Source organism: Salvelinus namaycush, chromosome 30, assembly GCF_016432855.1.
Source record: "Salvelinus namaycush isolate Seneca chromosome 30, SaNama_1.0, whole genome shotgun sequence".
Classification (NCBI taxonomy): Eukaryota; Metazoa; Chordata; class Actinopteri; order Salmoniformes; family Salmonidae; genus Salvelinus; species Salvelinus namaycush.
This window is the reverse complement of record NC_052336.1, coordinates 13079558-13223736: the sequence shown is the minus strand read 5'-3', so window position 1 is coordinate 13223736 and position 144179 is coordinate 13079558. Positions and strand designations below refer to the sequence as shown.

At 44.4% G+C, this 144179-nt stretch overlaps 4 protein-coding genes and 3 non-coding genes across 10 annotated transcripts in view; 1 reads left to right on the top strand and 6 right to left on the bottom strand.

Moving 5' to 3' along the window:
* LOC120024807 (pleckstrin homology domain-containing family A member 7-like) overlaps nucleotides 1-11625 on the bottom strand; it is a 125747-nt gene extending 114122 nt beyond the window's left edge. Inside the window, exon 1 of the mRNA XM_038969135.1 lies at nucleotides 11394-11625. The gene's annotated coding sequence lies outside the window, so the exon portion shown is untranslated. The remainder of the gene's footprint in view (nucleotides 1-11393) is intronic.
* An 82374-nt stretch (nucleotides 11626-93999) lies between these two features.
* On the bottom strand, nucleotides 94000-97416 carry LOC120025136 (40S ribosomal protein S13-like). The gene is made up of 6 exons (XM_038969579.1): nucleotides 97332-97416; nucleotides 96179-96227; nucleotides 95821-95899; nucleotides 95220-95389; nucleotides 94659-94759; nucleotides 94000-94216 (listed from the first exon to the last, which is right to left on the bottom strand). Exons 1-6 carry the CDS (start codon nucleotides 97352-97354, stop codon nucleotides 94183-94185), a joined length of 456 nt encoding a protein of 151 aa, XP_038825507.1. The 5' UTR covers nucleotides 97355-97416; the 3' UTR covers nucleotides 94000-94182.
* On the bottom strand, nucleotides 94427-94554 carry LOC120025409. The gene has a single exon (XR_005473011.1). It is a non-coding gene; the product is annotated as a small nucleolar RNA SNORA19 (small nucleolar RNA).
* LOC120025393 lies at nucleotides 94861-95083 on the bottom strand. Its single transcript, XR_005472997.1, has one exon. It is a non-coding gene; the product is annotated as a small nucleolar RNA SNORA73 family (small nucleolar RNA).
* Nucleotides 95611-95742, bottom strand: LOC120025400. Its single transcript, XR_005473003.1, has one exon. It is a non-coding gene; the product is annotated as a small nucleolar RNA SNORA68 (small nucleolar RNA).
* An 8162-nt stretch (nucleotides 97417-105578) lies between the features above and the next one.
* LOC120025194 (nucleobindin-2-like) lies at nucleotides 105579-115768 on the top strand. 3 transcript variants are annotated; one of them, XM_038969656.1, is made up of 13 exons: nucleotides 105579-105899; nucleotides 109913-110053; nucleotides 110313-110420; nucleotides 110536-110668; nucleotides 111065-111168; nucleotides 111279-111464; nucleotides 112438-112528; nucleotides 112615-112673; nucleotides 112787-112879; nucleotides 113014-113103; nucleotides 113313-113483; nucleotides 113638-113698; nucleotides 113893-115768. In XM_038969656.1, the coding sequence occupies exons 2-13, from the start codon at nucleotides 109913-109915 to the stop codon at nucleotides 114081-114083; spliced, it is 1428 nt and encodes a 475-aa protein (XP_038825584.1). In that variant the 5' UTR covers nucleotides 105579-105899; the 3' UTR covers nucleotides 114084-115768. The 3 variants fall into 3 exon arrangements, with proteins under 3 accessions (XP_038825584.1, XP_038825583.1, XP_038825582.1); XM_038969655.1 differs by lacking the exon at nucleotides 105579-105899 and adding an exon at nucleotides 105935-105958 and having other exon boundaries at nucleotides 113896-115768; XM_038969654.1 differs by lacking the exon at nucleotides 105579-105899 and adding an exon at nucleotides 105935-105958.
* Nucleotides 115438-143672, bottom strand: LOC120025192 (caprin-1-like). Of its 2 annotated transcripts, XM_038969652.1 has the most exons (19): nucleotides 143505-143672; nucleotides 142316-142450; nucleotides 141913-141975; nucleotides 141605-141691; nucleotides 141249-141487; nucleotides 141075-141157; nucleotides 126687-126860; nucleotides 123188-123240; nucleotides 122999-123082; nucleotides 122712-122864; nucleotides 122522-122618; nucleotides 120395-120447; nucleotides 120160-120270; nucleotides 119822-119950; nucleotides 119179-119329; nucleotides 118854-119042; nucleotides 118647-118759; nucleotides 118422-118482; nucleotides 115438-116042 (listed from the first exon to the last, which is right to left on the bottom strand). In XM_038969652.1, the coding sequence occupies exons 2-19, from the start codon at nucleotides 142448-142450 to the stop codon at nucleotides 115975-115977; spliced, it is 2043 nt and encodes a 680-aa protein (XP_038825580.1). In that variant the 5' UTR covers nucleotides 143505-143672; the 3' UTR covers nucleotides 115438-115974. The 2 variants fall into 2 exon arrangements, with proteins under 2 accessions (XP_038825580.1, XP_038825581.1); XM_038969653.1 differs by lacking the exon at nucleotides 115438-116042 and having other exon boundaries at nucleotides 117894-118482; nucleotides 143505-143671.
* Nucleotides 143673-144179: the final 507 nt, after the last annotated feature.

The window sequence follows — 144179 nt, the reverse complement described above, 5'->3', positions numbered from 1 at the left end:
GCAGGAGCAGCAGCCAACCCTCTCCCATCGATGGAGGAACGGGTTCTCCACCACACCACCGTCCTCCATCGGATCGGATCAGCCATGGACCAAATGATGGAGAGAATGGAGCAATGGGAGAGGAGTGGGCTCCTCTCTCCACCTTCGGCCCCCCCCCCCCAGGACTCTCCATCCCCCGGCTCCAGCGCGCTCCGTCTTACGCTCCCGAGGGATTATGATGGAGCGGCGGCAGGTTGTCAGGGGTTCTTACTCCAACTGGAGCTATACCTGGCCACTGTTCGCCCCACTCCCTCGGGAGCGGAGAGGGTGAGTGTCCTCGTCTCCTGCCTAACGGGTCGTGCTCTGGAGTGGGCCAACGCAGTCTGGAATGGCCCGGACTCCGTGAAGGAGCACTACCCGGAGTTTACCCGTCGTTTTCGTGCCGTGTTTGACCACCCCCCAGACGGCCGAGCGGCGGGTGAGAGACTATTTCATCTCAGGCAGGAGAGGAGGAGCGCACAGGATTTCGCGCTGGAGTTCCGGACCTTGGCCGCGGGATCAGGGTGGAACGACAGGGCCCTCATTGACCACTACCGGTGTAGTCTCCGGGAGGACGTCCGCAGGGAGCGTGTCGGGACATCGCACTTTCTCTGGATGAGCTTATTGACATGTCCATCCGACTGGATAATCTGCTGGCTGCCCGCGGGCGTTCGGAGAGGGTCCTGTGCGTTCCACCACCCAGCGCCCCGGCTCCTATCCCGATGGAGTTGGGAGGGGCCGCGCCTAGGGGTACCGGAGGAGGAGGCCCCCCCTGCACCAGCTGTGGTCGGAGAGGACACACGGCCGATCGGTGCTGGGGGGGTCTGTCTGGGAGTTGAGATGTCAGGCGGAACGCTTCTCGATCACCCCAGGTGAGTCAGCACCAAACTCACTCAGAACCCCCTGTTGGTCACATGTTTGTCTCAATTTTTTTCCTTTATTTTTTCCCCTCTTCCCAGCATAGGGCACTAGTTGATTCAGGTGCAGCTGGGAACTTTATGGATCGCGGACTCGCCCGTAAGTTGGGCGTTCCGCTTGTGCCGATAGATTCTCCCTTTCCCGTGCACTCCCTAGATAGCCGGCCATTAGGGTCAGGGGTGGTCAGGGAGGCCACAGTTCCCCTGGACATGGTGACGCAGGGGAATCATAGGGAACGTATCAGTCTCTATATTATTGATTCGCCTGCGTTTCCAGTGGTGCTGGGTATTCCCTGGTTGGCCCGGCACAATCCCAATATTTCGTGGAGACAGGGGGTTCTCCAGGGGTGGTCAGAGGAGTGTTCTGGAAGGTGTCTGGGAGTTTCCCTTGGTGCCACGTCGGTGGAGAGTCCAGACCAGGGTTCCACGGTGCACATTCCCCCCGAGTATGCCGATTTGGCAATCGCTTTCTGTAAAAGGAAAGCGACGAAATTACCAGCACATCGACCGGGTAGGGATTGTGCGATAGATCTCCAGGTTAACGCTGCGCTTCCCAAGAGTCACGTGTACCCTTTGTCCCAAGAGGAGACGTTGGCTATGGAGACATATGGAGTTTCTTTTTTGTGAAGAAAAAGGAGGGAGGTTTGCGTCCGTGTATTGATTATAGAGGTCTAAATGCCATCACAGTGGGGTTTAGTTACCCACTACCTCTCATCGCTTCGGCGGTGGAATCATTTCACGGAGCGCAGTTCTTTACAAAACTGGACCTCAGGAGCGCGTACAGTCTGGTGCGTATTCGGAAAGGAGACGAGTGGAAAACCGCATTTAGTACCACATCGGGCCACTATGAGTACTGCGTCATGCCGTATGGGTTAAAGAATGCTCCAGCCGTTTTCCAATCCTTTGTAGACGACATTCTCAGGGACCTGCACGTGCAGGGGGTAGTTGTGTATATCGATGACATTCTGATCTACTCAACTACTCACGCCGCGCATGTATCTCTGGTACGCAAAGTGCTTGGCAGACTGCTGGAGCATGACTTATACGTCAAGGCTGAGAAGTGTGTGTTCTCCAAACAAGCCGTCTCCTTCCTGGGTTATCGCATTTCCACCTCGGGGGTGGTGGTGGAGAGTGACCGCATAAAGGCCGTGCGTAATTGGCCGACTCCGACCACGGTAAAAGAGGTGCAGCGGTTTTTGGGTTTTGCCAACTACTACCGGAGATTTATCCGGGGTTTTGGCCAGGTAGCGGCTCCCATTACCTCACTGCTAAAGGGGGGCCCGGTGCGGTTGCGGTGGTCAGCGGCGGCGGACGGAGCTTTCAACAGGTTGAAGGCTCTGTTCACGGATGCTCCCGTGTTGGCGCATCCGGATCCCTCTTTAGCATTCATAGTGGAGATGGACGCGTCCGAGGCTGGGGTGGGTGCCGTGCTATCACAGCGCTCGGGTACGCCACCAAAACTCCGCCCCTGCGCTTTCTTCTCTAGTAAGCTCAGTGCAGCGGAGCGTAACTATGATGTGGGGGATCGGGAGTTGTTAGCGGTGGTCAGGGCTCTGAAGGTGTGGAGACACTGGCTTGAGGGGGCTAAGCACCCCTTTCTCATCTGGACCGACCACCAGAATCTGGAGTATATTCGGGCAGCTCGGAGACTGAACCCACGTCAGGCAAGGTGGGCCATGTTTTTCACCCAGTTTCGGTTCACGTTGTCCTATAGACCCGGCTCCCAAAACGTAAAGGCAGACGCACTGTCCCGCCTTTACGACACGGAGGATAGGACCACCGAACCCACTCCCATCATCCCCGCCTCGAGGCTGATAGCGCCAGTGGTATGGGAGGTGGACTCGGACATCGAGCGGGCGCTACGGGCGGAACCCGCGCCTCCTCAGTGTCCGGCGGGCCGTAAGTACGTACCGCTTGGTGTTCGGGACCGACTGATTCGGTGGGCTCATGTCCTACCCTCCTCGGGTCACCCTGGGGTGACGAGGACAGTGGGGAGCCTTCGGGGGAGGTATTGGTGGCCTACCTTAGCTCGAGACGTTAGGGTTTATGTCTCCTCCTGTTCGGTATGCGCTCAGAGTAAGGCTCCTAGGCACCTTCCTAGAGGGAAGTTGCAACCCCTCCCCGTTCCACAACGGCCATGGTCTCATCTGTCCGTAGACTTCCTGACCGATCTTCCCCCCTCTCAGGGAAACACTACGGTTCTGGTAATTGTGGATCGGTTTTCTAAGTCCTGCCGTCTCCTCCCGTTGCCCGGTATCCCTACTGCCCTACAGACTGCGGAGGCCTTATTCACCCACGTCTTCCGGCACTACGGGGTGCCGGAGGACATCGTTTCTGATCGGGGCCCCCAGTTCACATCCCGAGTATGGAGGGCGTTCATGGAGTGTCTGGGGGTCACGGTCAGCCTGACTTCCGGTTATCACCCCGAGAGTAATGGGCAGGTGGAGAGAGTGAACCAGGAGGTGGGTAGGTTTCTGCGGTCGTATTGCCAGGACCGGCCAGGGGAGTGGGCGAGATACATTCCCTGGGCCGAGATGGCCCAGAACTCACTACGCCACTCCTCTACTAATGTGTCCCCCTTTCAGTGTGTGTTGGGGTACCAGCCGGTCCTGGCACCATGGCATCCGAGCCAGACCGAGGCTCCTGCGGTGGAGGAGTGGGTACAGCGCTCCAAGGAGACCTGGAGGGCCGTCCAGGAGTCCCTCCAACAAGCTACGAGAAGGCAGAAGAGGAGCGCTGACCGCCACCGCAGTGAGGCCCCCGTGTTTGTACCGGGGGAAAGGGTCTGGCTCTCGACCCGAAACCTACCCCTCCGCTTGCCCTGCCGGAAGCTGGGGCCGCAGTGTGTAGGGCCCTTCAAAGTCCTGAGGAGAATAAACGAGGTGTGTTATCGATTAAAACTCCCTTCCTATTATCGTATTAACCCCTCGTTTCATGTGTCTCTCCTCAGGCCGGTGGTAGCTGGTCCCCTGCAGGACGGTGAGGTGCCGGAGGTCCCTCCTCCCCCTCTGGACATCGAGGGGTCCCCGGCGTACATTATACGGGCCATTCTGGACTCGAGACGCCGGGTGAGGGGCCTGCAGTACCTCGTGGACTGGGAGGGGTACGGTCCGGAGGAGAGGTGCTGGGTACCGGTGGAGGACATTTTGGATCCATCTATGTTAAGGGATTTCCATCGCCTCCATCCGGATCGCCCTGCGCCTCGTCCTCCGGGTCGACCTCGAGGCCGGTGTCGGCGCGCTGCGGGAGCCGCGCGTCAGAGGGGGGTACTGTCACGACTTCAACCGAGGCAGGCTCTCCTTCCCGTTCGGGTGGTGCTAAAAAGAAAGCACCGTATTGAAGCTCTGTTGTTCCTGCGTCTGACTTCACACCCCCCGACACCCAGAGCGTTACAGGATAACACGAAAAATTGGGGAGAAAAGGGGGTAAAAAATATATTTTTAAAGAAAAACAAATGACAACACAACCAGGGCAATGATGTGGGCCAATTTATTGGTGCACTGACTGTCCAATCAGTCTAGCAGAAATAAGTAAAAGTCACATATGTCATTCAATCCAGATGACTGCTGCGGTCCTAACTGAATTATGAGATGAATCACCCTTTACCTCTAATGAAATATTTCATGCTTCCTTACACCTGAATTCCGTGTAAAATCAGAGCATGTTGGAGTTGAATAGGCTGTTTACATGAGGACATTTTTGCTTTGAGACTGTTTCAATCTCTCTCGCAAAGTTACGTTTTGTGATGTTTTTGGGGGAGGGGAAATATCAAAGTACTGTGAACAATTGTTCAAAAGATTTGAGGTAATAGACAACAGCTCTCTGCTCTCTTCCAACCCATTCTCAATAACAACATTGTGAACACAACATCCTCATACAATCTATAATCACATTATAATATGCATTCCATAAATGTAGCTCTATATATACACACACAACTGTAGTGATTCATTGTGTATCTATGGAAAAACATCTGTTAACCTCGACTCAATAGAGCAGAAATATCAGCGAGCGGCCTGTCAGAGATGAATGTCCTGTGTTGAGTGTTCCTCTATCTCATCATGGTGTCCAGCACCACAGCCCTCTCTGGGCTCTTTACTCAAGCGTGGCCACTAAGAAGACAGGCCCATTTGTCTGAGGGGCCACTGGACAGATATGAAGTGCTAAGGTCCTCCCAGAGCAGAGCGGAGCCATCCCTCTCCGGCTGCCGTAGACTGGACTGTACCAGCCTGAGAGGCAGCCTGCTCTGGACTGTAATGGACTGTACCAGCCTGAGAGGCAGTCAGCAGCGGCAGCATCACACTTGCTCAATAGGCATCCTAATGTTTACAGTGTGCATGGTAATACCGTGAGTAAACAGACTGGTGTCAGCAGCATATGGCAAACGCCTCCTTAAGGACAACTACAGCCTTTACCAGCTGGCGCATAGTGTTATACCAACCCTGTTAGTATTACTGCGTGTCATGCAGCAAAGTAAAGGAAATAAATCTGGTTGTTTAGAGAGATTTATGGGTTGACATTTTTCAAAAGTTCGCAGGAAGCTGTGGTTGAGCAGAGACATTTCTGCATACAAACAAACAAACACAAAAACGCACTCAAAGCAACACGCACGAAAACACATTACAACCCACACAAACACAGAACAACACACACACAAACACAACAACACAGCTGTCTACTCTGTTTGGTCCTGGCCTGGGCTATGTTCCAGTAACAGCATGTCGTGTGTTGAACTACACCAGGCCCATGCAGTAGTACCCTACCCTCCCCTGTTAATTAGGAACCTGCATTCTTTGGACCGTTTGTTTCAGCCACATTACTTCTGAACTACTTGTCATGGAATTCACTGCATTCCTACTTAGTGAACAAACAGTTCAGGCAGCACAGTGGCCCTGTTTGTTTTGCCATGCCACATAGTGTAGTACTCAGGGAACTGGTTGCAGACCCACTTCAGTAAAACACATGAGCTGACGCACACCCCAAAATGTTTTGTAGACGTGCTTACTAATGAAGAGTAAACTGTTTTATTACATTATATACATATAAAGTGGGTGAAACAGTATGTAAACATTATTCATGTGACCAGTGTTATGTCTCTATGTATACTGAACAAAAATATAAACGCAACAATTTTAAAGATTTTGCTGAGTTACAGTTCATATAAGGAAATTAAATACATTTAAATAAATAAATTAAGCCCTAATCTATGGATTTCAAATGACTGGGCATGTGCACAGCCATGGGTGGGCATGGGAGGGCATAGGCCCACCCACTTGGGAGCCAGGCCGACCCACTGGGGAGCCAGGCCCAGCCAATCAGAATATTTTTTTCCCCACAAAAGGGCTTTATTACAGACATAAATACTCCTTCTCTGTCCTCAGTCTCTCGGTCCCAGCTTTGATGCACCTGTACTATTTCCCCATTCTAGATGGTAGCGGGGTGAACAGGCCGTGGCTCGGGTGGCTGAGGTCCTTGATGATCTTCTTGGCCTTCCTGTGACACCGGGTCCTGTAGATGTCCTGGAGGGCAGGCAGTGTGCCACCAGTGATGCGTTGGGCTGAGCGCACCACCCTCTGGAGAGCCCTGGGGTTGCGGACGGTGCAATTACCATACCAGGAGGTGATTCCGATGCAACAGGATGCTTGCAATGGTGCATCTGTAGAAGTTTGTGAGGGTCTTAGGAGCCAAGTTTAATTTCTTCAGCCTCCAGAGGCGCTATAGCGCCGTCTTCACCACACTGTCTGTGTGAAGGGACCATTTCAGGTTGTCAGTGATGTGCAAGCCTAGGAACCTGAAGCTTTTGACCCTCTCCACTGCGGCCCTGTCGATGTAGATGGGGGTGTGCTCTCTCTGCTCTCTCCTGTAGTCCACAATAAGCTCCTTCGTTTTGTTTACATTGAGGGAGAGATTATTTTCCTGGCACCACTCTGCTAGGGCTCTAAACTCCTTCCTGTTGGCTGTCTCATCATCGTTGGTATTCAGGCCTACCACTGTTGTGTTGTCAGCAAACTTGATGATTGAGTACTGGAGGGGGCTGAGCACGCACCCCAGTGGGGACCCCGTGTTGAGGATCAGCGTGGCAGAGTTATTGTTGCCTACCTTCACAACTTGGGGTCAGCCCGTCAGGAAGTCCAGGACCCAGTTGCACAGGGAGGGGTTCAGACCCTGGGCCCTGAGCTTAGAGTGCACTGTGGTGTTGAAGGCTGAGCTGTAGTTGATGAACAGCATTCTTACATAGGTATTTCTCTTGTCCAGGTGGGATAGGGCAATGTGCAGTGCAATTGCGATTGCGTCGTCCGTTTATCTGTTGGGACGATTTGCGAATTGTAGTGGTCTAGGGTGTCGGGTAAGGTGGAGGTGATATGTTCCTTAACTAGCCTCTCAAAGCTCTTCATGATGAGTGAGTGCTACGGGGCGATAGTAATTGAGTTTAGTTACCTTCATTTTCTTGGGTACAGGAACAATGGTGGACATTTTGAAGCAAGTGGGGACAACACGCTTAAATGACTTGCTCACGTCGGCCATGAAGAACAAGAGCACACAGTCCTCATGAGTGTCGGGGGCCCGCTTTGGCGGCTCTATGTTTGGCTCCTCAAAGTGAGCGAAGGAAGTGTTTAGCTCGTCCGGGAGCGAGGCACCGTGTCCACATTGTGGCTGGCTTTCCCTTTATAATCCGTGCCTGTCTTGAGTCCCTGCTATATGCATCTTGTGTCTGAGTTGTTAAATTGTGACTCCAATTTGTCCCTGTACTGTCGTTTTGCCTCTGATTGCCTTTATGGAGGTCATGCATGGCAGGACAGGAAAATGGTCCAATTCACACACTTTTATCAAGAGAACATCCCTGGTCATCCCTACTGCCTCTGATCTGGCGGACTCACTAAACACAAATGCTTCATTTGTAAATTATGTCTGAGTGTTGGAGTGTGCCCTTGACTATCCGTAAATTAAAGAAAACAAGAAAATTGTGCCGTTTGGAGGCCTAATAGAGGTCATTTGAAATGATTTATACTTTTACTATATTATTGCAATTACATTTACTTTTGATATATTTAAAACCAAATACTTTTAGACTTTTACTCAAGTAGTATTTTACTGGGTGACTTTCACTTTTACTTGAGTCATTTTCTATTAAGGTATCTAAACTTTTACTCAAGTATTACAATTGGGTACTTTTTACACCACTGCCAGTCACCTTGCAATGGTTAAATGCAGTGGTTTGCACTTTCAGTTTTGCGTGAATTCTGCCATCTATCCACAGTTTCTGGTTTGGATAAGTTGTAATCGTCACATTGGGAACAACATCCCCTATGCGCTTCCTGATGAGCCCAGTCACTGAGTCAGTGTACACATCAATACTATTTTCAGAGGCGACCCGGGAACATTTCCCAGTCCGCGTGATCAAAACATTCTTGAAGCATAGATTTCAATTGGTCAGAACAACATTGAACAGGGCCTGAACGTTAGCGAGTAATATACTAGGAAGCGGTGGATGGTATGCATGCCACCTGAGTCTGACTAGGGCCCCACTCCATCTACCTCTTATCTGGCATCGGCGTTTTGGTGCAGCACCCGGGATGAATAGAGCTGCATGAAACGGCCAGTGCTACTCTGCAAATAGGCTAACCACTTCATACACAAAGCTTTTATAACAAGGTTTATCACAAGGGAGGAAATGGAGCTGAAATGGTCATCCCAATGCCCTTCCAAATCATGCATCATTTTCAAAGACAGTACAGCTAAACTCCATTGAGATCAAAACTAAACCCTTGCACAGAATTCCATTGACATCTAGGATTGACAGGAAAAGGTCAGGGGTTATAAAAACACGATATCTTCCATTATCAGGGTCACACAGACACCCCCCCACCCCCACACAGACATACACACACTCCACACAATGACCTTCTACACACTGACAGACCCCACCCGCTGCGAGGAGCAGGCTAGGTCACGTGCTCATTAGCCAGTCGTAATCATGGCTGTGATGTGATTACATGTCTCCCTGTGCTTCCTCCTCCATAACTCTTTCTCTCCATGCAGCACTCTCATGGCTCAGGCCTTATCAGCCTGGGTACCACTCAGAGTTAAGACCCTTCCTAACATCCTCACTGTAACCTGTGGTTAAATCACAGGTTAGATGTTAACAACATTATTGTGCATTTTTACATTGGATTTATAATTACACCATGTCTTTATGAAGATGATTATACTGTTAATATCATAGTATAATAATATCACACTGTTGAAATGTCCAGAGGTATAAACCAGGGATATTTAAGAAATAGGCTAAAGGTCATGTTGACAATGTGGAACTTTACTTAAAAACATTGAAAATGTCTAGGTGTCTCAGCTGGCTTTACAAGACTGATGTTGCAATATTATAGGAAATGCATGCCTTGAATTGCTAAACATTCAGCACACAGGAAATATTTATATTCAACAGCATGTCAGTCGCATGTCAGTTGGAACCAAAACACTTAAGTGTAGTTTATGTTTCCATGTGGTCCTGATAGGGAGCAGCTAGCGTGACTGACAGGTCTAATAGCAGGTCTACCAGAGCTATGATTGCACTAAGGTCTAACTTCCATGTAAAACTTTTCAGGCGCAGCTACAGTCTGTTTACACACTGCTTAAAAGGATGGGAGTATTTTCCACAGAGCAGATTAAATAAAAAATTTGATTTTCTCGGAAAAGCGTTTGAAATGTTCTATTTCATGTTGAACAAGAAAGGTGAAATATATGGCAAAGAAGTTCAGTTGATTGGACATATTCTGCAACACACAAACACTGTTTGAGCTACAGTAAAACACACTATACAGAGCCTCTTCCCCCTCACACCTCTTCCCCCTCCGGAGGCTGAAAAGATTTGGCATGGGCCCTCAGATCCTCAAAAAGTTCTGCAGCTGCACCATTGAGAGCATCTTGACTGGCTGCATCACCACTTGGCATGGCAACTGCTTGCGGTCGGATGCGTTACAGAGGGTAGTGCGTATGGCCCAGTACATCACTGGGGTCAATCTCCCTGCCATCCAGGACCTCTATACGAGGCGGTGTCAGAGGAAGACCTAACAATTGTCAAAGACTCCAGCCACCCACTGTTCTCTCTGCTACCGCACGGCAAACGGTACCGGAGCGCTAAGTCTGGGACCTGAACAGCTTCTACCCCAAGCCACAAGACTGCTAAATAGTTCACCAAATAGCTACCCAGACTATGTGCATTGACCCTTGTTGCACTAACTCTGGCTCTATGCACACACACTGGACTCTACCCACAAACTCACACACTCACACATAACACAGGCACACATTCGCCACACACACTTCCACACTCATCACATACAGTACGCTGCTGCTACTGTCTATCTATCCTGTTGCCTAGTCACTTTACCCCTACCTATATGTACCTATCTACCTCACTTACCTCGTACCCCTGTACGTGGACTCAGTACTGGCACCCCATCTATATAGCCACGCTATCATTGCTCATTGTGTCTTTATTCCTCATGTTACACATTTGTATTTCTATTATTATTATTTTAGATGTTGTATTGTATTCTGCATTGTTGGGAGGGGCCTGTAAGTAAGCATTTCACTGTTAGTCTAAATCTGTTGTTTATGAAGGATGTGACAATAAAACAATTTGATTTGAACCCCAAGCCATAAGACTGATGAATAGTTAACGAAAAAGCTGCATTTACCCTTTTTTTTTTTACTCATCACATACGCTGCTGCTACAGCTTTTTATCTATCCTGTTACCTAGTGACTTTACCCCTACCTATATGTACATATCTTTGATTTGAGAGCGAGCTGAATAGAGTACAATCCCAGGCTTTAATTTCAGTCCAGAGCTTTTTCTCTCAACACATTTTACTTCAGAGTATTTTGTCAGCAGAGGAATTCATTCCTCACAAAGCCCAGACTGAGACACAGTTACACTCAGGGTTGACATAGCTCCAATCTCCCTTGCCCCCACTCCCCCTCTCCTGCTGCGCTGAACAAACGTACAACTTTGGAGTCCAAGGTTCAGCCCGACATGGCACGCCATACCAAATTTCACAGCAAAACAACAGGCTCAGGGTAATCCCTTCTCCAATAGAGGGGCTAAACCCAGGCTGGCAGCAGCGTGGCACAGAGGGGCATGGCCCAGGGGGCTTTTCACCTCACCCTCACACACCAGCTAGCACCATGCTGCACACACACCAGATCCTACGTCAAATACCAGGAACACACTATTCTCTTACAACTCCACAGTCCACTCTCTCTTGCTCACCTCCCACTACTTTGCTTGCCACACATTCTCTCTCTCCTCCTTAACCAAAAGTGAAATGTTATGAAACACATTTCCTTGTGTAACCTCCGATCAGATGTCTGTTCTTTTATCTTCTACTGGATCTGTCCTATTATTCTCTCTCTCTTTTGTTCTCTCTGCACAAAGTGAAGGAGCAGAGCAGTCTCACCTGGCGTGTCCCAGTGGATGATCTAATTCCTCCTAGTTAGACTGGCTGGTGGTGGTGATCCTCATGGTGGTGGCAAGGGGGGAAAAGCTCTCTCTCTCTCTCTCTGCTCAGGAGGAACACCTCAGAACGTTTATCACATCCTCCTTCTTCCTCTCTCCTAACAGCTCTCTGTCCCTCTCCCGCCACTCTCTCTCTCTTGCTCTTTCACTCCCCCTCCCTCAATCTCTCCCTTCTCTCTCTTCCGCTCGCTCTCTCTCGCTCTCTCTCTCAGAGCGGTCTAATGAACTCCAGCCCTGTGTTGGAGAGAGAGGAGATGTCCAGCTGCCAGAGAGATCAGAAGAGGAAGTACCTCTGTCCCACCTCTCTACGGACCAACATAAACACTGGGTTTATACCTGCCCTGCTTTTCTGTCCTGGCAAGTCCTCAGTATTCACACCTTCTAACATGTAAACAACCTCAGTTTCTCACAGTCCGGTCAGATTCACACTTTTGTTACTATTAATCACTTCATCCTGACACACATATTTGGCACTTTTATTGTCATCAGAGTACCTTGTCTTTCCTCTGAGTGGCAGCCTTGGAGCTAGGGGTAGGGGAAGGTGGGAAGGGACATTGACATGGAGTTCTCCCAACATTGAAACCTCATCTTCCTCAGTGGTTGATTTTCCCAAATTTGGGCATGCAATAGTCAATCATTTGCTCCACACTCCGTATCACACATTGTGACAGGAGGCAGAGGGATCTATCTTCTCCTTGTTAACAGAAACCACTGTCTGAGGTAAGACACTTTAATACGTTTGTCTGCTTCTCACACATACTTTTGTAAGGTATAGTACCTATTTTATAACCCCTGCTGTGGGCCAGCAGATTGGCTGAAGACAATAGTGTGCTGTGACCTCATGGGGATGGTGAAGGAAGTGAAACTGATCCAGAGGTATGCAGGCCAGGCCTGGAGAGCAGGTGCTATTGACACTGCCCCATGGTCAATATTGTGAATGATAAACAACCATGGTTCATGTGCCAAAAGGAAAAGCTTAAGAACTAGAAATAAACTGCTAGCAGCTAGCCCTTTCTTTATTCAAATAGTTGATCTTCTTGAAAGGAAAGTTTGCTAGTAAACGATGCAATTGATTTTATAACACATTTATTGCAGAACTTAGACAGTATTCCTTAGCTAATTCAAAAGAGACAAACATTGGGTTGATCATTAAGCTGAGGTGTAGACTGAGCCATCTCAGATAGGCCTCGTCAGTGAGAGATTCAGCAGAGGAATGTTGAATCTGAATCTATTGTGATGTAACTAATGTGGTACGACTTTCAGAGCTATGCAGGTCAGGACACCAAGTACCACTGACTGACTGATTTCTCATCAGTGTCTGCGTTTCTACTAATCACCAATGAGCACCATGGCATGTAGCATTCATTTGACGCAGGGGGTTAATGACTTCTATTGGAAATCTAATCCAGTTATCTGCAACAAACACCAGATTCATATTGGCAGCTGTGCGGCACAATAAATTAGGCTTGTTTTTCCAACGACATAAAAACGAGTGGATCTAATACAAGGCTAAATAATGAGACAGAGTTAGCATGGAGAGTCATAGAGCCCTTTCACCACAATCATTTCCAGTGATGTAAAAGGCCATTACCAATGTGAAAGGGAAGGTACAGAGTAAGTCAACAGAGTCAGGGACATCCAGAATCTAATAAGTCCGGTCAGGCCTAGCAGAGTGAATTATTTTAACGGTGGTTATTATCCCAGCAAAATGAGTTAAGTCCATTAAGAAGATAATCATTCTGCATGAGGATTTACACATGTCCATTTGCCTTTATCAGTTCCCTCAACTAAGCACTACAGCCATGCCAGCTTCAATTCAAACCATTTTGTGGGAAATTATCCATGCAGACCTACAAAAAGCATTTGGTGCATTGAAAAGCTTCTAGTCATTCAATGAGAAAATGTGAAAACCTGCAGGGTACCGCCTGGCTACCCAGCCCTGAGCCCTCCCATCTCATCTCATCACTGACTGGCAAGCCTTGCTTCAGTGAAGAAGACACTCCTCTTCTCTGTACTTTACACATTCTCTCCAATCTCCTTTAGCAGAGTAACTGTCTGTCTGACAGGCTGAGGTTACCTCATTAGGCTGTAATTATGGCCGGACTAAAACATCTCAACCACCCAGCCAGGGACTTTTTTTACAGGTGGATCAACTCTGCCAAGCTTGCCTCTGTGGGACCAATCGGACCCTCTCCTCTCCTCACCCAGGCCCACACCACAGATGGCCAGCTCTAAAGCCCTGAGACACTGCTGGGCACTGGGCACAGAGTGGCCCTGGCAGGTCCCAACACGCTCCATGGGAAGTAAACACAAGGCCTGAACCGTGGCACTGAGTCACGCCAACATACTGACTCAACTCCAGCCACTTTAATAATGGGAATTGATGGAAATTATGTAAAAATGTATCACTAGCCACTTTAAACAATGCCACTTAATATAATGTTTACATACCCTACATTACTAATCTCATATGTATATGTATATACTGTACTCTATATTATCTACTGCATCTTGCCATCTTTATGTAATACATGTATCACTAGCCACTTTAAACTATGCCACTTTATGTTTACATACCCTACATTACTCATCTCATATGTATATACTGTACTCTATACCATCTACTGCATCTTGCCTATGCAATTCTGTACCATCACTCATTCATATATCTTTATGTACATATTCTTTATCCCTTTACACTTGTGTGTATAAGGTAGTAGTTGTGGAATTGTTAGGTTAGATTACTCGTTGGTTATTACTGCATTGTCGGAACTAGAAGCACAAGCATTTCGCTACACTCGCATTAACATCTGCTAACCATGTGTATGTGACAAATAAAATTTGATTTGATTTGACCCTGGCAGGGGGGGATACGCTTGAGGACACAGAGACTGAGCAGCATACAACAGCCAGGCACGATGCCACGATCGTCAAAGGGACTGAGAGAGGACCAAGGCGCAGCGCGTGGAAAGTACATCTTCTTTTTATTTAAAGAAGGAAAAAACAAAACAAACCAACAAAACAGACGACCGTGAAGCTATACAAACATAAGTGCTGACACAAAACACTTCGACATAGACAATTCCCCACAAACAACTAAAGCCTATGGTTGCCTTAAATATGGCTCCCAATCAGAGACAACAATAACCAGCTGTCTCTAATTGAGACCCAATTCAGGCAACCATAGACTTTCCTAGATACCTACACTCAACCATAGACACAGCTAGACTTCTATACTAAACATAAACCCAACTACTCTAATAACCCCCTAAACCTTACAACCACCCTAGAAACTACAAAAAACACATACATTCCCCATGTCACACCCTGACCTAACTAAAATAATTAAGAAAACAAAGAATACTAAGGCCAGGGCGTGACACACGATGCTTCTTCTGACACGGCACATTAAAATGCAGTGTTGTACCACACACCTCCAGCCACAAGGTCGCGCTGCTCCAAAGCAGAGGCTAGCCAACAGCTAATTAGAGAGGCCTGAAAGGAGAGGGGCCCTGGGACTATAATGAGGGGTTTAGCTGGACAAGAGGGCCACTCTCTCACACGCTTTGTTCTCCAGGCTTAGAAGACATTCTGAAAAGTAATCACTCCTCTGATAGAGAATGTTGATGCTGTTCCTAAGATGAGACTGTAGCGTCAGCCCACTGGGCACACACACCGGTTGAATCAACGTTGTAACCACGTCATTCCAATGAAAGATCTGTGCCAGTGGGAGGGGAGACATGCAGTGCCAGTGGGAGGAGAGACATGCAATGCCAGACACAGACCAAAAACTGGGCCAAATTGCATATAAACAAAATGAGATGCTTGGTGTTCAGCCATCTAATCCAACTAAAGTTTCCTGGTGTCCATGTAGGCCCTTTACAGAATGGCCATCTCAGCAGCTCTCCTCTCATAACTCCCCTCTGTTGCTCCTTTTTATGACCAGGCGTTAATAGCTTGTATAGTAGAAACGTTGCTCTTGGTTACGATGCGATAAACACTCATCAACTCTCACTCCTGTTTGTCATTTTTCCAGGCAGTGCCAACAGCAGTCTAAACATTAAGAGGCCTGGGGGAGAGGAGGAAGAGGAGGAAGAGGAGGGAGCCATTCAAGTGTCCACATCAGCACTTCCATTACTCCAATGGCACAAAATTAGCCGACTGATAAATATTTAAAGGATTATTTGATGTAATTCAAAGAAATTGCTGTTTTATGCCCCCCCCCCCCCCCCCCCAACCATCACAATGAAATGACTTTCAAAGGCACTTATCTTGGGATCAATAGAGACAGAGATTTGCTGTGGCAAAATAAAAAGTTGGGAGTTCTCTGGAATAAGGGGGATGAGGATCGGAGGGAAAATCAATGAGGAGTCCTGCAGCTTCAGGGGAATATTTAATGCCCATAGATCCAGCCTCTGCATGCCGTATCCCAATCACTCACTACCTGACTGCCATCCAAAGCAATCAGGGGTCACCTCCCTGTGAACTGCATACGCAAACAGTGTGCTGCTAGGAAAGGAGAGGGGACACTAACTATCCTCCCCTCCTGTTTTTCTCTTTATCTCCATCAATAGACTACAACACACTTGATGTTCAACACTGTCACCTCCTTGTTCAGATGAATCACTTGCTACTTCAACCACAACTTCTTCCAATGACCGTATGTACAGCAAATGATCTTGTCAACGACTTGTTAGTCACTGACTAACAACGATAGTCTACAGCGCCTGCTGAAAGGAATGACTAGACAATGTAAATGTAGGACCAGGCCCAGTGACAAGCAGTCCCCTCCGTCACTTAACGCAGGATCAGAGGAGTTGAGTCTGCTGGAGTGCCATGACCCTTGCACTAGCTTGGCACAAGTACCCTTCAGCTGCCTGGAAAACAAAACTTGACACTTCCAGCACAACACACAATGTTCTGTCCTGTTGTCCATTTCCCCCTTTGTCCACCTGAACTCACTCACTTTTATCCACCATCCATTTCAACTGGGTGCATTTAGTAAAGCAGTCACGCTCAAGGACAACATCAGCAAAAGTATAATGCACCTCTGAATACGTCAGATCCAACACATGGTTTGTTAATATCCTCTAATGAGCGTTGCCTCGATATTTATTGGAAAAGTGTATTTGGAACCCTGGGACAGAAGCACACACCTCATCTGGAGGAAATGACTAGATGACAAGCCTGACAGTGCTGTGTTCTCCTTGCACGTGGAATACTATGACACACAAAAACACTTCTCTTTTACCACAGAGAGATAGAGAGAGAGAGTGAAAAAACCTCATGAATGTTAAAGATAAACATCTAGAGTCAGAAACTGATTGAAAATGTTTGAAATTAATAGGTTATCATGTTTCTTACACAGATAACAAATCTTTGAATAAGAGCCACACTTGATTTGAAATGTTGGCTTTCAGTATTCTGAGCATATCGCTCTGCTCCATCAGTAACACAGGAGTTCAGCTAACTAATTCTATGAAGGCAAATCTAAATCAAAACAGCCCCCCTCTCTTATCTGGCTGACCCCATACCCAAAGATCGATACCGCTGCTCAGTACAGGGCCAGGGGTTCAGAGATGTCCTGCCTCCCCCCGCATCCCCCTAGGCTCAGCAGCTCTGATGAGCCAGATAATTCAATTCAAGGGGCTTTATTGGCATGGGAAACATATGTTAACATTGCCAAAGCAAGTGAAGAAGATAATAAACAAAAGTGAAATAAACAATAAAAATGAACAGTAAACATTACACTCACAGAAGTCCCAAAGGAATAAAGACATTTCAAATGTCATACTATGTATATATACAGTGATGTAACGATGTGCAAATGGTTAAATAAATAAACAAAAATATGGGTTGTATTTACAATGGTGTTTGTTCTTAACTGGCTGCCCTTTACTTGTGGTAACAGGTCACAAATCTTTCTACTATGATGGCACACTGTGGTATTTGTCACACCCTGGCCTTAGTTATCTTTGTTTTCATTATTATTTTAGTTAGGTCAGGGTGTGACATGGTGAAGTATGTGTTTTGGTTTGTCTAGGGGTTTGTAGGTTTAATGGGGTAATGTCTTGTCTAGGTGTTTGTATGTCGATGGCTGCCTAGATTGGTTCTCAATTAGAGACAGCTGTGGTTTATTGTCTCTAATTGGGAGCCATATTTAAGGCAGCCATGGGCATCATGTGTTTGTGGGTAATTGTCTATGTTGAACGTTTGTTGCTTGTCTGTGCACTTACGTTATTTAGCTTCACGGTCGTTTGTTGTTTTGTTAGTTTGTGTATAGTGTTCGTTTTCGTGTTTTTTCTCTCTTCAACAATAAAGAGATGTATTTTCCACACGCTGCGCCTTGGTCTACTGACTATCAAGAAGACGATCGTGACAGAATTACCCACCAATCTAGGACCAAGCAGCGTGTCAAGCGGCAACAGGACCCACCTACACAGGATTCATGGACATGGGAGGAGATATTGGATGGAAAGGGACCTTGGGCACAACCGGGAGAATATCGCCTCCCTCGTGAAGAGCTGGAGGCAGCTAAAGCCAGAGGAGGCGATATGAGGAGGCAGCACGGAAGCAAGGCTGGAAGCCCGTGAGTACAACCCAAAAATTTATTGGGGGGGGGCCTTAAAGGGAGTGTGGCGAAGTCAGGTAGGAGACCTGCGCCTACTCCCTGTACTTACCGTGGAGAGCGAGAGTACGGGCAGACACCGTGTTACGCAGTAGAGCGCATGGTGTCTCCTGTACGCGTGCATAGCCCGGTTCGGTACATTCCAGCTCCACGTATCGGCCGGGCTAGATTGAGCGTTGAGCCGGAGGTCATGAAGCCGGCCCAACGCATCTGGTCACCAGTGCGTCTCCTCGGGCCGGCTTACATGGCACCAGCCTTACGCATGGTGTCCCCGGTTCGCCTACATAGCCCGGTGCGGGTTATTCCACCTCCCCGCACTGGTCGGGCGACGGGGAGCATACAACCAGGTAAGGTTGGGCAGGCTCAGTGCTCAAGGGAGCCAGTACGCCTGCACGGTCCGGTATTTCCGGCGCCACCTCCCCGCCCCAACCCAGTACCACCAGTGCCTCCTCCACGCACTAGCCCTATGGTGCGTGTCTCCAGCCCTTTACCACCAGTGCCTACACCACGCACCAAGCCTCCTGTGTGTCCCCAGAGTCCTGTGCGTCCTGTTGCTGCTCCCCGCACTAGCCCTGAGATGCGTGTCCCCAGTCCGGTACCACCAGTTCCGGCACCACGCACTAGGCCTAATGTGCGCTCCCAGGGTCCAGCATGCCCTGTTCCTTCTCCCCGCACTAGCCTGAAGGTGCGTGTCTTTAGCCCGGTACCTCCAGTTCCGGCACCACGCACCAGGCCTACAGTGCGTCTCAGCCGGCCAGAGTCTGCCGTCTGCCCAACGGCGCCTGAACTGCCCGTCTGCCCAACGGCGCCTGAACTGCCCGTCTGCCCAACGGCGCCTGAACTGCCCGTCTGCCCAACGGCGCCTGAACTGCCCGTCTGCCCAACGCTGTCTGAACTGTCCGTCTGCCAAGCGCCGTATGAACTGCCCGTCTGTACTGAGTCTTCAAAGCCGCCCGTCTGTACTGAGCCTGCAAAGCCGCCCGTCTGCCATGAGCCTTCAGAGCCGTCCGCCAGACAGGAGCCGCCAGAGCCTTCCGCCAGACAGGAGCCGCCAGAGCCTTCCGCCAGACAGGAGCCGCTAGAGCCTTCCGCCAGACAGGAGCCGCTAGAGCCTTCCGCCAGACAGGATCAGCCAGAGCCTTCCGCCAGACAGGATCAGCCAGAGCCTTCCGCCAGACAGGATCAGCCAGAGCCTTCCGCCAGACAGGATCAGCCAGAGCCTTCCGCCAGACAGGATCAGCCAGAGCCTTCCGCCAGACAGGATCAGCCAGAGCCTTCCGCCAGACAGGATCAGCCAGAGCCGTCCGCCAGCCAGGAGCAGCCAGAGCCGTCCGCCAGCCATGAGCAGCCAGATCCGTCCGCCAGCCATGAGCAGCCAGATCCGTCAGCCAGCCATGAGCAGCCAGATCCGTCAGCCAGCCATGAGCAGCCAGATCCGTCAGCCAGCCATGAGCAGCCAGATCCGTCAGCCAGCCATGAGCAGCCAGATCCGTCAGCCAGCCATGAGCAGCCAGATCCGTCAGCCAGCCATGAGCAGCCAGATCCGTCAGTCAGCCATGAGCCGTCCAGCCAGGATCCGCCAGAGCCGTCCAGCCAGGATCCGCCAGAGCCGTCCAGCCAGGATCCGCCAGAGCCAGCCAGCCAGGATCCGCCAGAGCCAGCCAGCCAGGATCCGCCAGAGCCAGCCAGCCAGGATCCGCCATCTAGTCCGGTGCTGCCCCTTAGTCCGGTGCTGCCCCTTAGCCTGGTGCTGCCCCTTAGCCTGGTGCTGCCCCTTAGCCTGGTGCTGCCCCTTAGCCTGGTGCTGCCCCTTAGCCTGGTGCTGCCCCTTAGTCCGGTGCTGCCCCTTAGTCCGGTGCTGCCCTTTAGTCCGGTGCTGCCCCTTAGTCCGGTGCTGCCCCTTAGTCCGGTGCTGCCCCTTAGTCCGGTGCTGCCCCTTAATCCAGTGGGGTTGAGTTGGAGGGTGGTCATTTGGAGGAGGCTACGAAAGCGGGTAGTGACTATGGTGGGGTGGGGACCACGACCAGTGCCAGAGCCGCCACCGTGGACAAACGCCCACCCAGACCCTCCCCTAGACTTTATGCTGGTGCGCCCGGAGTTCGCACCTTAAGGGGGGGGTTATCCCCACACCCTGGCCTTAGTTATCTTTGTTTTCATTATTATTTTAGTTAGGTCAGGGTGTGACATGGTGAAGTATGTGTTTTGGTTTGTCTAGGGGTTTGTAGGTTTAATGGGGTAATGTCTTGTCTAGGTGTTTGTATGTCGATGGCTGCCTAGATTGGTTCTCAATTAGAGACAGCTGTGGTTTATTGTCTCTAATTGGGAGCCATATTTAAGGCAGCCATGGGCATCATGTGTTTGTGGGTAATTGTCTATGTTGAACGTTTGTTGCTTGTCTGTGCACTTACGTTATTTAGCTTCACGGTCGTTTGTTGTTTTGTTAGTTTGTGTATAGTGTTCGTTTTCGTGTTTTTTCTCTCTTCAACAATAAAGAGATGTATTTTCCACACGCTGCGCCTTGGTCTACTGACTATCAAGAAGACGATCGTGACAGTATTTCACCCAGTAAATATGGGAGTTGATCAAAATCGGGTTTGTTTTCGAAATCTTTGTGGATCTGTGTAATCTGAGGGAAATATGTCTCTCTAATATGGTCATACATTAGGCAGGAGGTTAGGAAGTGCAGCTCAGTTTCCACCTCATTTTGTGGGCAGTGTGCACATACAGTTGAAGTCAGAAGTTTACATTAAATTCATAAAATCTATTTTTTCAACCACTCCACAAATTTCTTGTTAACAAACTATAGCTTTGGCAAGTCGGTTAGGACATCTACTTTACGCAAGACACAAGTCATTTTTCCAACAATTGTTTACAGACAGATTATTTCACTTATAATTCACTGTATCACAATTCCAGTGGGTCAGAAGTTTACATACAGTAAGTTGACTGTGCCTTTAAACAGCTTGGAAAATTCCAGAAAATTCTGTCATGGCTTTAGAAGCTTCTGATAAGCAAATTGACATAATTTGAGTCAATGCGAAAAGTGCAAATCAATCCCAGAACAACAGCAAAGTACCTTGTGAAGATGCTGGAGAAAACAGGTACAAAAGTATCTATATCCACAGTAAAACGAGTCCTATATCGACATAACCTGAATGGTCGCTCAACAAGGAAGCCACTGCTCCAAAACCGCCATAAAAAAACCCAGACCACGATTTGCAACTGGACATGGGGACAAAGATCGTACCTAATGGAGAAATGTCCTCTGGTCTGATAAAACACAAATAGAACTGTTTGGCCATAATGACCATCGTTATGTTTGGAGGAAAAAGGGGGATGCTTGCAAGCCGAAGAACACCATCCCAACCGTGAAGCACGGGGGTGGCAGCATCATGTTGTGGGGGTGTTTTGCTGCAGGAAGGACTGGTGCACTTCACAAAATAGATGGCATCATGAGGGAGGAAAATTATGTGGATATATTGAAGCAACATCTCAAGACATCTGTCAGGAAGTTAAAGCTTGGTCTTCCAAATGGGCAATGACCCCAAGCATACTTCCAAAGGACAACTGAAACTGAACTGAAAAGGCGTGTGTGAGCAAGGAGGCCTACAAACCTGACGCAGTTACACCAGCTCTGTCAGGAGGAATGGGACAAAATTCACCCAACTTATTGTGGGAAGCTTGTGGAAGGCTACCCGAAACGTTTGACCCAAGTTAAACAATTTAAAGGCAATGTTACCATATACTAATTGAGTGTATGTAAATGTCTGACCCACTGGGAATGTGATGAAAGAAATAAAAGCTGAAATAAATCACTCTCCTATTATTCTGACATTTCACATTCTTAAAATAAAGTGGTGATCCTAACTGACCTAAGACAGGGAATTTTTACTAGGATTAAATGTCAGGAATTGTGAAAAACTGAGTTTAAATGTATTTGGCTAAAATGTATGTAAACTTCCGACTTCAACTGTATATATTGTTTTCTATACTACTCTACAGTATCTCATTCACTTAATGTTTACATATCTTGCATTACTCATCTCATATGTATATACTGTATTCTATACTATTCTACTGTATCTTAATCCGTTCCACTCTGACACTACTCGTCCATATGTATATAGTCTTAATTCATTCCTACTTAGATTTGTGTGTATTGAGTGTTTGTTGTGTAGTTTGTTAGATTTTACTTGTTAAATATTACTGCACTGTCGGAGCTAAACACCTCCCTCTGCAGGGGCCCCTCAGGGGTGCGTGCTCAGTCCCCTCCTATACTCCCTGTTCACTCATGACTGCACGGCCAGGCACGACTCCAACACCATCATTAAGTTTGCCGATGACACAACAGTGGTAGGCCTGATTACCGAGAATGACGAGACAGCCTATAGGGAGGAGGTCAGAGACCTGGCCATGTGATGCCAGGACAACAACCTCTCCCTCAATGTGATCAAGACAAAAGAGGTGACTGTGGACTACAGGAAAAAGAGGACCAAGCACACCCCCATCCTCATCGACGGGCTGCAGTAGAGCAGGTTGAGAGCTTCAAGTTCTTTGGTGTCCACATCACCAACAAACTAACATGGTCCAGGCACACCAAGACAGTCGTGAAGAGGGCACGACAAAACCTATGCCCCCTCAGGAGACTATAAAGATTTGGTAGGGGTCCTCAGATCCTCAAAAGGTTCTACAGCTGCACCATCGAGAGCATCCTTACTGGTTGCATCACTGCCTGGTATGGCAACTGCTTGGCCTCCGACCGCAAGGCACTACAGAGGGTAGTGTGAACAGCCCAGTACATCACTGGGGCCAAGCTTCCTGCCATCCAGGACCTCTATACCAGGCGGTGTCAGAGGAAAGCCCTAAAAATTGTCAAAGACTCCACCCTCTGCTACCGCACGGCAAATGGTACCGGAGCGCCAAGACTAGGTCCAAGAGGCATCTAAACAGCTTCCACCCCCAAGCCATAAGACGCCTGAACCCTTAATCAAATGGCTAGTCAGACTATTTGCATTGCCACCCCCCTCCCCCTCTTTTACACCACTGCTACTCTCAGTTGTTATCACCTATGCATAGTCACTTTAATAACTCTACCTTCATGTAGTACCGGTACCCCCCTGTATATAGTCTCGCTATTGTTATTTTACTGCTGCTCTTTACTTACTTGTTACTTATATTTCTTATTCTTATCTGTATTTTTTTTAACTGCATTGTTGGTTAGGGGCTCGTAAATAAGCATTTCACTGTAAGGTCTACACCTGTTGTATTCGGCGCATGTGACTAATAACATTTGATTTGATCTGATTAGAAGCACAAGCATTTCACTACACCCGCAATAACATCTGCTAATCATGTGTATGTGACCAATATAATTTGATTTGATAGCCTATAGGCCAATGCAGCAGTAGGCCTATACCGCAACTTCAATCGTCAACTAATTAAAATACACAGGCCTAAAGCTGACAGATAAAAACAGTAGAAAATATCCTTATGAAAGTTCAGGTTATTTCAATCGCATTCACATACTCCACCTGTCTGCCTCCCTATCTATCTGTCTTGACTTGAGCTATCACTAGTGAAGTGCAACATTGTAGCAAATCAATTAACTGGATCCGGCACTAGCGAACTTGCAAAATTGTATCAACTAGCCTTTTCCGGACTCTGAGTTTCCAGACAGCTGACGTTTACACTGGATATATGGGATCATCAGATCATGATATTTTAAAACTGGATATATGGGATCATCAGATCATGATATTTTTAAACTGGATATATGGGATCATTAGATCATATTTTTACACTGGATAATCGGATCATCAGATCCTGATATTTTGCTTTCACACTGAGGCTTGGTGATTATCGAGACCGGGAGTGTTGGAATTTAGTTTCTAATATCGTGAGGAACTAACATGATTTGCAATGGATGTTAAAAAAGCAGACTTCATTGACTTACTGCGCGAGGTGAAGAAAAATGTACTGTGAAGCTCAGCTTATTAGTGATGGACGTGGTGAGTTAAGACAATTAGAAATCAGACATTCTCAAATGGGCACTTTCCTATATTTGCGAGCAGCAGGTCCCTCAACGTTATCAGGACAGAGAAACCAGACATACTCTCATTGCTCACATGGAGCACTCCAAACAAAAAACAATGAAAAAAAATTGACAAAACTTGGAAATGATGGTTATGAAATAAATCTAAACTTGCTTCTCACTAGAGTAGCAGGTTGTGAACTCTGCAAAAAACGTTTCCACTCAGAGAATGAGAATGATAAATTACTGTAATTAATACATTAACAGAAATTAATTCAACCAAATGACGGGGATTAATGGTACATTTACTAGGGCTACTGGTGACGTAATGGGGAATTGATCAAAATAAACAATTAAAGGGAAAACAATTCACACAATGAAACAATGAATGCAGAAGAATACGCGGGAAGACAGCTGAGAGCATTCTGGAGAACCAGGGCCAGCCCTCCCATTAGGCAAGATTAGGCAGCCGCCTATGGCGGCACTTGAATTTGGGGCGGCATTTTGACAATTGGCTGCAGCCCTCCGGTGCCCCTGATCGGCTACTACACCACCGGTGGCACCCCAGCCACCAGCTCATAGCGTTGCTGCAGTTCCCGTCCCCACCCCATTCCCGCTTCTCCAGAAGTTCACTCCCACTATCCTTGGTAGCTATGGTGGTGTGTGTGTGTTTAAAATGGGATTATCCCATTGTGAAACATTAATAAAAATGAATCTGCCAATTAAATGATTGTATTGTTTTTTATGTTTGTGTGTGACGAAGACGATTAGTGATTTAGGCAGTAGCGTAACCTAGCCTGTTAACGTTAGCTAGCTACTACTAGTGGATATACATTTCGCTAAAAGTAAGCTATAGAGATTTGAAACAATTTGCTAACATGTCTAAAAGACAAAAACTGGAAGCGAATATTATCATCAGGAAGCGAATATTTTTAAAAAATGAATGAGAAAAGAGGAAAAATCTCCAAACCAAAGAAATTCGCTGCTGAAATGTATCAGCGTACAGCAATGTCCATCAACCAGTGCGGAGAATGACAAGCCTCCAAGGACAGGCCATTTACTCGCCGAGAACAACGAACCCCCGTTCGCGGATTCTAAACTCAGCAAAAAAAGAAACGTCCCTTTTTCAGGACCCTGTCTTTCAAAGATAATTTGTAAAAATCCAAATAACTTCACAGATCGTCATTGTAAAGGGCTTAAACACTGTTTCCCATGCTTGTTCAACGATCCATAAACAATTAATGAAAATGCACCTGTGGAACGGTTGTTAGGACACTAACAGCTTATAGACGGGTAGGCAATGAAGGTCACAGTTATGAAAACTTAGGACACTAAAGAGGCCTTTCTACTGACTATGAAAAACACCAAAAGAAAGATGCACAGGGTCCCTGCTCATCTGCGTGAATGTGCCTTAGGCATGCTGCAAGAAGGCATGAGGACTGCAGATGTGACCAGGGCACTAAATTGCAATGTCCGTACTGTGAGAAGCCTAAGACAGCGCTACAGGGAGATAGGACGAACAGCTGATCGTCCTCGCAGTGGCAGACCACATATAACAACACCTGCACAAGATCGGTACATCTGAACATTACACATGCAGGACAGGTACAGGATGGCAACAACAACTGCCCGAGTTACACCAGGAACGCACAATCCCTCCATCAGTGGTCAGAATGGCCGCAATAGGCTGAGAGAGGCTGGACTGAGGGCTTGTAGGACTGTTGTAAGGCAGGTCCTCACCAGACATCACTAACAACAATGTCGCCTATGGGCACAAACCCACCGTCGCTGGACCAGACAGGACTGGCAAAAAGTGCTCTTCACTGACGAGTCGCAATTTTGTCTCACCAGGGGTGATGGTCGGATTCGCGTTTTTCATAGAAGGAATGAGCATTACACTGAGACCTGTACTCTGAAGCGGGATCGATTTGGAGGTGGATGGTCCGTCAGGGTCTGGGGCGGTGTGTCACAGCATCATCGGACTGAGCTTGTTGTCATTGCAGGCAATCTCAACGCTGTGCGTTACAGGGAAGACATCCTCCTCCCTCGTGTGGTACCCCTCCTGCAGGCTCATCCGAACATGACCCTCCAGCATGACAATGCCACCAGCCATACTGCTCGTTCTGTGCGTGATTTTCTGTAAGACAGGAATGTCAGTGTTCTGCCATGGCCAGTGAAGAGCCCGGATCTCAATCCCATTGAGCACGTCTGGGACCTGTTGGATCGGAGGGTGAGGGCTAGGGCCATTCCCCCCAGAAATGTCTGGGACCTTGCAGGTGCCTTGGTGGAAGAGTGGGGTAACATCTCACATCGCAAGAACTGGCAAATCTGGTGCAGTCCATGAGGAGGAGATCCACTGCAGTACTTAACGCAGCTGGTGGCCACACCAGATACTGACTGTTACTTTTGATTTTGACCCCCCCTTTGTTCAGGGACACATTATTCCATTTCAGTTAGTCACATGTATGTGGAACTTGTTTAGTTTATGTCTCAGTTGTTGAATCTTGTTATGTTCATACAAATATTTACACATGTTAAGTTTGCTGTAAATAAACGCAGTTGACAGTGAGAGGACGTTTCTTTTTTTGCTGAGTTTAGCAGCGAAGAGGGCAAACCGGAGGAGTCCGAGCAATGCACTTACACCGATGATGACAGCTCTTGGACCCGGACTCAGATTCGTTGCTCCCCGTCCCCGATGACAGTGGTGCTGCTGCTAAATCCGACTCACAGACAAAAACATAAAATATCCCGGTGAGTGGCCAAAATATATGAATGGATCTTTACAGGATATGTTCGTGCAGGCTGGGCCACATCAGGATAAGGAGGGGAATTTCCCAAAAGATGAGCGGCAACAAAGGTTTTCGGTGGCCCACTACAATAGGAGGATGGCGAACAAAGAGAGAGTGGAGAGACCATTGCTTGTCTATTCCTATAAAAAAGATGCAGCCTACTGTTTTTGCTGCAAACCTTTTTCACAGGAGTGCAAATCAGGGATTGAACCAGGGACTGGAACAATCTCTGCCACTTCCTCACCACGCACGAGAAGTCGCATGACCACCTAGATAGTTTCCAGAGGTGGAAGGAGCTGGAGATCAGGATGGTCTCCAAGCAAACTATCGATGCACAAGCCAAACGGGCTATTGACGGAGAGACTCTCCACTGGCAGCAGGTGCTGCAGAGGCTCATTGCTCTGATATGCGTAATGGCCACCCAGAACATTGCGTTACGTGAGACCACCGACAGGCTGAACGAGACAAATAATAGGAACTTTCTGAAGTTTGTGGAAATGCTGGGTATCTTTGATGGAATCATGAAGGAGTATTCAATTATGAGAGATTATTTAATTATCTATCACTTGTTAACTTTGTATTTTTAGATTTAAAGTGAAATTACGATGTAGTCTCTCCCTCAGATGATTGGATTTTAGGACCTTTAGCTACCGAGAGAAAACATTGCTGACTGCAATGCAGCACCACAGTAGAAGGCGGAGACTAAATAAATACATTCTGAAACTGATGTTGGACAATCAAATTCCATATGTAAATAAACCAAATTTGTTAAGGCTGGGTGATTGACATAAAGCTTATTTTACACTGCTCTAGTGAAACGAGGCCCGCCATGCATTTATGAAAGCACTTCTTTCAGAAGTTCAAATGATCTTACTCTTTTTTACAGTTCTACGGGAATATTACAATATGTTAAATATGTTATTTAAAAGTGTTGTTTTTACTGTAACAATTAATGGATCGTGCCATGTGTGATAACAGGTGGTATATTATTAATAATTAACTCTGTTTCCTACTATAGGCAGTTGGCTCCATTGTGACAGCAACACTAACTCTCCAATGCAGGGGTTGAAGTAAAATTACAACATTTTATATGAGCACAATCATAGAATTACATACAGTTGAAGACGGAAGTTTACGTACACCTTAGCCAAATACATTTAAACTCAGTTTTTCACAATTCCTGACATTTAATCCCAGTAAAAATTCCCTGTCTTAGGTCAGTTAGGATCACCACTTTATTTTAAGAATGTGAAATGTCAGAATAATAGTAGAGAGAATGATTTATTTCAGCTTTTATATCTTTCATCACATTCCCAGTGGGTCAGAAGTTTATATACACTCAATTAGTATTTGGTAGCATTGCCTTTAAATTGTTTAACTGGGGTCAAACGTTTTGGGTAGCCTTCCACAAGCTTCCCACAATAAGTTGGGTGAATTTTGGCCCATTCCTCCTGAGAGAGCTGGTGTAACTGAGTCAGGTTTATAGGCCTCCTTGGTTGCACATGCTTTTTCAGTTCTGCCCACAAATGTTCTATAGGATTGAGGTCAGGGCTTTGTGATGGCCACTCCAATACCTTGACTTTGTTGTCCTTAAGCCATTTTGCCACAACTTTGGAAGTATGCTTGGGGTCATTGTCCATTTGGAAGACCCATTTACGACCAACATTTAACTTCCTGACTGATATCTTGAAATGTTACTTCAATATATCCACATAATTTTCCTCCCTCATGATGCCATCTATTTTAAGAAAAGCACCCCTACAACATGATGCTGCCACCCCCGTGCTTCACGGTTTGGATGGTGTTCTTCAGCTTGCAAGCCTCCCCCTTTTTCCTCCAAACATAACGATGGTCCTTTTAGCCAAACAGTTCTATTTTTGTTTCATCAGACCAGAGGACATTTCTCCAAGAAGTACGATCTTTGTCCCCATGTGCCGTTGCAAACCGTAGTATGGCTTTTTTATGGTGGTTTTTGAGCAGTGGCTTCTTCCTTGCCGAGCGGCCTTTCAGGTTATGTCGATATAGGTCTCATTTTACTGTAGATATAGATACTTTTGTACCCGTTTCCTCCAGCATCTTCACAAGGTCCTTTGCGGTTGTTCTGGGATTGATTTGCACTTTTCACACCACAGTACGTTCATCTCTAGGAGACAGAATGCGTCTCCTTCCTGAGCGGTATGACGGCTGCGTGGTCCCATGGTGTTTATACTTGCGTACTATTGTTTGTACAGATTAAAATTTCTCCCAAGAATGAACCAGACTTGTGGAGATCTTCAAAAAAAAATTGAGATCTTGGCTGAGTTTGAAGGTAGGCCTTGAAATACATCCACAGGTACACCTCCAATTATGTCATTTAGCCTATCAGAAACCTCAAAAGCCATGACAGAATTTTCTGGAACTTTACAAGCTGTTTAAAGGCACAGTCAATTTAGTTTATGTAAACTTCTGACCCACTGGAATTGTGATAAGTGAAATAATCTGTCTGTAAACAATTCTTGGAAAAATTACTTGTGTCATGCACAAAGTAGATGTCCTAACCGACTGCCAAAACTATAGTTTGTTAACAAGAAATGTGAGGAGTGGTTGAAAAACTAGTTTTAATGACTCCAACCTAAGTGTATGTAAACTTCAACTGTATGTAATTGGAGACAACAGTGGCAAGAAAAGGTATGTGAACCCTTTGGAAATACCTGGATTTCTGCATAACATTTTATGACCAAGTTATCTGATCTTCATCTAGGTCACAACAATAGACAAGCACAGTCTGCTTAAACTAATAACACACAAACAATTATACGTTTTCTTGTCTTTATTGAACACACCATGTAAACATTCACAGCGCAGGGTGGAAAAAGTATGTGAACCCCTGGATTTAATAACTGGTTGGCCCTCCTTTGGCAGCAATAACCTCAACCAAATTTTTTCTGTAGTTGCGGATCAGACCTGCACAACGGTCAGGAGGAATTTTGAACCATTCCTCTTTACAAAATTGTTTCAGTTCAGCAATGTTCTTGGGATGTCTGGTGTGAACGGCGCTCTTCAGGTCATGTCACAGCATCTCAATCAGGTTGAGGTCAGGACTCTGACTGGGCCTACTCCAGAAGGCATATTTTCTTCTGTTGAAGCCATTCTATTGTTGATTTACTTCTGTGTTTTGGGTCGTTGTCCTGTTGCGTCACGCAACTTCTGTTGAGCTTCAATTGGCGGACAGATAGCCTAACATTCTCCTGCAAAATGTCTTGATAAACTTGGGAATTCATTTTTCCGTCAGTGATAGCAAGCTGTGCAGGCCCTGAGGCAGCCCCAAACCATGATGCTCCCTCCACCATACTTTACAGTTGGGATGAGGTTTTGATGTTGGTGTGCTGTGCCTTTTTTTCCACACACATAGTGTTGTGTTCCTTCCAAACAACTCAACTGTAGTTTCATTTATCCACAGAATATTTTGCCAGTAGCACTGTGGAACATCCAGGTGCACTTTTGCAAACTTCAGACGTGTAGCAATGTTTGTTTTGGACAGCAGTGACTTGGTGTCCTCCCATGAACACCATTCTTGTTTAGTGTTTTACGTATTGTAGACTCGTCAACATAGATGTTAACATGTTCCAGAGATTTCTGTAAGTCTTTAGCTGACACTCTAGGATTCTTCTTAACCTCACTGAGCATTACGCTCTGTGCTCTTGCAGTCATCTTTGCAGGACGGCCACTCCTAGGGAGAGTAGCAACAGTGCTGAACTTTCTCCATTTATAGACAATTTGTCTTACCGTGGACTGATGAATATGAAGGCTTTTAGAGATACTTTTGTAACCCTTTCCAGCTTTATGCAAGTCAATACTTCTTAATCTTAGGTCTTCTGAGATCTCTTTTGTCCGAAGCATGGTTCACATCAGGCAATGCTTCTTGTGAATAGCAAACTCACATTTTTTTGTGAGTGTTTTTTACAAGGCAAGGAAGCTCTAACCAACATCTCCAATCTCGTCTCATTGATTGGACTCCAGGTTAGCTGACTCCTGACTCCAATTAGCTTTGAGAAGTCATTAGCCTAGGGGTTCACATACTTTTTCCAACCTACACTGTGAATGTTTAAATTATGTATTCAATATAGACAAGAAAAATACAATACATTTGTGTGTCATTAGTTTAAGCACACTATGTGTGTCTATTGTTGTGACTTAGATGAAGATCAGATCAAATTTAATGACCAATTTATGCAGAAATCCAGGTAATTCCAAAGGGTTCACATACTGTTTCTTGCCACTGTATTTCTTCCTATTCCAGTGGTAAGCCTACCTGTTTGACAGACACAATTATGCTATTCATAGATGTCGGTGTAGCCAAATACAATACTGTCGCATGCACTGATTAAATACCTCCGTGTCTGGGAAGGGCTTGGTGTGTTTGGTTAAAACCAGAGCTCCAATTGAGTGAGGGTATCACATACCCTTTGTTAAAGAAAAGGGCAACAATGATATCTATTGTTTGCTTTATATTTTGAAATAAATACATGAAACGTATCCAGATTATATCAAGTGTTCTATAACAATGCTTAACTCAGTGATGCCTTATGGTAGAAACAAGCTCTAAAATGCCCGCGAAAGACGTGACTGACGCCTATGGAGATAGATTGATTCCTCTCTGTGACATTCTGAAGCTGAGCTGCAGCCTATGATATTCAAGGAGATTAAAAACATTGACTTTGCTATTCTGTCCCTATTAATTGAGCTTTTCTCTTTCTGAAAAGAGAAGATGTTTGTTTAAACCCAGGCAACTTTTAGGGAAGCACTTCTCTTGCTGGATTATACAACAGATGAGTAGCCAGCAGTTGAAGCGTACATGTTTCTGCTCTGTCTAGATGGAAAGGTACATTTTGAAAGTGCCATGCTTAGATTCATAAGGATGTCTAAGATGTCATTATTTGCAAACAGCGTTGCAAACAAGACACTCTGGTTTGACATTCAGAAATATGGTAAGAATGCCTATTTCCCTGTCCATTATTCCCTGAAACTTGCATTTTTTGGGGGGTGGCAGAATGTCCAGGGCCGGCCCTGTGGAGAACTGAGTGTATGGATGGAGAGAGACGCACCATATCTTCGCCCAACACCCTCCACTTCTTCTTGTCTCAACATTTTAAATTATATTCAAGACACATTATCTTCATACATATTTGAGACCCTTTTCACTGACAGCCGCAACTCAATAATCAGCTAGGCCTATTACCACACGCTCTGCCCAAATTGTGGGCTTCCCAAATAGGCATAGACCTATGCACCTTGAAACAATACACAGCTATGTTTTTAAAGAAGATAATGATCCTCTAAGTCATGCCCTCTGGTGAAATATTTCAAATGATTTTATTTAGACAGGAGAAATTATATAATTTTGGCAAAACATCAATTTACATACTGTATGTCAAACTCATTCCACAGAGGGCCGAGTGTCTGTGGGTTTTCGCTCCTCCCTTGTACTTGACTGATGAATTAAGGTCACTAATTAGTAAAGAACTCCACCTGGTTGTCTAGGTCTTAATTGAAAGAAGAAGAAAAAACTCAGACACTAGGCCCTCCATGGAATGAGATGGACACCCCTGCTTTAGAGGAAGCCGGCATCTGAACAGTTCACTGTGCACCCGCCAACTTTCCTTTCCAATTCCCAAGTGGCTGAATCCAGAGATCTGTATAAGACAAGATGCTCATGTCTCTGCCCTGACAATGGGAGTCATTGTCCCAAAGGTGGGAAGTCAGGCGACTAGCTTAGGTCTGTATATTATTCCCATAGAAATGCATTGGACTTATTCTGGAAAGATTTTGGCGAGATTGAGCCCTTTCTCTCTGATGAAACTTCAGTATGTCACCGGAGAAAGTAACCAAGCGAGCAAAACAGCACCCCTCTGTCTTACTACGTGTAGCCCATCTATCTGATGCTGTCTGGACAGAAATGGTATGACATGCCATACTCTTTTGGTCCAGACAGCATCAGATACATGGTCTACACATACTGAGACAGAGGGGTGCAGAGGGGCGCCGTCTCGATCAAATAAATGATCAATATTTTAATATTTTATTTGGACGGGCAAGGAGGTATGGTAGGGCGGGCCAGGCCCACTAGACTCAGAGAGGCTCAGAGCAGGCAGACAGGAGGAAGCTCAGTCCAGGGCCCAGAATTCAATTCTTATGCTCAGATGAACCTCTCCATCTTGATTGCAGACTATTTGCAGATTGTAATTGGGAGATGTGACATGATGCCTTGATCTTATCCAGCCAGCCAATCAGAAGGGCTCCAGCCAGGGATTCATTTGGCAGAGTAATGAAGTGACTCCTAGGGCCTGTAACATTACTGCCTGAGACGGCCGCAGGCACCCTGTCCCCGACCAGTCCCCACTGATGATATTGTCATACTGTATATACGAGAGATATAAACATGAATAATGATCACACTCAGCAAAATGAGGAAATGTCATCTGTGGTGGGATGGTGGAAAATACTACAGAAAATGTGATGACAGAGAGAGAGAGAGACCTTGGTTTCCTCATACCCTGAGGTGCTGTATTCATTCATCCTGATCTCAATCTGATATCAGCACAAAAATACATTACAGGCAAACAGATAATCTAAAAGCCTTTTTGCCTGGACTGCTATCAGCACAAAACTCTGGTCTGCCCAGACCCAGGCCTGTTAGGGAGTGTCCCATGGTTGCCAGGCTCTGGGCTGGCTGAGGGCTCCCTGTCTCCCTGCCTGGCCTCCCAATAATCCTGTTCAGCTCAGAGTGGAGAGGGAGGGAAGGAGGGGGGAAAGGGGAGTGGAGGGGAGTTGAGGGGTTAGAGACGGTAGGAGAGGGGAGTGGAGGAGAGTAGAGCGGATGGGAGGAGAGGAGTAGAAGGCAGGGGAGTAGAGGGAAGAGTAAAGATTTAAGATCTTAATTTGATCATTCTTTTGTTGCTGAGAATTTTCCTGCACGGCAGGAAATGCAAACTTATAGTGTATTCAAGGTTTAAAAAGGCTTCTAATGTTAGTAATTTCCACTTTAAAATGTCAGACTTGACTTGGCCTAACAACCCCTACAAAAAAATTCCATTAATTATAACCAAATCTTATCACGCTACTTTAGCTAAAATGCTAAAGTTGTACGTGGTTGGTCGGGGTGTATAAAGCGAATGTCTAGCGACCCAAAAGGTTGCGAGTTTGAATCTCATTAGCATTGTAGCTAATTAGCAACTTTAACTACTTCCTACTTTTTAGTTACTTAGCAACTACTTAGCATGTTAGCTAACCCTAATCTTAACCCTTTTAGCTAACCCTAACCCTTTTAGCTAACCCTTCTCTTAACCCTAACCCTTTTAGCTAACCCTTCCCCTAGATTTGTGTGTATTGTTAGACACTACTTTACTGTTGGAGTTACAAACACACCCGCAATAATATCTGCTAAATATGTGTATGCAAACAATAACATCTGATTTGATTCATATTTCCTGTTGCTGCATAATTATTTTACTGCTGTAGCAAACTGGCTCAAATTAAGATCCTACATCTGTAGGGGAGTTTCGGCGAGTCAAGGGGATGGGAGTAGAGGGAGGAGAGGGAAGAGTAAGGTAGTTTAAGGGAGTAGAGGAGAGGGGAGGGAAGAGTAAGGTAGTTTAGGGGAGTAGAGGAGAGGAGAGGGAAGAGTAAGGTAGTTTAAGGGAGTAGAGGAGAGGGAAGAGTAAGGTAGTTTAGGGGAGTAGAGGAGAGGAGAGGGAAGAGTAAGGTAGTTTAGGGGAGTAGAGGAGAGGGGAGGGAAGAGTAAGGTAGTTTAAGGGAGTAGAGGAGAGGGGAGGGAAGAGTAAGGTAGTTTAAGGGAGTAGAGGAGAGGGGAGGGAAGAGTAAGGTAGTTTAAGGGAGTAGAGGAGAGGGAAGAGTAAGGTAGTTTAAGGGAGTAGAGGAGAGGGGAGGGAAGAGTAAGGTAGTTTAAGGGAGTAGAGGAGAGGGGAGGGAAGGGAAGAGTAAGGTAGTTTAAGGGAGTAGAGGAGAGGGGAGGGAAGAGTAAGGTAGTTTAAGGGAGTAGAGGAGAGGAGAGGGAAGAGTAAGGTAGTTTAAGGGAGTAGAGGAGAGGAGAGGGAAGAGTAAGGTAGTTTAAGGGAGTAGAGGAGAGGAGAGGGAAGAGTAAGGTAGTTTAAGGGAGTAGAGGAGAGGGGAGGGAAGAGTAAGGTAGTTTAAGGGAGTAGAGGAGAGGAGAGGGAAGAGTAAGGTAGTTTAAGGGAGTAGAGGAGAGGGGAGGGAAGAGTAAGGTAGTTTAGGGGAGTAGAGGAGAGGGAAGAGTAAGGTAGTTTAGGGGAGTAGAGGAGAGGAGAGGGAAGAGTAAGGTAGTTTAGGGGAGTAGAGGAGAGGAGAGGGAAGAGTAAGGTAGTTTAAGGGAGTAGAGGAGAGGGGAGGGAAGAGTAAGGTAGTTTAGGGGAGTAGAGGAGAGGAGAGGGAAGAGTAAGGTAGTTTAGGGGAGTAGAGGAGAGGGAAGAGTAAGGTAGTTTAGGGGAGTAGAGGAGAGGAGAGGGAAGAGTAAGGTAGTTTAGGGGAGTAGAGGAGAGGGAAGAGTAAGGTAGTTTAGGGGAGGAGAGGAGAGGAGAGGGAAGAGTAAGGTAGTTTAGGGGAGTAGAGGAGAGGGAAGAGTAAGGTAGTTTAAGGGAGTAGAGGAGAGGGAAGAGTAAGGTAGTTTAGGGGAGTAGAGGAGAGGGAAGAGTAAGGTAGTTTAGGGGAGTAGAGGAGAGGAGAGGAGAGGGAAGAGTAAGGTAGTTTAGGGGAGTAGAGGAGAGGAGAGGAGAGGGAAGAGTAAGGTAGTTTAGGGGAGTAGAGGAGAGGAAAGAGTAAGGTAGTTTAGGGGAGTAGAGGAGAGGGGAGGAGAGGAGAGGGAAGAGTAAGGTAGTTTAGGGGAGTAGAGGAGAGGAGAGGGAAGAGTAAGGTAGTTTAGGGGAGTAGAGGAGAGGGAAGAGTAAGGTAGTTTAAGGGAGTAGAGGAGAGGGAAGAGTAAGGTAGTTTAGGGGAGTAGAGGAGAGGGAAGAGTAAGGTAGTTTGGGGGAGTAGAGGAGAGGGAAGAGTAAGGTAGTTTAGGGGAGTAGAGGAGAGGGAAGAGTAAGGTAGTTTAAGGGAGTAGAGGAGAGGGAAGAGTAAGGTAGTTTAGGGGAGTAGAGGAGAGGAGAGGGAAGAGTAAGGTAGTTTAGGGGAGTAGAGGAGAGGGAAGAGTAAGGTAGTTTAGGGGAGTAGAGGAGAGGAGAGGGAAGAGTAAGGTAGTTTAAGGGAGTAGAGGAGAGGGGAGGGAAGAGTAAGGTAGTTTAAGGGAGTAGAGGAGAGGGGAGGGAAGAGTAAGGTAGTTTAGGGGAGTAGAGGAGAGGAGAGGGAAGAGTAAGGTAGTTTAAGGGAGTAGAGGAGAGGGAAGAGTAAGGTAGTTTAGGGGAGTAGAGGAGAGGGGAGGGAAGAGTAAGGTAGTTTAGGGGAGGGGAGTAGAGGGGAAAGTAGGAGAGTAAAGGGGAGGGGGCTGGTAGAGTCAGGCGAGTGCAGTCATCCGCAGCCAGACAAGATGAAGCTGTCAAGAGGCCTTAAAGACTACACTGAAATACCAACTACAGACCAAATACATACTGTATACTAAGAAAAGTGCTCGCTGATAGAAATAGCGAGTAAACACTGACATCTCCTAGAAGCTGTATCCGTTAGACTACCTCTTTAGCACCAGTTCAGCAGCTCCAGATTTCACACATTCTGAAAAGAGTTTGAAAACGGATATACAGTTGAAGTCGGAAGTTTACATACACTTAAGTTGGAGTCATTAAAACTTGTTTTTCAACCACTCCACACATTTCTTGTTAACAAACTATAGTTTTAGCAAGTCGATTAGGACTTCTACTTTGTGCATAACACAAGTCATTTTTCCAACAATTGTTTACAGATTATTTCACTTATAATTCACTGTATCACAATTCCAGTGGGTTAGAAATTACACTAAATTGACTGTGCCTTTAAACAGCTTGGAACATTCCAGAAAATGTCATGGCTTTAGAAGCTTCTGATTGACTCAAATGATGTCAATTAGCCTATTGGAGGTGTACCTGTGGATGTATTTCAAGGCCTACCTTCAAACTCAGTGCCTCTTTGCTTGACATCATGGGAAAATCTAAAGAAATCAGACAAGACCTCAGAAAAAAATTGTAGACCTCCACAAGTCTGGTTCATCCTTGGGAGCAATTTCCAAACGCCTGAATGTACCACGTTCATCTGTACAAACAATAGTGCGCACGTATAAACACCATGGGACCACCCAGCCGTCATACCGCTCAGGAAGGAGACGCGTTCTGTCTCCTAGAGATGAACGTACTGTGGTGCGAAAAGTGCAAATCAATCCCAGAACAACAACAAAGGACCTTGTGAAGAGGCTGGAGAAAACGGGTACAAAAGTATCTATATCCACAGTAAAACGAGTCCTATATCGACATAACCTGAAAGGCCGCTCAGCAAGGAAGAAGCCATTGCTCTAAAACCACCATAAAAAACCCATACTACGGTTTGCAACTACACATGGGGACAAAGATTGTACTTCTTGGAGAAATGTCCTCTGGTCTGATAAAACACAAATAGAACTGTTTGGCCATAATGACCATCGTTATGTTTGGAGGAAAAAGGGGGACGCTTGCAAGCCGAAGAACACCATCCCAACCGTGAAGCACTGGGGTGGCAGCATCATGTTGTGGGGGTGCATTGCTGCAGGAGGGACTGGTGCACTTAACAAAATAGATGGCATCATGAGGGAGGAAAATTATGTGGATATATTGAAGCAAAATCTCAAGACATCAGTCAGGAGGTTAAAGCTTGGTCGCAAATGGACAATGACTCCAAGCATACTTCCAAAGCTGTGGCAAAATGGCTTAAGGACAACAAAGTCAAGGTATTGGAGTGGCAATCACAAAACCCTGACCTCAATCCTATAGAAAATGTGTGGGCGGGGGATCACGTGACCCCTGAACGAGATGGCCGCATGAACTAAGAGCTCCAGACAAGTAGTTTCCAATTCCTAATCTTACCTCCACTTCAAGTTTAAACTCCTTTAGCTTTAGTCAAAAAGTCATGGCGGCTACAAAAGGCGACACTACAGGTGACATTTTTACCCGGACTCGAGCATTAGCGACGGAAAAAGCCTCCAAGAAGCAGCTAGCTTCAGAAAAAGCTAGCTCCATTATCCAGGAGCAAGAGGACCCGTTCCCCCCCGAGGCCCAACGAATGCCAACCTCGCACTTTGTCGAAGACATCCTTTCTGAGTTGAGATCCCAACGTACAGAACTCAACATTAAACTAGATGCCATTAACTCTCAGCTCAGTGCGATAGGGGGCAAGGTGACAATCCTGGAAAATGCTTTGCCTGACATCAACAACAGGATAACCATAAACGTGGGGTGCCTGGACGAGGCAGAGGGGCGAATCCTATCCACGGAAAACGTATTGACAGACGCCATGGAAACAATAGCATATGCTAAAAAAAAAAATAGAGCAGCTGGAAGAGAAAACAGAGGACCTGGAAAACAGGGGGCGAAGGAATAATTGTGTTCTATTAAATCTGGGCGAAAAAGAAGAGGGAAACATGCCACTGATCCGCTACCTGCAAGACAAACTTCCCGAGTGGCTCCACCTGTCCACCGACAGGCCCATAGAACTCGAGAGAGCTCACCGAGCACTGAGGCCCCCATCAGCAGCCAGACAACCACCGCGCCCAATCACCATACGTTTCCTGAGATTCACCGACAAGGAACGAGTCCTACAGGCGGCGAACACCAACACCATTACAGTGGGAAACGCCAAACTCACCTTACACCAGGACCTGTTAGCTGGAATACGCCGAAAGCGCCGAGAGTTTGACGAGGTGAAGAAATACTCCATTGACCGAGGCATCTTTAGGGGATTCAAATACCCAAACGAGCTCAGGATTCTTCACCAAGGAGCCCTGCGACACTTCAAAACTCCCGAAGAGGCAAAACGTTTTTTGAAAGACAATCACGGTCAATGAGAAATGGACCAATGACTAAATGCGATTACCGTTATTACTAAAGGAGGTAAGACAACATATAGCCGATATCCAAAGACCCACCCGCCCCGCTAAATGTCATTATAGCCAACTAATCTATATTTATGTTCCTTTAGCTGAGAGGGATAGGCTCTATAGCATAACCTAGGCCTACTATATGTAGGCTGGGCTATTGATTTTATTTTCTCCCTCTTTTAATGTGGTCTGGACGGGGGCTGCGTTGCCATTTACTCAATGCGGGGCGGAGAGGATGAGGCATTTCTTTGGTGGGGAGGGGGAGACGTTGTGCGTTGCTAACTGTTCCCGGGTTTGTTAAGGGAGTAGAGGAGAGAATTGTGACTGAGCGGGGGGTAATAGATCCAACGGGATATGTCGAGTTGTTTGGGAACTCGGCTGGGGTGTTCAGAGATTGTTATTTTATGTAAACCATTTATTTTACTTTTATGTGAACGCAGCTGTAACCACTATCCAACTTTACCCAGAGATGACTTGCACTAAAGTTCGATTACTGTTCGATGACGATGACTAGTACCTTAAATCTATTGACATGGAACTGCCATGGTCTAGGTCATGCAATAAAACGGAAAAAGATACTATGTGCTCTAAAAAAGGAAAAAACAGACATCGCGCTATTACAAGAGACACACCTCTGTGATGCTGAACATGCCAAACTCCGCAGAGCTTGGGTGGGACAGGTGTATTTCTCATCTTTCAAATCCAACAGTAGAGGTACAGCCATACTTATCCATAAGAATGTTCCATTCATAATTGACAAAAACATATCTGATCCGGAGGGGAGATTTATTTTGTTAACTGGGTCACTGTATGGGCAACCAATTACTATCTTAAACATATATGCCCCTAACACAGATACTCCTGCTTCCATGTCGAAAATGATAACCCTGTTCAATGAGCATTGTGTTTCCTTTGGAGTGCTGGCTGGAGATTTTAATTTTACCCTTAACTCAACCCTAGACAAATCATCTCAAGTCCCCCCCACAAATCCTAGATCTGCAAAGATGTTGAACTCTCTTACTTAAGAGATGGGACTGATAGATATCTGGAGAGAGACTAATAGCTCATCTATGGACTATACATACTAATCTAATGTCCATAACACCTACTCCCGTATAGATTACATTTTTATCCCAACGAGTTTCATAAATTCAGCCACGTGTACAATCGGACCCATAGCGCTTTCGGATCACGCCTTTGTCCACCTCCGCTTTGACCTCTGCAAAAACATCCCGAGGTCAAAGAGCTGGAAATTCAACACCTCCATGCTATCAAACGAAGCATTCCATACATTGGTAACTACATGGATAGACAACTACACACAAGACAACAAAGATTCTCCTGTTTCTCCGGCCACAATGTGGGACGCTGCTAAAGCCACACTAAGAGGTCATCTAATTGCATATGCTTCCTCTAAGAAAAAAGCAATGGAAGCACACAGGCTAGATCTTGAGAGGGAGCTGGAACGCTGTGAAAAAGTACATAAACAATCCCCAGACAGCACCTCCTGGAGTCAACTTAAAGCAGCCAAAGCCAAACTGAATTTGGACTATACTCGGGAGATTTAAAAAAAAGTTTTCTTTACTAAACAGAAATAGCATGAGTATAGCAATAGGCCTAGTAGATTGCTTGCTTATCAATTTAAAAAAGAGCAGTCGGAGCGTACAATTATGGCTATCCGAACAGCAGAGGACGAGGTCACATATGACCCAAAAAAGATCAATTTAACTTTTCATGATTTTTACTGCAAACTATATACCTCTGAGAAAAAACACACGGAGGCAGAACTCCACTCCTTCCTAGAGGGAATCTCGCTACCTAAACTATCAGAGACCGACCAAGAAGATCTCAACTCCCCCTTCACTCCTGAGGAGATCCTGGAGGCAATTACCTCCATGCCACCTAACAAGTCCCCAGGCCCAGATGGATTCCCCAGAGAGTTCTACAAAGCTTTTTGGCCCCAGCTTAGCCCTATTTTCATGCCAATGCTGGAGGATTTTTGCAAAAACGGAGTTCTCCCAGACTCAATGCACACAGCTCGCATTACAGTGTTGCTCAAAAAAGACAAGGACCCTCTATCCTGCTCCTCCTTCCGGCCCATAAGCTTGTTGGATTTCGACTACAAAATAATTACCAAATTACTCGCCAAAAGACTAAACACTCTTCTTCCCAAAATAATAAAAGCGGACCAAACTGGATTTATTAGAGACAGATACTCTTCTGATAACATTCGCCGTCTTTTTGATATTATTGATCAAGTAAATGCACAGAAAACCCCTGTCCTGCTGGCTTCACTGGATGCTGAGAAGGCGTTCGACAGGATGGAGTGGAGCTTTCTGTTCTCAGTCTTAGAAAAGTTCAATATGGGCCCAAACTTTATTAAATGGATCAAATCACTATACTCTCATCCAAATGCCATGGTGACTACTAACGGACTGAACTCTGACAGATTCCCTTTGGGACGGGGCACAAGACAAGGGTGCTCGCTGTCCCCCCTGCTCTACTTGTTGGGGGCGGAGCCTCTGGCAGAGTTGATAAGGAGCGATCCAAGTATTATAGGTGTTTCTGCAGGCGGCCTGCAGCACAAGATTTCGGCTTTACGCGGATGATGTCTTGCTCTAAATATCCAACACTGAGAAATCCCTTCCTCCCATTTTAGACACAATTGCTCAGTATGGCACGTTTTCAGGTTATAAGATCAATTTGAACAAATCCACTATCTGCCCTCTCAATATTACACTCACCAGCTCTATGAAGACACTATGTCCATTCCAATGGAAGACACAGGGGTTTCAATACCTTGGGATATTCATAACACCAGATCTGAATAGCCTTTTCAAGGGGAATTATCTTCCACTCCTGGATCGAATCAAGAACGATCTCCAAACCTGGATCTCCCTCCCAATTAGCTTAGTAGGAAGAATTAATGTCATCCGTATGAACATCCTCCCTAGACTGAACTATTTATTTCAGATGCTCCCATGCTATCTCCCAGCTTCCTTTTTCAAAACAACTAACCAAAGCATCACCAAATTTATATGGGGCAATAAAAAAACCTAGGATCAAGTTCTCCACTCTATCGACACCTGAATCTAAGGGTGGTCTTGCCCTTCCCTCCCTTCAATTGTACTACTGGTCTGCCCAAATCAGCAACATGCTAACATGGATCACAAACAGACAAGAGTCAACGTGGACTCGGATAGAAGCCCAATCCTGTGGTTCATTGCCACTAAGCTCAATTATATTCATTAATAACTTTAGTGAAGTGGGCAACATTTGTGATTTACAGCACCCTACTAGCGTGGAGGTACTGTAAGAAATACCTGGGCATTTCCTCCCAAATATGTTCTCACTCTCCTATAGTAGGCAACCCAGACTTGCCAAAAGCCCTGAGGGATGCCAACTTTAATCTTTGGCATACTCTAGGAATCAGGACCTTTTCAGACCTATTTCATCAGAAGACCACTACACTGAAATCCTTTCAAGAGCTCTGCAGTGAATTCAATGTGCCAGGATCCCATTTTTTTAAATATCTACAAATTAGACATGTCATTTCTTCATTTACTTCCAAGAGGAGGTTTAGAACTCAGTTGAATGAAGTTGAAACCCTTCTTGTCACAGCACAATCCATTAAAGGCAAAATAGCTTATATCTATAGACTCCTTTCTGAGAAAGGAGGCTCCTCCTTTACTCCTCTGAAAATAATCTGGGAAAAGGACCTTGGTCTGACTATCAGTGATGAGTTCTGGGCGTTTGCGACAGGGTATACTGCTCCTCTATTAATGTAAAAATGAAAGAATCTAATTACAAATTTTTGTACAAATTTTATTACACTCCCTTGAGACTCCATAGAATGAAAACAGACATTTCTCCTAACTGTAAAAGATGTACCTCTGAAAGTGGAACCTATATGCATGTATTTTGGAGCTGTAGAGAGATTGCCAGATTTTGGCAATCTATACATACTGCTGCACAGAAAATACTAGATGTACAGTTTGATATGACCCCGTGTATCTATCTTCTTAATGCTCAGCAGGACTTTGTTCTTGATCCTGACAGAGAAAATTTGCTTATGACCATTACATACTTTGCTAAGAAATGTATTCTTCTATTGTGGGCCTCTAGTACCTCTCCTACATTTAAAATGTGGATTGACCAGATTGTTGACTTTCTCCCTCTTGAAAAGCTCACTTATGACCTCCACAAGAGACAGCCCAAGTTTGATAGACTCTGGTCTCCACTACTCAACTATATTTCAAATTGGACAGAGTGAATGGGGTGATTGGGGAGATGAGCAGATGCGTGTTGGGTAAGGTGCTGTAAAATCTAATTATTTGCTCGTCAACTTTTTATTTTATTTTTATTATTATTATTTATTTTTTAAGTCTGTCACATCTGTGAATGTGGAATGTGTTTGGTTGGTTGATTGAAAAACAAGAAAACTTTAAATTGAAAAAAGAAAATGTGTGGGCAGAACTGAAAAAGCGTGTGCAAGCAAGGAGGCCTCCAAACCTGACTCAGTTACACCAGCTCTGTCAGGAGGAATGGGACAAAATTCACCCAACTTATTGTGAGAAGCTTGTGGAAGGCTACCCAAAACGTTTGACCCAAATTAAACAATTTAAAGGCAATGCTACCAAATTCTAATTGAGTGTATGTAAACTTCTGACCCACTGGGAATGTGATGAAAGAAATAAAAGCTGAAATAAATCCTTCTCTCTACTATTATTCTGACATTTCACATTCTTAAAATAAAGTGGTGATCCTGACTGACCTAAAACAGGGAATTTTTACTCTGATTAAATGTCAGGAATTGTGAAAAACTGAGTTTAAATGTATTTGGCTAAGGTGTACGTAAACTTCCGACTTCAACTGTAGCTATGCCAAGATAAGGCATTGCCAAGAAAAGTAATTCTACAATGTTTACATTTTTTACATTTAATGTAATACAGGTGGTGCCTTCTCAGAGTTTACTCGCCCCCAGGCAAAGAACGTTAGAATACAAATGGCTCCACATCCCACCCAAAGATCCCAGCAGTTCCTACCAGATAGGAGGAAGGAATAATGTGCACATAGGGTTATGGATGATAAAGGCATAGTCAGCAGTTTGGAACATGAGCAGAATCTCACAGGCGGCTGGGGTCCTGGTGAAGTGGAGAATACGAGAGAGCGGATTAAGTATTTTACCCCATGTCCGAGACCTGGCTAGTGTTCCAAACCACTTCTCTCCAAGTTTACACTTCCTGCCTGATCTTGAAGTCGCTGTCCACCACAGATACAGGATCAAAGGACAACAGTGTCATGGCTGGAACAAGGACACAGACAGGACACAGGACAGGATGATCATATAGGAAGACGTCAATTTGTTATATCTGGAGTACTTCTCCTGTCTTATCCGATGTCCTGTGTGAATTTAAGTATGCTCTCTCTAATTCTTTCTTTCTTTCTCTCGGAGGACCTGAGCCCTAGGACCATGCCTCAGGACTACCTGGCATGATGACTCCTTGCTATCCCCAGTCCACCTGGCCGTGCTGCTGCTCCAGTTTCAACTGTTCTGCCTGCGGCTATGGAACCCTGACCTGTTCACCAGACGTGCTACCTGTCCCAGACCTGCTGTTTTCAACTCTCTAGAGACAGCAGGAGCGGTAGAGATACTCTTAATAAATCGGCTATGAAAAGCCAACTGACATTTACTCCTGAGGTGCTGACTTGCTGCACCCTCGACAACCACTGTGATTATTATTATTTGACCATGCTGGTCATTTTTGAACATTTGAACATCTTGGCCATGTTCTGTTATAATCTCCACCCGGCACAGCCAGAAGAGGACTGGCCACCCCTCATAGCCTGGTTCCTCTCTAGGTTTCTTCCTAGGTTTTGGCCTTTCTAGGGAATTTTTCCTAGCCACCGTGCTTCTACACTTGCATTGCTTGCTGTTTGGGGTTTTAGGCTGGGTTTCTGTACAGCACTTTGAGATATCAGCTGATGTAAGAAGGGCTATATAAATAAATTTGATTTGATACTGTACATTGAATGACATTCCTCTCAGGTCACAGACATCCTGTACTACTCTGTACTCAGCAACTCCACCTGGCCTCATCTATCTCATCCTTCGACAACAGGAATGCTGGGAGATCTTGGGTCATCTCTCTATACAGGCCAATGTGCTGAAGTGATGTAGTAGGGATTTAATCAGATCATTTCAAGCTAACGAGACTGTGGTTGTATTCATGATGTCCGGGTAATAAGGGTTAAGTCAACCTAATAAATCAAATAAAGCTCATTAAGCTGTGGATTAATTCAATAACCTTTCTCAGCCAGAAGGTTACAGCAAAATAAAAAAATTAAATAAAATAACCTTGATGAATTCACTAAAAGTTGAAGTTAATTGATGTTTCACTGACAGATGACAAATGTTCTGGACTGAGATGAGAGAGGGCTATGTCCTCGCTTGTCAAAATAAACATGTCTATTATTTGCTTTTATCACCCAGATCTTTCTGAAATCATGCCATGCTCAATCAATTTTGGTTTGTAATAAAATTGTCTTATTATAGCAAACTCTGGACTCATGCTAGGAGGTAATAACAATAAATAACAAACTGTGGATCAGGGAGAACGTAGCACAATTCATTTGGCTCCTTTTAGGGGGGTGGCTGGAATAAAAGTCTTGAGTCCTGAGAACAATCCATGGCTCTTCTGAAATATGGAGGTCTGTCTGGAGCGAATGGCCAGCGGCTAAAGGAACTAGCAATCCTATTTACACTACTGACTACTCCCCCTAGCGTCACTCTCCATTTCACTCACTGCTCTGCTCACTGCTGTTCTCATGTGAAGGCTATTGGTCATCTGTGTTGCAGTACAGGATTATTACACACACACACACACACTCGCACATGCACACATACACGCAAACTTCTGCTGTTACAAGCACTCAGAGCAGTTTTGTGCACATCTCATCAGATGAAATATGTTTCCCTCCACTTGGGAGATGAGCACCGAAGCAAAGTCAGCCGTATGTGGAGCTGGTGACTGGGAGAGGAGAGGAGTGGTGGGCATGGAGGAGGCTCTCACTCATCTCTACAGTTAACTGCATTCATCATTGAAATTCCTACACAAAAAACACTGGCAGGGCTGTCACAACATGAGCAGATTTACAGCAGGTACCATGCATCGCTAATGGAGACGGCGCTCCACTGTCCTGTCTCACAGCCCAGTAGTACAGTACAGAACAGCACAGGGAGAATGTGTCTATCTCCATGAGGCCAGGTGAGAAATACCCACCGTGCTTCAGGGGCTGGGAGGACAGGCTGGTTCTTTCTACTCCCCATGCCTGAGAGACCCAGGCTCCTAACACAGCCGAACAGAGCGGAGCAGAACCACAATCAGAGGTGACAGATTTTTCCAGTCAAAAGAACAATAAGTCACCCCCCCGCTGAGAGAACATGACAAAAGGCCTGGACTGTCTGAACGTCTGAAAAAGAGCTGAAACAGAAGTGAAAAACGCTGTTCTACATTGAGAAGTCAGCGTTGACTTTTGATCAAACATGCAGTCTGATGTCCCACAGCGCAGTATCAGGAGACTGACAGAACGGCAGGGCATTAGAAGCAGACAAGGGGAATCAGTTGATCTGAGTAACGTTCAACAGAACAGCTTACATCTGGGAAACTACCAGCACTTTGTTCTGTTGTTTCTCAACCCAGCAGTCAGCTACAATCCATAAACCGACACACGGCAGCATGCGCTGACCTTCACATTATCCAAATGTGTCTATCAATCTTATGATGATCAGTGTCATGTAGAACACATAATTGCATCAAAACAAATGGTTCCTACCGGCAGGCTTTGAGCATTGCCATACAGGAACAGTTATCAGTTTCCATACTGACGTTGAGCTTGATTGATTTCGGTTCTCACCAGTGCCTTTTAAATAATAATCTTCTCTCCAGGGGTCTCCAGGACCAAATGAATGGTCTTTCAATGGCTTGACTCTGTTATTCCTCTGTGTCAATGTACCGGTCTGCAATCTCAAGAGGACAGGAGGGTGACTGGCAAATCCAACACACACACACACACTCGAGCGAACACACGCTCATATACACACACACTCGTGCGAACACACGCTCATATTCACACACACACACACTCGTGCGAACACACGCTCATATACACACACACTTGTGTGAACACACGCTCATATTCACACACACACACACGCGAGCGAACACACGCTCACATACACACTAAATTGCATATGTTCACATCTAGACAATCTGTCTGATCTGATCCTCTTCATCCTCTGACATCAAAAATAAATCCAACATCAGATGAACACTAATCATTACGGCTAAACGTGGGTCACGTCAACCGTGTATGACTCGGTAACCTCTTTGCTGGACTCCAACAGTGTGAACAAAATGTTTGTTTACAACAACAAAAAAGAATGAAAGTGGAAGTCACATAACACAATTTGTTGAGCAAGATTAACTAAAAATAGTTTGTGTGGAAGCTGCTTCTTTTCAGCTTCTGTGGTTGGTCAATAAAAGTCTTCAGAGACATATGGAAGCAGTAGCTGTGTAAATTGAAAATAATCGATGTCCTCCACAGCCATGCACAATCCAATTCCACTGGCCACAGCACTGCAGCAATACGGGAGAGGGGAGTCTACTCTCTAGGTCTGTTGGAATCTCACCAGTGAAAAGCAATCACAATAGATAAAAACAGAAAGCTACAGCTACATCAAGCATATAGACTTCATCACATCACTGGGGTTATTTGCCTCTGTCACAGAGCGAATAGAGACACTCTACTCAGCTTGGCTGGGTACGGCTAGAGCAGGTCTATGATGTCTCACTGACAACACCAGTCATTCAGAGTCTCCTGTCATGGAGAGAGTGAGAAGTAAAGGCAGGAGGTGTGTTGTTTAATGAGGGCACACACACAGCCCTGCACGGGCGGAGCGGAGTGGGCTGTGCTTGGCAGCCCCTCCTGTCGTTCTGTTGTTCTCCCTCCGTGGGCTGAGCCTGGGCCTGGGGGAGACAGTGATGAAGGGCACTGCACCTCTGGAACGGAGCTCCACACACCATCACACACATCCATCATGTCAAGAAGGGGCGGCACCGCCCGCCCACGGTGTCATTGTCGTTTCTCCACGTCGTTTAGAAAACGTTTCCTCTTGGCTCCGCTGAGTAGAAACTATTAAGGGCATAAAGCACTTGTCACCACATCTCCAAGCCTGGCCTACGGCGAGAGGGTTTGAAATATCAAAAGCGACGCGAGGATCAATTTAACAGGCTAACTCTATCCACCTATACCTCAGGCTCATACAGTGGAAGGATACCAGACAAGAGGATCATGGTTTTATTCTATTGTAGGACTCGGAGTAGGGAATTAGGTTATCTGTATCTGAGCTAATCCCTCTCATTCCAATAGCATTTCATGGCTGCCATGTAAACAGACAGTGATCCTGTCCCGGGGCTGAGGGAGGGGACATAAAGAGGGATCATGTGACAATCGGATTCAGCTCCCCTCATGCTGTGGAACATGTCCAATCCCCTTACAGTACCACACACACACAGCTTTAATCCTCACACACACACACACACACTCGCATCCAGAGACACACACAATGGCACGTATGTGCACACACACACACACAGTGTCCTTACACACACACGCTCACACACGTTCATCTACAATCCATTTATGATAGTGTCAAATCTATTAGGGATCTAGGTAGTAATTATAGCATGGTAATCATTGCAGAATGTATTGACATGCTTTAAATAAATCTGTTCTCACCCTATAATACCTCAGCCCAACATAGGCTAACATTGCACTGTGCACAGGACAGGTGGAAATGTTGCTTGTTCACAACGCAGAGATAAGAGATGTCATGTGTTTATGGGTGGTGTATCAGGATAAGATATGAACGATACTCTGTTAGATAACCTACAGATGTGTTCATGAGTTCCATGGTTGCCATGCCGCCATGAGGTCGCCTAGAGAGAGAATATTGTACATAATTGTGTCATTTTTGTTTGTTTCGGTTGCATGTCCGGGATTTGACTGATCTAGGGGTTGATCACTTACGTCTAGTGGTCTTGACGCTCAGTTGCAGAATTGGGATGAAAAGTCTAAATTTTCTACTGTTTGGCTATCTTCTAGCTAGCTGTCTGTTTGGATTCAAATAATGAATCCCCAGCTTTATAGTTTCATCTGTAGGGAAGAATTACAACAAGCACTGCATTCTGTGTCTAGCGATGGCAGAAGAGGCTCAGGGACTGTTCTTAACCACTGCCAAGATGTGGGTGATTTTTGTTTGCTTTTCAGCAGCCATGGCATCACCCAGGTAGGTGCTACATGTTCAGCAATGAAGGACCAGTACCTACAGAGGAGGAACTGTCCGTCGGAGAAGAACATGTGTTGCTCTGATGAAGAGCTCCAGGCCTGTTTGGCAGACTGTATCTGTTTCTCTCTGGCTGTACCATCGATGCCCCCCCCCTGCTGAAACTACACTGCCTTTCCAATCCAAACTGCCTCAACTCACAGCCTTTCATCCCAAGCCAAATAGAGATTCAATCTCCATCTCTACCATCTCATTTTAAATGTCTTGTTTGTTTCGCTTTATATGCGTATTGAGATGATTTTCTGTAATGAAAAGCGCTACACAAGTTAAATAAATTATTATTATTACCTTCATTCCATATTCACCATGAAGTTTCATTAGATATACCATGCATTATGCATAACGTGGTCCTGTGAGGCTCAGTTGGTAGAGCATGCAGCTTGCAACGCCAGGGTTGTGGGTTCGATTTCCACAGGGGACCAGTGCGAAGAAAATAAAATGAAAATGTATGCACTCACTACTGTAAGTCGCTCTGGAATGAAGTCCTTTATGAATCATGCTGATGCAGAAACACACACACTGGGAGAGAAACTTGACTAGTCTGCGGTAATTGTGCCAACGATTCCCTGAGGAAGTTTGATGGGTATGGGCCTGTGACCGAGGCAGAGGTCTTCTTCACACAACTCTGATGTAATGTTTACTGCAGCAGAGAGGTTTTTTTTACCTCCACGTTGGCTTGGCTGTGTGTGTATAACATCCCCTCAGAGTCCCCAGGACATAGAATGAAAACGTACACAGATTTTTATGACTGCGCATCAACATCAAGAGGAGCAATTTCTCTTCATCTTACTCCCACTATCCATCTCATTCTCTCCGCCTCTCTCTAAATCTCCTACCTCCTCATTCTATTTCTCCACCCCCCCTCCCCCGGTGGCTGTGCAGACTGAGTCAGCTCTTTAGGGTGTTGTGTGATCACCTAGTCTACTGGGAGGGACCTCCCGGCTCATTGGGATCTCTCCTGCAGTTCTCATTACACTGTCCCCAGACGACAGGCTAACAGAGCAGAGCCACTCAGCCCCAGCTCCCACAGGGCCTTGCTCTAATACACACGTTTAACCCAACACAGCGCTCCATTACCGCTACTGAACCACACCGCTCAGTGGCACTGACACACAGGGCCCACCACCATGGTGACACAGACAGACACAGGGCCCACAGCAGCATCAGGGACTAATAGACTTTTCTCCAGTGGTAAGAATGGCTGACTTTACTGTAATCCTGTATACAGTATTAAATATGGTATAATAGGATTAACAGTGTAGATTTATGACTAAATATCTGCTTCTGACACACATTTGGTCCAAACAACTATCAAAGCACTGAAGAACGTACCACGGATGTATCAAAGACCTGTTTGTCTCTCTCAATCTGTTCCTTCAGCATTATGCCAAGCATTCACATACTGTGTGGGTACAAATTGGTTCAGTACATATCCTTAGATCTTCTCCAGCTGTGTCTTTACCATGTCCACCAAGGTCATCCTTTTACAAAGCAGTTGTATTAGAACCATAGCTCATACAAATCAATCTTCAATAGGTGTGACAGAGAAAATGTAAGATTAGAGATTTTCATGTGATGCTTTTATAAATTTGATACCAAACTAGCAAAATGACATAAAGTCAGTCAGGGTACTGTACCCAAGCCATTCCTACAAATGATCCAGCAAGTAAGGGGTGAACAAAGTGAACAAATACATTCTGGGAAGTTATACGGATAGAGAGTTATTGAATCCGGGGGCTATTTTCAGTCCTCTCTTGTAGAGGGGGTGGAGACTTAAGAGGCTTTGGAAGTCAGGCATCAGGAGTACCCAGCCATCTGCCCCATTTCGCCTGAAGTCCAGCTGGACAGTCTTGAGGAAACAGTGAGTTTCCAGATACTAGGAAAACCAACCCTTCCCAGGTATTTGTCAGCAGCACAGGGTTGATCTAAATCTCCTTCTGTGGGAGTTGAAAGGTCATGCTCTTAATATTACAGGGAATCCACTCCCATTTCAAAGACCTCAACCTTCTGGTAGATATCACCAAGGCTATTATTGGAAATCCTTAACTCTTTTTGGAAATTCAAGGAATTTCTATATCGCATGTATACAGAACAAAAATATAAACGCAACATGTTGGGCCCATTGTTTCATGAGCTGAAATAAAAGATCCCAGAAATGTTCCATACAAACAAAAAGCTTATTCCTTTCAAATGTTACATCCCTGTTAATGAGTATTTCTCATTTGCCAAGATAATCCAGGTGTGGCATATCAAGCATGATCATTACACCAGTGCACTTTGTGCTGGGGACAATAAAAGGCCACTAAAATGTGCAGTTTTGTTTCACAACGCCACAGATGTCTCAAGTTTTGAGGGAGCGTACAATTGGCATGCTGACTGCAGGGATGTCCACCAGAGCTCTTACCAGCAAAATGTATGTTCACTTCTCTACCATAGGGTCGGTTATTTGGTCGATAGGCTGTTGGTCGACCTAGATTTCTTTAGCCGAACAGTATAAATATTGTTTTTCATGTTGCACAAGACATCTGTTTTGCGCCTGTCTCAGTGGACTGATCCATTGCGGAGGCCACGGGGATGGCACAGACCGTCACTCTAAGACATGTGATACTGAAATTGTATATGGTTATATTCTGCAAAAGTAAATGGTGCAACACTAAGAAATCTAATATTATTTTATAACAGCAGCAGCAGAGATGAGGAAACAGCCCTTGCCTTAAGACCTATTCGGACGGGATTAGTTATACTGGGGGTGGTGGTGTAATGTAATTATGTGCACAACCACAAAACGAAATATCTGTAACATTGTCGAATGCATCAGTAAAAAATATTGTACCCATTTAATGTAACCCTTGCTGTTAATAGATTGCAAAGCAGCATACAACTGACCTAAACGTTTGAAAATTATAAATTCACTTTTGCATCCACAGCCTTAAAATGCATCTCAAGTGCACTGTTTCACATCTGAAGGCTGGAGGGCATTTAGGATGTCTACTGTGGATCGCTAAAATATCCTAATGATTACGATCACATTTTCTCAATTCAAATAATATGGCGACACTATACCAAAGATGGTTTGGTATGGTTTAGAAACTTGAGAACCAAGCTCAAGTTACCAGTGTAGCTCTGTTATTGCCTGGACGTCATGTCACGTTCCTGACCTGTTTTCTGTTGTTTTGTATGTGTTTAGTTGGTCAGGGCGTGAGTTGGGGTGGGCATTCTATGTTATGTGTTTCTATGTTTAGGTTCATTGGTAATTAGCCTTATATGGTTCTCAATCAGGGACAGGTGTTTGACGTTTCCTCTGATTGAGAACCATATAAAGGTAGGCTGTTCACACTGTTTGTTTGTGGGTGATTGTCTTCCGTGTCTGTGTCTGTGCACCACACGGGACTGTTTCGTTTGTTCGTTCGTTTGTCTAGTCTAGTCTGTACCTGTTCATGCGTTCTTCGTGTATATGTAAGTTCGTTTGTTCAGGTCTGTTGACTTCGTTTATTATTTTGTAAATTCTCAAGTGTGTTTAGTTTTCGTCTTGTTTAATAAATATCATGTCGTATAACAACGCTGCGCTTTGGTCCAATCACTACTCCTCCTCTTCTTCCGAAGAGGAGGAGGACAACCGTTACACGTCACCCGTAGAAAAACCCTCCAGCCTTCAGTCATAACTGTCAATTTATTGGAAATAATAAAGAATTACAGGGGGCAATTTGGAAAAAATGTATCCCGTCCAAATCGTCCTCTGGAATAACAGACATTTTGTGGTAATAATTTCATAACCAAAATTCTCTAGTAATACTAGTCCTGTGCAAATAGGGCTTAGCATAATCATTTAAGAAAATTGAGGAGAAGGCCTCCCGAGTGACACAGCGCCCTAAGGCACTGCAAAACAGTGTTTGAGGCGCCACTACAGACCGGGGTTCAATCCCAGGCTGTGTCAGAGCCGGCGGTGACCTGGAGGTCTATAATAAATAGCCTAACTGTTAAAATGTGCCTGGCTTTATAAATCATCCATACATACAGTGCCTTTGGAATGTATTCAGACCCATTGACTTTATCCACATTTTGCTAACTTTACAGGCCCACATCTGTCTATATAAGGTCCCACAGTTGACAGTGCAAGTCAGAGCCAAACTCAAGCCATGAGGTCGAAGGAATTGTCCATAGACCTCAGAGACAGGATTGTGTCAAGGCACAGATCTGGGGAAGGGTACCAAAACATTTCTGCAGCATAGAAGATCCCCAAGAACAGTGGCCTTCATCATTCTTAAATGGAAAAAGACTCTTCCTAGAGTTGGCCGCCCAGCCAAACTGAGCAATCCGGGGAGAAGGGCCTTGGTCAGGGAGGTGACCAAGAACCGGATGGTCACTCTGACAGAGCTCCAAAGCTCCTCAGTGGAGATGGGAGAACCTTCCAGAAGGACAACCATCTCTGCAGCACTCCACCAAATCTGGCCTTTACGGTAGAATGGCCAGATGGAAGCCACTCCTCAGTAAAAGGCACATGACAGCCCGCTTTGAGTTTGCCAAAAGGCACCTAAAAACTCAGACCATGAGAAACAAGACTTTCTGGTCTGATCAAGATTGAACTCTTTGGCCTGAATGCCTCATGTCTGGAGGAAACCTGGAACCACCCCTACGGTGAAGCATGGTGGTGGCAGCATCATGCTGTGGGGATGTTTTTCAGCGGCAGGGACTGGGAGACTAGTCAGGATCGATGGGAAAGATGAACGGAGCAAAGTACAGAGAGATCCTTGACGAAAACCTACTCTAGAGTCCTCAGGACCTTAGACTGGGGCGAAGGTTCACCTTTCAACAGGACAACGAACCTAAGCATACAGCCAAGACAACACAGGAGTGGCTTCGGGACAAGTCTCGGAATGTCCTTGAGAGGCCCAGCCAGAGCCAGGACTTGATGCCGATTGAACATCTCTGGAGAAACCTGAAAATAGCTGTGCACCAACTCTCCCCATCCAACCTGACAGAGCTGAGAGGATCTGCAGAGAAGAATGGTAGAAACTCCAAATACAGGTGTGCCAAGCAAGAAGACTCAAGGCTGTAATCGCTGCCAAAGGTGCTTCAACAAAGTACTGAGTAAAGGGTCTGAATACTTATGTAAATGTGAGATTTCCGTTTTTTTATTTGTAATACATTTGCAAAAAAATCTAATGACCCGTTTTTGCTTTGTCATTATGGGGTATTGTGTTGAGATTGATGAGGAATTTATTTTTTAAATCAATTTTAGAACAAGGCTGTAACGTAACAAAATGTGGAAAAAGCCAAGGGGTTTGAAAACTTTCCGAAGGCACTGTATTGCTTCTGTTGCCTGTTTGAGTGTTTGTTTAATAGCCAACTGATTCTGTGAGCACAAAGCTTTATAAAATGGCAGAATGGCATATAAAGCAATTTCACAGATTTGGCTGTTTTTAATCTTTGCTACGCTGTAATAATGGCTTTACAATTTTTTTCCAGTTCAAACAGACTGGTAATACTTATAATTTATTTAGTGTTGTTTACACTGTTCCAAACAGGCATAAAAATGATATTGTAATCTAACAGCACCTGTTTGTCACACATATATGCACGTAGCGCTCGCTCCTATAGCCTGCTTTTTCTTGATCTCCTTACTGTTATTATTACAATTATTATTATGATCATCATTATAATAATAAGTAATGTCATTATCATTAGTGGTCACCGTATAGTATCCTTGTATAACCATCATCGAGCTGTAGGCCTAAGAGCGCGTCCTGTCTAGTCTTAATACCGTACCTTACTGAGGCTTATATTTCAATATATAGGCTACTGTATCAATCAATCATTCATTCGTTCATGCCATCACACATTTTAGATGTAATTAAATAACAAAAGGAGCTTTGAATCATTAGCCTAAACAATAAATAAACCGCAATTCACAAATGCATGCAACTGTTTTTAGTCTGCAGTAATAAAGGCTTTATATATTTTTTTTTTCTCTCGTCAGAACAGACTCTGGTAGACTTAGTTATTTAGTGTTGTTTACACGGTTCCAAATGGTCCAAACAAAATTGTAATCTAATCAGTATTGTAATCTTGAGGTGAAAGAAACACACGCCTATTTAGTCGAGGTGCTGGCAAGCGGAGTGGAACACTTGAAAAATTAAAGGAGAGCCGCACACTCTAGGAGCTCAGATGCAATCATTTAATAACCTAATAACCAACGTTTCGACAGACAAGCTGTCTTCATCAGGGTATAAATATTGTAATCTAACAGCAACTGTTTAGCAAACATAATACTCACGCAACCTTTGCTCCTATACCTTCCCTTTTCTTGATCTCCAGTGGTTTCCACAACTAAGTCAAATGTCTTCCACAGATCTGACTTCCTCTTTCCCTCCTGAGCAACCAGTAAACATTCGCCCAATTTGAGTTGCTTTTTCACGTCCTCCACATCCATTTTGCTGTCGACATTACTGTGTTCGGAGTTTGTTATAACCAATTTATTGATGTGATTATGATAGGCTATAGGTCAGGCCCTATTGGCCACTTGCATGCGATGCTTACATGTTTCATGTAAAGAGAGCAAGGGTTGAGGGAATAGGGAATGTTTTTCCTGAACAAATTAGGGATTTCAGTAACAGAACTTTCCAGAAAGAAAGTAAATGGCTGAAATTATGTTGCAGCTTCAACATGGACAGCGCAAAAAACACTTGCTGTGCTATGGTGCCTTTTCGCTGCAGTAAGGAGAGAGAGAGACAACGTGCACCAGTCACACAGGCACTCACTGTCTTTTTTTTAACACAGTGTGACCATTGGGCTCTTTCTTTAGTCATTTGTGTGTCTTAATTATTTAATCAAACAGTGTGCTTAAAGCATCAGACAAGCTCAGTGCATACAGTATGTAGCTGGTTTTATTCAAACACATAGGGTGTGTGTCTATATATGGAAAATAAGTTCAAACACTTTGGCCATTCAATTGGTCGAAAGAACGGGGACAGCCCTACTCCACCATAAGCCGCCTCCAACGTCTTTTAGAGATTTTGGCAGTACGTCCAACTGGCCTCACAACCGCAGACCACATGTAAGCACACCAGCCCAGGACCTCCACATCCGGCTTCTTCACTTGCGGGATCGTCTGATTCCAGCCACCCGGACAGCTGATGAAACTGTGGGTTTGCACAACCGAAGAATTTCTGCACAAACTGTCAGAAACCGTCTCAGGGAAGCTCATCTGCATGTTCGTCGTCCTCACCAGGGTCTCGACCTGACTGCAGTTGCGTAACCGACTTCAATGGGTAAATGCTCACCTTCGATAGCCACTGGCAAGCTGGAAAAGTTTCCCGGTTTCAACTGTATCGTGCAGTTGGCAGACAGTGTGTATGGTGTTGTGGGGGCGAGCGGTTTGCTGATGTCAACGTTGTCAACAGAGTGCCCCATGGGGGCAATGGGGTTATGGTATGGACAGGCATAAATATGGACAACGAACACAATTCAATTTTATCAATGACAATTTGAATGCACAGAGATACCGTGACGAGATCCTGAGGCCCATTGTGTCCCATTCATCTGCCGCCATCACCTCATGTTTCAGCATGATAAGGCACAGCCCCATGTTGCAAGGACCTGTACACAATTCCTGGAAGCTGAAAATGTCCCAGTTTTTCCATGGCCTGCATACTCACCATACATGTCACCCATTGAGCATGTTTGGGATGCTCTGGATCGACATGTACGGCAGCGTATATTCCAGTTCCTGCCAATATCCAGCAACTTTGCGCAACCATTGAAGAGGAGTGGGACAACATTCCACAGGCCACAATCAACAGCCTGATCAACACTATGTGAAGGAGATGTGTCACGCTGCATGAAGCAAATAGTGGTCACACCAGATACGGACTAATCCACACCCCTACCTTGTTTTTTAAGGCATCTGTGACCAACAGATGCATATCTGTATTCCCAGTCATGTGAAATCCATAGATTAGGGCCTAATGAATTTATTTAAATTGACTGATTTCCTGATATGAACTGTAACTCATATTTTTGTTCAGTGTATGAAACCTATGTGAGTAACAACAGGCTCTACTTTCCTCTATTGAATATATTGTCCTGGCCTGCTTCAATGTTATTTCTCAAATGTTTCATAGTCAACCGGGTAGCGGGCGCTAGCCAAACCCTCCAGCTAAGAAAGACACAACCTCCATACGTTCAGAGCATACAGATGAAGAGTGTTGCGCCATGTCGCCCTATGGCCAAGTGGCAGACTGGCTGAGCTAGGCTGTGATGTGCTGATCTGATTTGGGCTGGGCTAAGATATGTTGGACTGAGCTAGGCTCCTTTGAGCTAGTTTCGGTCAGGTTGGATTGGGCCGAGCCGAGCCAAGCTAGGCTGGGATGAACTGGTTTGGGCTAGTTTGGTCTGACTTCCACTCCCAGTCCCCTGCATCCAATGGGTCACAATATGTGGTCTGAAGCTGTCACACACTTCTTATGAGCAGGGGCACTTTGTGGCTGAGAGCTCAGCAGGGAGGAATGATAAATAGATCAAACAACCTTACTGCTGTGCTTGACACTGAGACTCTGATAGAATGATAACAAGCAAGTCATAGACTCCTATGAAAGGGAACGGTAATGACAGAGTACAATCATGCCATGAGCTAAACACTAGCAATACTTCATTGATATAAATATGAATGTAAACCTCAACGATTCAATCTGTGTTTAAGTATGTTCACACCAGGGAGGTAGACAAAACAGTATTACTTCCTCAATCAATGAAGTATGAAGAAAACCATTTCAACAAATAGTGAAATAAATAGCCCATCATCACTGAATTGAGCAACTGAGATATGGGACAGATGTATAAATTGTCTAGCTGGGTCCTGAGAGCAGTGTGAGGAGTGACCCCACACAAACAACACATTCCAAACAGGGGTGTTACTGTCTGCCTGACCACAATAACAAGGAGTAGGCTAGTCAGTGTCTCTGGACAACATGACTGCGCTTTCCAACAACCATCTGTGTCCTCAACCTGCCTCAACACACACAACTATACTGACCACACAGAAACAAGTGAACGTGAAACAGTTCAACAACACAGTAGTCAATATTAATGACAACATGCACTAAAGCACCATAATGGTTATTTCGCTTCCCTTTCTATCCGTTTTCCTTGGGGCAAGAGACGGCATTGCAGAGCTAAAAGGCTTGGTTAAATGCAGGTTTCCTCTGTACACCAGTCCACAGTGTTGGTTTCTGATCATTTAGATTCAGCCTGAGACATCGTAGGTAGGCAATAGCCAGATGTCTGCTCCGCACTAACACATGATAAACAAGTCAAAACTTCCCTGCCAGGGAGCATACCCAGACGCTTTACGGTAGGCAAAGCAGTGAGTCTGCAGCAGCTGTTAGCAACCTCTAGCACATCAAACTGAGCATAGCCAGGTAGCCATAAAGAAGGCTACGGTACATCTGTGCTAGTTCTGCTATAGGAGTCCTCCAGGAGGGGACGTCAGCCATACAGACCTGCTATGAGTCCCATGGTAGAAGGGGTTCCTGGCCCTGGGTTGAGGGGTGTGTGATGAAGAGGAGGAGCATCCCGGCTCCCTCCACATGTTAGCTGCAGGACAGGACAGGACAGCTCTCTGCTCTGTGTTGTACTCCACTCAGCTGTGATGCTGCCGACTGTTGACGTTGTCTCAGGAATGCATTTAAACACTGCTTCCCGCTTCTTCTCCTGGGCTGTCCCACTCAGATGGAGACACAGGGGGTGGGGCTACTGCAGCACACCCACATCTGACATGATGAGACCCTCCCCAAAACAGCCACAGCTCTGGGGTGGGATGGCAGGGCCGAGGGGCCCAGTCCACCCCAGAGCAGCAACACAGCAGGACTAAGGAGGACCAGAGGGAGACCAGAGTGGAGCCTCGACCATGGAGCAGTAGTAGTAGCAGCCTGGGATTGCCAGAGCTCCCCTCCCTCTCCTCTCCTCTGCTATGTGCATTCCACAGTGGAGCAGTGACGTCAGAGCCCTTTCCTTTCCTGTGTTGGGCTGGATGCCCCCCGCTCTCTGCTCCATTCTCCTGCACTCATGCATGCACCCCTGTCACACTGGCAGCATGTGCAGGGGAAGGGAGGGGAGAGCCAAAGGGGGAGAGACGGGGGAATATTAGGAATAAAAGAGAGAGAAGAGAGAGAGAGAGAGGAATGGAGAGTAGTAACATGAAGGAGGGAGTAGGGAAAGATGTGGAAATGGGAAAAGTGAGGGAGGGAGGGAGAGCGAGAGAGAGAGAGACCGAGAGGGAAAGAGAGAGCGTCCATGCCCTGAGAAATAGCAGCGGAGCATTGGCAATGCGCCAGCAGCCTAAGAGACTGATTACTAGCCCTGCTGAAAATGGCTCCTATCAGCTAATGAAGGGAGGGGGGGGGGGGGGGGGGCACAGGTTAAGGATGACTCCGGCAGCAGGAAAAAAGATCCTCCAGAGGAGAACTCATTTCCCCAGCACCATCCTTATCCCTCATTCATCCCTTCTACCTCAGCCCCCTTCTCATCCCTGACCCCTGGTCTGTTCCACATCTACTGTTGCACTGCCCTCATCCCCCCCAGCCTCATCCACTGCTGCCCTGCTCATCCATCCACACAGACAGACTCTGTACCCCAGTCTCGTAGCATCTACCTCCCATGAGTCACTTGTACTCACATTCCAAACAAGGGCCTCTTTAGCATTGTAGATTTTACACCAGTCTGGCAGATTCTCCAGTCTAACCGCACCAATTATGTCATTTGGAATAATGCATAATACCGCATTCGGCATAGCGGGACAAGAAAGCAAGAAAGGCGGTGACAGCAAAAGCAAGCCAGCATGAGGGTATGAGTTGCTATGGTGATTTCAGTAAACAAACAGTGAAAATTAACATCCGGTAGAAAACAACGCAGACGGCAAAAGTTGAAATATTTGAACTCTGGCAGCAGCTCCCGTCTACCGTAGAGGCTGACGGCATTTACAGTCATGCTCTCATTGAAAACAATGATATCCGGTTTGCCGTCTACCTCGTACCATCTAAATGCAGCATTAGCCTGACCCTGCTCTGCTTCCCAGGAAGCACAAATACACAAAAACCAGAGACTAAAATGGAATTGCCAGGGACCTCACGATACGATATTATCATGATACTTAGGTGCCGATGCAATATGTATTGCGATTTTCACGATTGTATATGTATTGCGATTCAATACTGCGATTTTATTGCGATTTGATGTTCCAAACGTATTGCTCACTATACACTCCGTGGCCAGTTGATTAGGTACACCACCTCGTTCATGAAAATGGTTCCCTCCTACAGACAGTGAGTCACGTGGCTTGCTATATAAAGCAGGCAGACAGGCATCGAGGCATTCACAGTTACTGTTCGATTGAACTTCAGAATGGGCAAAATGACTGACCTAAACTTAGGAACGCACAACTCGTTGGTCCTTGTCACAGACAGGCTATTAATTCAGCAGACGACCACATTGGGTTCCACTCCTATCAGATAGAAACAAGAAGAAGCGTCGCGAGTGGGCACGAGATCACCAACACTGGACAATTAAGGAGTGGAAAAACATTTCCTTGTCAGACGAATCCCGGTTCCTGCTGCGTCATGCTGATGGCTGAGTCAGGAATCGGCGTAAGCAGCACCAGTCCATGGCCTCATCCTGCCTGGTGTCAACAGTACAGTCTGGTGGCGGTGATGTAATGGTGTGGGGAATGTTTTCCTGGCACACGTTAGGTCCCTTCATACCAATGGTTCTATGCCCCGAAGAATGCAGGCTGTTCTGGAGGCAAAGGGGGGGGTCGGACCCGGTAGTAGATGGGTGTACCGAATATAATATACTGGCCACTTGGTGTACGTCACTGCAGAGAGACAAAATTAGTTTTGATCAGACAGGGAAATAAAAGTGCTGAAAACATGTTGGCTCACTATTTAAAAATAAGATGGAGAACAAGTTATAGGGCAAAAAATACAGGAGTTTTTCTTTTTTTACATCGATACTTGGGAGTCAAATAATATCGTCCAAAAATAATATTGTGATATGTAACTGTATGGATTTTTTTGCCCATCACTAGTCCATTGATGTGCTTCATGCTCTCTCAATGTCAGATCTAAACAACTAGGAGTTAGTGAAGCTATCAAAGCCACCCAGGAGACAAATGATGTACACTGCCAGTCTCTCTTCGGCCACATATTACTTATGCACTTTTATCTGAGCTGAAGCTGGTGGGCATTCATCATCAGACCTCCTCATCCTCTCATAATTTTGTAGGAACCGAGGGTGAACCTGCAATGAAATGCAGGGGTTTTGAAGGGCATTTCATAGTGAGTGCCTCAAGAGAGAATAGAGCATCTACTTCAGCCCCCTGTCCACCGTTCCCCTCTGCTTCTACTTACCATAATCACCCTGGCTTCCTTAAATGGCTTCTTCAACCTCCTACACACATATTATCACACATTCCTTATCCAGGGAGTGCTGATAGCTCACACTTCCTGGTAGACACAGACACACTTCTTCAACCACTTCTGTTGAAGACTTTCCACCCTGATACTCTCTGATACCAGGCTAGTCTCCTGGAAGATGAGCTTCAAATCAATTCAACAGTGTGGGGTTGTCACACCAGAGCAAGGTACAAAACAAATTGAATGGTGAAACCCTGAATCTGGGTACTGGGAAAATGAAACCTTGCATAAAGTAAGCCACAAATCTATGAACGCTATCTATTATTTATTTCCATGTGTGTCCATATCAAATATTCTACTCAGCATCTTGAGAGCGATGTTGGGATAATATCAAACAGGAACAAGCACCATGTATGGGTATTGATAGTGATACCACTGTCTGGGGACAAAACCACAGCATTACAAACAGGAAAACACCATCAACAAAACCATGGCCACATCCACAAATATGACACCCAATATATGACTACTACTGGCCGGCTTTGATAGGCCACGTAGTACATAGGTCATTAATTAACTCTGAGTAAGATATAGAACCACAACATCACATAGTTTATTGAACCTCGCTGCTGTTAGTGAGTCTAAATTAGGTATATGCACAGGCTCAGATAATCCTACATGAATACAGAGCCTTTCATACAGTATAAGGTTGCAAAGGTTCCTCTTTCACATAGCTATAAATAATATCTTACCTTTGCCTTTCACACCAGCCACAAGCTATGAATTCCTCCTGTTGGTCTGTAGTCGGTTGGCTAGTCTTTCCCTCCACAATCCTCAGTAAGTCACAGCATTGCATTAGTTCAGAATGTGAAGAGCAGTATTGTAACCAACTGACTAGGTATCCCCCTTCCCTTTCCTTCCCTAACTCTGGAGGAAACTCTGTTTTCCTCTGTCCTTTGCTATCCTTTCAGCACTCCTTCTTTCCCAGGGTGTGACCAGCGAGCCTGCAGTGTCTGCAGTGAGCTGCCTGCAGCCCCACAGACAGAGACAGGGTTGGGCTGCTTGTCTCAGGAATGTGCCTGGATGAATCTGGACTCCCAGCACCTCACACTCCAACTAGGCCAAAAATATCCTGGACTGTCCTGGGAGGGTTCTGTCCTCAGAGTCCACCAATGGAGAAAACAATCATCACAGATCAGGATGTAACACACACAGAGCTCTGATCCTTCCCAGTGAGTTCCCCTGTACCTGCGTTGAGTGTGGAGGCAGAGGGCTAGGTGAGAGGGTGACTGGGGAGAAAGCAGAGTGCAGCATCAGACAGGGGTATTTGTGCTGTTTCAGCCACTCGCTGATCTGCCCCCACTGTCACCCTGGGCAACTCCGTCAGCACCTATGCCGCGCCTCCTCTCTGGGACACAACTATAGAGAGACGATAAAGAGACAGAGAATTTCCCACCACTCAGTGGAGAGACAAATGATGAGGAAAGAGGAAGGATACCGTCTAGCCCACCAGGTAAAGCAGTCTGTTCGTCTCGGCTCTAAAGAGCATTAGTCTCTCAGGTTACAGCAGCCATGCAGTTGTCTTCACAGACAGACAGTGTCTCGTCAAATCAGCTGTAAGGGATAAACTTGCTCTCCGGATGCAACCGGAATCTTCCGGTCTGGGGCCCGTCTCTTCTTCAAGACAGGGGCGAGACAGACAGACATATACGACTAGATGAGGCTAGTAGGTTTGGTTAAGCTCTTAGGGCACACTGGTTAAATAGGACAGACCCCTTAGGGTTGAACCAGTATCCCCTGTAATCTGGGAAAGAGACAGATCACTGTTGACTGCTGTTAAATTCTGTCAATAAGCCTTTCCACAGTAACAAGGCCCCAGCATCTCCAATCAATGGCCATATCAAACCCAATTACACATTGAGGTTGAAATTAAAGACCCTCTATTGGGTGACTGGTGCCATCTGTCCTGTTAGCCCACAAGTTATGACACCATTACAGAGAGAAAGGAGCAGAGACAGGACATTGTAAGGATGAGGATAGATATAACCTCTTAATTGAATAGCTATTTAATTAGGCCATGACGTTGTCCTGGGGCATGTTCAGTGAGGGAACGAACATTACCCAAAAATTACCCATTTACTTTTGAGTATGGAATGTCTGACTAGAGATATCACCTTGATAAAATGTGAGAAAAGAGCAGTGAACAGAAATACGTTATGAAATTAACATGTTCCAATACTGATCTATGTAAATGACAGTTCATTTGTGAAGGCTGGTTGCCAGGGACGACTGACCTCAGTTGAGATGTGGTGTGAGAGGTGAGGTGAAAGTCAAGAGTGGTTGAAGAAGATTCAACAGCAATACCTAGTGGCTGATCTAAGAACAACCATAGTTCAACCTATCTGACCGTGCTCCACATTACACATGCATGAACCCACGAACGAACGCACACACACACCACAGACACACACAGGCATACACACACTCCAGTGACCAGAGGATGATTCATTCAGACAGAGATGACTTTTCTCTCCTTCTACAGATATTTCACCAGTCTTTAATGTCCTGAGGCACTGCCATGCCCAAAGCCCTGGGCTATTTGTCCTCTGATCACTCATGCCTCAGTGAATTAAGGAGCCACAGAGTTATAACTGGGGGCCACAGTCGGGCAGCTAAAGACAACCCACCACTGCCCAGCCATAATTAGACACATAAATAGTAGAAATCAATAGAGCCATTACTGTTTGATGTGCCACAACAGCCTGGGACGGGACGGCCGCCAATGTGTTACTTTAGTCAGCCATGTGTGTCTACCGTGTCTACCATCTCTACTCAGTGGCATTAATCTCCCTCTACACTTCTCACAACAGCCACAGGATTACTGTATGGACACTCCTGTCACAAACTCATATGGCATCTGTAAAACTAACAATAATAGCTGTAGAATCCACAGAATACTTTTTAAAACAACTTGCCTATTTCTCTCTGCTCAAGCTAGAGGGTGATATAATATACAGGATAATATACAGTAGACCTAATGCAGCTGGCACAAAGCACAGCCAACCCACTTTACAGTGGATGGGGGGAGAATCCACTCCATCATGAACAAACAATTTGTTTTGCATCTTTGCACAATGGACCAAATTAAATTGCATCGGGCTGAGTCCTCACACTCCCATGTGGTCGATGTGTTCAATAACTGCTGCAGTAAATGAAATTGCTCCAGATCTGCTTTCAGTGGCATACAGCAGATAACCTCAATTGGAAAGCTCTATCACACTCAATAATCTGTTAATGTGAACAGCAATATTCAATCACAAAATCCAGTCACTAACTGGTACAGACCATGATCTTATAAACTCTATGATTTCACGTATACTGGAGGCGAGCTGTACCCTGTGAGATCCAAAAACCAGCTAGGACTGAACTTCTCACGCCCTGTCAGAGGCAAAGCACCAGGCATTAGGGGCTCTAGCTGGAGGATCATTTGAGGGATATTTTCAGGTTGGACGACGTCCCCAGTGTGATGACACACATACAGAAGGTCTATAGCATCAGACACGTTGATTTACTCTACAAACTGAGAAACAAACTCCTACACTTGACAGAGAATTTGAGGAATCCAACCTTAACCAGTAATAAATGCAATATAGAATAATTATTTCCATAGTGTGACAAATGTCTAGGATTTAACAACTAAGACAAATTCATGGAAATTGCTGCCCAAGTCTTTCACAGTTATCAAATCAAGCCATTAAAAGGACAAGAACAGACACAAAAGGAAAAGAATAGACACCACAGAACAGAGGCAATACAACACACAAACGTCGGAACATTTTGCAAATGAAACTTAAATCCATGAAGCATGCAGAAGGGATGTTCAGTGTTCCACGGAGCTCGGGTTGGGAGAGTGAAAATCTCAGCGCCAGAATTTCCATTTACAAAACAGAGGAGCTTGGAAGCCCATCAGGAGATTCCAGTCAATCCCACACTTCCAAACCAAACACTGGGAATTCTGCATGGGGGCTCAATGACAACACTATATTGCTTAATACTGCAGGTCAGCTTCATAATCATCGTTCTCTTACACTGACTTTCTCTTGTTAATAAGCATTTGCTCATTCCTCCCTCTGTGCCAATCAAAACTTTTCCTGTCTGAGAAATGATGGAAAACTGCAGCATATTTCTGCAGTGTCTCCACTCCCAGTGTCTTTCTGACAGAATGCGGCAGGCAGGCAGGCGGGCGGGCAGGCAGGCAGGCATGCGGGCAGGCAGGCAGCCGAGGAGCTGCTGTCATGTGAATTTAAATCAGTAGGAACAGACCCAGTGTTTTCCCTCCAGAGGGGCATTGGAAACAACTCTGAGGTGCACAGGATCCTCCCTCTACCTCATGAAGAGAGAGACAAATGACAAGAGACCAACCACAAGCATTCCACAACTCACAAACTATTATCCACCTCAGCTGTTTTTCCCTCAGCCAACTTCCTTCCCAAGAGATACTGCACATGCAAATACAATAAGTATACCAAACATTAGGAACACCTTCCTAATATTGAATTCCCTTTTTGCCCTCAGAACAGCCTCAATTCGACGGGGCATGGACTCTCACCTGGATGCACCTGGTCAGTCTGTCATGGAATGAACAGGTGTTCTTAATGTGTTGTATATGCAGTGTATGTCAATGCTTTATCTTTCAGCCTACAATAAAAGTGTATACATTTTCAAGGTGTTATCTATCATAATATATTTTACCAACCCAATCTTCTGAGGCATTACCTTGCACCTTCTTCTTCTATAGTTTCCTCCCGGTCTTCTTCCATGTTGACCTCCCTGTCTTTTTCTTCTTCTATGGTCTCCTCCCTATCTTTTTCTTGTTCTATGTTCACCTCCCTGTCTTTTTCTTCTTCTTCTATGGTCACCTCCCTGTCTTTTTCTTCTTCTATGGTCACCTCCCTGTCTTTTTCTTCTTCTATGGTCACCTCCCTGTCTTTTTCTTCTTCTATGGTCACCTCCCTGTCTTTTTCTTCTTCTATGGTCACCTCCCTGTCTTTTTCTTCTTCTATGGTCACCTCCCTGTCTTTTTCTTCTTCTATGGTCACCTCCCTGTCTTTTTCTTCTTCTATGGTCTCCTCCCTGTCTTTTTCTTCTTCTATGGTCTCCTCCCTGTCTTTTTCTTCTTCTATGGTCTCCTCCCTGTCTTTTTCTTCTTCTATGGTCTCCTCCCTGTCTTTTTCTTCTTCTATGGTCTCCTCCCTGTCTTTTTCTTCTTCTATGGTCTCCTCCCTGTCTTTTTCTTCTTCTATGGTCTCCTCCCTGTCTTTTTCTTCTTCTATGGTCTCCTCCCTGTCTTGTCCGGCAGCCTCCAGTTCCAGCAGTACCAGTTCCTGTTCAGCCAGGCATTTAGCCTCCTGACCAAGAGGTATGCAGCTGCAGCAGGTTCCCATCCTGGCCCCACTAGCCTCTCCTCTGCTGCCCTGCTGCTGGCCACCCTGCTCTGTCTCTGACCATCTGGACCATGACTGGCCCATCCTCTATAATGTAGCTCACCACAGGAAGAAGATTGTCTCATCTCTGCCCTGACAACTGTTAATGTATTCATTGCAGGCTCCACAGTTAAATATATCAAAAGTCCTTTTGGTGAGTGATGGAATGCCTGTTTCCCAGCTCTGCAGTACATAGCCACCCACTGTATCAGCCTCTCAATCCACTCTTTGTCCTGCTCCCTTTCATTCAGTGCAGTGTTATACCCCCAACCCTGTCTATGTTCTTAAACTGCCATCACCCTAATCTGTCACCACGAACATGACGTTGACATGACAGCTGTGTTCCTAACACCTTGGCCTTGAGTGGCTGTTCAAACCATTACACAGGTTAGGACAAGATGAATGTGGAAACTGGAGACCTGGATGGACATTTAGACATGACACCAGTGTATTTGTGACTAATGACAAAACAGCCTTACAGTATAAGTAAACAAAACATCTATGGCTCTTTGAAAAGCGCTTTATAAAACCTATCTATTATGTACTAGTATTAACTTTAACCTGTTAATAATCTGCCCTTGAAACAAGACACTTAACCCTAATTGCTCCACTTGTACATGCAGTGAAACAGGACAAATATAAGCACCCCCTATTTGATGTCATTTCTTTTAGAATGGATCCTGGCATAACTCCAGACAGCTTAACACTGCCCCTGAGCACGTAGTCTAACACATTGTTTCCTCTCCCACAGATTAAATGATTCATTCTGCAACAGGTAAAGTATTCTCAGAGAGGAGAGCACTATAGCCCCTGTACCACTGCTGCAGCCCCACTGCAAACAGCTTCTGTCAAAACAGGAAATCATTAAAAATTATTGTCACGGCCTCTGCCTACTGCCTCCAAAAATTCTGAATAATCACTACACCCCCATTCTCCAAACATCAGGGAGGGAGAGAGCCAGGGAGAGAGGGCCAGAACACAGGAGGGCATGACTATCCTGCCTCCCCTCTCAGCACATCACACACACACCACACACACAATGCTAGAGCTGTCAGTTCAGCCCACACACGGACTGTCAAAGTGCTTCTGAGTTTTCAACAGCATTACGTGAAAGTTGACCAGCTACGTAAGAGACGTATTTGTTTTGATTATGATTTAGCTGAGTGATTAAATACTGTATCACCTAACAAATCCAAGTATGTATTTGGGGATGGAAAAGTGACTGCCTGTTGGTGCTGCTGATACCATGGTGGTGAGTGGCATGCAGGTGAATGGAGGTTGACACACAATGCAGAAGAGCCCAGTCATTCACTGATTACAGCCTTCAGCATGGCAAGGAGCGATTCCAGAGTGTTTGGAGAGCTTGACATACACACTGAGGGGGGCTAGACAAAGAGAGGAGACAAAACCCTCTCAGAAATACTAATGTCAGGTGAAGGTCACAGCATGGTCTTAACAAACAGCTGAGAGAGGAGTAGGACAAGGACTGTTATTTACACACTGGATCAGACAGACAGCACATCTCACCAACATGCTGAAGTGTGAGAGACAGGGGGTGAGGATTCTTTGTAGCCATCATAGCCAATGTATACAGAGATGTTTGTGTACTTGGAAACAAATAGAAATGACAGCTTTAAGCCACCCTGCAGTCTGACCTCTCATAGACGCCCTGGGCTGAATGAAACAGCCACATGGTTGAGCAGTGGGAACTGTGGAATTCCACTTCTCAGCATGAAACCACTAAACACCACTACCGGTATGTAAGAGTGGGTAGCAGTATAGTTTCAGACTAGCCAGAGAAAAGACTATGAAAACTGTAGGTTGTTGGCCTGAATCCCAGGGGGGCATACTGCTTCATATAACCTGGAATAAAATACCTTCACAGAAAGAGGATGTTTACTCTGTGGTCAATCTTTCTGCATGAGAGAAGATGAACAGCTCTTTGAATGGAGTTTTCAACGTTATATTAGTTTCAATGGGATAACAGCAGTTAAACCCACCTCCAGCCTACTGCATTGAGAGCAGCTTGGCTGCGGCTGGGGCTGATACAGGGAGGTCTGTCTGATTGGTATTCAGTGGCATGCTTCTTATCACTCCCCCGTCATCTCTCCCTCTGCCACTTGACACAGAAATATCTGAATTTCAATCAATTCCCATCTAATTCCACAGTACTTGGAGCAAACATGACATTAATGGACAAATTCAATATTCAAAATTCCATCTTACCTACAGTACATCCACCTGAGGGAATCGGGACTTAGTTCTGGGTGGTCAATTGAACTGTTATGATGAGGCCATAATGATTAAAGTAATGAAAGTGCATTCAGTGTCTGTGGTGAATATAGGCTTTCTAGGAAAGCACACCAGACCTGCCAACACTGAGTCATAACAAAAATAGAAATGACAGCCGTCAACACGTTGCTGTCAGAATAAAATAGAAGTGTGTTTCCTTAGAATTACCTTCCAGAAAGACTCAACACGACTCTTTTTCTTCCTGTGTCACCAGGATGAAAGGAACAGTTGGGGATACACTTTAAAAGGAAGTCTGTCAAAAAACAACTATTTTAAAAACCGACCCACTAGGGTCAAGCAGCCCCAGTGAAAAGAGAAGTACAAAGGACGGCTAAAGTTCTTCCACTCTCTGTGGCAGTTTGAAAGTCAGCATTGAATATCAAAGGTATTTTTGGCAGTTTCAAAAGCACTCAAGAGTTGAATACAGGTACTGGTGTAACCGTCAAAAACTATTGAATTTGCTAAACTTGACTAGGTTTGCTGAGCAGATGAACCTTGTCATCTGCATTGACGGAGATGATCATTACCATTCAAACACATGTTCCTTCAGAACAAGGGGATCTTGGTATGCTGAGGCCAAAGGTCAACTAAAGCATTGTTTGTAGCCTTCCTTCACTTGGCAACTTGGATCTCTGCACCAGTGAAGCGTGGATTTGTTGTATGCATAAAGAGAATGCTTTATTAGTGGAGCCTAGAGATGTAGGGAAACTGAGCTGCCTTTAATCTCCATTTAAAGTGTTTTGCTTCACTTCACTTCACGGCTAATTAACTCATTCTTCCCAGAGTGCCGTTATACCACAGAACAGACAATACCAATTAGAAGACTGGAGGGAGGTGGCAAATAAACACAGAGATCTGAGATAAATAATAAAAGATTGATGGAACCATCATTTCTTATTAAGAACACAAATGGAAGGATATAGAAGAGAGGGAGTCTGTGTGCGTTTATGGAGTCTGTGTGGGTCTATATGGATATCGTACACTTCCCCCTGTCAGTCCCACAGGTTTGCAAACCCCAAACAACAATAGCAACATTGTCCCAACAGGACACCATTGTAACTCAAATGGATCATTTCTCCCCTGGGGGACCTATAGAGTTGCACTTTTCCCAAAGCATTGATTGCTCCAGCTATACGTTTTCTGGGGGGAAAACTGGGAAAACCACTTCACAGGCTCTAGTGTAGCTACTTAAAACCAAGTGAAAGAACATTCATATCTTCAGAGTAGATTTTATCAAAAATAAATACCTCTCTTAGTCTGAGTAGAAAGAATTCTAAAGAAATGCAAGTCAGGAATATAGTGCCAGATTAAAGTAACAGCCAAAGAGCCCTGGTCCACTCTGAGACAGGAGAGGTTATCTAACTAACCCACCATGTTAGAGAGCACTAGGCAGAGCACTAACCTCCATTCCTCCACTGGCCTACATGTAAATTAATGTGAGTTTTACTACGACCGCGCTGCCTGTCTCAACAATCCCTTCTTTGTACTCTAGCTCCGCTGGTTTCCACCAGCAACCCGCTACACAACCAGCAGACCGTTGGTTGTGGCAGCGCCATGTGGACTTGGATTCCGCTCAGCCTGTCACAGCATGCTCCATGGACAGCAGGGGGAGGAGGGAAGGGGGGGACCCCAAAAACCTATACAGACAACTCCATCCAATGATTATGGGAGACTTCAACCTAAAGTGCTACTGTTTGGATGAAACCTCAAGCACATCTATGTCAGTCATGAAGTAAATATGACTGTGGTTTGAAAAGAGTTTCGCTTTTCGACAGGGGCTATCAGTCATATAAAGCTCTACTTCACAGTTGACTGTCATATTTCTGAGAGACTGGAGGTTTGATGAATTAACCAGCCCATGCCTCCACTCATGGTGCTTAATTAGCTGAGTGCTGGGTGACCGGGCAGGCAGGTGGGCTATGCATTCAACGACTCACCCATAATTACCTTAAAGACACATGGGACAAATGTAGAAAAACCTGGCGCCTTCCAAGATGGCAGTAAATCAAATTAAGCTCTGATGTGGCCGGTCCACTGTGAAGTATTGAAGAGCCCACCATTAGGTGAAAATAACAGAAGCCACATCAGCAGAAATGAATGATTCCCCAATGAGGGATAATAAAGAGGCCAAGCACATCACAAGGACAAACTCAACATCTCTCATTGGCTCTTCCAAGACATGAACACATGTTCATATTAAATGGTTAAAGAAATTTAAAAAGTCCTTGGTTGCACATGTAGTTACTTGGAATCTACAGTTCCGGACCTGGTGTAATTACATGCAACTACATTGCAGTAACTAACTGATTTGATAAACTTTAGGTAAAGTAGCAGTAGAGTGGAACAAAGAGAACACTTTTTCCGTTCTGAACTTGGGAAGAGTGTCAAGTTTGAATTGTGTTGAAACCACAGCCATACTTTATGGGAATTCTAATGTGAGAAGAGGGTTGTAGGACAGTCGTGACTTGGCCTGTCCCTGTCGTCTGTTTGGTTCTCAGAAATCTGCTGTTACCTAACCCACCAATGTTAAAACAGCACAATGACAAAGACACAATGTCCAGCTAGAGCCAGAGAAGAAGACCAAAACAGGATCCTTGCTTCCATCAAGTCATTTCAGCAACAAATAACCAATTGATTTTACAGCCAGGCTGACATTTGGGCCATCATACATCTCCGGGTTGGCCTGTTGTTCTCTTTTCTCAGAGGCCAGAGAGACGGGCACAATGACTCCCTTCATGCAGCACACAATCAAAGTGTCAACTATAACAAATTTCTGCAATCATTTTTTCTTTGCCCTTTTAAAAACTCACATGTCTGAATGCCAGCTTCCTGCCTCAGCTGTTTCTATAGTGTTTACATAAGGTGCGTTGAATTGTCTGTGTTACGAGTCCTCCATCTCAGAGCAACACATTTCCAATGCAACATAGGGAGGAAGACAGCGGCACAGACAATCTGAATCTATCTTGCACTGGGCTGTTTAGTTGGCAGGTGGGAGGACATGGATATCAGTGCCTTACATACAGGTTGGTGTGTGCTGTGCTGAATGAGTTATACTCCCACAGTCCCACCAGACTGAGTCTGTCTGAGACTACTGAGGAACACAGCAGACTTGAATGGGCATCCACCCATCCACACCAGTGTTGCTAAGCACTAGAAAGCATCTGTCTGCAACCACAGAACACTTTCATTAGTAATCAATGAGTTATTAATTAGTTATTACAACTGCTTTGAGTCAGGAGATATTAACAAAATTAACGCAATTGTGTTATACTGATGCTCATGTTTGTGCTGTGTGCCCCTTGGAACAGACTTTGTTTGCTCCCAATCATTTCCTACATTCAACAAACTATTCACACAAACAAGAATACAATCATAGCAGTAGAAAGCACTTTATGGCAGGCTCTCTGACTGGGGCAAGTGAGGCAAACTAAAAGGGGCATGACTGTGGACAGAGTTGCCAGTGTTTTCCAAAAGTACATAGAGTAGCCAGACAAATAGAAAAAGTAGCCAGCCAGACGCTCAACATTTTTTGCCGAAAGAGCTCTATTTTTGTGGCCTGATTCCATTTGAAATACACAGGAAAACGATTGAATACTTTATTGAATTTACCTCCCAGATTGTAAAAATGATTTGTGGTATTGTGTAGAAAGACATGACTTTACAATTGAAATGACTGAAAACGTATGATTTCAGTGTATTGTTAGTTGTTTTGGATATTGTCTAGGTCTTTGTAATGGTCTTGAGACGACAAACGCTGGGAGACGGGAGGCAAGTACAAGGTGAGGATTTAATAATAAATAGACATGAAACAAAGCAAAAACAGCGTCTGGACAAGAGAAACAAAAAAACATCAATGCAGACACGGAGATGAAACTGAGGAAGTGACAGATATAGCGGAGGCAATCAATGAAATGATGCAGTCCAGGTGAGTCCGATGAAGCGCTGGGGCGCGTAACAATGGTGACAGATGTGCGTAATGATGAGCAGCTTGGCGGCCTCGAGCGCCAGAGAGGTGGAGCGGGTGCAGACGTGACAGTCTAGGGCTAGGCCTAGATGATCAGGACTATTTTCTAAGTAAGAGAACATTAAACCTTTTAAACATTTAATCTGTCTCTTGAGATTGAAGTCTTATTTACAGCTTTACTGCAATATATGCCATAATAATGTTCTTCAAAATATATATTTTATTAAAACAAAAATAGAGTAAATAAATTAAAAGGTTGTTTGTCCAGGTTTTTCACAGTTTTAGGTTTTCGCTCTCAAAATCACACTTTTTTTATTAAAATTAATTAATTGGAGTTCGAAATCCACAACAATGTTTAAACCACATCAGGAGACCACTTTTGAGGTCTGGGAAAAAACTCAGACATTCAGATTTTGGGGTGTAATTACCCTTTAATTAAACTGTGCACCTAGCAAGAGGTTGTTGTTTAGATGTTTTTGTAGCAAACGTGATGAGTTTGCAAAACAAATACCCATCGGATCGATAAAAATAATTATGATATCATTCTGCCAGGTAAGAATATGCTACTTTGTAGTTAACATTTAATGTTTTTTGGGAAAGCCTTTCCATCTAACCAGAAGACTGTTTTCATTAACATCATCGCTAATGGCTAGACTCACGCAACGTACACACAGGGGTAAGCATGGCACACCGGTATTTGGAGAGTTTCTCTCATTATGCAGATCTTCTCAAGATCTGTCAAGTTGGATGGGGAGCGTCGCTGTACAGCTATTTTCAGGTCTTTCCAGAGATGTTTGATCGGGTTCAAGTCCGGGCTCTGGCTGGCCCACTCAAGGACACTCGGAGATTTGTTTTCCGAAGCCACTCTTGCATTGTCTTGGCTGTGTGTTTCGGGTCATTGTCCTGTTGGAAGGTGAACCTTCGTCCCAGTCTGTGGTCCTGAACGCTCAGGAGCAGGATTTCATCAAGGAGCTCTCTGTACTTTGCTCTGTTCATCTTTGCCTTGATCCTGACATGTCTCCCAGTCCATGCCGCTGAAAAACATACCCACAGCATGATACTATCACCACCATGCTTCACCATAGGGATGGTGCCAGGTTTCCTCCAGATGTGAAGTTCAATCTTGGTTTCATCATGGTCAGAGTCCTTAAGGTGCCTTTTGGCAAACTCCAAGCGGCCTGTCATTTGCCTTTTACTGAGGAGTGGCTTCCGTCTGGTTGCTCTACCATAAAGGCCTGATTGGTGGAGTGCTGCAGAGATGGTTGTCCTTCTGGAAGGTTCTCCCATCACCAAAGGGGAACTCTGGAACTCTGTCAGAGTGACCATCGGGTTCTTGGTCACCTCCCTGACCAAGGCCCTTCTCCCCCGATTGCTCAGTTTGGTCATTTCTAGGAAGAGTCTAGGTGGTTCCAAACTTCTTCCATTTAAGAATGATGGAGGCCACTGTGTTCTTGGGGACCTTCAATGCTGCAGACAATTTTTCAAACCCTTCCTCAGATCTGTGCCTCGACACAATCCTGTCTCGGAGCTCTACGGACAATTCCTTCGACCTCATGGCTTGGTTTTTGCTCTGACATGCACTGTCAACTGTGGGACGTTATATAGACAGGTGTGTGCCTTTCCAAATCAAGTCCAATCAAATTTGCCACAGGTGGACTCCAATCAAGTTGTAGAAACATCTCAAGGATGATCAATGGAAACAGGATGCACCTGAGCTAAATGTTGAGTCTCATAGCTAAGGGTCTGAATACTCATGTAAATAAGGTATCTGTTTTTTAGTTTTTATACATTTGCAAACATTCCTAAAAACCTGTTCTTGATTTGTCTTTATGGGGTATTGTGTGTAGATTGATGAAGGAAATAAATAATTGTATCAATTTTATAATAAGGCTATAATGTAACAAAATGTGGAAAAGGGAAAGGGGTCTGAATACTTGCAAATTCACAAGCATCATGCTCTATTCTCTCTGTAAGAAATTTGACCGCAACCGGAGATCTGTATATGAGGAGATGCTCATGTCTCCACCCTAACAATGGTAGTAGTTGTCCCAAAGGCGGGAAGACAGGCGACAAGCTTAGGTCCAAAATAAGCCCACAGACATGCATTGGGCTTGTTTTGGACAGATTTTGGTGACAGTGAAACCTCTCCCTTCGCCACTTCCTCTCTGCTACGTTTCCCCATTATTGCTTGCTTTCTGACTGACAAGCACCGATCCTATCAATAGATCGCTAGAAGATGCATATCGTTCATTCTAGCGGGAGAGGGCTCGACAGACTAGCGAATTGAAACTGTTAAATGAAAAGTAGCCTAGTTAAAATGAAGTGGAAAATGTAGCTGGCTGAAAATGAGTCTGTAACCGGCTAATAAGCTGACAGCCGGTGCTAATGGAAAACACTGATTCAAAGACAGTACAGTATGAAGGCTAAAACTGCTTCTCCAATAGAAATTGGCTAGCTAAGCTCATGCGTAGAAAAACGTAATCGGGTCTAACAGTCGTTTTGCGCCAAACTCTGCATGTGCAGGCGGTCAAATCAAAGCCACTCCTTCGATATAAAGTTGTTTTTGACGAAAAAGAAAATGTGTCAATTTGTCTAACTACTGATGACATTGGCTCGAATCTAGGTTGTGCTGCTAGATTTTGAGAAAATGAACAACTAAGGAAGAATTTTTCACTTCTCAAACCCCGGCCTGGTCTGTTTGGTCTGTTTCACAAGTGTTCCCGGAAGTCCCGCGATGTTGCGCCTCTGGGTTTAATAACTCTGTGAATGAGTTGCTAGGGGTCCTCCTTCCATTGGTTCACAATGAGGGACCACTGCTCATGCATTCTCTATGTCTACACTTGCTTTACAGTATCAATCAATCAGATGTATTTTTACATCAGCAGATGTCACAAAGTGCTATACAGAAACCCAGCCTAAAACCCCAAACAGCAAGCAATGCAGATGTATAAGCACGTGGCTAGGCAAAGTAGACTGGTCAGTTGTCACTGTTAACTTGATTAATCAGTTCATTTTCAGAGTGGTCTGTTATCTGCTCTGTGTTTTTCTCCCTTTTCCAGGGACCCATCTGCTACACACTGGCAGCCAGAGCCTACAGAGTTGATTCCCATCAACAAACATGATGTGAAACACTGCAGAAGGAAATACCCAGCTAGATAATGCAAATGGCTCTCTACTGAGTGTCTGGGTAAACAAATAAAATACTGTAGAGAGAGTGAACGGTTTAATGTTACTTCTACAAATATAGCACAGCCTGGTAGTAGCCAAGAGAAAGGCAAAGACTGACAGAATGCTCTGGTAGATATGGTGGTTTGGTTTTTGGGAACCATAATCCTTTTATGGATGGAGAAAGTGTGACTTTGGGGATCCTGTTCTCGCTGCCTCAAGACTGTAATCATGCTATACATCTCTGTCACCATATGGTCACAGACACACAAGCCCCTCTCCTGCCCCTTCCCCAGCCACACACACAAACACACACAGCTAATGGAGAGAGTAGAGGTCTTGCGTATTGGAGGGTGTGAGCTGAATTTCAATAGATTTCTTTCAGTCCTGCTTGGCATTGCCCTTTATTTTCTAAATGATGTGGGCAGAAAGCAAGAGTTAATTGGCATGAGAACTTCAACATAGAGCATCAATATAGCCTGTCAATCTATTGTGATGTCTGTAATCAAATTGTGATACAAAACTGAACCATACATGTTCAAACACTCCATGCAGGCGTATCCGTGGGATAGATGGGAAATTACATCACATCTGAGTGTATGTGTATGTGTGTGTGTGTGTGTGTGTGTGTGTGTGTGTGTGTGTGTGTGTGTGTGTGTGTGTGTGTGTGTGTGTGTGTGTGTGTGTGTGTGTGGTAAAGCAGCATCATGTGTGTGTTCAGTCCTCTCTCTTCCTCAAACACAGATGCTCTAAATAGAAAGAAAGTAAATGAAAAGTAGGATATTATCTAGCTACAGATCCTGAAGATAAGCAAACATGACCTTACTCCAAACAATATAGGATTAGGTTACGTTGGTCAAACACAATCATATTTTCATTCATCTCACCTTTGGGGAGTTCTGTCAAAATAACAGGAAATGCATTTCAAGGTGCTGGTTTATAATAGGCCTGGGTAATTTCTGTTTGAAACCTAAAGTAAGCATAGGCTACTGATGCATAAGTTAGCCTAAAAGTGTAAAGACAGCAGTCTATGATTTTACAAAACTATAGATAAATTACTTAATAAATCATAATAAAATAGTCCTGAAAAATACAATTAGTGGTTGGCAATCAGTGGAGGCTCCTCAGAGGAAAAAGGGGAGGACCATCCTCCTCAGTGAATTTCATAAAAATAAAAATGGTAAAACATTTAAAAAGTTATACTAAATAATCATGTCACCAAATAATTGATTAAAACACACTATTTCGCAAAGAAGGTCTACAGTAGAACCATGCTGTAGCCGGAGGACAGCTAGCTTCCATCCTCCTCTGGGTACATTGACTTCAATATAAAACCTAGGAGGCTCATGGTACTCACCCCCTTCCATTGACTTACACAGTAATTATGACAACTTCCGAAGGACGTCCTCCAACCTATCAGAGCTCTTGCAGCATGATCTGATATGTTGTCCACCCAATCAAAGGATCAGATAATTAATCTAGTACTGAAAGCATAGGCAAGCTAGTACTGCAGTGCATAAAATGTGGTGAGTAGTTGACTCAAAGAGAGAGAAAGACAGTAGTTGAACAGTTTTGAACAAAATAACTTATTCCAAAATGAAAGAGAAGCAAGAGAGAAATAGAGAGAGATTGTCATTTTAATATTTTTTCACTTTCAGTTTCACTTAAAGTTACTTAGCTAGCAAATAGAGCTAGCTAGTTTAGCCTACTGGAACACCCTGCTCAAACAGAGGGATGCTATGTTAGCTATCTGGCTATGACTTTCCAACACATGGAACTCTTCCACGTCAAGGTAAGCTTTTGGTTTTACTAATTTAATTCCAGCGGGCCCCACCGGTGTAACTGCTTACTGACTGTACACTGTAACGTTACTGTATTATTGTAGTGGGTTTACTAACGTGTTAGTTCTATTAGCTATGCTGACTATGACGTTACTTTAGCTAATATGTGACAACGATGTTGCTGTGTGTAGCGATTTGGCTTGATGTGCTGTGCATTGAAGTCCAGAAGCAAAGGGAAGAGGTGAGAGGAGAGCGAATAGATGCTAGAATGATTACAATGTGGCTGCTATGTAAGTGAACTGTGTTTACGCATGGTTAGGGGTGTGTGTATTCATTCCCCCTATTCTGTTGAAAGAAAAATCTTAAACGGAAGCAAACTGAACAAAACAGGGATAAACATACCTGAATTTGTCCAATAGAAACTCTAGTTTGCAACTGTTGGACTAATGATTACACCCTATATCAGCAGGCAAGAGTGTGCAAGGCTGTATTGAATGTCACTGTCTGTAACCTCAAATTTGTCTCTTGACCTGTGTGCGTGCACCTATGTTGTAAACTTTCATTCATAGGTACATTGTAGCAACCTCATGATGGGTATAGGGAAAATGTGAGTATCATGTAGTAGCCTAAACCTATTGCTGTTACATTGAACTGGGTGAATGGAATATGAATGACAGTCATCCAATTTACTGTAATAAAATAAGGCCATGCTCATGAAAAAAAAGTCTTAAACGGCTCTGACCGCCACTGTTGGCAATGACATTACAAGATACTGTATCATATAAAGCCTGAATAGACTAACATAGCAGAAATCCTTGTGTAAACATTTGCATGAAGTAGTAGGCTATGCTATGCTATACAGCATTTGTTATCGTTCAGCCTGTAGCTTAATAGTGGTCTCATAAGGGGCTAGTCAGGAGCAATAGGCTACTCTGACATTCAGAAATGATCAACCAAATCAACAAACCAGTGCGTTGTGTCCTAGTGCAACATTGTATCCATGAACACCTGGGGTATTTTTATGTGTAACCGTGAGAAGGAAAGTAATGGTTTGCATTGCAACGTCATCATTGCTCAACCCGCTGCAATTGATAGATTTAGAAGACTGTATGCCTTCAAGCGTGCATCCGACACAACAATACTCCTACAGCTATGAGCTATTTGAGCTCGAATCTGACGTTATTGGAGTCACGTACATCCCATACATTAACAACATAAAGCTGCACTCACTTAATGAAGTAGCTGGCCCCCTCGTCTGAGAATCCTTCTTCCCATCCCAGTGGTAAATCTAAAACATAAATACAATGGGCTGCGTGAATCTATACATATCTAGAAGCGGTAGGCTAAAGCACGATGTGCACAGCAGTCATGAAATATCGTATTATTAATTCCTGCGCGTACCTGATCGTATCATGTGTCCCGAGTTGACAGGTTCACTCGTACGAGGATGGAGCCAAGTAGTGCTGTGAGTTTTATCACTGAAAGAAAGACACCTGTTACTGGACGAGGATAACGTGAATAACTGCGCAATTAACCCGTTTCATCAGTAAAACTTTAAGTTAAAACATCACAGTGCATGCTCACTTGATGAAGAAGACCCTGCCATCTCGATAAACTCCATAGGACCAGTGGTCAGGTAGAGTGTCCCGCCCAAGCGGTGCCGCCATGATCCCGGCTTCTTGTTCAAGCTATTTCATTCTCTTCTCCCCTCCGCAGAGTTTTCAGACCAATGATCACCGCTAGGGCTGTAGACTTTTAAAGGGGAAGACCAAACTTATAAAAAAGTCCTAAAGCCAGCGCGTCTTTGTTCCACTTTTAGCCGACGAAAAGGGGGGTAGACATACCAAAGCGTGCGTGATTGGCTGTGGTTGAATCCAATGCGGTGCGTAAAACATGATTCTCCAATTCAGTTCAATCAAGCGCAGTATTATTATGCATCACAAGGGTGCAGCTACAGTAATTACACATACGGAATGCGTTGAAAAGATTTCAGCATTAACGCCCTGTTATTTGAGAAGATTAACATTCCTAAACAATAGTCCATCACACGTAAATTCCAAAACTCAGCTGAACGATTTTCCTGCAATAATGACGTCACCTACAGTAGCCTAAACAACAAATTATATAGCATTTCCTGATGAATCTAAGATAGCCTTTAAACCTATGACCTGTGGAAGGTAGCAGGTAGCTGGCAAAATAAAGACCACACCAAGATATAGTGTCTTAAAAGGGCGTTGGGCCACCACGAGCAGCCAGAACGGCTTCAATGCGCCTTGGCATAGATGTGTTTGGATCTCTATTGGAGGGATGCGACATTCCATTATTTAGTGTTTTGTTGATGGTGAGGGAAGCCCTGGCCCCTAATCTCCCATACAGTATTCACACCAATAGATGTTTTCCACAATTTGTTACGTTGCAGCCTTATTCTAAAATTGATGAAATTATTTTTTCCCCTCATAAATCTACACACAATATTCCATAATGACAAAGCAAAAACTCATTTATTAAGAATTAAAAACATAAATATCTTATTTACATAAGTGTTCATACCATTTGCTATGATACTCGAAATTGAGCTCAGGTGCATCCTGTTTCCATTGACAATCCTTGAGATGTTTCTACAACTTGATCGGAATCCACCGGTGCAAAATGCAATTGATTGGACATGATTTGGAAAGCAACACACCTGTCTATATAAGGTCCCACAGTTGACAGTGCATGTCAGAGCAAAAACCAAGCCATGAGGTCAAAAGGAATTGTCCGTAGAGCTCTGAGACAGGATTGTGTTGAGACAGATCTGAGGAAGGGTACCAAAAAATGTCTGCAGCATTGAAGGTCCCCAAGTACACAATGGCCTCCATCATTCTTAAATGGAAGAAGTTTGGAACAACCAAGACTCTTCCTAGACCTGGCCGCCCTGTGGAGGTGGGAGAACCTTCCAGAAGGACAACCATCTTTGCAGCACTCCACCAATCAGGCCTTTATGGGAGAGTGGCCAGACGGAAGCCACTCCTCAGTAAAAGGCACATGACAGCCTACTTGGAGTTTGCCAAAAGGCACCTAAAGACCATGAAACACAAGATTCTCTGGTCTGATGAAACCAAGATTGAACTTTTGCCTGAATGCCAAGCTTCACGTCTGGAGGAAACCTGGCACCATCGCTACGGTGAAGCATGGTGGTGGCAGCACCAGTTAACTAATAGTAGCCTACAGCAAAGTGTGTTTAAATCATTTCTAACTTGTTAACAATTTCTGCTAGTTAGTTTTTGCTACCATGTGGGTTTTAGCTTGCTTGAGCCTGCTAACTGAAGAGTGTTAATTCATCTGTTTCCATGCATGTTTCATTTTAAAACATTTATCTTACAAAGGAGTTGTTTAATCTAACTCCTTAACTATTTATATGTACATGGAATTGTATATTCTTTTTCTAATTTCGTTCTAATCTTTACAGGAAAATGCCACGGGCACTATCTGATGTGTGGAGACATTTCACTGCAGCTAATGTAGAAGGAAAAGCTGTGTACATTTGCAAATACTGTGCCAAATCATATGTGAAGAATGCAATAAAGATGCAGAATCATCTGGCCAATTGCATAAAGTTCCCTCAGCGCTCACAACAAGCAACCTCTGACAAAAGTCTTTCTACCTCTATTCGAGGTAAAAATGATGAATCAGACACCTTATCGATAGCAACAGCTCACGGTCCTCCTGGTGGAATCAGATGTTTTATTGACTCAATGGAGGAACGTAGTCAGAGAAATGCTGATGAATGTCTTGCTCGAGCTGTGTATGCATCTGGTTCACCTCTGATGCTCACAGGCAATGTGTATTGGAAGAGATTTCTGAATGTTCTTCGCCCAGCATACACCCCTCCAACCATACATGCTTTATCTACTAATTTGCTGGATGCAGAGTTCAACAGAGTTCAAGTGAAGGTCAAGCAAATCATAGGGAAAGCAGACTGTATTGCAATCATCTCTGATGGGTGGTTGAATGTTCGTGGGCAAGGAATAATTAACTACATCATCTCCACTCCTCAACCAGTATTCTACAAGAGCACAGACACACCAGTCTCTACATTGCAGATGAGCTGAAGACAGTCATCAATGACCTTGGACCACAGAAGGTAATTGCACTGGTGACAGACAATGCAATCACATCACACCCATTGGCTGTGCTGCTCATGCATTGAATCTGCTCCTCAAGGACATCATGGCACTGAAAACAATGGATACATTCTACAAGAGAGCCAAGGAAATGGTTAGGTATGTGAAGGGTCATCAAGTTATAGCAGCAATCTACCTCACCAAGCAAAGTGAGAAGAATAAGAGTACCACATTGAAGCTGCCCAGCAACACCCATTGGGGTGGTATTGTCATGTTTGACAATCTCTTGGAGAGGAAGGAGTCTCTCCAAGAAATGGCCAAATCATAGTCTGCTGAAATGGACAGCCCCATCAAGAGGATCCTCCTGGATGATGTATTTTGGGAGAGAGTGGTAAGCAGCCTGAAACTCCTGAAACCTTTTGCAGTAGCCATTGCACGGATTGAGGGAGACAGTGCCATCCTGTCTGATGTTCAGACTCTGCTTGCAGATGTAAGAGAAGAAATCCGTACTGCCCTGCTCACTTCACTGTTGATCCAAGCAGAGGAAACTGCAGTTCTGAAATGCATCAAAAAGCGTGAAGACTTCTGCCTGAAGCCCATACACGCCGCAGCGTACATGTTGGACCCCAAGTATGCTGGCAAGAGCATCCTGTCTGGTGCAGAGATCAACAAGGTCTATGGTGTCATCACTACCGTGTCTCGCCACCTTGGCCTGGGTGAGGGCAAGTTTCTTGGCAGTCTGGCGAAGTACACTTCCAAGCAAGGGCTTTGGGATGGAGATGCAATATGGCAGACGTGCCAACATATCTCATCAGCCACCTGGTGGAAGGGACTTTGTGGATCTGAGGCTCTTTCCCCTGTTGCCTCCATCATCCTCCAAATCCCACCAACATCAGCCGCCTCGGAGCGCAACTGGTCCTTGTTTGGGAACACACACACCAAAGAACGCAACAGGCTGACCAATACAAAGGTTGAAAAATTGGTGGCCTTCCGGGCAAATTTGAGGCTTTTTCAGCCTGACAATGAGCTATCCTCAACAAGGTTGGAAAGTGACAGTGAAGATGAGGCCTCAGAGTCTGATTGAGGTAGACATTAAGGAGGTCCAGGGAGAAGACATGGAAGCCTGAGAGGAAGACAACCAAAGCTTTAGTTTCAAGACTATAATTTTAGATGTATGTTGAAAACGTTTTTGGGAGATGCGATGGATCATTGGGGATCATTCAATATTCCCTTTCTTTTGTTGTTCAGTGAAATCATTTAATTAAAGTTTGATTCATAACTAAAAAATAATATTTTATTTCTATTGGAAGGATTTAATAATTTACAATTATGTCTACTTATGATAAGGTAAAAGGTTTATGTATCCATATGATTTGGTAATATATCCAATGCAAAAAACAATCTACATTTAAATGGTATTAATATTAATTCCAGTTAATTCCCACGGTAAGTTTTCACCTCTGAATATTCCCCAAAATGTGCAAGCCTACAGAGAAATCACATGATCAGAATCACATCACTTAATTGTGGGGTGAGCTTCAAACAGGAAGCTCACCCCACGACGCACACGGTAAGATCAGTGACAATTATTTTTCTCCGCTGTCACGATAGCTAGGAGTGGTGGGTGTGGAGTCAGGCGCAGAGGGCAAAGTTTCCAAATGAGACGTATTTATTCCAAGCTGGGTCAAGCCAAAACAACAGGCACAATGACCACAAAAACAGGACAGCAAACAATCCATATAGGAACAAAACACAAACATCCACTGACAGAAAATAAATAAGCCCGCACAAAAGCAGGCAGGCCCTGAAGGCTTAAATAGCCCTGGATAAACAACAAATAAGGTACAGGTGAAAACAATCAAGACAAAACCAACAGAAAAGGGAAAAGGAATTGGTGGCAGCTAGTAGACCGGTGACGACGACCGCAGAGCGCCGCCTGAACAGGGAGAGGAGCCACCTTCGGTGGAAGTCGTGACTGCTCCTGCAGCGCGCCGACACCGGCCTCGAGGACGACCCGGAGGGCAATCCGGATGGACGCGGTGGAAATCACTCAGCAGTGATGGATCCAAGATGTCCTCCACCGGTACCCAGCACCTCTCCTCCGGACCGTACCCCTCCCAATCCACGAGGTACTGCAGGCCCCTCACACGGCGTCTAGAGTCCAGAATGGAACGTACCGTGTACGCTGGGGGCCCCTCGATGTCCAGAGGGGGCGGAGGGACCTCCTGCACATCACCTTCCTGCAGGGGACCAGCTACCACCGGCCTGAGGAGAGACACATGAAACGAGGGGTTAATGCGATAGTAAGAAGGGAGCTGTAACCTATAACACACCTCGTTTATCCTCCTCAGGACTTTAAATGGCCCCACACACCGCGGCCCCAGCTTCCGGCAGGGCAGGCGGAGGGGCAGGTTTTGGGTCGAGAGCCAGACCCGGTCCCCCGGGGCGAACACGGGGGCCTCACTGCGGTGGCGGTCAGCGCTCACCTTCTGCCGCCCACCAGCCCGTTTGAGCGATTCCTGGACAGCTCTCCAGGTCTCCTTTGAGCGCTGCACCCACTCCTCCACCGCAGGAGCCTCGGTCTGGCTCTGATGCCACGGTGCCAGAACCGGCTGGTAGCCCAACAGGCACTGGAAAGGCGACATGTTTGTGGAGGAGTGGCGGAGTGAGTTTTGAGCTACCTCCGCCCATGGGACGTACCTCGCCCATTCTCCTGGCCGGTCCTGGCAATATGACCGCAGAAACCTACCCACATCCTGGTTCACTCTTTCCACCTGCCCATTGCTCTCGGGGTGAAAACCTGAAGTCAGGCTGATCGAGACCCCCAGACGCTCCATGAACGCCCTCCAAACTCGGGACGTGAACTGGCGACCCCGATCAGAAACGATGTCCTCAGGCACCCCGTAGTGCTGGAAGACGTGGGTAAACAGGGCCTCCGCAGTCTGCAGGGCTGTAGGGAGACCGGGCAACGGGAGGAGACGGCAGGACTTCAAAAACCGATCCACAACGACCAGGATCGTAGTGTTCCCCTGAGACAGGGGAAGGTTGGTGAGGAAATCCACCGACAGATGTGACCAAGGCCGTTGTGGAATGGGGAGAGGCTGTAACTTCCCTCTAGGCAGGTGTCTAGGAGCCTTACTCTGAGCGCACACTGAACAGGAGGAGACATTAAACCTCACATCCTTTGTTAAAGTGGGCCACCAGTACTTCCCCCTAAGACCCCGCACTGTCCTCCCAATTCCCGGATGACCCAAAGAGGGTAGTGTATGGGCCCACCGGATCAATTTGTCACGAACACCAAGCGGCACGTACTTACGACCTACTGGACACTGTGGTGGCGCGGGTTCCAACCGTGACGCTCGCTCAATGTCCGCGTCCACCTCCCATACCACCGGTGCCACCAGACATGAAGCTGGAAGTATGGGAGTAGGATCGATGGACCGCTCCTCGGTGTCATAGAGACGGGACAGCGCGTCGGCCTTAGTGTTAATGGAACCTGGTCTATAGGAGATGGTGAACCTAAATCTGGTGAAAAACATGGCCCACCTTGCCTGGCGAGGATTCAGTCTCCTCGCTGCCCGGATGTACTCCAGATTACGGTGGTCAGTCCAGATGAGAAAAGGGTGTTTAGCCCCCTCAAGCCAATGTCTCCACACCTTCAGAGCTTTTACCACAGCCAGCAACTCCCGGTACCCCACGTCATAGTTTCGCTCTTTTCCTTGAAAAAAAAGGCTCAGGGGCGGAGCTTCGGTGGCGTGCCCGAGCGCTGTGATAGCACGACTCCAACCCCAGCCTCAGACGCGTCCACCTCCACTATGAACGCCAAAGAGGGGTCCGGATGAGCCAATACGGGTGCATCGGTAAACAGCGCCTTCAGATGACTAAAAGCTCTGCCCGCCTCCGCTGACCACCGCAAACGCACCTGCCCCGCCTTTAGCAGTGAGGTAATGGGAGCAGCCACTTGGCCAAAACCCCGGATAAACCTCCGGTAGTAATTGGCAAACCCTAAAAAACCCTGCACCTCCTTTACCGTGGTCGGAGTCGGCCAATTACGCACGGCCGCAACGCGGTCACACTCCATCACCACCCCAGATGTGGAAATGCGATACCCCAGGAAGGAAACGGCTTGTTTGGAGAACACACATTTCTCAGCCTTGACGTACAGGTCATGCTCCACCAGTCGCCCAAGTACCTTGCACACCAGAGACACATGCGCGGCGCGTTTGGCGGAATAGATCAGAATGTCATCGATATACACCACCACACCCTATGCCGTGCAGGTCCCTGAGAATCTCGTCTACGAAGGATTGAAAGACGGCTGGAGCATTCTTCAACCCATACGGCATGACGAGGTACTCATAATGGCCAGATGTGGTACTAAACGCGGTCTTCCACTAATCTCCCTCCCGGATACGCACCAAGTTATATGCGCTCCTGAGATCCAGTTTTGTGAAAAAGCACGCTCCATGAAATGATTCCACCGCCATAGCGATGAGAGGTAGCGGGTAACTAAACCCCACTGTGATGGAATTTAGACCTCTATAATCAATGCACGGACGCAGACCTCCCTCCTCCTTCTTCACAAAAAAGAAACCCGAGGAGACGGGTGACGTGGAGGGCCGAATGTACCCCTGTCCCAGAGATTCAGTGACATATGTCTCCATAGCCACTATCTCCTCCTGTGACAGCGGGTACACGTGACTCCTGGGAAGTGCTACGTTTACCTGGAGTTTTATCGCGCAATCCCCTCGTCAATGAGGTGGTAATTGGGTTGCCCTCTTTTTACAGAAGGCGATAGCCAAATCGGCATATTCTGAGGGAATGCGCACAGTGGAAACCTGGTCTGGACTCTCCACCGTCGTTGCACCGATGGAAACTCCTATACACCTACCTGAACACTCCTCTGACCACCCCTTTAGAGCCCCCTGTTTCCATGAAATCTTAGGATTGTGAATAGCCAACCAGGGAATCCCTAGCACCACTGGAAACACAGGCGAATCAATAAGGAAGAGACTAATCCGCTCCTTATGACCCCCCTGCGTTACCATGTCCAGTGGAACCGTGGCCTCCCTGACCAGCCCTGACCCTAACGGTCGGCCCTAATCCCTAATTTAAGAGCGAGTCCGCGATCCATAAAACTCCCAGTTGCACCTGAATCGACTAGCGCCTTATGCTGGAAAGAGCGGGAAAACTCAGGAAAAGAGATTAGTATGAACATGTGACCAACAGGGAGCTCTGAATGAGTCTGGTGCTGACTCACCTGGGGTGTCCGAGCAGTGCTCTGCCTGCCCTCTCGACTCCCAGACGAGCTCCTCCAGCACCGATCGGCAGTGTGCCCTCTCCGACCACAACTGGTGCAGGAGGAGACTCCTCCTCCGGTTCCCCTAGAGGCGGCCCCCCCTAACTCCATGGGTGTTGGAGCGGGAGTGCTGGGGGGCGGAACAAACAGGACCCGCTCTGGACGCCCGCGAGCAGCTAGCAGGTTGTCCAGTCGGATCGACATGTCGATGAGCTCATCCAGGGTGAAGGTGACGTCCCGACAAGCTAGCTCCCTGCGGACGTCCTCCTGGAGGCTACACCAGTAGTGGTCCATCAGGGCCCTGTTGTTCCACCCCGCTCCAGCGGCCAGGGTCCGAAACTCCAGCGCGAAGTCCTGCGCACTCCTCATCTCCTGCCTAAGGTGGAACAGCCGTTCACCCACCGCTCGGCCCTCCGGTGGGTGTTTGAACACAGCCCAGAACCGGCGGGTGAACTCAGGGTAGTGGTCCCTTGCGGAGTCTGGACTCTCCCAGACCGCGTTGGCCCACTCCAGGGCTCTGCCTGTCAGACAGGAGACGAGGACGCTCACACTCTCCTCTCCAGAGGGAGTCGGGCGAACGGTAGCCAGGTACAGCTCTAGCTGGAGCAAGAATCCCTTGCACCCGGCAGCCATTCCATCGTACTCCCTCGGGGGCGCGAGCCGAAGAGCGCTGGGTCCGGACGCCGCCGGAGAAGTTGGTAGAGCAGGCGGAAGAGGAGCTGGAGACGAGGTAGGGAGGCCACTCCTCTCCCATCTGTCCATTCTCTCCATCATCTGGTCCATCGCCGTCCATATTCGGTGTAGGATGACCGTGTGATGGAGGACACGCTCTTCCATGGATGGGAGGGGGGGTGCAGCTGCTCCTGCTGACTCCATGGTCAGGGTGCGGGCTTCTGTCAGTGGTGGGTGTGGAGTCAGGTGCAGAGAGCAAAGTTTCCAAATGAGACGTATTTATTCCAAGCTGAGTCAAGCCAAAACAACAGGCACAATGACCACAAAAACGGGACAGCAAACAATCCATATAGGAACAAAACACAAACATCCACTGACAGAAAAGAAATAAGCCCACACAAAAGCAGGCAGGCCCTGAAGGCTTAAATAGCCCTGGATAAACAACAAATAAGGTACAGGTGAAAACGATCAAGACAAAACCAACAGAAAAGGGAAAAGGGATCGGTGGCAGCTAGTAGACCGGTGACGACGACCGCCGAGCGCCACCCGAACAGGGAGAGGAGCCACCTTTGGTGGAAGTCGTGACATCCGCTCATTTTTTATTTAATTAAAATTGTAATAATTTTGAATCATCAGGGGGTGCTTCAGCACCCTTACTTCCCATGGCTATGGCAACATCTTGAGGATTTCAGAAATGTATCATGTGTTGGGCTAATATGTTGGATAGATGTTGAAAAAGGTTACAGAAAGATTCTCAACAACAAAAGAGTGATCAAATTACGTCTACATCGGTATCGGCTAAGGAAATCTGTATTTCTTTAACGGTAAATATTGCCTGAAGCTGCACTGTCAAAATTGGATACTGACAGAAATTTCCTAAAATATGCATCTGGCTGTGCTGTAATGGGACTATTATCCCACGTCTTACATTGTCCTCACAGTCCTCACACCCCAGGTCCAGCAGCTTTCAGGTTTCTCTGAGTGAGAGACTTCCCAATAACAAAAATACACTGACATGGCAGGACCTCTCTCAAGAGCAGGGCAAGTTCACATAAAAAATAAGCAACTGCTCAGGTGGCCATTGTGTCATCAGAGAAAGGCTATAAATAGCCAGCTTTATTGTGTGGTATGGCTGACAATATGTTAAATGGCAGTAAGTGAATTAATGATGCATCTACAATCCGACTCTGTGTGTGTGACAATGTGTGTGATAGTGTGTGTGTGGCAGTGTGTGTGGCAGTGTGTGTGGCATGTACACACAAAGCTGGTTTAGCTGTGGATTTGTCAGCTTCACGTCTCTCTCACTGCAGCCGCAGGCCTTAAGGACAGAGAGCCTTCCCAACCATGACACATTACAATAATGCTTACGCTGCATCAAACAGACCTGCCCAATTTCCTGATGCTGCCCATAAATTTAACTTGGGGTGTGTGAGGCAAAGCTCAAAGTCACAGTATAGAGTACACAGCAGGCTACATCTCCATAAGTAAAGAAGGAAAAGAGCTGTATCACTGGACATCAAAAAAGGAAGACATCAACATATAATGTCTGGCCTCTCTCCAATGTCTTTATGACAACCTTTATTTTTACTATAGCCATTTGAATACACGTATTCCTCATGATTCAGAATGAGTGGATTACATCTCAATATATATGGGGTGGCAGGTAGCCTAGTGGTTAGAGCGTTGGACTAGTAACCGAAAGGTTGCTAGATTGAATTCCTGAGCTGATGAGGTAAAAATCTGTCGTTCTGCCCTGAACAAGGCAGTTAACCCACTGTTCCTAGGCTGTCATTGTAAATAAGAATTTGTTTTTCACTGACTTCCCTAGTTAAATAAAAATGAGTACTGCCATCAGGCCTTTTTTACCAATGCAGTGTTTTATCTCCTGGTCCAATACATTTTTAAAAGGACTAAAAGAAGAGAAATAACTCTCCATATCCTCATGGGCTTCCTGTTAGGTAAAGGTTATCAATCTCCTTCCTTCCTGGATTAAAACAACCCAGAGTACACTCCAAGGGAGCAGAAAGCATCAAACACCCCACTGCATTATAAATATTTGATCACTGAATCCCTATGGAGGAGGCTTTGCTGGCCTGTCCCCCATTGGTTTGATGTACTGTTCCTCTGGAATGATGGTGTGAAATCAAACACGCTTCTTCTCCAAACCCATTTGACTACAGATATTATACATCAAACAAGCTCTTTTTTTTCACTGCTTTGCGAGATGTATTGTTGTCTCTACCTTCTTGCCTTTGTGCTGTTGTCTGTGCCCGATAATGTTTGTGGCATGTTTTGTGCTGCTACCATGTTGTTGTCATGTTGTGTTGCTACCATGCTGTGTTGTGTGTTGCTTCCATGCTATGTTGTTGTCTTAGGTCTCTCTTTATGTAGTGTTGTGGTGTCTCTCTTGTCGTGATGTGTGTTTTGTCCTATATTTTTATCTTTAATCCCAGCCCCCGTCCCCGCAGGAGGCCTTTTGCCAGGCCGTTATTGTAAATAAGAATATGTTCTTAACTGACTTGCCTAGTTAAATACATGTTAAATAACATTTTAAATTAAAACAAACTAAGCCAGAAGTTGAAGAAAATGATGGAGGCTGGCATATTGAGGTCGTGTTTCCGTAGTGGTGGTGATCTGTCTTCATTGTTGACTCTGCAAACACTAGGTGAAGTTAGGTGAGCCAAATATCATGCTATTGTTTGTTTTATTGTATCAGTATAACACACACAAATAAGCACTTGAAAATAACTTTTGAAAATGTCAATGGAACATAAAGAATAACTTATTGTTGCTGATGAGTGACAGGAACTCTCAGAGTAGTGATGTTATACCGCATTCACATGCTAGTCAGAACTAGGAAACTCTGAAATGTCAATTGAATGTGGCACGTGTATAACTACAACCAGTTAGCAAGTTGGATCTTTCTGAGTTTCCTACTTCCCTCTAGCACATAAACGCTGCATTAGGCATTCAAAGAAAGGCTGCTCAGGGAGAGGGTCAGTGTTGAGAGGTTGACAGCTCTCTTATCCCATGGGACCACAGTTATAGAGTCCTTGAACAACTCTCCTGACAATCTGCCTTTCTCATTCCACTGAATCCCTCTGCAGCAACTCAGTCCTGGAGACACCCCACAAACTCTGAAAAACATGAGCATTTTAACTGGGATCAGTCGCTGCACTAAGTCGTCTACACTGGGGTGGTGTGTATTCACCGAAAGCATTTCAGACAGAGAAAAACTCCAAACCATGAACCCTGGGGCAGAGGGGGACATAACACTGCAGTCCCCAGTCAACCTTTCTCCACTATTCTCTCTCTCCCTCTAACACACACGGTAGTGATGCACAGTCCTGCGCAGCTCTGCAGTATAGGCGCTGCTGCTGATTCCTGCCTCTCCACTGCCAGAGGCTCACAATGCAGCAAGGTGACTCAATGTTATCGTCCTCTCCTAGGAGGCAGCAGCTCCGGCTGAATCAGTGCTAGCTGAAGGGGCTCTGCAGCAAATGCAATAAAGATCTTACAGGCAATCTGATATATCACACCAAGATGGCATTTCACTCCTCAGGCACTAAAACCATGCCCCTGTCCTACACAGATACTGATACACCAAGATATACTGATACAAAATCAATACAATGTGTGACACCTTCATTACCCGTTATTCTTTTAGCAGAATAAATCTAGCCTCAGTAATGCATGTTAATTCTCCAGAAAAAAAAGATCACAGAACAGCACACCCCTTAATAATGCTTCTATTTATAGGCTCCTGCTTTCAAGGAACTTTAGGAACCATATTGGTAATATGATCTTAGACAATGTTTTCTTTGATTACTGACAGCCAAAATGTACAGATATCTAAACCAGAGGCTTTCAAATATTTACAATGATTAATGACAAATTAAAGATGGATATCTTTTGATGTCAGATAAGCAGAGACTAGTCTAATCATATGAATAATACTTCAAGGGGAAGGGGAGATGACTCATGACATAGAATAAAAGTTGGTGATGTTGAAGTGAATCATCTTCTGGCAGGTGTATGGTTCCATCTGGATGAAGAGTAAGTACCGCTTCCAGGTCCTGCACTCGGTCTCCCCAGAGGGGCCAAGTGAGCAGGACTGCTGGGTGAGAGGTTAGGCTCCATTAATCAGACTCCTGCTTCCTAGCAGTCTTAAAGATTGTGGGTTTACGAGACTGCTAGTGATGAAGAGTAGTCTTTGTGGCCTGTGGTGCGTTAACTTTTACTTAATATCAGAACCACCAACCCATGATAAATGTACCAGTTGCATGTGCAAAAATATGCCTGCTGAATTCAACCGCTTCACAAACATGTACCATCAAAAGGAGTAAGTTCAGGGATTTAGCCTTTAAAGGCATACCTTTGGTTCAGTGTAATTTAAGTTAAATGCTGCCCTCTTGTGGTACAATTGTACATGACTGAACACTTCAATACAGTAGCATTTCTCCATCATTAAACCATCAATACATTAATTTAGCCTCTAAATGCCACAGAACAAAGGTTTCTCATTGATTGCATGTGAAAGCCCAGTGTTAGATCACGTCTCCAACTTTTTTTTCCTCCTGCTGAGTCAGAGCTGGGAGGAAGCCTGGAGAGCACAGCAGTCTACACCACCGCACCAGGTTGCCTAGGAACCAGAGCCTCTCTATCCAATTATATAGAACACATTTAACAAGGTAACAATGAATCTACGCCTAAGTGTTTAAATAATTCAAATTACTTTGAAATACTAAGGAAATGTTTATTAAATTAAATCATCAATACAATTAGTTAGCCATTTATGCAATAAGGCGTGTTAGTTACTCTGGGGATTTTTCCAACCACAAAAATATAATTGCAACAATTTAAAAGATCGAGGCAGTTCATAGGAAATAAGTCAATTGAAATTCATTAGGCCCTAATCTATGAATTTCACATGCCCAGGTTAAGGCATGGCCATGGGCCCACCCACTTGGGAGCCAAATCTAGCCAATCAGAAGGAGTTTCTTCCCACAAAAGGGTTTTAGTAGCCTGAAATACTCCTCAGCACCCGCCCCAGACAATCCCACACGTTACGCAGCCAGATGTCAAATTCCTGGGCTTGTGTGCTTACATGTGGCCTGAGGTTGTGAGGACGGTTGGTTGTACTGCCAAATTATCTAAACCAGAGTTGCCTCATGGTAGAGAAATTAACATTAAATTCTCACACCAGCTCTATTGAACATTCCTGTAGTAAGCATGCCAGTTGTACACTCCCTCATGTTGAGACATCTGTGGCATTGTATTGACAAAACCGCACATTTATTGGGTCCTTTTGTCCCCAAAACAAGGTGCACCTGTGTATTCATGATGTTTAATCAGCTCCTTGATAGGTCACACCTTTCAGGTGGATGGATTGTCTTGCAAAGGAGAAATGATAACAGGGATGTATTAAAAAAATGTGCTCACTAAATTGAGAAATAAGCATTTTGTGCCTATGGAACATTTCTGGTATCTTTTATTTCAGCTCATGAATCAAGAAACCAACACTTTAGATGTTTATATTTTTCACTATAAGTACTAACATGTGTACTTTCACCACCCTTTATAGAACTCCACCTCTAAAACAAAAACACAGCAGACAAGATCCTTCCAAATGGATCTTTATTGGTGAAAAAGACTCTTATGCCACCAGAGCAGAAGCAGTAGAGGATTCGCTGTGGATCAAGAGGGAAAAGGGATTAGTACTGTAAAGTTCTGTAATCAACTAAAAAGTTGATCACCAATTTTAACAACTAACAATAGAAGCAGTCTGGTGATCAACCAGTAAATATTTTTTAGTATATATTCTCAGCCTGCTAATTATCCAGTTTAGGTAATGCCTCTGGCAGTTGGTAAGAATTAACTAAAACCACTGAGTGGCAGGGAGATGTATGAAGGGGACTGGCAGGTTGGCACAGAACAGCCACTCTGCTAATATACCTCCAAGGTTTATCTAGCACATAAGAAATATCTCAGCTCTTACAAGGGAAGAACAGGACAATGAAGTGTGCCATTTAGTGAACTAACAAACTGAAAATATTAATAGAGTAGGTACTATGCCTTCATGCTGACGTGCTCTCCCAAAAGTCAATAAAGCAGTGAAGAGGTAATACGTACTACTTCCAGTTGGGCGCAAGAACTCTCTTGGTCTTGTAGTAACGGGCCAATCTGTGGATTCTGCTTTCAGTGAGAATCAGACGGAACTTGGCATCCTTGTCCTGCAAGAAAAAAAAAACTATAGTTTAACAGCCCTTCAACATCAAAACATCAAAAATCTCAAACGGTCAATGGCAAATGCAGGTATTACAATTTTGAGTTAACATGTGCACTACATGGTTTGCCTCCCCAGTCATGGCCCAGAGGCTCTGGGAAGACATAGGAATATGCAGGACGCCGTCCCCACCAGCCCAAAGGCTGGGAACAGGCTTGCTGTACAATGTTGTGGAACGGGACTGTACATCATGGCACTGTACAGTGCTACGCTCCCATAAGCCACTTAGACGGAGCCATGCAAGAGCAACCTCACTGGCTGTCCACATTGAGCATCAATCAATACATTTTTACAGCGAGGCACAATTTAGTTGGATTTTCAAACAGTAAGTTTTGCTTGAGATGCTGGTGGTTTAACAGTCTCCCTCCCTGGAAGTTAAATGGAGTCAGACATCTAGAGGTCGTTACCTTTCTGTTCCTCTCCAGATGCTTCCTTATAGCAACAGCCTTCTTGATGAGGTGGTACAGATCCTCAGGCAGGTCAGGGGCCAGGCCCTTGGACTTGAGGATCCTCAGGATCTTGTTTCCAGTGACAAAGCGCACCTGGGCAACACCATGAGAGTCCCTAAGGATCACACCTGGAGAGAGAATAGTAGTATCAGCCTTTTCTAATTTACATCTCCTGGTAGCTTCCCCTCTGTGGTTTGTACTTTGTGTGGGGGTCAGCCAAACTCAAAATGGTTTGGTTGTAGAAAAATACAGGACAATCCTTTCAATTTTTGTTCTAAACGGATGGAGAGGAAAATAATGTGAGTAACAATATGCATAGGACTAAAACTGGGTAAATAATCTTGAGTGATAATGTTGAACCTTGAATTCACTTTCAATGGCACATCAGCTTCAGGGAAAGGCGACAAGGTACATGTTGATTTTAGCACACCTGACAAAATCATACCATTCATTTGATATGGCCTTTGGGTTAGGGTGCATAAGTCATTGTCTTCTCAGTTCATAATGTGGCAATCTTATGGAAAGAGCTGGACAGCATACAAATTAACAAGGTCCTTACCAATCTGAGAGGGAGAAAGACCCTTCTTGGCGAGCTTGAAGATCTGCTCTTTGACGTCATCAGATGTAACCTTCAGCCACTGTAGAACAACATTTCAGAGGTTGAGAGACTGATGATGTCCCCTTTGTCCACTGAGCCTTCTACTCACAGGAGTGATCCTTTGTAGTTTAAGTTAGGTATTTAGCTAGACTCGGCAATATGACATGTACATTCCAGTGTAAGTTGTATCAATGATGATATAATGGCAAACCATGTAGCCACATTACTAGGTTGACCAGATTCATTAACATATTTTACAAAACAGCTAGCAAGATGCCAGTTGACCATCTAAAAGTTTAATGACCAACTACATACTTACGGTGGGCACACTGCGCCTGTAGGGTAGTGCAGACTGGGACAGGCCCTTGCTGAAACAGAAGGAAAGTAGCTGTAAGTCAGTAGCTAGTTAAATCATGACAAATAGCCACGCCTGGACTTGAGATAATGCATTTCAACTAGCTAGCTAGTTATTTAGCTAGTGTCGTACTGTGTAACTAGCTACACTATATATACACACAAAAGTATGTGGACATCCCTTCAAATTAGTGAATTTTTTTATTTTATTTTATAAAACACCCCTCCATTGGACCGAAGCAGTAGAGAGAGAAACGCATTCTCTCGAATGATCCAAGAGTTTAAAAAAGGGTAAAAATATTAGAACATTTAAAACAGTTTGGGAAGGCCCTTCACTGTTTCAGCATGACAATACTGCCTTGCACAAAGCGAGGTCCATACAGAAATGGTTTGTCGAGGTGTGTAGAATAAATTGACTGGCTTGCCTGCACAGAGACCTGACCGCAACTCCATCGAACACCTTTGAGATGAATTGCAACGCCGACTGCGAGCCAGGACTAATAGCCCAACATCAGTGCCCGACCTCACTAATGCTCTTGTGGCTGAATGAAAGCAAGTCACCGCAGCAATGTACAAACATCGAGTGGAAAGCCTTCCCAGAAAAGTATGCTGTTATAGCAAAGAGGGGGGACCAATTTCATATTAAATGACCATGATTTTGGAATGAGTGTCCACATACTTTGTCATGTAGTGTACCTACCTAGCATTAGGTAGAAGCTATGGCTAACTAGCCTACACTACGCTAACATTAGCACTGGAATGGGCAAATAATGTTCTGGTTTAGACCGATTTCATGGAAGACTAAATACAATCTTGATCGAGGGGATGCATTGTTACCGTTCCAATGTGCGCGCATATGCGACTAAAACCCCATATAATTATTTTAATGAATAAGCCGTCGGCTAACATGGCAGGAGTGTGTGCGCGGCCATCATGTCACTGTGTCGGTTGCGGCAGAACGCTAGTTGTTAGCCAGCTAGCTAGAAATCATTATAGTTGACATTTAACCAAATGTGTCCAAAAAAAATATGTTGGGGTTGACAAGGTAATGTAAAATGTCCAGCTACGGATAACAAAAACCAATATGCTTATTATTTCCGAATGAAACACATGCTTACCCAGGAGCGTGCATGCGACCCATGATGGCGTTCTAAGCGAAAAGAAAGAGGGAGAAAATGTGCGGCTTTTCGGAAGTAAAACTTTGAATCGGAAGTGACGTGTCCTGGAGAAAGATTATTTGTTGTATGTGTGATCTTTTTACAGTCTATCTATGGTAGGACTCATTTAAATTGTGTTTCATATCGACCACGGCATGGATGACTTTTATGTTATGAAACGTAAAATAGCATCAGATGGTTTAAATCAGGGCTGCCCAACCCTCTTCCTGGAGATCTACCATCTTGTGGGTTTTCAGTCCTACCCTAAAACACACCTTATTCTATTAATGACCTGTTCAACAAGACTTGCTGAATCAGATACGCTACATTAGGGTTGGACGAAAACCTACAAGACAGTAGATCTCCAGGAAGACGGTTGGGCAGCCCTGGTTTAGATCCTTTCTATCATTGCCAAGCCTATCGCTGACCTTTTTAACATGTATCTTCTCTCTGGGGAGGTTACCATTGCTTGGAAGGCAGCCACGGTGCATCCTTTATTTAAAGGGGGAGATCAATCTGATCCTATCTGTTATAGGCCAATTTTATTTTGCCCTGTTTATCAAAAGTGTTGGAAAAACTTGTCATAATCAACTGACTGACTTTCTTGATGTCTATTGTATTCTCTCTGGTATGCAATCCGGTTTCCTCTCGTTATGAATGTGTCACTGCAACCTTAAAGGTCCTAAATTATGTCACCATTGCCCTTGATTCTAAGCAATGTTGTGCTGCGATTTTTATTGACTTGGCCAAAGCTTTTGATACAGTAGACCATTCCATTCTTGTGGACCGGCCAAGTAGTATTGGTGTCTGATGAGACTTTGGCCTGGTTTGCTAACTACCACTCTCAAATAGTGCAGTGTATAAAGTCAGAACATTTGCTGTCTCAGCCACTGCCTGTCACCAAGGGAGTACCCCAAGGCTCGATCCTAGGCCTCACGCTCTTCTCAATTTACATCCACAACATAGCTCAGGCAGTAGGAAGCTTTGTAATCCATTTATATGCAGATGATACAGTCTTATACTCAGCTGGCCCCTCTCCAGATGTTGTGTTAAACACTCTACAACAAGCTTTCTCTGCCCTTAACCTTGTTCTGAACACCTCTAAAACAAAGGTCATGTGGTTTGGTAAGAAGAATGCCCCTCTCCCCACTTGTGTGATTACTACCTCTGAGGGTTTAGAGCTTGAGGTAGTCACCTGATATAAGTACTTGGGAGTATGGCTAGACGGTACACTGTCCTTCTCTCAGCACATATCAAAGCTGCAGGCTAAGGTTAAATCTAGACTTGGTTTCCTCTATCATAATCGCTCCTCTTTCACCACAGCTGCCAAACTAACCCTGATTCAGATGACCATCCTACCCATGCTAGATTACGGAGATGCAATTTATAGATCGGCAGATAAGGGTCCTCTCGAGCAGCTAGATGTTCTTTACCATTCGGCCATCGGATTTGCCACCAATGTTCCTTATAGGACACATTACTGCACTCTATACTCTTCTGTAAACTGGTCATCTCTGTATACCCGTCGCAAGACCCTCTGATTGATGCTTATTTATAAAACCCTCTTAGGCCTCACTCCTCCCATCTGAGATACCTACTACAGCCATCATCCTCCACATACAACACCCATTCTGAAAGTCACATTCTGTTAAAGGTCCCCAAAGCACACACACCCCTGGGTCACTCCTCTTTTCAGTTCGCTGTAGCTAGCGACTGGAACAAGCTGCAAAAAACACTCAAACTGGACAGTTTTATCACCATCTCTTCATTCAAAGACTCAATCATGGACACTCTTACTGACAGTTGTGGCTGGTTCACATGATGTATTGTTATCTCTATCGTATTGCCTTTGTGCTGTTGTCTGTGCCCAATAATGTTTGTACCACATTTTGTGCTGCAACCATGTTGTGTTGCTACCATGCTGTGTTGTTGTCTTAGGTCTCTATGTAGTGTTGTGGTGTCTCTCTTGTCATGATGTGTGTTTTGTCCTATATTTTTAATCCCAGCCCCCATCCCCACAGTAGGCCTTTTGCCTTTTGGTAGGCCGTCATTGTAAATAAGAATTTGTTCTTATGTAGCCTGGCGAAAGTAAACCCAGCACAGGACACAAACTAATTTGGGGTTGTTTGTTCTGTCGAAGCTTAAATTTAAAATAGGATAATGTAGAAGGGATATCACCGCAAGGTGAAGTCACCATAAAGTAAAGTTCAGTCTAAACCACAATCAAGTGAAATAAATATGTTAGTAAAGTGCATAAAAACAATCTGAGTACAATAAGTACAAAGTGAAATGCATAAACGGTAGTGGCTCTGCTTTTAGCACACTGTCCACATGATACCCTTACCCCACATGGAACAGTAGATCCTCATCTCACCCATACAGCAGCTTCAAATAATGTTATCATCAACCACAACATGGTTCTGAGAGCACTGGTATTCAGCTAGCAAGAAGCTAACATCCTCATGTCAATCCATCTAAAGTAACCTTGGACCCACAATGGATTTCAACAGCTCTCCAGTATAATTGCTTTCTCTCACTCTTACACACTGCGCATGAGCAATCACATAACCGCTTGCACACTATTTATGGATCTCTTAAAGGGACAGTGCCATCTAGTGAATATAAATTAATACAGCTATGAGCTTTTACCACCTGGCTACACTTAACTGACTTGCCTAGTTAATAAAGGTTAAATTAAATACAAATTGTGTCTGTGTTTATTTTTTCTTCTGTGGTTGTTTATGTGACATGTTTGGTTTTCAAGTAAACGTCCCCAGCGGTTGTCCCTATAAAATGAAGACTATTGTAATAGTTAGTAAAGCTTGTAATCTATGTTTTTTGCTACTTTCCGTATCATTAAACCAGTTATAGTCTGACACTTGACCATGGACTGAATATCTGACCGAATCTTCTGACTATAATGAGCATAATGTAAGGAAAACACTAAACGTATCATATATGTGAAATAGACACAGATGCTGACATGTAAAATGTTTAGATTTTATAATAATGTTCTGTTTTAGGACATCAATCATTTCCTGAGCATTTTAAGGAAATCCCAGTAGGGAAAATAGCATCTTCAGAATGGAGCATAATGTAAGGAAAACCCTAAATGTATCATACATGTGAAATAGACAAAAATGCTGACATGTAAAATATTTAGATTTTATAAAAAAAATCTGTTTTAGGACATCAATCATTTCCTGAGCATTTTAATGAAATCCCAGTAGGGAAAATAGCATCTTCAGAATCCTCCTGTAAAGGGAACAGAAAACATAGAATTTACAAGAGATAATTAAAACAAATTTGAACCTTTGTGACTTTGATTGTGCAGAGTGACCATTTTACCTGCTCATGCTCCTCCACCTTAGTCTTCTTTGTAGTAACAGCCTTCTTCTTCCCCAGGCAACAAAGACCTCTCAGTCTTCTCCAGAAGGAGGCGTTCTTCTTGGAGGAGTCTTTACTTGCCACTTTTTCCACCTCAGCCATTATTTCCATGGGAGTCTCCTCATGCACGGCCTGGCTGATCAGGTGGACCACCTTAGTCTCATCTTCCTCATGGATACTGGTCAGGGTCGGTTCAGAGCACCCTGACCTCAGCGACAGGGAAGACATTGCCCGACTCTTCGATCTCTTCCTTGGCACGGTGGGAGAGGGATACTTCTCCAGCGGAGGCATTCCTTCTTGTCGGATCAGTTCCTCACAGCGTGGGTAGATTGCAAAAGGCCATGACTTATCCACATACTGTGAGGACAAATGGCTAGTAATGCTTATCTCATTTGAGTCATGTTCCTTGGAGCCCCAAGCGGCTCTAGGAAGAGGTGGCATTGGTGAATGCAAGGATGTCACGGAAGGAAGGAGTTGGGAAACAGAAGTCAGTGGCGTTCCCAAGGAGGTTCTGGATGCCATGATCTGGCTCATGGAGATCCCAGTGAGTTTGCTGACCTCCTGAACCACTCAAGACATGTCCTCTATAGGAGGGACCATTGATGAACGAGATGGACTTTGATCCATGACAGTTTATTCACCTAGGTGAAAATGCCTCCCGGCTGTTGTCATCAACAGAAGCTTATTTCTCTAAATATAGATAGATCAATCCATTGATCACTCAAGCAAAAAACTTTATTATTGCTCAAAATCCCTCTTGCTCTGAAAATAATTGCAACAAAAGAAATATCACAACATTCACTCATCTAAATGTCACTATAATACAACACTGGTAATCATTGAATTTGGCAATCTTTCCAATTTGTCATGATGGTGGCACTATGTTGCCAAAGCTTGAACCCCAGCTGCTTGCAGCTATATATTCATTTGAAGTTGACTGATGGCTAATCTTGATCCACAACATCTGCCCTCATAATGATGAAGATGATGTCATAAACCTAGAAATAGAATGATTCTAATTCTAATGACTCATTCTAATTCTGTAATTTGTGCGGGGCGAGTTGGAGGAGCCCCTGGTGGGGCTATGGTTGGGCTGAGGGCTCCGGCTCGAAATGGACAACAGCCATCAACCATTATTATGGGAAGCTCCATGGTTGGATTGGTGGAAGTCTGAAATACCCGTACACTTTGTTTTCCTGGAGCTAGGGTATTGGAGTTATTAGAAGTCATGCCCACCATCAAGAAACAGATTCCTGCTCTGAAAACAGTTGTGTTGGATATTAGGTCTAATGATATTATACGTGTGAAATCTGTAAAGTTAGAAGACAATTTCTTAAAGCTCTTGGAGAATGCTCATTAATTAGCAGAACATATAATTGTCTCGGGCTCAATTCTATCTCCTCGTCGTTGCGGGACTGAGTGTTTTAGCCATCTTTGGTCTCTCCACCAATGGTTAATGTGTCTGACCAAGGACTTGGGAATGTCCTTCGTCGACAATTTTGACTCCTGGAATAAGCCTGGCTACTTTGCGGAAGATGGAATTCACCTAGGTGAAAATGGCTCCCGGCTGTTGTCATCAAACATTGGGAAGGGTCTTGGTCAACTAAATTGATGTGAGGACAATATTAGCATTACATGTAAGTCAGATTTCACCATCTCCTCTTTGGTCACTGTGAAAGTTCCACATGTTGTATCTGATAGTGGTGACATGCCTAACGGTGCTAAGCAGAGAAATGGAATTGCTATTTCTACTTTGTTTTCTTTTCCTAATAGGTATAATCCAATCTTTGAGTCTCCTGTTGTTCTGAAATCTCAAAATAATCTGACTTGTATTGAAACTCCATGTGATTTTAAATGCAGAAAAGATAAAAAAAAATTACATCTTAACATTCGTAGTTTATTACCTAAAATGGATCATGTCAAGATCTGGGCCTCTCAGGCAGACCCTGATATTTATTTTATTTTATCTGAAACCTGGTTAACTGATAAAACCCTGGACTCTGAGGTTGATATGGATTGTTACAATGTGTTTATGACTGATAGGAAGGGCAACAGTGGTGCTGTTGCTATTTACACAAATAATCTTATTTCTGTGTCTCTGTTAATGATCTTGTCAATGCCTTGGATGCTAAAAAGAGCTGTGCTGCCTTGTTTATCGACACTGTTGATCATTCTGTTTTGCTGAAGAAGTTATCAAAAATAGGCCTGGGATATACAGCCTCTTTATGGTTTCAGAATTATCTTAGCGACAGACCTCAGGCTCATCAGATGGGGTTAAATCTGAATTTCTTGAGATTTAAAAAGGTGTTCCTCAGAGTTTGATTTTGGGTCCATTATTGTTCACCTTGTATATTAATGACATAGGAAACACTGTTAATACTTGTAACATTCATCTCTATGCAGATGACACAGTTTTGTATTCCTTTGCCACCTCGGTGCAGCAGGCCATTCGTGAACTTCGGCATGACTCAGAAATCACTTACAGATCTTAAATTAGTGTTAAATACAAGTAAAACCAAGCTCATTATTATTTTGTTTATATTGTAATGTATACAGGGCTCTCTTGTAAAATAAATGTTTAATTTCATTGTGACTTCTTGTTTAAAGAAAGGTAAAATAAAAAATAAAAAAATGATATGGTCATAATGATGATAGTTTATTAATAAAATAGCCCAGAGCCAAGTACAATGCAAAATATATATAAACGCAACATGTAGAGTGTTGGTCCCATGTTTCATTAGCTGAAACAAAAGATCCCAGACATTTTCCAAAGGCACAAAAAATGTATTTCTCAAAAATGTATTTAAAAAATATTTTTTATATCCTTGTTAGTGAGTATTTCTTCTTCCTCCAAGATATATATCTACCTGACAGGTGTGCCATGTCAATAAGCTGATTAAACAGCAGTATCATTACACAGGTGCACCTTGTGCTTGGGACAATAAAAGGCCACTCTAAAAAAGTGCAGTTTTGTCACACAACACAATGCCACAGATGTCTCAAGTTTTGAAGGAGCGTGCAATCAGTGGTGGAAAAAGTACTCAATTGTTCTACTTGAGTAAAAGTAAAGATACCTTAATAGAAATCGACTCAATTAAAGGTGAAAGTCACCCAGTAAAATACTACTTGAGTAAAAGTCTAAAAGTATTTGGTTTTAAATATACTTAAGTATCAAAGTAAATGGAATTGCTAAAATGTTCTAAAAAAGTAAAATTATAAACCATTTCAAATTCCTTATATTAAGCAAACCAGGCGGCACAATTGTTTTTTTGACAGATAGCCAGGGGCACACTCCAACACTCAGACATAATTTACAAACAAAGCATTTGTGTTTAGTGAGTCAGCCAGATCAGAGGCAGTTGGGATGACCAGGGATGTTCTCTTGATAAGTGTGTGAATTGGACCATTTTCCTGTCAAAATGTAATGAGTACTTTTGGGTGTAAGGGAAAATGAATGGAGTAAAAAGTACATTATTTTCTTTAGGAATGTAGTGAAGTAAAAGTAAAAGTTGTCAAAAATATAAATAGTAAAGTAAAGTACAGATACCCCAAAAAACTTCTTAAGCAGTACTTTAAAGTATTTTTACTTAAGTACTTTACACCACTGCGTGCAATTGGCATGCTGACTGCAGGAATGTCCACCAGAGCTGTTGCCAGTGAATTGAATGTTCATTTCTTTACCATAAGCCATACCATTGGAGGCCAATGTCGTTTGAGAGAATTTGGCAGTACGTCCAACCAGCCTCACAACCGCAGACCATGTGTAACCACGCCAGCCCAGGACCTCCATATCTGGCTTCTTCACCTGCGGGACCGTCTGAGACCAGCCAACCGGACAGCTGATGAAACTGAGGAGTATTTCTGTCTGTAATAAAGCCCTTTTGTGGGGAAAAACTCATTCTGATTGTCTGGGCCTGGATCCCTTGTGGGTGTGCCAGGCTCCCAAGTGGGTGGGCCTATGCCCTCCCAGGCCCACCCATGGCTGCGCCCCTGCCCAGTCATGTGAAATCCATAGATTAGGGCCTAATTTATTTATTTCAATTGACTGATTTCCTTATATGAACTGTAACAGTAAAATCCTTGAAATTGTTGCATGTTGCGTTCATATTTTTGTTCAGTATATTTAGAAAATCACATACATGTCTTGCTGGCATAGCCAATATGTCTAGCTCAATAATTTTCACTCATACAATAATCATGCAGAAAGCTGCTCATCAATTGTCATCAATAGTCCAAGCAATCACATTAAACCAACTCAAAAAAGTATGCTTTATCCTTCACCCTATTGAAAATAAAGTCTGTTTAATTTAACTAGCTATGTAAGAATAACAAAGTAAAAAATGAAGCTATGAAATGACCTGGGATCAGATCTCCCTACCTAAATGTCTTCACATACCATATCCACCGCTGAGGGGAGGACGGCTCATAATAATGGCTGGAACGGAGCAAATTGAATGGAAACCATGTGTTTGATGTTGTTGATACCTTTCCAATTATTCTGCTCAAGCCATTACCACGTGCCCATCCTCCCCATAAAGGTGCCACCAACCTCCTGTACTGTCTTTGATATCATGGCAAGAAAGCTACACTGATCCAGGATCAGCGAACACCCACCTCCAAATTATAAACGCCACGTACGATTCAGTGCAACCTATCTTGATAGCATTGTATATCCCCAATAATTTGACTGACAGTGTGTGCGGCCTAATAGAATAACTATGCGCGTCTTCAGAAAGTAGGAAGTGAAGATTTTATCCAATGGCAACTACCCAATTTAGCATACATGCCATGTTATCAATGTAGGATTTCGTTCCCTTGCTATCTGACACTGTAAACAAACGCCTGCTGGCATCAAGGAAGGAACGAGAGGACAAATGATCAGCTCGGGAAGAGACTAGTTAGCTAGCTAAATTAGCTTGACGGGGTTTCCACTAGATAGCACAGCCACAAAGTCAAAATTGTCTATATCGTAAAAATTAATGAAAACATAATTGGTGTTAATGTAAGGTTAGGCGTACGGTTAGCCCTGTGGTTAAAGTTAGGTTTAAAATCAAATTTTAAGAAGAGACATTTTAGAAATAGGCGGGGTTTACGACTTTGTGACTGTAGTAACGACCGTTTGACGGGGATTCCGATCAAAAAGTAAGTCCCGCTGTGGCATGAATTGTTTTGAAGCTATTGTTATTTTGTTAATGAGACAGGTAACCAGACTCCAATAAGACATATACCGCAACTTCTCGATGTGGTCAACACAAGACCCCCCATCACTGTTATTTAGCTAAGTAACTAGCTTGGGTGGAAATGAAAACCTCATAATTAGCTTCAAGCTAGCTGTCATTAGATTAGCTTGCCATCTACCAGCTAACTGTTAGCTAGCTAGCCAGCCAGCATCATCACTACTAGCTACGCTATTGTATTGGCCGCAGTGAGTGTGCCTGTAAAGTGTAATGTTAGCTAGACGACTAGTTATTGAACCGCTGATGATTTAAATTGTAGCACGCTAGTTAGTTAGATGACAAGTATCACGTCCTAGCTAACATGTTATTAATAGCGTAGCTAGTTAGCTGCTAGCAGGTAGCTAGTTAGCTATCGATGGCAGAGAGACACGTCGGCAATGGACAGGAAACATATGGGGTTGGGGCCATGGAGGTAACTAGAGCAGACGACCCGGTGGGGAGCGTGGTGAAACATGTCATTTTGAGTCAGAGCCTATACAAGACAAAGTCATGTTACGATATATCACTTGTCCTGTTAGAACTTTTGTGCAGAATCCACTGAACTGTTTTAGGTTCAAGGTTTATGGTCATGTTGTAGCAGTGTGTAGGAGGGAGATTCCAAGATGTGGGAAGTGTGCAGGAGGGCATGGGACAGAGGACTGTGTAGTTTCGGTGGATAAAGTTGTGTCAACTGTAGGTGTGCTCATGTTGCTGGGGACCGGAAGTGTCCTGTGCGAAAGAGGCAGGTTGAAGTGGTCAGTGTAGTGCTGGATGGTTGAGGGATCCTGAGAGGGTCCCAGTGAGTAGTAGATTTGTGCCACAGAAGGATAGGGCAAGGAGTGAGTATTGCTTTAGTAAGGTTGGCTTCTTAGCGTACATAGCAATGGTTATCAACTGTACTGCAGAAATTGAATGTAAATCACAGAAAGTAGATGTTGTGGCAGCTGCAGAGAAGTATTTAGGTTTAGGAGATTTGACTTCAGAAGAGTTACAGGGTGTGTTGAGGGGCAGTGTCCCGTCCTCCCAGGTCCTTGGCATGGTGCAGGAACAGATAGGGTCTAAAGTATGAGTGTAGGTGGCAGCTGCAGAGATTTTACTGCAAAATAGTTAATGGGGTGGTGAAATAGCAGTGGCGATTTTAGCATCTAAATCTTGGTGGGGCAAACTCACTCAACATTTTTGGGATGTATGCCAGGAAAGCCACTACAACAACACTAAACAATATAGTAATTGCACTATAACGGTGACAAACAGTGCCCACTAACTGTTAGGGCCTACATAAAGCTGTCCCAACAGCAGAGTTTCTTTTCAGCACCATGGAGTGAATCCTTCCCGCTGCTACACCTGGCTATCAGTGGAGCCTTGTCTGGCAGTGAAACAGTTCATTCAGCCTCATTTACTGCCTTTAAAAAAACATAGCTGATATAGCTGACTTGCTTACACAAATGTGGTTTCTACTGACAATTGAGATGTACAAACTATAAGGGAACGAAGAGCGGATAAGAGGCAATCCGTAATTTTGATTAAGACATTAATTAGCGAGCTAGGACGGACGTAGTCAATATAACTATTTGTTCAGCACTTTTTTTTAAATGTACAGCGACCGAATTCAGAACATGGGCCGTTCTTACCGTATTCTCCCTGTACACCAAGTCAGAACCGTAGGATAAATAAAATGGGCATATAAGCAGTATGATTTGATGATTGCATTTCTCTAAAACAGGCAATACGCTACATGTGCACCACCAAGTCATAACAGTAGGCTAAGTTATGAGGGGGAAAGGGACCAAATTATTAGTGAGAGGCACATGGGCTACTAACAGCTTACTACACATCATACACTTAGTATTACTTTCTTAGCTACAGTATAAATACAGTGCATTCGGAAAGTATTCATTCCCCTTCACCTTTTCCACACTTTGTTACGTTACAGCCTTATTCTAAAATTGATTAAATAGCTTCCCCCCCCCCCTCAATCGACACACAATACCCCATAATGACGAAGCAAAAACAGGTTTTTGCAAATTATTGAAAAAAAAAAAAACTGAAATATCACATTTACATAAGTAATCATACCCTTTACTCAGTACTTTGTTGAAGCACCTTTGGAAGCGATTACAGTCTCAAGTCTTCTTGGGTATGACGCTACACGCTTGGCACACCTATATTTGGGGAGTTCCTCCAATTCTTCTCTGCAGATCCTCTCAAACTCTGTCAGGTTGGATGGAGAGTGTCGCTGCACAGCTATTTTCAGGTCTCTCCAGAGATGTTCGATCAGGTTCAGTCCCGGGCTCTGGCTGGGCCACTCAAGGACATTCAGAGACTTGTCTCCAAGCCACTCCTGCGTTGTCTTGGCTTTGTTTTGATACAGGTGCATGATAATGGTCCATTCTAAATCAAAACAAATTTCACACATATATATTATTTAGTATATGTAAAGACAATATTAAATCAAGGATAGTCTGCTGTGTGACAATATTAGCCTATCACTTGTGAATTATATATTATCACTTGTGAATGATGCCCAGCATAGGAAACAATGCCTTTTTCGAATCATAGTTGCACACCTCATGTAGCCTAGCCCATAGGCCTATATGTTTTGATAAGGTTTGTATCACAACTAAAGTGTCCCAAAAAATTCTTAAAATTAAACACAATCCGCTTTACAAGGGGTGTAGAGCCTAACTGGCATACATAAGTAGCATGTGAGTTTCAAGTTTGGGGAGGATAATTTTCACCATAAAAATGCACCTTTATAATAAAAGCACTACATGCACAATTGCATTTGCGGTCACTTGATAATGGTGTTTTCTGTAAATGGAACATTTGCGTTATAGGCTACTACCCATGTGCACATTGCTGCGCTTATAATGTGAACAAATAGCCTCATAGTTTATCACCATTTTTAAGCTAAATGTTCTGATCTGCTAGTGGTTGTATTAATTTGGGATCTATCGCATCCCACAACTGTCCCAGACTATGTTTGGAATTTTTATTTCTTGCAAAGAGTAGAATAGGTCGACTTTTGTACGATGGGGGATAGTAGATTGATATAGGCTAGTACTTTAGCTGTTCTTTAAGCCTACTCATCTTGTTGGCTGACGAAAAGTAAATGTGGACAGTTCTTCCAATATCTTCAATATGCACCTCGGAATTGGATAAGGACGCGTGCCATTGCATCCCTGATGTGTCTGTCTTCACTTGTAGCCTGTGAGAAAGACCCGATCACATGATGGAGAGCCATGTGAGTGAGGGGTGATTCGGAGCGCACAACGTAATAGGGCACAACGGCCACTGGCCGCAAAGGGGATGCCGCCGTAACATTCTAGGTTTTGTCAAGTACTTGTCAAATTGTGAATGAGTGACTGATGTAGTGTGTAAAGCCTGTGCAAAAAAACAAAGCAGAGCTCATGCCTTTCAAGCGACTTCTTTCAAATCATCATTAGTCGCATCATGTATTAAAAATCAAAACATATAGCCCAACGTTTGTAGAACAACTAAAGTTACATTAGTAACTCTAAATTAAGCATATAGCAGTAGCTATTTCTTTGTTAACCGCTCAACCCAGAATAGTCACATGTGCGCATTCAGCTTTGTTCAATTGTATTCTTCGTACTATAAAATAATGCCATGGAGTTATAAGCAAATCTTGTCTGCTAAATAAACTAGTAAGCAGACCGGAACTGTACTCCAGGTGGCAGTATGCACCCTTTCAGTTTGTTTACCAACTCATAGAAGTAGTAGTAGAAGAAAATAGACTACTTCAAAATGGACAAGCCCGTGTGTTCAGAGGACACAATGGGACAGATACAAAGAAGAGTACTCTGTCTTTCTCTATGGTTGGGGCACAGCCACTTTATTTGGGGCAGAGACTGATGTTTTCTATCATCTCTGGTTGAAGTATTGCTTGTTGTGTCTAAGTGCGTCTTGTGTCTCCAGATGTCTTGGAGCCAGGTATTCCACACCAGCTGCCTTGTGCTTCTGGTACATCTGCTCTGTCTGGAGGCAGTGCCCATTAGTCTGGACAAGACCAAGGTGAACCAGCCGGAGGACAAAGCCTCAGAGCCACCACCAAGTGTGGTAAGAGTTGGTGAAGGATCACATACCAAGCAAGCACAATGGAGAAACATGGCAGGCAGAGCAGCCCTAACAACCATGAAAAAAGCAGTCATTTGTGCTACCAGTACAAGCTCAGACCAGTTATACCAGCTATATTCTCTAACATAATTTATTGAATTGTAACGTATACAGACTGAACTGGAGGTCTACTGAATGATGCATGAGCTAGTATGCATGTTATGCATACTACTACAACTTACTACTTTATTTCATGTAACAGGACACTGGACTCCACTATGACCGTTATCTCAGGGAAGTCATTGATTTTCTCGAAAAAGACCAGCATTTCAGAGAGAAGCTCCATAACACAGATATGGAGGATATCAAGGTATTCTAACAGTGTGTCCTGCTCATTCTTGTCGTTCTTACTCTCCTTGAGTCATTAGTCATGAAAAATGCAAAACAGCAGCAGTATGATAATCATTACATCACGTTTCCTACAGATGGGGAAGCTGGCCAAAGAGCTGGACTTTGTCAGCCACCATGTAAGGACACAACTGGACGAGCTAAAAAGGCAGGAGGTTAGCCGGCTACGGACACTGATCAAAGCCAAGCAAGACATCGAAGGAGGGAACGGTATGCTGCCCAGTGAAAGACCATTAATATGCCTTAAGTGCTATACTGTTAACATCTAGAAACACTAGGGCGTGTGGACAAATGACCAAGAAGTACATTTTTGAGGCAAAGGTCTCAGGAGGATGTGGTTACTGTAGCGTCAGTGTTGAGTCACCTACTTACTTGTGAAACATGCTTTTGAAAATCTCTGTTTCGAATCACAATAGTAATAGCAGAGTATTACAGACAACAGTAACGTCTCACTTAAACCACTAATTGGCAGGATTACAGGCTAGTATAGATGCACACAGGGTGAGCTTTGACCAACACACCCTGCCGCACTGGATAACTATTACAGTGCCAATGTCAGGTCATCACATGTCATATTGTGTTATGACTGTTAAACCTCACTCACAGATATGGCAGTAGACCACCAAGCTCTGCTGAAACAGTTTGAGTACCTGAACCACATGAATCCTCACACCTTTGAAGTGGAGGATCTGGACAGACTCATCAAATCAGTAAGTATAATGTAGAATGCATGGTACATACATACAGTAGCTTAATAAAGTACCTGTAGACCTCTTCTCCTTCAAGACATTTTAACTCTCATCCGTCATTTGACCACAAGGCCACAAACGATCTGGAGAACTATGACAAGGAGCGCCATGAGGAGTTCAAGAAGTACGAGATGACGAAAGACCATGAGCGAAGGGAACACCTCAAGACTCTAGACGATGAAGGGAGGAAGAAGGAGGAAGAACATTACGAGGAGATGAAGAAGAAACATGCAGACCATCCCAAAGTCAACCATCCAGTAAGTCCAACTGCACTTGGATGCTATGTTATCTGTGTGTTTCAGAGCTCAATTTGTTTGTGCTCACATATGGTCTAGCCAGTCTCTAGACCATGGATGGGGGGGTGGTGGGGGCCACAAAAAATCTGAACTCATCATGAGGGGCCACAGTGGCTCGAGGGTCTGTATCTAAAAATGTTTACCTGACATAAGAGAGAAACTGCTGATTCACAACCACATTTCAAAATGGGATCTTGTGTATTCTACAATTCTAACTCCCAGCAGTAAGTTGAGATCCCAAATGAGTTCTTAAACAACTGACTGTATAAAACATTAATGACACCTGCTCTTTCCATGACATACACTGACCAGGTGAAACCTATGATCCCTTATTGATGTTACTTGTTAAATCCACTTCAGTGTAGATGAAGGGGAGGAGACGGGTTAAATAATTATTTTTAAGCCTTGAGCCAATGTGTGCCATTCAGAAGGTGAATTGGCAAGAAAAAAGATTTCAGTGCCTTTTGAACGAGGTATGGTAGTAGATGCCAGGCGCACCGGTTCGAGTGTGTCAAGAACTGCAACGATGCTGGGTTTTTCACGCTCAACAGTTTCCTGTGTGTATCAAAAATGGTCCACCATCCAAAGGACATTCAGCCAACTTGACACAAGTGTGGGAAGCATTGGAGTTAACATGGGCCAGCATCCCTGTGGAACGCTTTTGACATCTTGTAGTCCATGCCCTGACAAATTGAGGCTGTTCTAAGGGCAAAAGGGGGTGGAACTCATATTAGGAAGGTGTTCCTAATGTTTTGTACACTCAGTATGCTTATACTGTATATATTTATTTGTTTTTGGAAATTGATCTGCGGGCCTACAAAAGGGGGACGCCAGTTGCCCATTTCTGCTCTAGACCTTCCCCATACTTAGGGGATGATTTAGCTCAAGTGAGAGATTTATTTCTAACAGGGGACTAACATTTTTTGCTGTGCAGGGCAGCCAGAATCAGTTCAAAGAGGTGTGGGAGGAAGCAGATGGTCTTGACCCTGAAGATTTTGACCCCAAGACCTTTTTCAAGCTGCATGGTAAGTCCTCATCAATAGACATCAAAGGCTGTGGCAGGGACATCCATCTCGGAGTTCCTCAACATTCTTGCGTTTTGAATTTTCAGATTCCAATGGAGATGGCTTCTTTGATGAGCAGGAATTGGAGGCATTGTTTACGAAGGAGGTAAAGATTTGTCCTCTTTTTTAATGTCTCACCTGAAATGATAATGAAACGTGTGCATGTATAGATATGGTATTGGTATTATGGTATGGATATGGTATTTTCTGTGGGCTCAGCTGGAGAAGATCTATGATCCTACCAATGAAGAGGACGATATGGTGGAGATGGAGGAGGAGCGCCTGCGTATGAGAGAGCACGTCATGAACGAGGTATACTGTTGTCCCGGCCGTGAACCTTGCATACTATATTCCCATGGATTGCTATCCCTGAAAGTTAGAGATTGGTTTCGTTGATTTAATGAAATAAATAGTTCACATGGTGACTGATCTCTCACTGTTCACAGGTGGACACCAACAAAGACAGACTGGTCTCCTTAGAAGAGTTCCTGATTGCCACAAAGAAAAAGGAATTCCTGGAACCAGATAGTTGGGAGGTGTGGTAGCTATATCTATTTTAACTCTTTCATACTGGCCTACTTTTAATATTTCAACATTATAACTCATTATTCTGAAACGGCAAGAGTAACAAAAACCATACCATATCTCTAAACACTCCTACATTCAACCACACTGTAATTATGTTGCTTTTCATATCAATAAGGAGAGGTAGAAGGGTATGAACTGACCCGTCCTCCTTTGTTAGACCCTAGAGCAGAACCAGGCCTACACGGACGAGGAGATGAGGGAGTTTGAGGAGCACCTGACCCAGCAGGAAGAGGACCTCAACCAGAAAGCATCAGACCTCCAGAAACAGAGGGATGAGTTGGAGAGGCAGCAGGAACAGCTCAACTCACAGAAAGTAGAGCTTCAGCAGGTACAGAGTGGGCAGTGGTAGAACAGACACAACCAATAGGTTCTCTATTACTGTAACGCACTTCTTTTGTGTGGTATTGTTATTTTTGACATGAGCTGACATACTTACCTACAACCATCCATCTGCTTATCTCTGTTTGTCTGTGGTGTTTCAGGCAGTAGAACACATGGAACGGTTGAAAACCCAGAAAGTTGAGCCCCCTCCAGAGGTTCATGGTAAGTGATAGTTTACCCCAATTCCATTTTCTCTTTACTGGTGTGCTGTGTATTTTTCAGAATGTAGAGGTGACTATGGAAAATGGATCTCAAGATGTGAAAAATTCAGCGATGGGACAAGACTGTAACTACCAATTGGATATCACGAAAAAGGGGTAAAAATGAACTGTACTCAAAACTACTCTCTTTTTCAGTAGAAGGGAATGCTATCCCAGAGCCACAAGGAGAGTACCATCCTTTGCCCCTGGGCCATCAAGATATGTCCCAAAACCACCCGGGTATGAAGCAAGACAACCACCTCCAGAACCAAATACCCCACAACACCCAGGATTTGTCCCAACCACGACTCCAAGATCTGCCCCCAGGCCATCAGGCAGTGCCATAGGGCCAACATTACTTACCATAAGGCCCCCATCAGAACCAGCCCACTCAACCCCAGCTGCCAGATAAAACTCTATAGACAACACCTCTGGCTCCATGGCCCCCCACCCACAGACCTTTACAGTACTTATATACCTCCAGTCCAGTGTGCAGAGGTCCCTCCATATGGGCATGTGTACCCCGTTATCCTGAAAGAGTTAACTGAAAACCAGCTGAAGAACACAGGAGGCGTTTACAGTATCTCTGCCCACTTGTGGATTTCAATTTGAGCCTCCACGGCCTAGAAATGTTTTGTACGTTTGCAGTCAGGGAATTTGTGTTATAGAGTGCATATGCGGTATGTGATGTATGGATTGGTCATAATTGATCATTACTTAAAATGCAGAGCTTTGGTGGAATGGTTTTGGTAGTGTCAATGTCTATATATTTTGGAACATTGTTTTTAATTGGTGCTGTGTAATGTCATGACAATTAGGCCTAATAATTGTCAGGTTAATCCAGCTGAATAATGATAATGTTGTGAAATGTACGGATTCCTGAAAAAGCTCCATTTCAAAAGGCACTGAAAATGGCATTGGGAGCATTATGAACAGTAAAGACAACTGTCTCATGGAACAGAATATAATATAAAATATGTTCTTTTTTGTATGGGTTCATTCTTGTGTATTACATGGCATTAGCTTGGCCACCACTTTATTTCATTTCCACAAGTCTGATAACAGCAATATATGCTAATGTTGGCTATTATGGGCACTAATCATGGGAAACCTGAGTGGATTTCAGTCTTATTTTTTGGTACTTATACTATAGCCAGCTCTTTGGATTATCTTAATTGATGTGCAAATGTAAGAGTCAGTTGATGATCTGGTTATTTCTGTAGATTATTGGTAATCACATCTTGTTTTCAAGTTTGTGCTTGAATGAGGCTACTGTTCCTAATGACCTGCAGGTGTCTTGGCCAAGGCCAGTACATGTATTGATACTGAACAGGCCTTTACCATGAAATGAGGTCTACCTTTTGCACTCAGCAAATCACCCCCCCGAGTCTGTCTTAAATTGGGCCTTTTTGTTTTACCAAATTCTGCTGGCTAGGGCAAATGCTCTTTTATCTTGCACCATACAGAGGTGTGCCTAATTCTTGTTTGTAGAAAAGAGTAGTTTAATTTTCAGATGACCAATTGCACAGGAAAACATCAATATTGCTGTAGACAATATAGTGATTTTCTTTATAGCTAGTGTTCACGACTCAGTGAAACTCTTACATGTGAAGTTGACACAATCCTTACATTCTACACACCTAGTGTTGACATCAGTTCCAACCAATTATGTTTTTGGACAGAGTAGATATGAAGTGACAAATGCAAATTTACAGAACAGTGCATTTATTCAGTGCATCACTCTATCAGCTACCATATGGCCAGAGCAAAATGTACGCACAAGAAATCTTCATTTTGAGTCATTCAGTCAGACCTACAACCTGCTTAGACTTCACTCCCAACATGCCATGGCAATACAATGTACAGTATAAACAATCTTCACATTGAGACAAAACATTTGTGGTATGACCGCAGTCAACATATTGTTTGGTCTTTCGTGTCATGTTTCCAAAGCCTGTCACTAGCCCCAGCCACTTTTTGTAAATGATTACCTATTAAGCAAAGACCAATAAACAGTCCAACAGCAAAGGCACACACGTTCCAGCTTGATCAGTTTAAGGCTATGCAATAGCATATGATTGTAGGAGAGCTAAGGGTGGTACGTATGGCTTCACCAAATCAACCGAGGTTGATATGGAGGGGAATAGTCAGATCAGGGGAAGGATGGTCCAGGAGTGTAGAGGTGATGTTTAAGGTTGCCCTAGGTGGAGGGTAGAAGAGAGTTGTTGGTATCCAAGACTAATTGGCTTGATGTCCAACCATTTGGGTCACCATCCCTCGGCTGGGCTTGAACAGTCCCCCCCTGCCTGTAACCGCGAAGCAGACAGAAAATAATCAGTCAGCTGAGGCCAGCCTGTCACCCTTATTCTGGGTTAAGTCTGGGCATGGAGTACAATTAAAAACCCTCATCCACATTCTATAAATTAGTGTGCACCTGCCAAGGAAGAGAGATCAACTCTAATAGGGAGACAAAAATGGACCGTTACGAGCAAGCTAATACACCCATTACAAAATGGACCGTTACGAGCAAGCTAATACACCCATTACAAAATGGACCGTTACGAGCAAGCTAATACACCCATTACAAAATGGACCGTTACGAGCAAGCTAATACACCCATTACAAAATGGACCGTTACGAGCAAGCTAATACACCCATTACAAAATGGACCGTTACGAGCAAGCTAATACACCCATTACAAAATGGACCGTTACGAGCAAGCTAATACACCCATTACAAAATGGACCGTTACGAGCAAGCTAATACACCCATTACAAAATGGACCGTTACGAGCAAGCTAATACACCCATTACAAAATGGACCGTTACGAGCAAGCTAATACACCCATTACAAAATGGACCGTTACGAGCAAGCTAATACACCCATTACAAAATGGACCGTTACGAGCAAGCTAATACACCCATTACAAAATGGACCGTTACGAGCAAGCTAATACACCCATTACAAAATGGACCGTTACGAGCAAGCTAATACACCCATTACAAAATGGACCGTTACGAGCAAGCTAATACACCCATTACAAAATGGACCGTTACGAGCAAGCTAATACACCCATTACAAAATGGACCGTTACGAGCAAGCTAATACACCCATTACAAAATGGACCGTTACGAGCAAGCTAATACACCCATTACAAAATGGACCGTTACGAGCACGCTAATACACCCATTACAAAATGGACCGTTACGAGCAAGCTAATACACCCATTACAAAATGGACCGTTACGAGCAAGCTAATACACCCATTACAAAATGGACCGTTACGAGCAAGCTAATACACCCATTACAAAATGGACCGTTACGAGCAAGCTAATACACCCATTACAAAATGGACCGTTACGAGCAAGCTAATACACCCATTACAAAATGGACCGTTACGAGCAAGCTAATACACCCATTACAAAATGGACCGTTACGAGCAAGCTAATACACCCATTACAAAATGGACCGTTACGAGCAAGCTAATACACCCATTACAAAATGGACCGTTACGAGCAAGCTAATACACCCATTACAAAATGGACCGTTACGAGCACGCTAATACACCCATTACAAAATGGACCGTTACGAGCACGCTAATACACCCATTACAAAATGGACCGTTACGAGCAAGCTAATACACCCATTACAAAATGGACCGTTACGAGCAAGCTAATACACCCATCACAAAATGGAATCCTGAAAACAAGAAAAGGTAATAGCTGCCTTCATGTCAATTCAGTTATACAGTGGCATTATTCCCTGCAAATTTAAGAGCTATGAAAGCTTTTATCCAGGTCATACAGAATAATAGTATGTATTTTGCCAGATGGAACCAAGGGGGGGGGGGGGTTACATCTGTTGCCTTAGGATTTACAAATAACACCACAGGTTTACTTTGAAACTCAATGACATGTTTCATGAATGTTTAAGCAAGTTAATAGCCGACAATATATGTATGCTCCTATGACAAAATACACAAGGCAGGGCACAGCAGGTGAGGGAGACAGAAGCAGAGTGAAGTCCTTTCAGCAAAGCATAACCAAAATCCTCCAACCCACTCTTAACCCCAAGAGATGTCAGCAGAGGTAGATAAGGCTGTGGTAGCGCCAGAGCAGGAGGGATCAGGGACCAACAAAAAGAAACTAGCAGCAGACAGCAGGTTATACAACACATCTTTATTGAAACAGTCTCCCAAAGAGTAACATCGGCTTACAAAGAGATGGTGAGAGACGGAAAAAAACAAACAAGTAATGCTATGAGAACCAAAAGCAGAGGGGAAAAGTGGTTGACAGGGCTGGGCAGTGACAGAAAATATAAAAGATTCTCATGGCTTAGACTGACAGTTGCAGGTTTTTTTTGCATTTATTTTGTACAAAAAATAAATTAATGAAATCTCTCAAGTTTACAGGAATATCTATTTGTTGTTTTGAACACAGACTTGCTGATAAATCTAAATGCTGTGGATTTCAGTTTTACATGTGTTAAAACAAAAGTATCTTAGACATACCAAAGCAGGCTTACTCTGATAAATAGGCCAGGAGAAACACGAAGATAGATGAGAAACAAAACAAAAAAGATTTATAAAGTGAGCTGGGGCAAACGCATTCATAATATCTGAATGTTCAATGTGGCGGAAGTTGAGAATCCTTTAAGCGCTTTAGGATTGCATCGCTTGAGCATTACCTCGAGAGCAACCCCGAGGTCCCTGGACTGCTCCCCGCTTGTAGCCTGGCTGATATCCCTCCTGTAGAAACAACAGGTCATTCAGAAAGACTTACACAGCACCTTCATGACAGAATCTGGGACAACAACTCAGAATCCCTTTTATTGGAACTAATGCAACCCTAATGCAAGGGTCAAGTGTCTTCTAGTCACTAGGACATAATGGTTGGCTGTGTCCTTCCTTACCCGCTGATAGGTGCTGTTTGGGTAGTCCCGGGGCGCCGTGCTGAACTGGGCCTGTTGCCCATAACCATTGTTTGGAGTGTTCGAGAAGGGAGGGCGATAGCCATCATATCCTCCTGAGGAAGACAAACATTTATCCTGTTAACACCACAATAAAATCACTCCTGTATCAAAGTAGGTCCCTTACAGTAAATTAGCTGGATCTCATACCTCTGAAGCCATTAGAAGATCCTCGGTATCCATTGATCATGCCCCGAGGGTTCCTGGGGCCTCCGCGAGGCACAGCCCCCCTGCTGTTATAGAAGGACTGGCCTTGCCGCCCAAAGCCTGGCCCCTGGGACGACTGCACCTGGTGGCCCGCTGCCGCCACTTGGTCTTGGGTGTGGAAGCCTCCTACAGCTGAGGACAACAGTATGTCATTAACAATATTTGACCTTTCTGATCATGTCCTTAGACCCAAGGTCTACTAGTCCTCAGACTCCACTTGTCTAAGTCACATCCTCAGCCCCAACAGCCACCCCAGTCCCTCTCTCACCGGACAGTAGAGTGTCCTGCTGGATGTCAGGCTCCTCCACGGAGTGCTCCGCCTGGCTGCTGAAGCCCTGGCCGTAGCCGCTGGGGAACTGGTTCTGCTTCAGACTGTCTGCTTCGTTAGTGGGGGGCACGGGGGCGTTCAGGTTGAACACCTTAGGGACACAATACAACCAGAGAAAAGCTTTCATTTAGAGGTGTCAGATACCCACGCAGGACTTGCAGACAACAGCAAATCACCACTAACATACTGTACATACTGTCCAAGGCTCGCTAAATAAAGTAAATCAGCCTAGAGTTGATTATAAATCTTTATGTAGACATGGGGGCAGACAAGAGCATTGTGTTCTGCACTGACAGAGAGGGGGGGGGGGGTGGGGGGGTATGGGGTGAAGCTTGATTTTGAGAAATGTAGGCCAACACCGGAATTATACTTATTAATTCAGTTGATGTCCCAATCAGTTCTCATTATCCTTGCAAAGTAAATCTGGTATTACTGTTGTGTGACTGTACTACTTCTATTTTCCCTGTCCTAAGACTTGTGGTACCATCAACATGTGGTAAGTGATTAGAGTTAAGTGGGTAATATGACGGTTTTGTTCAAGTGAAGCGATGTGAGTTATAAGTCCTCCATTAACAAAGCCTACCGCTTGCATGGACTGGAATGGTGCTGCGTTGACATTGATGCCGCCGCTGTGGGGGGTGGAGACGGGCGGGAAGGCAGAGGGCAAGGAGGACGGGGCGGGGGACTGCTCAGACGACAGGGACATCGAGGCCTGGTTTAGGGAGGGGGCGGGGCGGGGAGACAGAGATGTCACATACTTCAATGGTTTTCACAGACACTTCAGGACAAGCAGGTAGGATGAGTGTTAACCATCTCACACTGCCCAATAACAGCCAAGCATAGAGAAGCTCCACCACCCACCCACAGAGCCAGGGGGGGTAGAGGGTGGAGCAGAGGGCACCTTGGGGAGGGAGGGTTTACCTGGATGTGGTCGGTGCCGTCTGTCTGTGGCCGGGGCTCTGCTGTGTGGGGGTGCTGGTAGAGGGGTGCTGTGGAGGAGTAGCCATCGGGTGTGGAAGAGACCATGGGGACCTGGGGAGGGGGCGAATAAGGGAAGGTTCACATGGTACCCTTGCCCTTTAAATAAGTCTGCTCCGGTATCGAGTCTTAGGGATCACCATCAGAATTTTGTTCACGTATCATTATTGCTACTTACGTGTGTAGATTCAGGAACTGAGCTTGGTTGAGAAAGTCTGGATTCTGAATGAACTGTACACAAGACAAATATAAAATGGTTTGTTGGTCAAACTTCTTAGACCAACTAAAAATGAACAGACAAAACTCAAGAGTATATAAGCAGTACTACTCACCGGACAGTTTATTAGGTACACCACCCCATTAACGAAAATGAATCGCTCCTACAGACAATGAGTCACGTGGTCATGGCTTGCTATATAAAGCAGAAAGACATCCAGATACTGTTCGATTGAACTCTATAATGAGCAAAATAAGTGACCTAAGAGTCTGAGCGTGGTTTGATCGTCGATGCTAGGCGCGCCAGATCCAGTATTTCAGAAATTGCCAACCTCCTGGTCTTTTCACGCACGACAGTGTCTAGGGTTTACCGAGAATGATTCGACAAACAAAAAACATCCAGTCAGTCAGCAGTCCTGTGGGCGAAAACATCTCTTTGATGAGAGGTCAAAAGGAGGATGGCAAGAATCATGCAAGCTAACAGGCGGAACAAACAGACAAATAACGTTGCAGTGTAACAGTGTTGTGCAGAACGGCATCTCGGAATGAACTCATCAGTCCTTGTCACGGATGGGCTATTGCAGCAGACGACCACTCCTATCGGCTAAAAACATGAAGCGGTCCAGTGGGCACGCAATCACACTGAACAATTAAGGAGTGGAAATACAGCGCCTGGTCCGACAAATCCCGGTTCTTGTTGCACCATACTGATGGCAGCGTCAGGATTTGGCTTACAGTTGAATTCGGAAGTTTACATACACTTGTTGGAGTCAAAAAACTCGTTTTTCAGCCACTCCACACATTTCTTGTGAACAAACTATAGTTTTGGCAAGTCGGTTAGGACAACTATGTTGTGCATGACAAGTCATTTTTCCAACAATTGTTTACAGACAGATTATTTCACTGTATCACAATTCCAGTGGGTCAGACGTTTACATACACTAAGTTAACTGTGCCTTTAAACAGCTTGGAAAATTCCAGAAAATGATGTCATGGCTTTGGAAGCTTCTGATAGGCTAATTGACATAATTTGAGTCAATTGGAGGTGTACCTGTGGATGTATTTCAAGGCCTACCTTCAAACCCAGTGCCTCTTTGCTTGACATCATGGGAAAATCAAAAGAACTCAGCCAAGACCAAAGAAAATAATTGTAGACCTCCACAAGTCTGGTTCATCCTTGGGAGCAATTTCCAAACGCCTGAAGGCACCACGATCATCTGTACAAACAATAATTACGCAAGTATAAACACCATGGGACCACGCAGCCGTCATACCGCTCAGGAAGGAGAGTCCTAGAGATGAACGTACTTGTGCGAAAAGTGCAAATCACTCCCAGAACAACAAAGGACCTTGTGAAGATGCTGGAGAAAACCACCATAAAAAAGCCAGACTACAGTTTGCAACTGTACAATAGGGACAAAGATTGTACTTTGGAGAAATGTCCTCTAGTCTGATGAAACAAAAAATAGAACTGTTTGGCAATGATGACCATCATTGCCAAACGGTTTGCAAGCCGAAGAACACATTCCCAACCCGAAACGTTTGACCCAAGTTAAACAATTTAAAGGCAATACTACCAAATGAATGTTTGTTCACGTTCCCAGTGGGTCAGAAGTTATGAAAGAAAAAGCCGAAATAAATCACTACTATTATTCTGACATTTCACATTCTTAAAACAAAGTGGTGATCCTAACTGACCTAAGACAGGGCATGTTTACTAGGATTAAATGTCAAGAATTGTGAAAACTGAGTTTAAATGCATTTGGCTAAGGTGTATGTAAACTTCCGACTTCAACTGTATGTAGCATGAGTCCATGGACCCATCCACCTGGTGTGGAGACTGTTTTCCTGGAACATGTTAGGTCCCTTGATACCAATGGAGCAACGAATGTCTCCGACACCTTGTAGAATCCACAACCAAAATTATTTCAGGCTGTTCTAAAAGGGGGATCCGACCCGGTACTAGATGGGTGTACCTAATAAATTGTTGGTGAGTGTAGAAGCGAACTTCTCTAGGAGAACTACAGCCTTTGAGTGGTGGTGTTGGTTTGAGGGGAGTTAAAACAGAACGTGATGTACTAACACTGACCCATCTGCTGCAGGTCCACGCTCTGTGCAGACTTCATGGGCTGGGCCAACACGATGGCTGGGTCCAGGGCATGACCATCAAACTCCAACATGGAGTCCTGTGGGAGGAAGCACATGGGTCAGCATGAACAAGAGACCAAACAGGATCCGATAAGGCAGGACCATAGGGGGGCAGTTGGAAGGATCATCACCTGCATGAAGTTATAGGTCCCCTGCATCTGGGCCATGAGGTCCTGTACAACCTGCTTCCGGACCACGGGGTCAGGCGTGTGGGAGACTGGGTTCACAGTGTGGGGCTCGGGGGTCATCTGGGGAGGAGACTGGTGCTGGAGGACATTGACCACCTAAAGACACGGACAGATTTAAACCCAGCTGATGACATCATTGGGCCATGGAGTTACTTAATGAACCCTAAAAGATTCTGTGTGTGACTTTGTGATATGACAAATTATATGAGAGGTGTAGACATGCAGCATACCTGGACCTCTGCTGTCCACTCCTCTACTTGGTCGTTGCCAGTGCTGCTGTATGTGGTTTCTGGAATGAACTGTCTGTTTACAAACTACACAAAAACATAAGATCACTTGATTAGATTCCAATAGGTAAGGTAAATCAGAGAATTCTGAACTTTACAGCAGTTAAGAGTCAGGGTAGAGATTGAACTCACCTCTGAGGCTTCTACTTCAATGGCCTTTGTGTATTCTTCCGTAACTGTTCCTTCTGTAAATAAATACTCTGATTAATATCCAATCATCCAGGTCTACACTCAGACCAATCGTAACATGAGTTCCCCTCAGGTTATCAAAATCTAACCCAGAAGTAAAATCTCACGTAATTTATTCAGCTGCGTGATTAACGTCCGTCTTAAAACATATTAGAAATTGAGCGTTACAGCAATATAAAGTCTCCACCCTCACAAAAGGAAACGCTCAGCCAAAGCACTCAAGGCGAAGCAGTTTAAGCATTGCCTTTGCCCAATCCTGATACGTCCAAATTAGAGGTCGACCGATTAAATCGGGGCCGATTTCAAGTTTTCATAACAATCGGAAATCGGTATTTTTGGGCGCCGTTTTTTTTTTTTACACCTTTATTTAAACTAGGCAAGTCAGTTAAGAACACATTCTTATTTTCAATGACGGCCTAGGAACGAGGCAGAAGAACAGATTTTTAACCTCGTCAGCTCGGGGGATCCAATCTTGCAACCTTACAGTTAACTAGTCCAATGCTCTAACACCTGATTACATTGCACTCCACGAGGAGCCTGCCTGTTAGCGAATGCAGTAAGCTAAGGTAAGTTGCTAGCTAGCATTAAACTTATCTTATAAAAAACAATCAATGACTGTCATTGCTCCAATGTGTACTTAACCATAAACATCAATGCACAAGTGTATATTTTTAAACCTGCATATTTAGCTAAAAGAAATCCAGGTTAGCAGGCAATATTAACCAGGTGAAATTGTGTCATTTCTCCTGCGTTCATTGCACGCAGAGTCAGGTTATATGCAACAGTTTGGGCCGCCTGGCTCTTTGTGAACTAATTTGCCAGAATTTTACGTAATTATGACAACATTGAAGGTTGTGCAATGTAACAGGAATATTTAGACTCATGGATGCCTCCCATTAGATAAAATACGGAACGGAATAAACGTTTTGTTTTCGAGGTGATAGTTTCCGGATTAGTCAAAGGTATATGGTTTAGAGAGAAATAGTCGACGAGTTATAATTCCTGTAATAACTTGCGGCTGAATTTGAAAGGGGTTCCTTCACCGTTCATGTCTTCCATAGAGAATGTCTTGATCTACTTCAAATAAGGTCTGTGTTTCGTGCAGGCTTAAACCGCCTCGACGTTTTGATACCCGTGTAAATCTCACTAGGATAAGGTAACGTTTGTCAACATATTTTCATAAATCCACTCTACAAAAAAAATGTATCTTCGCTTATATTTAGCCAATATTGATCAGAGTTACCTTGTCCTATGGATATCTACACAGTTATAAAATTGGCACGGTGATGTAAGCCTACACGAAACAGACCTTATTTTAAGTGAATCTAAAAATATCCTATGGAATAAATGAAGGAACCGCTTTTCAGATTTTGCTAGAAGGTGTCATGGGAATTATGACTCGCACTTTGGTTGTCAATTCTTACCATGCCCATTATTAAAATAGGATTTCCTGCATATAGAAATGACAGTTTTTGTTTTCAACATTCATCACAGGTAACTTAAACTCTATTTTTATTCAAACAGTTGAGTATTTGTCTCCTAAGCAGACTCTTCAGTGTCATTGTCACTTCAGAGCTGTGTACGTGTGTATTATATTAAGTTAAAATAAAAGTGTTCATTCAGTATTGTTGCAATTGTCATTACAAAAATGTGTGTATGATATATACAGTATATCACAAAAGTGAGTACACCCCTCACATTTTTGTAAATATTTGAGTATATCTTTTCATGTGATAACACTGAAGAAATGACACTTTGCTACAATGTAAAGTAGTGAGTGTACAGCTCGTATAACAGTGTAAATTTGCTGTCCCCTCAAAATAACTCGACACACAGCCATTAATGTCTAAACCGCTGGCAACAAAAATGAGTACACCCCTAAGTGAAAATGTCCAAATTGGGCCCAAAGTGTCAATATTTTGTGTGGCCACCATCATTTTCCAGCACTGCCTTAACCCTCTTGGGCATGGAGTTCACCAGAGCTTCACAGGTTGCCACTGGAGTCCTCTTCCACTCCTCCATGACGACATCATGGAGCTGGTGGATGTTAGAGACCTTGCACATCTCCACCTTCCGTTTGAGGATGACCCACAGATGCTCAATAGGGTTTAGGTCTGGAGACATGTTTGGCCAGTCCATCACCTTTACCATCAGCTTCTTTAGCAAGGCAGTGGTCGTCTTGGAGGTGTGTTTGGGGTCGTTATCATGTTGGAATACTGCCCTGCGGCCCAGTCTCCGAAAGGAGGGGATCATGCTCTGCTTCAGTATGTCACAGTACATGTTGGCATTCATGGTTCCCTCAATGAACTGTAGCTCCCCAGTGCCAGCAGCACTCATGCAGCCCTAGACCATGACACTCCCACCACCATGCTTGACTGTAGGCAAGACACACTTGTCTTTGTACTCCTCACCTGGTTGCCGCCACACACACTTGACACCATCTGAACCAAATAAGTTTATCTTGATCTCATCAGACCACAGGACATGGTTCCAGTAATCCATGTCCTTAGTCTGCTTGTCTTCAGCAAACTGTTTGCGGGCTTTCTTGTGCATCATCTTTAGAAGAGGCTTCCTTCTGGGACGACAGCCATGCAGACCAATTTGATGCAGTATACGGCGTATGGTCTGAGCACTGACAGACTGACCCCCCACCCCTTCAACCTCTGCAGCAATTCTGGCAGCACTCATACGTCTATTTCCCAAAGACAACCTCTGGATATGATGCTGAGCACGTGCACTCAACTTCTTTGGTTGACCATGGCGAGGCCTGTTCTGAGTGGAACCTGTCCAGTTAAACCGCTGTATGGTCTTGGCCACCGTGCTGCAGCTCAGTTTCAGGGTCTTGGCAATCTTCTTATAGCCCAGGCCATCTTTATGTAGAGGAACAATTCTTTTTTTCAGATCCTCAGATAGTTCTTTGCCATGAGGTGCCATGTTGAACTTCCAGTGACCAGTCAGTATGAGGGAGTGTGAGAGCAATGACACCAAATTTAACACACCTGCTCCCCATTCACACCTGAGACCTTGTAACACTAACAAGTCACATGACACCGGGGAGGGAAAATGGCTAATTGGGCCCAATTTGGGGACAGCAAATTTACACTGTTATACAAGCTGTACACTCACTACTTTACAGTGTAGCAAAGTGTCATTTCTTCAGTGTTATCACATGAAAAGATATACTCAAATATTTACAAAAATGTGAGGGGTGTACTCACTTGTGATATACTGTATATATATATTTTTATAAATCGGCCGATTAGTCAGTATCGGCTTTTTTTGTCCTCCAATAATCGGTATCGAAAAATCATAATCGGTCGACCTCTATTCCAAATAGCCAGTGACAAAAGCCTAAAGCTGAACTAATCCTACTCGAATCTCATGCATCCCATTCAGTCAAGATGATCTCGGTCTACACACAGATTCTGGTTATGGAGGTTACCTGGTTCTGCAGGCTGCTCCCCGCTCCCAGACGACTCATGCACAACAGACTGCTGCTCCTCCTCCTCTTCTTCTTCTTGCTCCTCTTCTTCACACACACCGTTCTGATGCATTTGTGCTCTGTCAAAATAGCCACTCAGCAGCACCTTGTCCAGGGTCTCCTTCAGTGCCTTGTCTATAGGAAAGGGGCAGATCATATTCAGAACGTATTAGAAATGTCTTGATAAACTGTGGTATATTTGTGCGTTATGTTAACTCGAAATGACACAACGACAAGGTTCCAGTTTAACAAAGTTTACTATACTATATGAACACACTACAAGGTAGCCATTACACTCAAGGCTAGCTCCATCAACGACTAGACTTCCTGCGCACTCTTGACTGAGTGATAGCCCCGTAATAACAGAAATATAGGGATACATAAAACATGAACTTAACAATCTCCCCCTTTTCTTTAAAGACAAATAAAACATCAACAACATAATTAAATGTCCAAGTATTAATCAAGTTTGTATTACTCAAGCTGCCACTTTCCATTACTGAGAGCCTGTAGGAGCACAAGACCGAATGCTCCTTTTTAGTCAGACAGTCAGCAAGCTGTTCCTTTGTGGTTGACCACAGAATCCGCTGGATTCTCTGTGCTTGAATAAGTTCCTTGATGCTGAGTCTTTTCTCTGTGACAGACTTGGTTGACTTCACAGCATCAACTAATAAGTAGTTGTCAGTGACACAAACTACAGGTAGAAAATTCCATCCCCAAGACCAAGGGTTTCTCCAGGAAGTCCGCTTCGGACAACCCTTGTGATCCCTTTTTTTTATATATATATATATTTTTTTTTTTGCATTTTCCAATTAACAACATTCAAGACAAACGTGAAAAGATATGACAACAATAGGACAAAGTGACAATGACAGATGAGCGTAACAAAGAAAGAAAAAATAAAACAAATTATAATTATATATACACAACATACAATAAAAAAATTATAATGAGACATTGGATCATATGGTCACCTGCTGTAGGCTACATATTATACATTACGTGTGAAACATTATATAAGGATAATATAGAGATTCATTCAATGTGATGTGGGGGGAGATTCTCCATATACTCAATAAAAGGTTGCCAAATTCTGTAAAATGTATTTAACTTATTCCTCAAGCGGTAAGTCATTTTCTCCAGTGGGATACAACTATTAACTTCTGATAGCCACATTGCAACTGGCAGGGGGGAATCCAATTTCCATTTCAAGGCGATACATTTCTTGGCAATCGCTAGCAATATTTGTTAGCTTTATAGTATGGCTTTGCCTAAAATTGGTGTTAGTAAAGTTGCCCAGTAGACAGACCTCCGGGTCTGCAACCCAATGAATTGAGGATATGGTATCGCATACCCCCTGCCAGAAACCGTGTAGTTTTGAACACTGCCAAGTGGAATGGAGGAATGTTCCTTCATCTGAGCCACATCTAAAACATAGGGAGGAGATATCAGGGTTGAACTTGTGCAGTCTAGATGGGGTGATAGAGCTGATGGAGGAAATTAAACTGGATCAGTCTGTATCTGGAGTTCAATGTGGATGTAACACCATCCCTGCATAGGTCACTCCATAGACCCTCATCAAGATCAATACCCAGATCTTTTTCCCCATCTAAGTCGGGGTTTATCTAGCCCAGGCAGTGTTAGTCCTGACATAAGAGCATCGTAAACACGGGAAATGGTCTTGAACAGTGGTTGGTCTGCGTGGCAGAGTTGTTCAATAGGTGACATCTTAGGTAGGTTCCATTGTCCCTTGAGAGACACCCTAAAGTTTCGTAGTTGTAGGTAGCTAAAGAAGTCCCTGTTAGGCAAGTGGTATTTCTGTTTCAGCTGATCAAAAGACATAAGAACTCCCTCCTCGTAACAATGTTCCAGAAGAGTGATCCCCTTATCAGACCATGGTCTAAAGTTACTATTCTGGAAAAACATAGGAATCAATCTATTGTTCCATAAAGGGGTTTTAGGGGAAAGGAATCCCCCTCGTCCGAACAGCTCATGCAGTTTGCACCATGCCAGGACAGAATGTATGATTAAAGGGTTGTCTGTGATGGTTTTTATAGATTTTCTGTCCCATTTGTAAAACAATTCTGCCCCAGTGTCATCATTTAAGCTTTTCAATGTTCAACCATGAGGGAGAGGGACCCTTGTCAAACCTCTGAGCCAGAAACCTAGACTGTGCTGCCCAGTAGTACATTCTAAAATTGGGGAGGTTTAAGCCCCCTTGACTATAATCCAGGGTCAGTTTATCCAGGCCAACCCTAGGGGTTTTGCCGTGCCAGATAAACCGTCTGGTCATCTTGTCGAGAGAGGAAAAGAATGCTGCGGGAACAGGGATAGGGAGAGATTGAAACAGATATAGAAATCTGGGCAGGACATTCATTTTAATTACATTGATTCTACCCAGTAGAGTGAGAGGTAAGTCCATCCATTTACAAAGGTCACCCTCCACCTTTTGCAACAAACTCGCCAGATTGAGTTTATAGAGGTTGTTCAGGTTACCATCCACCATTATGCCCAAATATGTGAAGCCCATAGGCGACCATCTAAAAGGAAACTTGTGCTTGATGGTCAAAGACAGACAACGGTAAGATTTCGCTTTTATCTAAATTGACCTTATATCCAGAGAAAGAACTATAACACTGTAGTAGGATCTGCAAGTGAGAGAGGGAGTGTTCTGGGTTTGTTAGAAATAAGATAAGGTCGTCCGCAAAGAGTGATAATTTATGGGTATGGGGGCCCACCTCAAAGCCATGTATGTCAGGGCACGTTCTAATAGCCTCAGCCAACGGTTCGATGGCGAGGGCAAAGAGGTGGGGGCTAATTGGGCAACCTTGTCTGTTCCCCCTATAGAGAGGGAAAGAGGAGGAAGTAATCCCATTGGTAGCAATCCTAGCTTTAGGAGATTTGTAGTGATTTTATCAAATTTACAAACACGGTACCTAAACCAAACTTTTCCAAGACGCGAAAGAGGTATGGCCATTCAACCCTATCAAAGGCCTTTTCAGCGTCAAGGGAGACTGCGACACTAGGTATTTTGTTTTTGTTAGCAAGGTGAATTATATCAAAGAACCTTCTGAGATTATTGGAGGACAATCTATTAATTATGAAGCCAGTCTGATCTGGGTTGACCAACAGGGGAAGACATGACTCCAGTCTCTTAGATAGCATCTTGGTGACCAGTTTACAATCTGTGTTAAGAAGAGAGATTGGTCTATATGGAGGCGCACTTTAGTGAATTTTTCCCTTTCTTGTGAATTACAGTAATCACTGCTTGAGAGAAAGACTCTGGAAAGCAGTTGTCTTCCCTGGCTTTTTTAAGTACCTCCATAAGGTAGGGGACCAACAGCTCCCTAAATTCTTTATAGAACTCTGGAGGGAAGCCATCCTCCCCAGGAGATTTATTAGAAGGTAAGGATTTAATGGCCTCCAACAATTCAGGAACTGAGAAGTGTTCACTCAGGCGCTCGCTGTCTTCCCCTGACAGGCATGGGAGGTTGAGAGAGGAGAGAAAGGAGTTGATCTCTGATAGATCATCGCTTGATTGGGAAGTGTAGAGGTCTTCATAGTATTTCTTAAAAGTATTATTAATTTCAGTAGGGTCGAAAGATCTCATTAGTAAGAGTTTCTATAGCATTAATTGTCCTCTTACTTTCCTCTGCTTTCAGTTGCCATGCCAATAATTTGTGAGCTTTCTCTCCAAGCTCGTAATAACGCTGTTTTGATTTAGTGATGGCCCTCTCAGCTTGATATGTGTTCAGAATATTATATTTCAGTTTTTTATTTACCAAAAGCCTGTATAGATCTTTAGTCGGGCCTCTTTGGTAGGTTCTCTCTAGCTCTGAGATTTCAGATTCAAGGGCACTCAGTTCCGCACTGTGTTTTCTCTTCAGCCCTTTAGTATAGGAAATGATCTGTCCCCTCAGATAGGCCTTCAATGTGTCCCAAAGAATGAAACTGTCAGGAGCGGAGGGTTTGTTTGTCAAAGTGAAAATATTGATCTGCTCTTTGATGAATGCACAAAATTCAGGTTGCTTTAGGAGTGTAGAATTTAGTCTCCATCTATATGCTCCATTTACCTTGGTAGGAATGGAGATTGATAATACCAGGGGAGAATGGTCACTATGTAATCTGGGGAGATACTCGACATCTAACACTATGAAACAGTTGTGTCGACAGTAAAAAGTTATCTATGCGTGTGTGTGTGTCTTGTGTGGGTGTGAATAAAAAGAGTAGTCCCTATCCTGTGGGTGCAACTGTCTCCAGATGTCTAGTAAATTGAGATCTTTCATGAATGACATGGTGAGCTTGCTGGCTTTGGTAAGAAGTGAGGGTTTATCAGAGGACCTACCAAGAACTGTATCTAAACAAAAATTAAAATCTCCTCCAACCAGTAACCATCCTGGTGGTGCTTGAGCAACCTGAAGGAAGACATTCTGAATAAACATATGGTCATCGAAGTTAGGAGCATAGATATTCAATAGGGTCCAAGACTCTGAAAACATATGCCCCTGCACCAAAACAAACCTGCCAGAGGGATCAGAGATGGTGTTGTTGACGCAGAAGGGGATGTGTCTACTTATCAAAATTGCAGTTCCTCTTGCTTTGGAGTTAAAAGAGGACGCAAAAACTTGTCCTACCCATTCCCTCTTCAATTTCTTGTGTTCACTGGCTGTAAGATGTGTTTCTTGTAAAAACACAATGTCAGCCTTTCATTTAAGGTATGAGACTCTCTTCCTTTTAATCGGGCTGTTAAGACCTTTTACGTTGAATGTGACATATTTTAGTGGATTAAGCATAGTTGGGTTTCAAATATGTAACTGAATGGAAATCTATCATATGTAGATAGTTAGGAAATGTTTCAACTTTGGTTTGAACACAGAAGTGACCTGTGTCTCTTTAGGAAGGAAACAATAAACATAGAAAAAAGGGGAAAAAAAATAAAGAATCCCACCCACCCCGATTGTTAGACTAAAACCACAATCCCAACAATCAAACATGAATACACTTGTAGAGATACGTTGCTGCTCGCTTTCCATCTTGCTCTTACTAGCTAAACCTTGGCATAAACTAAAACCTGCGAGCTCTCTAAATTGAAAACAAACGTTGTGAATAGACATTTATGGCTGAATATTTACTGCCCACGGTAAGGGCTGCTTGAGTCTCTTTTCGAAAGATTAACATAAATGAGGGGGAAAGCAGTGGGCCTAAACCCACTTACTTGCTTCGCCCAGTGATATGGACTAAACCAAAATATACTCTATATAGAACTCACCCCGGAAAGATACGGTTAGTTGAAAATGTACAAATCAATTATAGCGACCGGAGGATATCAGCGGTTCAGTCCGGATAAGAGAAAACAAACAAACTGCATCTTATCCCCCAAAGAGACCGTCCTGGCTCAGACGTTGCTCAGTTCTTTGAGAAAAGTGTACACTTCTCCCGGTGTGTTGAAGAGATGGCTTCGGCCTTTGTACTGAACTTTCATCCGCGCAGGGTGGATGAGGTAGCCGGTGATGTTCTTCTCCTTCAGTGCTTTGGCGGCAGGTCTGAACTGCTTGCGACGTCTTGCGAGATCCGCGCTCATATCCGGGAAAAGGCTGACCCTCTTGCCATCAATGGTGATGTCCCCTTTGGCTCTTGCGAGTTGCAGTACCTTCTCTCTGTCTTGGAAACGGAGGAACCTCATCAGGACGGCCCGTGGGGGCTCATCTGGCCGGGGTTTCGGCGCTGATGTTCTGTGGGCGCGTTCGATTTCCAGTGGCTTGGTGAAGTTGATTATGCCTAGGACATCCGGGATCCATTGAGTGAAGAAACGGACCGGGTCACGGCCCTCGCTGTCCTCTTTCAATCCCACCACACGGATATTACTACGTCTGCTCTGGTTCTCCATCTGATCTACCTTGTTTTTGAGGTAGGCATTGTCCTTTTGCAGTTGTATCAAGACCTGGTCATGTCGAGCGATGGTGTCTTCAACTGTGCTAATGCGCAACTCTACCTCAGTCGTTCTCAAAAGGAGATCATTCATGGAGGATTTCAGGTCGTCAATGGAAGAATGGAGTTCAGCCGTTTTCTTATCGATTTTCATAGAAAGACCTTTGTTACCATCCTGAATTTCCCGGAGGAGAGTAGCCAGCATGTCGGCAGGCTCGCAAGAGGCCGAGAGCAACAGTCTGGAACTGTCGTTTGAGTTATGAGGGCTAATGCTAATCTTGCTAGCTGTAGCGTTATCGTTATCTTGGGAATCAACGACGTTTTGGTCGTCTTTCTTGCCTCTCGGTCGGAGGTCCATGGCTCTTTGGGAAGGTAAGTACTTGACAATTTATCAGCCGATGTTAGAATATTGTTTCAACGTTGTTATTTAGGTAATAATAGAATAACTTTGAAGAGCTTGGTTTGTCAACGTCTGCTCAGCTCCGCGGCATCACGTGCTCTCTTGTGATCCTTTTTTGACTGCCAACAGAGAGGTGAGAATCTTCCTCCTTCACCCATTAACACAATTAGATGTCCACCTTGTGTGCCTCCATCTGTAAGGTTCCCTAGCGAAGCATCTCTGAAGACAACTAATTTCAAAGAGTCATCTTATCCAACATGCTGAAACTTTAAAATCACTTGTGATTTCAGATTACGAACAACTTTGTTTGCCTCATGAATGGTTTGTACAGTGGCGTGTTGTGTTAGATGCCAAGTTGCAAACATTACATCAGGTCTACTCTGTCTATCAACCCATAAAATTTGTCCTATCTTTGACCTCAATTTATCAGCTTCAATTCCACAGAGAGGAATTCCTATGTACGGCTCTTGTAGAATCCATGTGGATGGGATGAAGATTCTTGATATAGCTCTCCTGTTGCATCAGTATTTTTCCATCAACTGTAACAAACTATGCCAACATAACATAAATGTATGATCATGCTCCTCACGGCCAACCTAGAAAACAGCTTTGAGGTGTGGAATCACAGTTGAAGCAAAGGTCTGAGCCACCCCAGATAAAGTCATCAACATGACAGGCAAGTACTCCAGTCACATTGCAGTCTTGATCAAGCCAATAGAAGACTGCAGGATCCACTTGTGACATTTTTCCACCTGTATTCAGCATTGTTGCCTTGACTTTGTTGTACCAGTAGTGATCCATCTGCCAGTCCATACACACACTTTTTTAGTTTCCACAGTGTTCCTTCGCTTTTAGCTTCAGGCGGAGGTCGAATGTGAATGTCCCTTGACAGCTCTGTTCCCTGCAAAAATCCAGATTTGATGTCTATGGAATTAAGTTTCCATTTTTTCTGGCAGATCACTGACATCAGCAATCTGAGTGACTGAGGCGCATGTCGGTGAGTCTTTTGGGAGATCTTTAGCAGCCAGCTCCTCAAAACCTCTAGCCACTAGACGTGTCCTTTTTGTCATTTTCATTAGGAGACTGATTCTCAGCTACAGCCCCTCTATCTTGTTGATCATTTACTTTCCGCAATCTTGAGTGATGCACTCTGACAATGAATTCTCCGTGCCTCACAAATATCACCACACCATCTTGACCAATGACTACTCCCGGTTCTTTCCACTCTTGACAGTCAACTCGTTTGTAGTACACTTTGTTTCCAGTTTCGTACTTGTCATCATTACTCCCTGAACTGCTGAGTAACTTCTGAAGTCTGTCAACTGTAGCATGTCCAAACGGTTTGTGAAGCTTTAACAATACTTTGTTTTTCTTTAGTGCTCATGTTCTCTGTGACTGTCAGAATCTCCATGTGCTCTGTGTCAGTCAGAATCTCATTTTTGCATGGACTCTGATGTCTTTGTCTAAAATGTTTACACAAGTGGCCTGAGGTAGTAAGTTCAAGAGTCACTGGTTTGTTTAAACATCACTGCCTTGTCATTTTTTATGTCTAGTACAGCCTCTGCCTTCTTGAGGGAAGCTTTGCTTAATAGTAAGGGGATATCTGTAGGGACCACCTCTGTTTCAATGTGACACTTCGTCTGACCAATTTTTGCTGGTATCTTAACTCGCTTGGTAGAACGGACAATTCTCCCATCTACAAATTTGAAAGCTCTTTTGCTTGGTGTGTCAATCATATTTTGTACTTTTCATATTTAGTTCACTGACATAGATATCAAGCCATTTTGCACCACACACTGTCCGTGTACATGCAGTATCAATCACAGCAGATCCTAAGGATTCAACTATAAAAAAATCTCAGTATCAGATTCATTTGAAAACAGTGTAATGTTACACTGCTCTATATCTGTGTTTACATTTTCCTCTGTTAGTTTAACTTGTTCATTTTTATGAGGACAGTCTTTAACCCAATGGTAAGTGCTTTGACAAATAGCACATTTCGATCTTCCATATTTGTCCAAAGGATTTGTGCCGGGAAATGGCGCCCTCTTCTGGTTGTCTTGAGAACGTGACTTGTTGGCGCCTTTTCTCTGCTGCTCCGTGTAATATGCTGCGTCACTCACTTGCATTCCATCTGTTATTGGCGCGACAGACGTCTTTTCACCAAATATTATTTTTAGTGCCGACTTCATAGATGCAAAAGTCAGCACAGTACAAGCAGTCAAAGCCAACTGTTTCTCCCTACCATCTAGACTGGCAGTATCTAGCTAATTGAAAGCTAACACTGCATCCGGGAGAACCATGTCGTACTTGGGCATTCTATTGTACCTCTGTTCGAAATCAATGATGTAGTCCGTCATTGCAACCGAAATATCTCTCGTAACACTGTCAAAGTTTGAATATGCCTCGTAGACACGGTCTTTCTCTTCTTTAAGAAATACAGAATCCAGTGCTGTGATCAAAGTTCCTATACCGTCATCCTTGTTCAAATCCTCAACAGATATTTCCAGTGCTGTATCTCTCGCTCTTCCCTCGAGCGATAATACCACTGCAAGTGCTTGCTTTTTCGCGTCCATATTAGTAACGCGTGTCCAGATTTCCAGTTCACTTTTCCAACTTTCGTACGACCTCTTCTCGTTGAAGCGAGGTGGCACATTGTAGTTATTAACCATCCTCTGCTACCAATGTTAACTCGAAATGACACAACGACAAGGTTCCAGTTTAACAAAATTTACTATACTATATGAACACACTACAAGGTAGCCATTACACTCAAGGCTAGGTCCATCAACGACTAGACTTCCTGCACACGCGCACTCTTGACTGAGTGATAGCCCCGTAATAACAGAAATATAGGGATACATAAAACATGAACTTAAGTTTAGTGGTCCCCAATCCGTAACAGAACCTTTTGTGAGTTAGTCAATAGGCCGGGTCTATGCAAAGTCAGTTATAGTCAATGAACTAATCACTGATCATAATCTTGATGCGATCGGCCTGACTGAAACATGGCTTAAGCCTGATGAATTTACTGTGTTAAATGAGGCCTCACCTCCTGGTTACACTAGTGACCATATCCCCCGCGCATCCCGCAAAGGCATTGCTAACATTTACGACAGCAAATTTCAATTTACAAAAAAAAAATGTTTGTCTTTTGAGCTTCTAGTCAGGAAATCTATGCAGCCTACTCAATCACTTTTTATAGCTACTGTTTACAGGCCTCCTGGGCCATATACAACGTTCCTCACCGAGTTCCCATCGGACCTTATAGTCATAGCATATAATATTCAAATTTTTTGTGATTTTATATTCACATGGAAAAGTCCACAGACCCACTCCTTTCGGAGCCATCATCGACTCAGTGGGTTTTGTCCAACATGTCTCTGGACCTACTCACTGCCACAGTCACTCTGGACCTAGTTTTGTGGATCTTAATGTTTTTCCTCATAATCCTGGACTATCGGACCACCATTTTATTACGTTTGCAATCGCAACAAATAATCTGTTCAGACCCCAACCAAAGAGCATCAAAAGTCATGCTATAAATTCTCAGACAACCCAAAGATTCCTTGATGCCCTTCCAGACTGCCTACCCAAGGACGTCAGAGGACAAAAAATCAGTTAACCACCTAACTGAGGAACACAAGTTAACCTTGCGCAATACCCTATATGCAGTTGCACCCCTAAAAACATTTGTCATAAGAAACTAGCTCCCCGGTATACAGAAAATACCCGAGCGCTGAAGCAAGCTTCCAGAAAATTGGAACGGAAATGGCGCCACACCAAACTGGAAGTCTTCCGACTAGCTTGGAAAGACAGTACCTTGCCGTATCGAAGAGCCTTCACTGCTGCTCGATCATCCTATTTTTCCAACTTACTTGAGGAAAATAAGAAACCGAAATGTATTTGATACTGTCGCAAAGCTAACTAAAAAGCAGCATTCCCCAAGAGAGGATAGCTTTCACTTCAGCAGTAATAAATTTGTGAACTTCTTTGGGGGAAAAGATCATGATCATTAGAAAGCTCCTCTATAAATTCTGCATATTCCTCCAAAGCTCAGCTGTCCTGAGTCTGCACAACTCTGCCAGGACCTAGGATCAAGAGAGACACAAGTGTTTTAGTACTATATCTCTTGACACAATGATGAAAATAATCATGGCCTCTAAACCTTCAAGCTGCATACTGGACCCTATTCCAACTAAACTACTGAAAGAGCTGCTTCCTGTGCTTGGCCCTCCTATGTTGAACATAATAAACGGCTCTATCCACCGGATGTGTACCAAACTCACTAAAAGTGGCAGTAATAAAGCCTCTTGAAAAAGCCAAACCGTGACCAAGAAAATATAAAAAACTATTGGCCTATATCGAATCTTCCATTCCTCTCAAATTTTAGAAAAAGCTGTTGCGCAGCAACTCACTGCCTTCCTAAAGACAAACAATGTATACGAAATGCTTCAGTCTGGTTTTAGACCCCATCATAGCACTGAGACTGCATTTGTGAAGGTGGTAAATTACCTTTTAATGGCATCAGACCGAGGCTCTGCATCTGTCCTCGTGCTCCTAGACCTTAGTGCTGCTTTTGATACCATAAATCACCACATTCTTTTGGAGAGATTGGAAACCCAAATTGGTCTACACGGACAAGTTCTGGCCTGGTTTAGATCTTATCTGTCCGAAAGATATCAGTTTGTCTCTGAGAATGGTTTGTCCTCTGACAAATCAACTGTACATTTCGGTGTTCCTCAAGATTCCGTTTTAGGACCACTATTGTTTTCACTATATACACTGCTCAAAAAAATAAAGGGAACAGTAAAATAACACATCCTAGATATGAATGAAATATTCTTATTAAATACTTTATTCTTTACATAGTTGAATGTGCTGACAACAAAAGCACAAAAAATATCAATGGAAATCAAATTTATCAACCCATGGAGGTCTGGATTTGGAGTCACACTCAAAATTAAAGTGGAAAACCACACTACAGGCTGATCCAACTTTGATGTAATGTCCTTAAAACAAGTCAAAATGAGGCTCAGTAGTGTGTGTGGCCTCCACATGCCTGTATGACCTCCCTACAACGCCTGGGCATGCTCCTGATGAGGTGGCGGATGGTCTCCTGAGGGATCTCCTCCCAGACCTGGACTAAAGCTTCCGCCAACTCCTGGACAGTCTGTGGTGCAACGTGGCGTTGGTGGATGGAGCGAGACATGATGTCCCAGATGTGCTCAATTGGATTCAGGTCTGGGGAACGGGCGGCCCAGTCCATAGCATCAATGCCTTCCTCTTGCAGGAACTGCTGACACTCCAGCCACATGAGGTCTAGCATTGTCTTGCATTAGGAGGAACCCAGGGCCAACCGCACCAGCATATGGTCTCACAAGGGGTCTGAGGATTTCATCTCGGTAACTAATGGCAGTCAGGCTACCTCTGGCGAGCCCATGGAGGGCTGTGCGGCCCCCCAAAGAAATGCCACCCCACACCATGACTGACCCACCGCCAAACCGGTCATGCTGGAGGATGTTGCAGGCAGCAGAACGTTCTCCACGGCGTCTCCAGACTCTGTCACATGTGCTCAGTGTGAACCTGCTTTCATCTGTGAAGAGCACAGAGCGCCAGTGGCGAATTTGCCAATCTTGGTGTTCTGTGGCAAATGCCAAACGTCCTGCACAGTGTTGGGCTGTAAGCACAACCCCCACCTGTGGACGTCGGGCCCTCATACCACCCTCATGGAGTCTGTTTCTGACCGTTTGAGCAGACACATGCACATTTGTGGCCTGCTGGAGGTCATTTTGCAGGGCTCTGGCAGTGCTCCTTCTGCTCCTTCTTGCACAAAGGCGGAGGTAGTGGTCCTGCTGCTGGGTTGTTGCCCTCCTACGGCCTCCTCCACGTCTCCTGATGTACTGGCCTGTCTCCTGGTAGCGCCTCCATGCTCTGGACACTACGCTGACAGACACAGCAAACCTTCTTGCCACAGCTCGCATTGATGTGCCATCCTGGATGAGCTGCACTACCTGAGCCACTTGTGTGGGTTGTAGACTCCGTCTCATGCTACCACTAGAGTGAAAGCACCGCCAGCATTCAAAAATGACCAAAACATCAGCCAGGAAGCATAGGAACTGAGAAGTGGTCTGTGGTCACCACCTGCAGAACCACTCCTTTATTGGGGGTGTCTTGCTAATTGCCTATAATTTCCACCTGTTGTCTATTCCATTTACACAAGAGCATGTGAAATTTGTCAATCAGTGTTGCTTCCTAAGTGGACAGTTTGATTTCACAGAAGTGTGATTGACTTGGAGTTACATTGTGTTGTTTAAGTGTTCCCTTTATTTTTTTGAGCAGTGTATTTTACCTCTTGGGGATGTCATTCGAAAACATAATGTTAACTTTCACTGCTATGCGGATGACACACAGCTGTACATTTCAACTAAACATGGTGAAGCCCCAAAATTGCCCTCGCTAGAAGCCTGTGTTTCAGACATAAGGAAGTGGATTGCTGCAAACTTTCTACTTTTAAACTCGGACAACACAGAGATGCTTGTTCTAGGTCCCAAGAAACAAAGAGATCTTCTGTTGAATCTGACAATCTTGATGGTTGTACAGTCGTCTCAAATAAAACTGAAGGACCTTGGCGTTACTCTGGACCCTGATCTCTCTTTTGGAGGAACATATCAAGACTGTTTCAAGGACAGCTTTTTTCCATCTACGTAACATTGCAAAAAATCAGAAACTTTGTCCAAAAATGATGCAGAAAAATTAATGCATGATTTTGTTACTTCTAGGTTAGACTACTGCAATGCTCTACTTTCCGGCTAAAGCACTAAATAAACTTTAGTTCGTGCTAAATACGGCTGCTAGAATCCTGACTAGAACCAAAAAATTTGATCATATTACTCCAGTGCTAACCTCGCTACACTGGCTTCCTGTTAAGGCAAGGGCTGATTAAGGTTTTACTGCTAACCTACAAAGCATTACATGGGCTTGCTCCTACCCATCTTTCCGACTTGGTCCTGCCGTACATACCTACACGTATGCTCCGGTCACAAGATGCAGGCCTCCTAATTGACCGTAGAATTTCTAAGCAAACAGCTAGAGGCAGGGCTTTCTCCTATAGATCTCCATTTTTATGGAATGGTCTACCTACCCATGTGAGAGACGCAGACTCGGTCTCAACCTTTAAGTCTTTACTATGAAAAGCCAATTGACATTTACTCCTGAGGTGCTGACTTGTTGCACCTTCGACAACTACCGTGATTATTATTATTTGACCATGCTGGTCATTTATGAACATTTGAACATCTTGGCCATGTTCTGTTATAATCTCCACCCGGCACAGCCAGAAGAGTAATGGCCACCCCTCAGCCTGGTCCCTCTCCAGGTTTCTTCCTAGGGTGTTTTTCCTAGCCACCGTGCTTCTACACCTGCATTGCTTGCTGTTTGGGGTTTTAGGCTGGGTTTCTGTACAGCACTGAGATATCAGCTGATGTAAGGGTTAAATAAATAAATTTGATTAGATATGCTCGGTATAGTCACAGCTGTGACCCATTCCACAGCACTAGGCCAAGCCAAGATCCACTGCTCGAAGCTCTTTAATAACCCTCAAGTATTTATAATCCACAATGCCATATGATCTACCGCAAAGTTGTCTCTGGAATATGGGAGGTGGATGCTCAGTGTGTGGAATGACAGGTGTCCTGTTTCTGGGCTGGCACTACCCCTCAAAGCCCACTGGCTTGAACCCAGTTCACCCCAACCACAGAAAAGAGCTTCCCTTTATACATGTTCTGCTAACATGGCCTGTGTGTCCAGCATGCCCTTTGTGCTTCAAGGGGTTGGATGGGCTTTGGTCATAACACTGCTCCCAGTTGAGCCAGCTCAGAAAACTTTCCTTTCAAAATCTAAGATAAGCCCCAAGATACTCAGTATACAGATGGGGGTGTGGGTAACTAATTAAACAAGCCAAAGTTTACATGTACAGAGTAAATCAAATGAGAGCCACTTCAAAAGTGTTAGAAACATACATGTTGTTCCTGCCACAGCCTGGTCTCTGCCCTCTAGCAGTTCCCATAGGTGTAGGGAGGCCTCCTCATACTGGTCAGTCAACCTGGAGAACAGAGAAGGACATTTACAACATGCCTACCATCATATTACGTCACTCCTCCATCAAAAAAAGAGCGAAAACAAAAGGTTTGTACCTGACGTCATGGTCCCGTTCAGGGCCCACCAGCTTGTAGAAATTGTCCAGTGCGGTGAGGTTAGCATCGGTGAGCAGGGGGGAGCCTGCAGCAGGCTGTTCCAGGTCCTGCCTCGTCTGCTCATCCCCCAGCCGGTCAAGCAGGAACTGCAGCTCCAGAACAGTCTTCAGCCGCCTCTGCTCCGTCTCCTCCCGCTGCAGCTGCTCCCTCCGGGCAGACTTCTTCACTGCCTTCTGGATCTGCAAGGAATTGGGAAGGAGTTGTCACTGCACTATGGCCACAGTGACTGAGAAACAGCACCTAATAAATAGTGAGTGTGGTCATAGTGACCAGAATGAAACCTTGAGGGAACTCACCTCTTGCCCCAAAGACAGGAAGCTCTTCTGCAACTCCCTTGCAAAATCCAGGTTGTTTGTTACTTCCTGGAACTTGATCAAGGCATCCTACAGAGGAGACAAGAGGGAATGAACATGAAATGTTTTGTTAGCTGTGTCATAGATCAAAACGACAAACACCACAGTATAAAAACAATGGAAAGCTGAAGAATGAAAGATTATAGTACATATGCAACAGGTTAAACAATTAAGTTCACAATTGAAGTTCCCTGAGCTAACGTCAACCCAGACCAGTGAACCCAGACCATTGTGAACTTAATTGTACGTACCAGCTGATCCTGGTTCAACCGTTCACCTTTATTCTTCTTGGCCTGGTAGTCATCCAGCTTGCCCTATAGAAATATGGCACATTTAATAAGGATTACAAGAAGGTCTGCTGAGTTTCTTTCAGCAGAAATATACCAACTGAGGTTATACCATCTATTAAGTGCTGTGATTCTAACGCCAAATAAGGTCATAGGTTAATGATTGTCTAAATTTGTCTGTAGCCATAATCTTAGTTACCAACTTTGAGACAGTCAATGCAGGGTCATAAGGCAGACAATCTTCCCAGACGAGACATCCAGAATTGCTCCTCAGTTGGTCTCAAGCAATGACTAAGCATGAAACAACCTATGCTTTTTGGGAGGTATCCGAAAGCATGCTTAGATGAAAAAAAGGAAACATTGTTACCTTTTTCTTTTCCATATTGCGGACCTTCTTGTCTATCACCTGCAGGACCTGCTTCATGGCCTCAGACTGTGTCCCAGAACCCAACTCTGGGCTAGAGGACTGAACAGCATTGTTGCCAACTGTTGCTGAAGGCATCTGATAAGACAAAACATTTGTAGTAGTCATTAGTGAAGGCCACAACACTGAGGCTGTAATTGAATACAATAAAGGTTGAAATATGTTGATGATTAAAACAGTTTGCCAATGGTGCTGTAAACAAAGGCATTACATTGTTGATCACAAGTGGTGAGACAGACATTTTAATATAACTGTAAAAAATAAGCGCTGGGTACTACTTATAAATGTTCCTTGACAAAAAACTGAAAGACCTATGAATCAATTTGGATATGTCGGTTTGCTGAATGATTTCTGTCAACCGCTAACGTTCGCTAACTCAAGACAAGGAACGTTAGCGTTACAATTCAATAGCTAGTACCTTGCTAATTAACATTAGTAGTTCCAGATTTGTTCCCATTAGCCAGCTAAGAAACTAAAGCTAACGAGGCACATTAGGGAAAAATGGGATAAATTGCAAGTCCTTTGTGAGTCGAGGGACTGTCAGCCGAGCATTGTCCATTGAACCGCATAAAAGTTACATAAAAGCCTAACGTTAGCTACGCTACTCATCAGCATCAAATAAACAACTAATTCCGACAAAACAATTATTTATGCAGCAACCTACATATGGTCACAAGTATAACATTTATGCCATTTGAAAACAGATGGTCATCAAATTGGGCTTAAACTTGAATCCCATCCCACAACAACCCACACCCGGCTACAGGGCTAACTTGGCTACATTTAGCTAGTTTCCTTTTCTTCTCGCATTATTACCGAGACCGGCGTTAGCTAGCTGGCTACGCGATTCACTTAGATGCGAGAGAACTCGATAGCCAACTAACTAACTAGCTAGTCAGCTAACGCGATTCGAAAAAATACATGTATATGAACAGCCATCACACTAGTTTGTTGAAATGTACCTTGCTAATGTGAACAAATGCGGTCACTGAACTTGGATTCCGTTTAATCAATTAGATGACTGGACAATGCTAACTAGACATCTTTAGTCAGACGCTAGCCTAGCTAGCCTACCTCGCTAACATAGCTAGCAAAATTATTTCTGAATTTGATGCTGACAACATTCACTTACCTTTAGGATATCGGTCTTTGTTCGTCGTCTGACGTAGCTTTAGCTCTATATATTTCGTGTAGCTTTTATGTTATTTTGTATCGACAATGGTGTTCCGCCTCCCCGGCCTCACCGAGAACTATACTGCTGGCAGATGCTAACGAAACACGAGATCAGGGTCGGATGGCTGCAAGGCCCCATTGGTAGTCCTAGAATTGCCTGAGTTCATTTTGGTAGATTGACAGATTTAACTAGAATGTATCCTCAACATTGCAATTTAATTGCAGATACATTTTTATGGAAGCTGTATGACAGATTTAGGTAAGCATTTTTATGCAATGCAAGTTGTTGATTTGTATTGAATCCCAAATTTATTGCAAGCCATTTACTGAATCCCAAATTTATTTAAACCAGTATTCTCTGCATTGAAAAGTACAATAGATTATCCTTTGCAAATCTATCGAATGATTACGTCGAAATAATCAGTTTCTAAACCCAGAGGCGCAAAATCGCGAAACTCCCGGGAACACTTGCCAAACAGACCAGGCCAGGCAGGGCTTGAGAAGTCAATGAATGAGAAGTGGAAAAACCTTCCTTTAGTTAATTCTCGAAATCTAAAAGGCACAAACTAGATTCGAGTCAATGTCGTAAGTAGTTGCACATGTTATTACTCCAACCTCGTGAAAGTGACACATT

What these genes read in the sequence shown, in the direction of transcription:
- LOC120025194 (XM_038969654.1), top strand. An exon ending in CAGAGCCACCACCAAGTGTG is followed by an intron (nt 110,054 to 110,312) that starts GTAAGAGTTGGT and finishes TTCATGTAACAG; the next exon opens with GACACTGGACTCCACTATGA. An exon ending in AGGCATTGTTTACGAAGGAG is followed by an intron (nt 112,674 to 112,786) that starts GTAAAGATTTGT and finishes CTGTGGGCTCAG; the next exon opens with CTGGAGAAGATCTATGATCC.
- LOC120025136 (XM_038969579.1), bottom strand. Translation starts at nt 97,354, where the DNA reads ATGGGTCGCATGCACGCTCCTGG. An exon ending in GGTCGCATGCACGCTCCTGG is followed by an intron (nt 96,228 to 97,331) that starts GTAAGCATGTGT and finishes CTTCTGTTTCAG; the next exon opens with CAAGGGCCTGTCCCAGTCTG. An exon ending in ACAGGCGCAGTGTGCCCACC is followed by an intron (nt 95,900 to 96,178) that starts GTAAGTATGTAG and finishes GTTGTTCTACAG; the next exon opens with TGGCTGAAGGTTACATCTGA.
- LOC120025192 (XM_038969652.1), bottom strand. Translation starts at nt 142,450, where the DNA reads ATGCCTTCAGCAACAGTTGGCAACAATGCTGTTCAGTCCTCTAGCCCA. An exon ending in TCCTGTCTTTGGGGCAAGAG is followed by an intron (nt 141,488 to 141,604) that starts GTGAGTTCCCTC and finishes AATTCCTTGCAG; the next exon opens with ATCCAGAAGGCAGTGAAGAA. An exon ending in CAGTTCCTGAATCTACACAC is followed by an intron (nt 120,271 to 120,394) that starts GTAAGTAGCAAT and finishes CCCCCTCCCCAG; the next exon opens with GTCCCCATGGTCTCTTCCAC.